Source organism: Sorex araneus, chromosome 2 (genome assembly GCF_027595985.1).
Source record: "Sorex araneus isolate mSorAra2 chromosome 2, mSorAra2.pri, whole genome shotgun sequence".
NCBI classification, from domain to species: Eukaryota; Metazoa; Chordata; class Mammalia; order Eulipotyphla; family Soricidae; genus Sorex; species Sorex araneus.
This window is the reverse complement of record NC_073303.1, coordinates 306,368,193-306,512,371: the sequence shown is the minus strand read 5'-3', so window position 1 is coordinate 306,512,371 and position 144,179 is coordinate 306,368,193. Positions and strand designations below refer to the sequence as shown.

The window sequence follows — 144,179 nt, the reverse complement described above, 5'->3', positions numbered from 1 at the left end:
CTTGCACACAGTTGACCCAGGTTCAATTCCCAGAATCCCATATGGTTCCCCAAGTACTGCCAGGAGTAATTCCTGAGTGCAGAGCCAGGAGTAACCCCTGAGCGTCGTTGGGTGTGACCCCCCCCAAAAAAAAGAGAGATTCAGCAGGGTGATACCATTTCACTGAAACTCTTCAGTGCCACCCTCGAGAATATCATGCAACAACTGGAATAGGAAGGAATGGGAGTGAAGATAGACAGTCAGCAACTACATGACCTCCGCTTTGCTGATGCCATCATTCTAATAACACCAAACAATAGCCAAGCGGCACAAATGCTGGCCAACTTCGACCGTGAGTGTGGAAAGGTCAGACTGCAGCTGAATCTCACAAAGACAATGTTTATGAGAAACAAACTAGTTCCTGACGTTCCATTTACCCTCAACAGAATGGACATCTCTGAATGCAGCAGCTGTGTGTACCTGGGTCGAGAACTCATCATGAGGAATGACTTGACACCAGAACTGCGTAGGAGGAAGAGAGCAGCGTGGAACACCTTCAAGAGCATCGAAGAAGTGGTTAAGAGGATGAAGAACCTCTGGTTCCGGACACATCTTTTCGACTCTACTATTCTTCCTGCACTAACATATGCCTCAGAGACCTGGGCCATATGAAAACAGGATGAGAATGCTATTCGGGTATACCAAAGAGGAATCAAAAGAGCTAAGCTTGGAGTATCACATTTCACTCAAATGAGAGAAGGAATCTGGAGTTCTGACCTCCATCGACTACCGAGGATCAGGAATGCTGCCTCATTTGCCAAGGCATTGAAAGTCAGATAGGCAGGCCACATAATGCAATTTGGAGACGACCACTGGACTAGAGCCGTTACCAACTGGATTCCACGAGATGTCTAAAGAACGCCTGGCCGCCCACCTACAAGATGGTCAGACTTCTTTGTCAAAACCCTGAATGAACAGTTTAAGGCTCTTCGTGTTCCTGGAGCCAGCATATACCATTGGGCTACACTAGCATGCAACAGGGACAAATGGAGACGTTACTGGTGTCTGCTCAAGCAAATCCAAGATCAACGGGATGACAAGTGATACAAGTGATATTCTCTCCATAACAAGCAATACCAAATGAATCATCTAGCATTGCCTTTTCGGCAGGTTTGAGTGGTGGTGAGACTGGTGTTGAAATATCAAATGTAACCAAAGTAGAGAGAGAGAGTATGGAGGAAATTGTCTGTCACACAAGCAGGGGGAAGGTTAGAATAAAGTGGGGGGGAATACCAGAGATTTTAGTGGAGGAAAGTGTGCACTGGTGAAGGAATGGGTGTTTGATGATTATATGACTGAAGCTCAAACATGAACCCTTTCTAGCTATACCTCACGGTGAATAAAAAAAAAGAGGGCCCAGTCGGGGCCCGTGCTCGGCTCCGGCCGGCCGGGTTTTCGGCCCCGGCGCCCATGCCCCTGCAGAGCCGGTGGATGTGGAACAAGCGGGAACCAGAGACAGCTTTAGGAATTGGGGTTCCAGCAAGTGCTTGCACCCATGTATGGAGACTGTGAACTAACTTTGGCTAGTGCTGTTCCAGGAAGACAAATGATTCATTTTCAAACTTAAGTCTTCGCGGACTTAATTACTACAATACAGAAATTGTAAACCGCGCGGCCGCTACTGCGGCCACGCGACATTTCATCTCTTCATTCTCATCAATGGAAAACTTATTATCAAATATTTCCCTATTAATAGAGCTGTATTCTTAGGGGATAAATTCCAACAAAAATAGTGAGTCTGTTTTGAAACTCTAACAATAGTGAGTTATGTGTTGAAATCTGAAATGTAATCAAGGTAAAGAGAAAAGGAAGTGAAATTATCACTCACCTACGGGGTGGGTTGGGGGGTGAGGGGTGGGATGTAATCTGTTTTTTCTTTTGTTTGTTTGTCTGTTTTGTTTTTGCTTTTGTTTTTGTTTTTGTTTTTATTGGTAGTGGAATATGGGCAGTGGTGAAGGGATGGGTGTTTGAACATTGTGTAACTGAGATATAAGCCTGAGGACTTTGTAACTTTCCACTTGGTGATTCAATAAAATAAATTAAAAAAAAATAAAAATGGAAAAAAAGAGGGAAAAATAATAATAAAATAATAAAATAAAGTTAACATTCAGAATGAAATAAAAAACAGTAATGTGGAGTTAATGCCCAATTCAATCAGCTTAATTAATGGCTGAATGAATAGCAATACTCCTACATTATTAAAAAAAAAGAAATGAAATGGCTTCTGTAAAATAAATTGTCAGATGTATTCTTGAAGATCTAAACATGAAGAGAGATTTGAAAATATGTAAGCAGGACTTACTAAGGTAAAAATTTTTTAGTTTGTCACTCCCTTGTCCCCAAATCTGGCAGTTCCTGGGCAGAGAAGAATCATACTTTTCTCAGGTAGAGGCACTTTCTCTAGAAATTTATATCTGTTTTGAAAAATCAGACAACCATGACTATAATCTCCTATTAAGGCAATTTTGTAAGTGCAGATGACATAGCAAAGTTTTAGAATGGCAATTATGGTTTGGGAAATAGTTTATCTTGACTTAAGTTTTTCTCTTTTTTTCAATTTTTTTATTTTATAAGGTGGTTCACAATATTTGATTACAGTTAATATTCAAACACCAATCCCACCACCATTACACCTTCCTGACACCAAATTTGGGATTTTCCATCCCAAGCCCCAAGCCCTGTCCCAAAATAATATATTATTGTATATATTATTACTATAATAATGTATTTTGTATTGTTGTTATGGAAAACCACTGAAAATGCTACAAAAAAGTATCCATAGAGGAGACAGTGTGAAGATTGTTCTATTTTGGCAGGGACTATTAAGACATTCGTTAGAATATCACTAACATGTTGTTTAAGGTTGAGTGATGTGAGTTTTCATATAAATATCTGAAACTGTGTATCACTTGTATCACTTGTAGTCCCGTTGATCTTCGATTTGCTAGAGCGGGCGCCAGTAACATCTCCATTTGTCCCTGTCGTGAGCTAGTGCAGCCCAGTGATATCTGCTTGCTCCAGGAACAGGGAGAACCTCAAATCGTTCATTCAGGGATTTGACAAAGAAATCTGACCATCTAGTTGGTGGGCGGCCACAAGGTCTTCTGACATTCCGTGGAATCCAGTTGGTAACAGCTCTTGTTCAGTGGTCATCTCTGAATCGCATTACATGACTGGCCCATCTGATTTTTGATGCCTTGGCAAACGAGACAGAATCCCTGATTTTTGACTGTCCATGGAGGTCAGAACTCCGGATTCCTTCTCTCACTTGAGTGAGACGTGATATTCCTAGCATAGCTCTTTCGATTCCTCTTTGGGATACCCTAATAGCATTCTCATCCTGCTTGCGTAGGGCCCAGGTCTCTGAGGCATATGTTAGTGCAGGAAGAACAGTGGAATCGAAAAGATGTGCCCGGAGTCAGAGGTTCTTCGTTCTCTTAACCACTTCTATTTTATTTTTCCTCTATGATTTGTTATCTACTATTTGAACCCCATAAAGTGTGGTGTGGTACTTATGGACAATGGGTAGGGAGTGTCTTATGATGTGTCCAGGAATACATTTACTTGAACATGAGGCTCGGCCTGAGCATGTGGGGAGTGGCCTTGAGTGTGGTGGCTGATATAAATTCTGGAGGTTTTCAGCTGCCGATGCTGGGTCCTTTGGGGCAGGGACGGCTCTCACCTGCCATCCTCTGGGGCACCCTGAGTGAAACAGCCTGGTGGGGAGTCTAGTGGCATGGCTATGGCGGGCGTCATGTTGCTTCCTTCTGGAAGAAAAAGCCCTTGACTTGCTTTTCACTTAAATAAAAGACAAACTTATAAGCAACTCCGTAACTGCTCTGTTGTGGGCAATATAAAACAGGAGTCAAGTTATGAGTATGCTGAGTTTGCACTCATTTTAAACTGTGGCTTCTGTATTTAATTTCTTAAATTACCTTTTCTAAAAGCAATTATTTTATTTTTATTTTTTTAAATTTTTAAATAATTTATTTATTTTTAATTAGTGAATCACCGTGAGGGTACAGTTACAGATTTATACATTATTGTGCTCATGTTTCCCCCATACAAAGTTCGAGATCCCATCCCTTCACCAGTGCCCATTCTCTACCACCAGTAAACCCAGCATCTCTCCCACCCTCCCTAGTCCCGTCTCTCCCACCACCCCACACTGCCACTATGGCAGGGTATTCCCTTTTGTTCTCTCTCTCTGATTAGGTGTTGTGGTTTGCAATAAAGGTGTTGAGTGGCCATTGTGTTCATTCTCTAGTCTACATTTGGCACGCATCACCCTTCCCCCACATGACCTCCGACCACATTTTACTTGTTGTTCACTTCTCTGAGTTGCCCAGAATGTGAGACCAGCCTCCAAGCCATGGAGTCAACCTCCTGGTACTTATTTCTACTATTCTTGGGTGTTAGTCTCCTAGTCTATTATTCTATATTCCACAGATGAGTGCAATCTTTCTATGTCTGTCTCTTTCTTTCTGACGCATTTCACTTAGCATGATACTTTCCATGCCGATCCACTTATATGCAAACTTCATGACCTCCTTTTTTCTAACAGCTGCATAGTATTCCACTGTATAGATGTACCAAAGTTTCTTCAACCAGTCATCTGTTCTAGGGCACTCAGGTTTTTTCCAGATTCTGGCTATTGTAAACAGTGCTGTGATGAACATATAAGTGCAGATGTCATTTCGACTATACTTTTTTGCTTCTCTGAGATATATTCCCAGCAGTGGTATTGCTGGGTCAAATGGGAGCTCAACCTCTAGTTTTTTGAGAATCGTCCATATTGTTTTCCAAAAGGGCTAAACTAGTTGGCATTCCCACCAGCAGTGTAAAAGGGTCCCTTTCTCCCCACATCCTCTCAACAGCGGGTTGCTTTTGTTCTTTTGGATGTGTGCTAGTCGCTGTGGTGTGAGGTGGTATCACATGGTTGTTTTGATCTGCATCTCCCAGGTGATTAGTGATGTAGAGCACTTTTTCATGTGCCTTTTGGCCATTTGTATCTCTTCCTTGGGAAAGTTTCTGTTCATTTCTTCGCCCCATTTTTTGATGTGGTTGGATGTTTTCTTCTTGTAGAGTTCAACCAGTGCTAAAAGCAATTATTTTAATGATTAACGATGAAAGGAAAACCATTAGGATCCCATAGGTTGGTTAGTTTTGCTAAAAAACTTCTATATTATTGATATTTATTCTCTTAGCGATAGCACAGCGGGTAGGGCGTTTGCCTTGCAGGAGGTAGACCCAGATTCAATTCCTCTGTCCCTCTCGGAGAGCCCGGCAAGCTACCGGGAGTATCCCACCTGCACAGCAGAGCCTGGCAAGCTACCCGTGGCATATTCAATATGCCAAAAACAGTAACAAGTTTCACAATGGAGATATTACTGGTGCCCACTCGAGCAAATTAATGAACAATGGGACAACAGTGCTGCAGTGCTCTTTTAGAAGCATTTTTTCTATCCTTGAATGTAATAATCATGTGGTGATAGAAAAAGTAGTGTCTTGCTGTGGTGGTTGTATGGGATTTCATAGAGGTTTTATAGACCAGCTATTCTACATGTGAGTTTACTTACCTGGCAGAAGGTTAGTATCACATACATCAAAATGATAGGTATAAGTATGTTTATGCATCTCTACTAATAATATCCTCAAACTGAAAACTATTTAATGTACTACAATGGAAGAATATTTTGAATTATACACATACAATTAAATATTAATCAGAAAAAATTTGAACAAACTACTGATATAGGTAGCAATGTGGTATACATCAAAAATATATATAAGGTCTGATTTATGTGAAGTTCTAACATATGAAACTATTAATCAGTGATACAGATGAGAACAACAGTTATTTAGGTGGAATGCAGTGTTGATGGAAAAGTGATACAAGTGAGATTTTGGGGGTGCTATAATTATATTTTATATAGGTTGTAGTTATATTGGTTCATTAAAAAAATTAGTCGAGAGGCCAGAGAGCATACAGGGCTTGTCATTTGCCTTGCATGTGGCTGACTTCAGCTGGAGCCCCTTCACTGCATGTAGTACCCTGACCATCTGATACCTGTGCACCGAGTCAAGCATAAATCAGGAGTGTCCCCCAAACCAAAAATAAATAAGTAAAGAAATAAAAGTTCACAGAACTTTACTCTTTTGTGCCATCTTATTATGTTGTTGCTTTGGTATTTGCTTGAGGCCACGCAGCTGGGAATGCCTAGAGGGTGGGAGTACCATTTGGTGTCAGGGGTTAAACCCAGGCCGCCTGTTGCTTTGAATTATCTCTCTGAAATACTTTACTCTTAATTTATGCACCTTGTGTAATTTATAAACATATATCCAGCAATGAGTTAAAATTCTATTACAGAAGATCATACACTTTCAAATGTAAACATTGTTGCAGGAGATGTGGCTCAGTGCTAAAGCACGTATTGGGTTCTGGATTGCGTCCCAGGAGACCCCCTCCCCAACCATCCCCCCTCACACAGGCCAAATGTAAACATTTTCAGTTTTTAACACAGTGTTGAGCAACAAAATCCCAGCTGAGTTCTTTTCAAATATCGAATTGACTTTATTAAGCAATTAATTAATCAGACTGAATTTTATCTAGCAAGTAGAAATACAAAAAATAACCCTTGAAAATAAAGCATTTTTTTATTATAAAAGTGGCAAAATAATTTAAAAATATTTTAGGTAAGGTAAATTACCTATGAGAAATGGATAAAAGTCTTGTGATGGATTATTTTATTTTCTATGAGCAAGCTACTGAGAACATCCCGCCTGTATGGCAGAACCTGGCACGCTACCCGTGGGGTATTCAATATGCCAAAAACAGTAACAACAAGCCTCACAATGGAGACATTACTGATGCCCGCTCGAGAAAATTGATGAACAGCGGGACAACAGTGCTACAGTGCTGAGCACAGGGCCAGGAGTAGCCCCTGACCACTAACTGGGGTTGCCCCGCTTCACACCAAAAAAAAAAAAAAGAGAGAAAGAATTGGAAATTATTTTTCTTTGGGACAATACTTTATGGATAATAGATGCTAGAAAACATATGTATATTTTTTGTTTTACCAAAACAAAAAGGTTGTCTTCCACACTTTATAATGCAGTCTCAGGGGCTGGAGAGATAGAACAGCAGATATGCAGCTTGCTGCTTGCATTCTACATAGAACACATCCTCAGCCCCCCATAGAGGGTCCTCCAAGCCCTGCCAGGAATGATCCCTGAGTGCAGAGCGAGGAGGAAGCCGTGAGCACAGCCACGTGTGGCTCCACAACAACAACAAATAATTGAATAAATAAGAAGAAATGTCTCTTGCTTTTGATATTACTTAAATTATATTAATGTTAAATATATATTAAATATTATAGTGATAATAAATTATTTATTTATAAATATCAAAACACTGGTAAGCTTTGGAGATTTGTATTCGTATATTATTGTTCAGAGCATTGAAAACACTACACATTTCTGTACAAGCCAGAATTATTATTTCTTTGTAACTTATTATTCAGCTTGGCAATTGCTTTTGATTTGGTGAATTGATAACATGATATAATATATTTAGCAGTTTGAAGCTATTCATTTATGCACACTATTTTTTCAAATCATATACTAGATGAAACATACAATAAAACTACCTGTGCTGAAATTTGGGGGAATTCTCGGTCCTTTAAAAAGAAATATTAATAATCATTGAACTACATCTATGATTGAAGTGCTTATTTTGGTTTACTTAGATAATGCTGCAGTTGGTAGAAATGATAAGCATTTAAAGTGTTAACACTCTGTGAATGCATTAGATTTAAGAGAATAAACATTTTATAAAAATCATTTGGTAAGAAAAAATATATATAAATATCAAAACACTGAGTTCTAATATTAAGGTTGAGGCCTGAGTTCTTAAGTTCATAGATGGCATCTGGACTATCTTCTAGTCCATGGTATAGGCAACTGATAATAGCATTCATATCATAAGACTTGTAAAAATATATAAGTAAATTTTACATTGCCATTGTAACATATATGATAAATTATTTTAACTCTTCATTTCTCTGGGACTAGTAATTTTGTTTAAAAAGAATTTTGGAGGATATTTTATGTTAAATATCAGTGTTCTTAATTCTCAAAAGTTGTATAGCATAACTTGAACAAATTAAACTACCACTTGGCATAGAACACCAATAGTTACCTATGTTATCTACTCTTCATAATCCATCTGAAATAGGAAATGTAGTACTTCTATTCTGCATATAAGAACACTGAGGCCAAAAGATGTAAAATGACCCACTGAAAGAAAAGAATGAGCCCAGAGCAGACCCAGAGATCTGGCCACGATATTGCAGGCAATTTACCTCTGTTTACATTTAACCTTTATTTCAAGAATAGTTGTCTGGCTTCTTCTTTGATCTAAGCTGGGTCCACTATTCCACTCTAATTTCCGTGTTCTTCCTCTTAACTAAACTGTGATGATCTTGAAACTTTTCCACTTACATACTTGTGTTTATAGTGGCCTTTTTTGCCTTTAGTCAGGATGTCTGTCATTCTTCAAACTAAATTCATATTCTTCACCCTGCATAAAGTATCTCCTAATTTAACTACATGCAATATTTTTGTTTCATTTTTGCTTGGATTCTGTAATTTTGTTCTCCTGACCCAGCTCTTATGATTCTCTGCTTTCCCTTTTTGTTATGTTATATACTTGTCTTCCCTATAAACTTCTATTATTTGACTTAAAACCTCTTTCAGCAGTGTGCGTAATGGCTTGTAAATGGAGGGTATCCTGGGACTGCGAGGTAATACAGGGGTTAAGGCAGTTGCTTTGAGTGTGACCAACCCTAGTTCAATCCCTAGCACCACATATGTTCTCCTGAACCCCACCTAGGAATGAGGTCTGAACACAGAGCAGAGAGCGAGCCCTAGGCACCACTGCATATGGACCCCCAAAATAAAATGGAGGATGCTTAATAGTTATGTGTTGAGTGGATAAATGGATTAATGAAGTAGCAGGAAAATAGACATACATTAAAAATATTTTTGTGAGATGCAACATTGTCCTTTGTCATATTTAAATATAGCAGGTTCAAATATCGATTCTTGCAGAATCTCTTTGTATTTCATTCATAAGGGAAAAACAGTTTAAAAAATTTGATTGTTTCTCAGTTGTCCTTGGGGTGATTTCATTATACTGGAGATAAATTTGCTCTCTTTTCCGGGCATATTAATCTCACAGGCACAGATACGAGAGAAAATACCCTGAATGTCAAATATAGCAAAGAGCTGGACTGCGGAGGCAGTAATCACAGAAATGGAGTTGACCTTCCCTCATGTGACTCAGGATGTTCCTACCTAGGCAACAGCGTTGTTGACTGCTCCGTTTGACAGACTCCTCAGTGGTTAAGGAAGTTTATGGGAAAACCCTGTTAGGCATAAGGTCATTGATTATATTACCCAATGCAAAACGTGATCCTAGAAATTGGAGGAAATATGTTTCAGTTTCTATGCAATCTATTTTTTTTAATGTTCCCCCTTCTCACCTATAAGTTTTATATAGGTTGAGATATATTTAAGGCAGTTTTAAGAAATATTGAACTGAATATACAAATAAAAATATATGAATAAATTTAAGGGCAGATGAATGTTTAAAGAGCTGGAGTACATGCTTTACAAGAGGTTCTGTTGGAAACCTTGGCACTGCACGGTCCCTATAGCCCCAAATTAAGAGTTGCCCCTGAGCACCACTAAGGTCTTAAAATTAAAATAAAATGAACAATAAAACTAAATTTGTGTTTTGAACCAAAGAACCTGTGCCTTTAGGTTCCCTTTACAAGTCCTGTCAAGTGTAATCCCAGAGCACAGAGCCAGGAGTAAGGCCTGAGCATAGCCAAGGGAAACAGCAAAAAGAAACAGTGCTTTTAAATAACTTTTTGTTTAAGAATTTTAATGAAAATTAAAATAAAGCTTTGGCAGGAGTCATAGTGCAGCAGGTAGGGTTGCCTGCCCTGCACACATTTGACCTGGATTCAATCCCTAGCATTCCATATGGTCCCCTGAGCACTGAGTAATTTCTGAGTGCAGAATCAGAAATAACCCCTGAGCATCACCAGGTGTAACCCGCAAAACAGAAAACAAAAGTGAAAAATAAAATAAAAATAAGAGTTCAAAACTTCATTGTGTTTGAATAATGAATTGCTTCCTAACTATAAAAATTTCCAGTAACTCCAAGGTGAAGGCTATGTGGATTTTGCCAAGAGAATTACATAGTGTAGTTTTCCACATTGTTACCAGAGATTATAGCTTAACAAAAATTATCTAGACAGGGAATATTGCCAGATTTTTCTTTTTCTCTATTCCTCCATCCTTCTTGGAGGGCAAGCTCCTTAAAATATCACACCCACATGGCAGAGCCTGGTAAGCTCCCCGTGGCGTATTCGAGATGCCAAAAACAGTAACAACAAGTCTCACAATGGGGACGTTACTGGTGCCCACTCGAGCAAATCGATGAGCAACAGGAGGACAGTGCTACAGTGCTATTACTGACAGACGATTGTTATTTTCTGAAGTATGAAGTCAGCATGTGCAAGATAATTAAAATGAAAAAGGTCTTGACATGATTTGGGTCACCAAGGGATTCAAATTCATCCAACTGCAGGCCATCTGGAGGATATACCTAAGTGAGAGATCCTGTAACAAGGAAAATCAGGCTCACTTATTATGTGTGGAATAACACTTTTATCAGCTTTACTCAAAGGAACTTTTCCCATTATCTATCCATTTGCTTTCTCTTCTAATCTCCCACAACCATCACAATACCTAGTTCCAAGATAAGACAAATTGAGCTGTACTTTCTGTTCTCTTGCTAGTCAGCCTTATAGTAAAATCTTTCATTTTCTCAATAGCTGGTGTCATTGCATTATTGAATTTTATGTGTATCCAGCAGTGAACACTTACTTGGTAATCAGATTGACATATTAGGGGCTTAGTGATGGAGTGAATGACATTTAAGTAATGCTGGCTGATTGTCTGACTTCAGAAAGATGTTTAATAGCCTGAGTTCTCTAGAGAAATAGAATCAATAGAAGATAGATAGATAGATAGATAGATAGATAGATAGATAGATAGATAGATAGATAAATAGATAGATAGGTAGATAGATAGGTAGGTAGGAAATAGTTCATTTAGTTATGGACACAAATCTGCATTTGCTAAGCCAGTATGATAGTACCCATTCAATTCCAATCCAATTCAAAGGCCTGAAAACTAGGACAGTTGACAGTGCAAGTACTAGTTCAAGTCCAGATTCATAAGCAGAAGAGGACAAATGCCTCAGCTCTCAGTCAAGCAGACATTCCCTCTTGTTCACAGGAGGTTCCTTCTTGTTTTAAGATCTTCCACTGGATGAGACCGAGCCACAAGTAGGTAAGGCAATCTGCTCTATTCAATCTGCTCATTACTCATTCAAATGCGAATCTCATTGAAACACCACTCTTACCAGGGGCTAGAGAAGTTGTAGGATAATAGAGCAGGTAAGGTTCAACCAACTTAGATTTGATCCCTGGACCCCATATTGTCTACCACCATCCCCCCAATCCCACCTGAAGTGATCCCTGAGCACAGAGCCATGAGTAAGGCCAGAGCACCAAATAAAAACAAAAACAATAAAAACACCCTCCTCAAATTGACACATAATTTAACCATACACTCAATCTCTTTTAATAGTTGTAGGTTTTTACCTAATATCCAGAACAGTCAATGCACTGTAATTCACAAGCACAACTTAAACTTGACATTTGCGATCAGAAAACTTACGTTCTTTTGAGAGTAATATAAAAAAACATGCACTTTAGAGTAGTGCTTCTCAGCTTTCTCTGAACTGTGGTCCCCTTCAGATCTTGTTCCCTTTCTATGGTCCCCAAGCCTACCCATTGTTCCCAGTCTCATGGTGCAGCCCCACACATACACAATTTTCACTTGTAGCCATGGAATATTCCATAGTGGGCCATAATAGTCCTTCATTGAGAAATGCTGCTTTAGAGTTAAACTGATTTAGATTTAAATTCCCTTATCAGTTTCTTTTTTCCATTATGTGATCTTGGACAAGCTAATTAACCTCCTGATTTTCTTAACCTCAAGGCATGATATATTCAAATTGTTTGGGAAAACTATCTGTGGTATGCTTTCCCTATACACAAACACCTAATATTTATATATTAACATTTTTACTTCCCTCTAAATACATATGTATCATTTATATGTATCGTATAGAGAGGGCCTTATAAAAAAAGAAAGAATTATTTTGCATAGTGTTACACATAAAAAGATAGATTTTAGACAGAAGTTGAATCAATGCAGCTTCAATATATTTTATAGACACTGCTCTTTAAAATTGATCAAGGATGGGCCAGAAAAATAACTCATTATGGAGTGTGTGTTTGCATTCAGGAGGCCTGAATTTGATCTCCAACATTGCATGGATCCTCTGAGTAATGCCAGGTACAATGCTAGAACACCAAGTCAGTAATAGCCAGAACAACACTAGGTGTGACCGGAAGACCACAATAATGAATAAAGTGAAATAATCAAGGTATATCTACAAGTTTAAAGTTTTGAAAATAAAATCATACCATGATATAAATATTTGATATACACTCAGACCCCTATTAGGTACTTTGATTTTGAGACATCCTGGATTTTCAGTGGGTCTCTGATAAGCTAAACTTGGCAAGGTAAGCCAAGGAGGAAATAGGTCACATCTTCATTGATAGACAACAAAGTGTTCCCTCTTGTTTACTGCACTCTTTCCTGATTAGGTCATGCCAATTTGGAGACTGAAAAAACAACATTGTGTAGGGACTACTTGCAGGGCATTTTAATTTGGCTACTTAGAACTTAATGTGCTGGTTGGGGCAAATTCATTATGGCCCCAGTAGAAAAGAACAAATGTTGACCACTAGGACAGCTAGAACATTATTTACCACATTATTTTGGTAGCCTACTCTCTCTTACAAAGCTGGAACAAATAATCCAGGCTTTAAAAAAACTGACCTAGTTATAGATTCAAAGCTTTTAGGGGTAATAGTCACAGAACCATGCCAACAACGGGTTTGATGTACGTAAACTTAGGAAGCAGTTATGCTGCCTCTTGGTGACCTTCATTTCTATTTTTAAACTATTTTTCTGCTTTCCTAACCCATTTTTATTACACACCTCATTCTTTTTCCTATAATAGAACATCTCTCAGGATGTTCTATTACTGTACACTTGAAATTGATTTATATTTTGGAATTGATAATTTGATATTTTATCCTTTTGGGGCACGTTTGTGTTTTAAACAAAAACTCAGCAAATCTAAAGCAATACCCTATGTAGGAGTTTGATTCTACAACTTGTGTTTCAATACTTCTCCCAGCAATTAGCCAGTATTCATCTCTCTGGATTCTTAGTTACTTACCTGTAAATTAAGCAGAATACAAATTACTTTGCAATGAAAGAGGATCAAATCACTGTCACTGTCACTGTCATCCCGTTGCTCATTGATTTGCTCAAGCGGGCACCAGTAACATCTCCATTGTGAGGCTTGTTGTTACTGTGTTTGGCATATCAAATACACCACGGATAGTCTGCCAGGCTCTGCCGTGTGGGTGAGATACTCTCAGTAGCCTGCCGGGCTCTCCAAGAGGGGCAGAGGAACCAAACCCAGGTCGGCTGCATGCAAGGCAAATGCCCTACCCGCTGTGCTATCACTCCACATCTATAATAGTAGCTATGGTAAAACTTGTATTATTTTAAACACCATTTTCATAGTAAACTAACATAATGAATTTCCTTCACAGAATTGTAAGCTGCTTGGGGGTCTGGAGAATATTTTATTCACCACTAGTCACCAGAGACTGGGATTATCCCAGGAATAATAGCAGGAGTTGGACCATATTTACTGAATGGCAGGTCACAAGAAGTGAAAATGTTTTGCTAAATGTATCATTCCTGGGTTCCTTCTCTACTTGACAAGTCTTCTAGGTTCAATCTCTGGCACTGCATGATCCCCTGGACACTTCTGGAAGTGACTCCTGAGCACAGAGACAGAAGCAGCCCCCAAGCACTGCCAAGTTTGGCCCAAAAAACTAAAAAAGGAGTGACAAGAGTGAATACATAGCAGGTCAGGAGCGTGCCTTGCATGCAGCAATCCCGGGTTTGACCCCAGCACTGTTATGGTTCCCTGAGCACCCCAAGTGATCGCTCATTACAGAGCCAGGAGTCAGCCCTGAGCACTGCTGGATGTGGTCCCACCAAACCCAAACAAAATAAAAGAAGCACAGTTCTCTCTTGGTTAATCAGTAAGTCGATAAATTCGGTCAATTTTTAGTCCTTTAAATTATTACATTATGAGGTCTACCTGTCACGAGTCAAAAATTTTGGCCAGAGAGATAGTACAGGGACTGAAGTGCATATCTTGTATGTGTGCAACCCTGCTTGACCCCTGACTCTGCACAGTCCCCGGAACATCACAGCTGTGGGCCTGAAGCCCTCCTGGCGAGGCTCCAGCCAGCAGCACGGCATCTCCAGACGCATTGATTCAACCACGACAGGCCTATCTGGTCCAGAATCTCCATGAGGGGCACTTGGCCCCATGAGCACAGCTTGGACAGCCCCCCACTGTCTTCTCCAGGGTAAATTTAGTGCCCAGAAGTAGGCAGAAAGAAAAAAAATTTCTTCATCACTTCATCCTAAAACTCATGCTTCATTCGTGATTTTTTGGTGGTTTTTGTTTTATCTTTTGGGTTTTTTTTATGGTATAAGATTGAACTCAGAAACTCGTATTACCATTATGCCACATGCCAGCCCTGAAACTAGCATTAAAAAGAAAAATCTGGTCTTATATTTTTTGGTGGCTCTCAGATTTGTGAACCTTGAGCCAGAATAGTCACAAAGCTGAGACATAATAGAGCAACTCCTATTATTTATTCTGTGCTATTTAAAATTAAACATCATTTATTTTTTCAGTGTAATTACTTCAAAAAGCAATGGGTTAGAATGTGTTTGAGTGAAAAAGACATGGAAAAGTCTACCTCCCCTTATTATGTAATCTACAAGCTGCAAAGGCTCTCGATGTGGGGTCCAGGCCATAGACCCTGTGTGCTGCGCTCTCCTGTTTCCAGGTCTCTTTACCCCGCTTGATCTAATTGTGGGCTCACAGACTCTCAATCATCTGCCGGCTATACTGGCTCAGTTATTCCAACTCAAAACACACAAGACATAGGAAGAAAACACAGGTTAAAATGAAAAGACAGTTAACTGAACGGGAGAAAATATTTGTGGTCAACACATCAGATAAAGAGTTGTTTTCTAGGATGTATAAAGTGCTCACAAAGATAAGCAACAAAAAATTTCAACAAAAAAGTGGGAAAAAGGAAATGAACAGGGACTTCTCTGAGGAAGACCAACAGATAGCTAACAGGCATGTGAAAAATGTTGATCATCACAACTTTGGGGAAATCCAGATCAAAACAACAGTGAGTTACCATCTCACACCAGTGAGAATGGCATATATCAAAAAAAAAAAAAAGGGAAACATCTGTGCAGGCAGGGATGTGGTGAAAAAGGAATAATCATCCACTGCTGATGCGATGGGCTGGAGCAATAGCACAGAGGTTGGGTGCTCGCCTTTCACGTGGCCGACCCAAGTTTGATTCCTCCGCCCCTCTCAGAGAGCCCAGCAAGCTACCGAGAGTATTGAGCCCACGCGGCAGAGCCTGGCAAGCTACCCGTGTGTATTGGATATGCCAAAAACAGTAACAATAAGTCTCTCAATGAGAGACATTACTGGTGCCCACTCAAACAAATCGATGAGCAACGGTATGACAATGACATCCACTGCTGATGGAGATACTGTCTGGCTCAACTCCTGAGAGAGAGAGAGAGAGAGAGAGAGAGAGAGAGAGAGAGAGAGAGAGAGAGAGAGAGAGAGACTGTCATCCCGTTGCTCATCGATTTATTTAAGCGGGCACCAGTAATGTCTCTCATTGAGAGACTTATTGTTACTGTTTTTGGCATATCCAATACGCACAGGTAGCTTGCCAGGCTCTGCCGCGCAGGCTCGATACTCTTGGTAGCTTGCCGGGCTCTCCGAGAGGGGCGGAGGAATAGAACTCAGGTTGGCCGCATGAAAGGCGAACGCCCAACCGCTGTGCTACCACTCCAGCCTGTTCAACTCCTAAGAAAATTATATAGAGAGTTCTCAGTAAACTTTAAATTGAGCTCCCTTTTGGCTCAGAAATTCCAATTTTGGTTTCTCTACCCAGGACATAAAAACATTCATTTAAAATAATGTATGCGCACCATTATTCATTGTAGCACTCAGTACAATAGCTAAGATTTGGAATCAATCTTAAATGCCCAACAACAGATTAGTGGGTCATGAAGGTGTGGTACATATACACAATGGAATCCTCTGCATCTGTAAGTAATGATAAATCAAGATATTTGAGGAAACGTGGATGAAACTAGAAGATATCATGTTAAATGAAGTAAGCCAGGAAAAAAGAAGGATAAACAGAGGATATCACTAATATGTGGTATTTAGAATAATTGGATGAGGAAAGGCAATGGTTTAAAGAGAGGATGCCTATATCACCCTTGGTCCCAAAGTGGGCAGGGTTGGGGGAAAAGAGACAGATGAAAAGCAACAAGTACAAGGGTCAAAGTGCATTGGTAGAGTTAAGGAACGATAGAGCGACAGATTCAACAACACAGATTCAACACACTGAAATCAAGAAACTCAAAGTACGATCACTGTCACTGTCATCTCATTGCTCACCAATTTGCTCGAGTGGGCACCAGTAACGTCTCCATTGTGAGACTTGTTACTGTTCTTGGCATATTGAATATGTCACGGATAACTTGCCAGGCTCTGCTGAGCAGGCGAGATACTCTCGGTAGCTTACCAGGCTGTCTGAGGGAGGATGGAGGAATCGAACCCTGGTCAGCCGCATGCAAGGCAAATGTTCTACCCGCTGTGCTATCACTCCAGCTCAGTGCCTCTTCGGTAGCTCAGCTGGTAGAGCAGAGGACTGTAGTTGTACAAAGTAGGATAACCAAACTCAAAAGGAGCCTGTTGAGGTGGCAGGCTGATGAGAGCTTAGGACAGGGAACCTGGAAACACCAGTGGAGGGAAGTTGACACTGATTGCAGGATCAGTGATGGAAAATTTTATGTCAAAAACCCAACGATGAATAAGGCTGTCAATCACAGTGCTTTAATAAAATAAAATTGGGGTGGGGGAGCAACATAGGAAGAAGAATAAAGGTAAGAAGGAAAAATTCCATTGGGGAATTTGCTACTCTGCTTCTTTCTTTATTAAAGGACACAGCTAATGGCAGTTTTTCCGACACACACATCTGCCCTCTCTTAGAACGAAAGATTCTTTCCTTCCTATGTTAGCAGTCTAGATAAGAGAACAGTTTCCTGCTGCTCTGAGGCCCAGAGTACCACATCAGCTCTTGTTGGCTTCTTTCAGCCCTGCCCACAGCTTGGCATTGAGACCCTTTGTTAAATGCTTCTCAAACAATCCCCATTCTAAGGCTGGAGAGATAGCACAGTGGGTAGGGTGTTTGCCTTGCATGCGGCCGACCTGGGTTCAAATCCCAGCATCCCGTATGGTCCCCTGAGCACAGCCAGGGGTAATTCCTGAGTGCAGAGCCAGGAGTAACCCCTGTGCATCGCCAGGTGTGAGAAAAAAAAAACAACAAAACAATCCCCATTCAGTATGGCCATCTCTTCCCCACAAGGACCTTAATTAAAACGTATGAGCAGGGCCAGGGTAATAGCTCAAGTGGTAAAACACATGCCTTGAGTTTGACTCCTGCTACTTCATGACACATTCTTGACCACCACCCCCCCCCCACACACAGACACACACAAACACAGCCAGACTTGCATCACCAGGCCTCGCACCAAATTACCAAGCCTGTCTGTTCCTTTGAATCCAATATTGCTGAAACTGACCTCTCATGCGATAAATAAAAAATAATAACTACCAAAAAACCATGTGCAGAAAGAATATAATGTAGGTACAAGGTAGTCTATCTTAGACACTGAAAAATTAATAAAGGGCAGAATGAAAACATCTTCTGTCCATTTCTCTCAGTAGTGTCTTAACAATGTGAAATTTTAATAATTCCAAATTATCTCAAATAGTTATGTTCTTTCCACCCTTCCCGCCTGCTTGTGATGGAGTAGGCAGCAGCAGCAGCAGGATCGGGGAATAGTATTTTTATCATCCACAGCAACAACTTCACCTGGGACCTTGTAAATATGCATTTAAATAAGCCCTCTGGGATTTCAATCACTGTATCACTGTCATCTCGTTACTCATCGATTTGCTCGAGCAGGCACCAGTAACGTCTCCATTGTGAGACTTGTTGTTACCGTTTTTGGCATATTGAATACATCACGGGTAGCTTGCCAGGCTCTGCCGTGCGGGCTGGATACTCTTGGTACCTTGCCGGGCTCTCCAAGAGGGACGGAAGAATCGAACCTAGGTTGGCTGTGTGCAAAGCAAATGCCCTACCCGCTGTGCTATTGCTCCAGCCCATATTCTACATATGGGCTGGAGCAATAGGATTCCAATACACATTGAAATTTGAAAAACACTGATGTAGTACATGGTTACATGTTCATTTAATTTTTATTTGTTGATGGGGGTAGGGGAGAAGTTTGGGTCACACCTAACAAGATTCAAGGGACAATGTGGAGCTGGGGATCAAACTACGGTCAGCTTCATACAAGGCAAATGCCTTGACCCCTATCCCTATACTACCTACATGTGTATTTTAAAGTCAGGAGGCCCATCCTCAACCCTCTGTTCCCCATCATTCCAAAGTTCAGTGATTCTCATACCAGAGTGAACTGATACATTAGAATTTTTTTTAAAGATTGTTCAAAATCCCAATGTTCAAGGGCCAGAGGAATAGCTTAATGAGTTGAGTGCATAGTTTCTATACGGGAGGCCTAGGCTCAATCCTCAACACTAGATGTCCCCTGAACAATGCCAATAGTAGCCCCTGAGCACAATAGGTGTGGCCCTAAACAAGCAAACCTAACATCCTAAGGTGTCTCATTGGAATAATTAAATCAGGATCTTAAGCTTGAAAACCACCGAGCATCTGTCAGCTCAAAATGGTAAGAAACCACACCTGAAATAGCAACAGACTTCAAAGAAAAACGTTCATAGCAAGGAAGTTGTGAGTTCTATGAAAACCAGTTACCAGTACTGACTTTAGGTTGTTGCAGACAGTAAATGGGAAGAGTTTTCTGATGTGTATAGTTGGCTCATGTTTAGGTGATGATGTGGACAAGTTAGAATGGAGATTGGATTTTGGTGAAATGGTCAAATAGAAGCTTACAAACAAAGTTCCTCACTAAGGTGCAAGAAATCCACTTTAAGTCACAGACTCATTTGCCCAAGATGTATATGCATCCACCTATTTGATGATGCATGATCATGGCACTCACCGAGAATTAGAGGAATGGGATCTATTGGGAAAAAGACCCCAGATTGGTATAGTGATTACCAACCACCATTACAACTGACAGAAGTGACCTAGCTAGAGGAGGGACACAGCTTTAGAAATAAGAGACTACTTTTAATCAGTGGTGACAGACTGTGCTATTGACCAAAATAAGTTTTAGGACAAAAGGTGGCAATTAATCTTGATGATTTAGGCTGTTATCAGCTGGACTAATAGAATTCATATATCTGGGGACTTACATCGCTTCTGGCTACCTCTCCCTCAGGGATGGAGACGTGTCCTGTGTGCAGAGCTGAGGGGCAGTGTGACACACTCTCTCCCTCTGCGCTACTTTCTGATCAAGCTCCCTCAAGAGCAACCCTATAATTAATCAATTGAGAGTTTCAATCTTACTGCCTTTTCCTTCCATCTCTCTGTCATAGCCATAGAAACAATGGAGCAGTCTAACACAAAAGCCACAGTGCCACCTGCAGACCAATAGAAGAAGCTAACACAGGAGCATATGAAGAAAATTTCTACCAGCAACCATTGCAAAAATTAAATGACCCCAAAACAAGTCTCCAGAAGGCAAATTTATAGATACATTATTGGAAGAGGTATAAAGAATGTAGAAAACTCATTACAACAAAATTCCAGAAAGTTAGGGAGTCTCAACTAAACTTGGAAAAGCAAGTCTAGCTTATGTTTCCCAAAAAGCATTGTAGCACTGTCATCCCGTTGTTCATAGATTTGCTCGAGCGGGCTCGAGTCCCCAAAAAGGAAAATAAAAACCCACAAGAATAAAAGGATATAGCAAAGGTTGTAGCACATACCTTGCATCTGAAAAGATTTGAATTCGATTCCTGAACTACATGATGGCACAAGTGTGACCATGGCGGATCCTGAAAACCACCAGGATAGACCTGGAGGCTCCTACCACTGCTGAGTGGAGCATTGAGTCTACAGTCCTATGCTTCAGGCCCACAATCACTAAGAATGGTCCTGGAAACAGTATTTTGGAGCTCCCTCACCAAAAGACATAGAAAAAAAAGATTTTACTGAAGAAATTAAAGAACTGAAAAAGTTCCAACAGAGAATGCTGGCTATGATGAGCACACTAGATAGAAATCATAGAAAGCAGATTCACTCTCACAGAGGAAAGGAATCAGGAATTAAAGATAAAAATCACAACAATGACTCAATTGAATGGAATAGAAGCAAGATTTTAGGATAAAAGGAAGATAAACAAGACTTTGGGATAAAAGGAAGGTAAACCTGAGACATATCAGGTTCTGCTAGACTCCCATAAATGAGGTAGAGTGCCAGAGAAAAGAGAGCTGACACTATTTTTAAAAATAATAATGAGAACTTCCCAAGCCTAAGGTAAAAACTAATCACAGAAGCTGGGCAGCTTCTGTGAATCTGAGACGCTGAGGAAACATTCAAAGTTTTTAATCCAAAATGATCTACACCAAGATAGTTGTAAATTATCAAAAGTTCAAAAATAAGCAAAAAATATGGAAACCTGCTAGGTTAGTGGTAGCAACATAAAAAGGCATCTGTGGGGTCAGAGAGTTGCATCCATGGGATGAGTGCATGCTTCAATATATTGGGAATAGAAGGATCATGTCTTAACACAATAAAGATACACAAGACAAACCAACAGCTAACATACGCAAATGCAAAAATTGAAAACTTTCAAGATTTGAAGCTAAACAAAGATATCCACTCTCATGTCTACTCTTCAATATAGTCTGTGAAATCCTAACTAGAGCAATTAGGTAGCACTGTTGTTCATCGATTTGCTCGAATGGGCACCAGTAACGTCTCCATTGTGAGATTTGTTGTTACTGTTTTTGGCATATTGAATACGCCACGGGGAGCTTGCCAGGCTCTGCTGTGTGGGCAGGATACTCTCAGTAGCTCGCCGGGCTCTCAGAGAGGGACAGAGGAATCGAACCCATGTTGGCTGCATGCAGGCAAATGCCCTACCCACTGTGCTATCACTCCAGTCCAGAGCAATTAGGTAAGGCTACAGAATTTCCCAGTTTACTGAGCCACTAGGAAAAACTCCAATGAATTTTTCCTATCTCAAGTAGCAGAAGTACCAGATGATACAAGGGACTCCAAGTCTATGGATTCGGGGCCACACTCAGCGGTGCTCAGGGCCATCTCTTTCCTCTGCTTAGGGCATCAGTCCTAGCACTGCTCAGAGGACCAAATGCAGTGCTGGGAATCATATTGGAATCAACTGTATACAAGACTTTGAAAAAAAAAGCCTGCTAAAGATAATAAAAGAGTTCAGTGAAGTGGCACAACTGATTTGGATCTTTCTTTTTATTTTTTATTTTTAAAAAATTTATTCTTTTATTGAATCGCCATGTGGAAAGTTACAAAGCTTTCAGGTTTAAGTCCCAGTTATACAATGCTCAAACACCCATCCCTTCACCAGTGAACATATTCCACCACCAAGAATCACAGTATACCTTCCCCCACCCCCCCACCTCCCCAGCCCCCAACCCCACCTGTGAAACTGATAAATTTCACTTTTCTTTCACTTTACTTTGATTACATTCAATATTTCAACAAAAAAACTCACTATTATAATTTGGAGTTTCTCCTCCCTAAAGTCGGACCTGCTGAAAAGGAAGTGCATGATAATTTGTTTTCCATTGCTGAGAATGAAGAGATATGAGGTCAAGCAGCCGCACTAGCAGCCACACAGTTTTGGATTTCTGTTTTTTAGTATTTTAGTAACTAAGTCGAGAGAAATATCTGCCAGAAATTGCATAATTACAAGCCTGTACCTCTCAGCTACTTTATATTCCACATATGAGTGCAATCTTTCTATGTCTGTCTCTTTCTTTCTGACTCATTTCACTCAACATGACACTCTCCATGTTGATCCACTTATATACAAATTTCATGATTTTATGTTTCCTGACAGCTACATATTATTCCATTGTGTAGATGTACCAGAGTATCTTTAACCAGTCATCTGTTTTTGGGCACTCTAGTTTTTACACACACCCCAAATATACGATCATCTAATCCTTGATAAGGGAGCAAGAAATGTAAAGTGGAGCAAGGAAAGCATGTTAACAAACTATGCTGGCAAAACTGGACAGCTACATGAAAAAAAAATGGGCTTAGACCTCCACCTATCACCATGTACAAAAGTCAGATCAAAACGGATTGAAGACCTCAACATCAGACCAGAATCCATAAGGTACATTGAAGACAAGGTTGGCAAAACCCTCCACAACACTGAAGCCAACGGTATCTTCAAAGCTGACACGCCACTGGCCAAGCAAGTGAAAACAGAGATAAATAAATGGGACTATCTCAAACTAAGAAGCTTCTACACCTCAAGAGAATCAGTGACCAAAATACAAAGACAATCTACAGAATGGGAAAGGATATTTACGCAGAACCCATCCGATAAAGGGTTGATATCTAGGATATACAAGGCACTGGTTGAACTCCACAAGAAGAAAACTGCCAACCCGATCAAAAAATGGGGTGATGAAATGAACAGAAACTTTCCCAAAGAAGAAATCCAAATGGCTGAGAGGCACATGAGAAAATGTTCAACATCACTAATCATCAGGGAGATGCAGATCAAAACAACAATGAGATATTATCTCACACGACAGAGACTGGCCCACATCCCAAAAAACAAGCAACTGGTGTTGGCGTGGATGTGGGGAGAAAGGGACTCTCCTTCATTGCTGGTGGGAATGCCAACTGGTTCAGCCCTTTTGGAAAACAATATGGACGATTCTCAAAAAATTAGAAATTGAGCTTCCATTTGATATATTCCTCTCCAGGAATGTATCCCGGAGAGGCAAAAAGGTATAGTAGAAATGACATCTGCATTTCTATGTTCATTGCAGCGCTGATTAGGATTTTTAAAATGAGAAGGCCCTCAATCCCCTGACTAGGCCTAATTGGTCAGTTTTTTACTTGTAAAATATTAATCCAGTTCCTTATTACCATACAAAAGAAAAGTTGCTATAATATTTCTACACCAGTTTATATATATATGCTTTTTGGGTCACACCCAGCCCTTGCACAGGGGTTACTCCTGGCTCATGCACTCAGGAATTACTCCTGGCGGTGCTCAGAGGACCATATGGGATGCTGGGAATCGAACCCAAGTTCAGCTGCATGCAAGGCAAACACCCTACCCACTGTGCTGTCGCTCCAGCCCCAGTTTTTCTATATTTGATTTATATGATTAAGCATTTTCATTGAATATTCCTCAACTCTGCATGTCATCACAATTTCTCATCATAAATATGCATAATTTTCCTATAAAACCACTAATTATGTATAATGTTATGTTATTCTAACTCTACTCATCATCCTCTTTCTGCTTCCAAAGTTTGTGCCAGCCATTCTAGCTTCCCACTTTGCGAGTTGTCTTTTAGACTGGCAAACAATAAAACATCAGTTTAAACATTTAAAATTAAACTTTTTAATAAGTGTAATAATAACTTGTATGCTTCCTGTATAAGTAGGCAACACCAAGTAAAAATAAGTGACTCACCTACATGGCTTCAGTCATCATCTTAAAAAACTTCAGCAAAAGACAAAATTGTTAAGGGTGGAGGATGTCACTGTCACTCTCATCCCATTGCTCACCAATTTGTTCAAATAGGCACCAGTAACCTCTCTCATTGTGATTATTGTTACTGTTTTTGGCATATCGAATACACCACGGGTAGCTTGCCAGGCTCTGCTGTACGAGCAGGATACTCTTGGTAGCTTGCCAGGCTCTCTGAGAGGGCCGGAGGAATCAAACACAGGTTGGCCTCATGCAAGGTGAACATCCTACTGCTGTGTTATATCTCCAGCCCTCCCTGAGCACAGCCAGGAATAATTCCTGAGTACAGAAACAGGAATAAACCCTGAGCATTGCTGGATGTGACACAAAAAGGAAATGAAAAAAAAAAAGAAAAAAAATCCTCTCCCCAACAGATAAAACAGGCTAAGAACCTTCTTTGCACATAGTAGGCCCAATGTTTGAACCCTGGCAATACATGGTCCTCAAACACTATTCAGAGAATCCCAAATGAGAGAAGTTCTTGAGCACGGTTAGATTTTTTTTTTCTTTTTGGGTCACATCTGGCAAGGCACAGGGGTTACTTCTGGCTCTGCACTCAGGAATTACCCCTGGCGCTGCTCAGAGGACCATTTGGAGCAATGCCAAACATGGTAAAAAGATTTATTTACCTAATAAAGTACAAAGTCGCTGAGTTCAGATGTTTTGGGGAAGGCAGGCCACACCTGGTTGTGGTGCTTAGGGGAACATAGGGTGCCGGGGAAGGAACTTGGGCTGGCCAGGTACATGGGAAGTGCCCAACCTGCTGTACTATCTCTGCAGCCCCTAAGATTTCACTTTGGTGGTAGTCTAATTCAATATTTCCTAAGTCTGACTTGTCACAGTACTAAATGGGAAATTTCTGCTAATGTGCCCTCTCCAAAATACTAGGTTTCAGAGCCAAAGGCTCAGTAGTAGAACTGGTAGCATAGGATGACCAGTACTTGGAATCCACTGTCTAGTACACACCAATTATATATTGGGAACCATCATTCATCTATTTCTCAACAAGGGTAGAGGATGAGGAAGAACAATTATAGGTGGTTACTGGGAAAAAGCAGTGAACAAAGTTAGGACAGCATGATATTGGAATAAAGACAGACCCAAAGGCCAATGGATTATAAGGTGATAGTATCAAAGATATATAAGAAACTAGTAGAACTTTACAAGAAGAAAATATCTAACCCCCATCAAGAAATAATGAGAAAAAAATGAAAAGAGATTTCCTCAAAGAAGAAATTTAAGTGGCCAAAAGGCACATGAAAAAAATGCCCTATATCACTAATAATCAGGGAGATGCAAATCAAAGCAATGAGATATTATCTCACATAACAGACTGACACACATCCAAAAGAAGACGCATACTAGTGCTGGCATGGACTCGGGGAGAAAGGGTCCATTCATTGCTGTTGGGAATGCAGACTAGTCCAGCCATTAAAAAAAAAAAAAACAATATGGACTTTCCTCAAAAAATTAGAAATTGTACTTTCATTTGACCAAGCAACATCACTTCTGGGAATATACCCTGGGAGCCCCAAAACTCACTGCATGAAAGCTATATGCACTTCGATGTGCATTGCAACACTACTCACAATAGCCAGAATCTGGAAACAACCCGACTGCCAGAGAACAGACGACTGGATAAAGAAACTGGTACATTTACACAATGGAATACTATGCAGCTGTTAGGAAAAATAAAGTCATGAATTTCACTTATAAATGGATCAGCATGGAGAGTATCATGCTAAGTGAAATGAGTCAGAAAAAGAGGGACAGATACAGAATGACTGCACTCATTTGGGGCATATACAAATTGTATGAGACTAATATCCAAAGTCAGGGAAAACAGGGGACAGGAGGACTGGTCCATGGTAGGAAGCTTGCCACCAAGAGAGCTGGGGTGGCAGCGCAATTAGGACAGAAGGGACCACTATGCCAATGACAGTTGGAAATAATTGCTCTTGATAGAAACTGAGGGCTGATCGGAAGTAGAGTTATATGCATGGTATCCTTTCAGTGACAGCATTGCAAACCACAGTGCCTAGAACAAAAATGAGAGAGAGAGAGAGAGAGAGAGAGAGAGAGAGAGGAAAAGGGTCTGCCATCGAGGCAGACTGTGGGGGAATGGGGGCAGGCGGGCAGGAGGAAACCCGAGGATATTGGTGGTGGAAATGTGCAATGGTGAAGGGATGGATGTTTGGACATTGCAGTACTGAAACTCAGTCATGAACAACTTTGAACTATATATTGCATGCTGAATCAATATAAATAAATAGATAAAAGTGTCTGCCATACAATAGCTCAAAGGTACTAAATTGCACTAAACTGAAGTTTTGCCTTAGGGGCTATTCAGTACCTGAGAAGAGCTGTTTTCATCAGTGAGAGCCAAGACTCAACAGGGGTTGTGTTTTTTTCCCTTTATTGTTGTTTTGGGGCCCTTCCTGGTAATGCTAGGAGGAACTGTTCCTGTGGGACCTAAGTGATAGTACAGCAGGAAGGACATTTGTTTACCATGCACAGGGCCTGCCTGCATTTGATCCCTGGCACTCCATATGATTCTCTGTGTCCACCACAAGTGATCCCTGAGCACAGAGCCAAAAGTAAGCCCTGAGCATGCCTATCTGTGGCCCAAACTATGGTTTGGAAGAAAGAGAAAAAATAAATGAATTCTGGCAGTGCTGGGGGACCAAACGGGATCAGGCACATATAAGGCAAACATCCTACTCGCTGTATTATCTCTCCAGCTCAATTCCATAGTTTCTTGGCATAGTTTTCTTACTACCATCTTAAGGATGTGATTAAATTTCTCTACTTTTATAAGTGTTTATTTATATCTGATTATTGATCAGGTTGCTTTCATTGCTGTGGTTGAGAAATTAGAATTTTTTTTTGAAATTTTTGGTCTTTTCATTGTGGGGTCAACCCACATGTAAGATACATATCCTAGCCTTGCATGCAGTCAACCTGGGTTCGATCCTGGCACATATGGTCCTCTGAACCCCATCAGGTGTGCCCCCATCCTACCCCCAAAAGTGAGTTACTGATTATGTGTTTCAGTTGCCTCAACTGTCAAGATATTCAGACCTAAAGCAGGAGATAACCACAGCAATTGATTTTTTCCTGTGGATAGATTTCTTATTATTTTCCTTGGCTGTGACTTCATTTTAATTAGCTGTTTCATAGTAATCTTTTGTGATGATTACATAAGCTGCTTCAAACATTTTTGTAGAATAAAGAAAAAAAATCTATGTAAATGTGTTCCCGTGAGGGGCTGGAGCGATAGCACAGTGGGTAGGGCGTTTGCCTTGCACGCAGCCAACCCGGGTTCGATCCCCGGCATCCCATATGGTCCCCCAGCACCGCCAGGAGTAATTCCTGAGTGCAAAGCCAGGAGTAACCCCTGAGCATCGCTGGGTGTGACCCAAAAAGCAAAAAAATTAAAAAATAAATAAATGTGTTCCCGTGAATGTGGACTTTTTCTGCTCAGGTGGGTTCTTGAGCATTGTATGAAAGATCTGCACAGAAAACTCAGAAGGTTAGAAGTCAGAGTTTACCGTGCAGTTCAAACAGGAGGGTCCCCATCACACCCCAACTTCCCAGACCTCTTCTTTGTTTATGTACAATGTCACTAGTCCTGTTCCTGTCCCGGCACTGCCCAGTCCCACGTCCTTCCTAAGTTTTGTCATAGCTTGGAGTCTAGTTGCCTCTAGAATAGGAGGACTGGTCTGGCCTCATGCAGCTCTCTATCCAGAGAACGCTTCTCTAGTTTGAATCTTGTCTCTGGGCCTCTCTGGGACTATATCTCAGCAGTTCCCTGACACCTCAGCTTTCCTTAGCCTCTGGCCATGTGCTAAGGTGCCCATGGGTGAAACTCCTGTGCTCTGTGCCTGTCACTGGGTGCTCAAACCCTGCCTGGATATGTTGCCTCTCAGGGCCTGTGACCCTGGCTGCATTAGGCCATCTGTCCGGGCCAGTGAGCCCACCTGTATTCTGCATCTTTCTGGGTCTATAAGAAGCCGTTTCTGTGTTCTGTTATCTGGGTGCCGCAAGCTCTATGTGACCCTGCAGTCCTGGAGGGTGTATGTGAGTGTGGAGAGAGAGAAACAGAGACAGAGAGACAGAATCAGAGACAGAGAGAGAGTGTCTAGAGGCATCCTTTTATCTGTTGTTATCTCCCACCCTCAGCCATCCCATCATCTATTTTAATTGGATAGGTTTTTGACGGGTAAGATTTCAACTGGCCTTCAAAATCCATCTGGAGTTCTGCTCTTCCTCTCCCTCTGTATAAAACATAACTTTTAAAAATTTGTTTTCTTGTTTTTTATTTTGAAGCCACCCATCTGGCTATGCTCAGGGTTACTTACTCCTGGCTCAGTGTTCGGAAATTATCCCTGGCAGTGATCCGGGGACTACATGGGATGCTCAGGATAGGGCATGCTGATTGGCCACATAAAAGGCAAGTACTTTACCCGTGGTTCTATCTGCCCCCAAGCATAACTTTTAAAATGTTATAATGAATCAGCACCAAAGACAATTCACTAAATTTGCTGAGATATTTGCTTGAAGTGTTGAAGCAGAAATTGTGATTTCTTGAATTTTATTTCATGCAGTTTCCTCTGTTACACGTAAGCTAGATGGCAAACTTCTCCCTGCTAAACATAGACTATATTGTCACTTTTTTTTAAGTACAGCAATCCTGCATATTCAATCCTGAATGTTGTTTGAATTGAAAGTATGTTTTAGCTTTTGGAGAATCATCTAGTCTTGCTGTTCTCAAAGGCAGTTTCTTTACATTCAAGAAGCCACCAATGTTGGGTACATGGGATTTAACAGTAAATATAACAAAAGAATAAAAGTTCTTTTTTCCTTCTGCACTAAATAGTCCTTTAAAAATTTTTGCAGTTTTCCCCAAAGTATCCATCTTGAATAAAAACATTTAAAAGAAAAGTAAAAGACTAAATGCCTTGTTGGAAGAGAATGAGTCACAGTTTTTAACAGGATGTATGAGTGTTATTTTATTTTGCTTTGTTTTGAGAGTTTTTTCCATCAGATATGACGATTTTAAAGTGTGTCTTTAGTTCAACCATTTTCTTCCAGAGATAAAGATTTTAAAGTCTAGGGATTGTAGCAATAAATAGTACAGAGGGTAGGGCGTTTGCATTGCATGCAGCTGACCCTGGTTCGATTCCCAGCATCCCATATGGTCCCCCAAGGACCGCCAGGAGTAATTCCTGAGTGTAGAGTCAGGTGTAACCCCTTTGCATTGCCAGGTGTGACCCCAAAAGAAAAAAATTTAAGTCTATTTTTTAAAAATACAATTCATTTATTTTGTGCTGAAATATAACCTGGTTTATTTACCTTTTGTTACTGTTGCTGTTCTTCATTTTAGAAACCAGACCTACAGGTCCACGAGGGCTACTCCCCCGAGCTGTTCTCAGGACATTCCTAGTGGTGTGTGGAGGGGGGGGGGGGGCTATGTGGTTCGGGGGATTGAACCCAGATGTATTGCATGCAAATATTTATTTAAATTTATATAAAAAGTAACAGAACATTCTTGGGATATATTTTCTTTTTAATTTTCAGGTAAAATACAACGAACAACCTCTAAGCTGGCTAATGCCATTCACCGCCGGCAGTGCCCTCTGCTGGCAAATGATTTAACTTAGAAACATTCGAGTGTAGGTTTCAGGATCTCATTTGTTGACCAAATCATATTTTAAATGCATTAACAGAAAGAAAATATATGCTGGGATGCAGGGTGTCCCAAAGATTTTATCTTTTGTCTTAAGAACCGTACATAGTTGCACCTGGCCTAATTTTGTAAGTCATAGAAAGAACATTATGCTTTATTTGTGGCACAGTATTATGTTTGAACATAATACCAAATGTCTAAAAGAACGTTAGAACATTTTCTCAGCCAGGGTTTATTGAATGCTTATTCTATGAGAGGGACTGAGTCAGGCATGTGTCACGGTGTCACAAAGGTGATGATGACCCGATCCAGTTCCAGAATCCCAGTCCACCAGCTAAATGCAAGGGTGATACCTGAGAATAGATGCTTAACTCACCCTGAAGAGAAAGGTGCTTCCTGGGAGAGCCTAGTAAAGGAAGACAAGAAAGGACAGAGGAAGAGCATTTGAGATAGAAGAAAAAGAATTAGGTAGGCAAAAAAGACAGGCATGCGCATAACACATGTACAACCATGGTAGGAAGTTCTGTATAGTTCAGCTCTAATTTAGCAAAGTGCTCAGGGCTGTCCAAGACATGATGCTTTATGATAGAAGTTCTCAAGTGTTTTAGTGTCAGAAACTTTCGTGTAAGTTATATTTTATTGTTCCCTGACACTTCCAAAGAGTTTCTGTTCCCTAACATCTGATTATTGAGGTTTACGACCTTAAAAATTAAAACTGAAAAATTGTAGGCATAGTTATTAGCTCATGTAATATGTCATCTCCTATCTTATATGTTTATGAAAAAAGGAGACACTTGAAAATTTCCAAATATAAATGTGGCACTGTTTCACAGTATTGTAAATCCACTCGTGGTCTGGCTTGAGAGGAATATTTTGACTTTATATTTTGACATATCGAACTCAAGAACAAATTAAAAGGAATATGATCATTTCTAGATAAAAAAGGAAGCAACTAATTCTCAGTTTTGTCCGTGGGTTTCATCTGGTATAACGTCACCTGTTTCGAGTTGCAGCCGGAAAACTCCACTACCCCTTCAGAGAAGGAAAACAGTGACAAAGAGAGACAATCCGCTACAACACCGGTCACTTTTGTTTTTTTGGATGTGGGCCAGTCTCTGTGCTGTAAGATGGTATCTCATTGTTGTTTTGATCTGCATCTCCCTGATGATTAGTGATGTCGAGCATTTTCTCATGTACCTCTCAGCCATTCAGATTTCTTCTTTGGGGAAGTTTCTGTTCATTTCATCACCCCATTTTTTGATTGGATAGGCAGTTTTCTTCTTGTGGAGTTCAACCAGTGTCTTGTATATCTTTTATATCAACCCCTTATCAGATGGGTATTGGGTAAATATTCTTTCCCATTCTGTATATTGTCTTTGTACTTTGGTCACTGTACCTTTTGAGGTACAGAAGCTTCTTAGTTTAAGGTAGTCCCATTTACTTATCTCTGTTTTCACTTGCTTGGCCAGTGGCATGTCAGCTTTGAAGATACCATTGGCTACAATGTCATGGAGGGTTTTGCTGACCTTGTCTTCAATGTACCTTATGGATTCTAGTCTGATGTTGAGGTCTTTAATCCGTTTTGATCTGACTTTTGTACATGGTGATAGGTGGAGATCTGAGTCCATTTTTTTGCATATAGCTGTCCAGTTTTGCCAGCATAGTTTGTTAAACATGCTTTCCTTGCTCCACTTCACATTTCTTGCTCCCTTATCAAAGATTAGATGATCATATATTTGGGGTGGTGTGTCAGAATATTCAACCCTGTTCCATTGGTCTGCAGCTCTGCCTTTGTTTCAGGACCATGCTGTTTTAATTACTACTGCTTTGTAGTAGAGTTTGAAGTTGGGGAGGTTGATTCTTCCCCTTTTCTTTTTCCCAAGAATTTTTTAGCTATTCGTGGGGGATTATTGTTCCATGTGAATTTCTGGAGCGTTTGCTCCATTTTTTTGAAGAATGTCAAGCGTATCTTTATAGGGATCGCATTGAATTTGTACAATGCTTTGGGGAGTATTGCCATTTTGATTATATTAATTCTTCCAATCCATGAGCAGGGAATATCTTTCCATTTCCTCATGTCCTCTTTCATTCCTGAAGTAGCGTTTTGTAGTTTTCATTAAACAAGTCTTTTACCTCCTTAGTTAAAATTGATCCTGAGGTATTTGATCATTTGAGGCACAATTGTGAACAGGATTGCTTTTATCATGTCGCTTTCTTCTCTCTCATTATTTGCATAGAGGAAAGCCATGGACTTATGGGTGTATTGCTTCTAAGAGTTTCTTGGTAGAGGTTTTAGGGTTCTCTAAGTATATTATCATATCGTCTGCAAATATTGAAAGTTTGATTTCTTCCTTTCTTACCTGAATGCCTTTAATATCTTCTTCTTGCCTAACCGATATTGCAAGTACTTCCAGTACTATATTGAACAGGAGAGGAGAGAGTGGGCATCCTTGTCTAGTCCCTGATCTCAGAGGGAAGGCTCTTAGTTTTTTCCCATTGAGGATGATACTTGCTGTAGGTTTGTAATAGATAGCTTAGACTATATTGAGGAAAGTCTCTTCTATAGCCATTTTGGCCAGAGTTTTCATCATAAATGAGTGCTGGATCTTATCAAATGCTTTCTCATCTATTGATATGATCATATGGTTCTTATCTTTTCATTTGTTGATATGATGGATTATGTTGATTGATTTCCGAATGTTAAACCATCCTTGCATCCCTGGGGTGAATCCAACTTGGTCGTGGTGTATGATCTTTGTGATGAGTTGTTGAATTCTGTTTGCTAATATTTTGTTGAGAATCTTTGCATCCATGTTCATCAGGGATATTGGCCTGTAGTTTTCTTTTTTTGTGGTGTCTTTGTTTGCTTTTGGTATTAGGGAGATATGAGCATCATAGAAACTGCTTGGGAGAGTTTCTGTTTTTTCAATTTCCTGGAAAAGCTTGAGAACTGGCAACAGGTCCTCTTTAAATGTTTGGAAGAATTTGCTAGTGAATCCATCTGGACCTGGGCTTTTGTTTTTGGGAAGACTTTTGATTACAGTTTCAATTTCCTTGATATCAATAGGACTGCTCAGGTATTTCTGGTCTTCTTGGTTCAGTCTTGGGAGATTGTAGGAATCCAGGAATTTATCCATTTCTTCTAGGTTCTCTTGTTTTGTGGCATACAGATTTTCAAAGTAGTCTCTGATAATCTTTTGAATTTCTTTGGTTTCTGTAGTGATGTCACCCTTTTCATTTTTGATTCTATTTAAAAGGGTTCTTTCTCTCTCTTTCTTTGTGAGTGTTGCTAATGGTTTGTCAATCTTGTTTACTTTCTCAAAGAACCAGCTCTTGGTTTCATTGATCTTTTGGATTGTCTTTTGGTTTTCCATGTCGTTGATTTTTGCCCTAAGTTTTATTATCTCTTTTCTTTTGCCTAGTTTGGGCTCCTTTTGTTGGTCCTTTTCTAAAATCTTAACCTGTGAAGTAAAGTTATTTATGTGGGCCCTTTCTTCCTTCCTGAGATATGCTTGCAGAGCTATAAATTTTCCCCTTGATACGGCTTTAGCTGAGTCCCACAGGTTCTGGTAACTTTTGTCTTCATTCTCATTTGTTTCCAGCTACCTTTTGATTTCTTCCTTGATTTCCTTCCTAACACACTCATTGTTCAAAATCTAGTTGTTTAATTTCCAGGTGTTTGATTTGGTTTTCTGCGTCTGTGTGTGATTAACTTCTATCTTCAGTGCATCATGGTCTGAAAAGATAGCTGATACAATGTCTATCTTCCTGATTCTGTTGAGGTATGTTGTGTGGCCCAGCACATGGTCTATTCTGGAAAATGTTCCATGTGCACTGGAAAAGAATGTGTATTCCTGTTTTTTTTGGGGGGGTGTATAAAGCCCTGTATAAATCTATTAGCCCTATCTCTTCTATTTCTTCCTTCAAAGACAGTATTTCCTTGGTGGGTTTTAATCTTCTTTATCTATCCAGGGGTGATAGGGCAGTGTTGAAGTTTCCAATTACTATTGTGTTACTTGAGATGTCCTTCTTAAGATTTGTTAGCAGTTGTTGTAGGAATTTGGCTGGTCCCTCATTGGGTACGTACATGTTTAGGAGTGTGATTTCTTTCTGCTGTACATATCCCTTGATTAATAAAAAATGGCCTTCCCTATCCTTTCTAACCTTTTTCTACCTGAAATCTATGTTGTCTGATACTAGTAAGGCCAGCCCAGCTTTCTTTGAGAGTTGTTTGCTTGCAGGATTGTTTTCCATCCTTTGACTTTTGAACCTGTGTTTGTTCTGGTTACTCAGATGCGTTTCTTGCAGGCAGCAAAATGTTGGGTTCAGTCTCTGAATCCATTTTGCCACTCTGTGTCACTTAATTGGTGAATTTAAACCATTAACATTAAGAGAGATTATTGTTATGGGATTTTGCGCCATCTTTGTGTAAGGGTTTGTTGTTCTTGTAGGGGTTCTTATCTTACAATAGTCCCTTTAGTGCTTCTTTCAGGTTTGGTTTTGAATTTATGAAATTCCTAAATTTTGTTTATCCCCAAAATAGTGTATCATTTCTACGAGTTTTAATGAGAGTTTAGCTGGATAAAGTATTCTTGGTGAAGCGTTCATTTCATTGAGTTTTTTCACTATATCCCACTATTGCCTTTGGGCTTGGAGGGTTTCCTCTGATAGATCTGCTGTGAATCTAAGGGGTGCTCCTTTATATCCAATTTCCTTCTTTGACCTTGATGCTTGCAGTATTGTGTCCCTAACCATGACATCCATCATTGTAACTATGATATGTCTTGGGGTTTTTCTGTTAGGGTCTCTTTTAGCTGGCACCCTTCGGGCGCCTTGAATCTGGATGGCTGCATTCTCCAGCTCTGGGAACTTTTCAGCAATGTGGCTTTTGTTTGACTGTGGCTTTTTCGTTGGGGTTGGTTCCCTATCCTTCTGGTACTCCAATGACTCTAATGTTGTTCCTCTTGAAATCATCCCCTAGGACTCTGAGTCACCCTAGAGCTATTTTGAGGTCCCTTCTCATTGTTTGTTGTTGCTTGTAGGCTTCTTGCAGCTCATCTTCAAGCACACTGATTCTGTCTTCCGCTGCAGTCATTCTATTGTTGAGGGCAGTCACAGAGTTTTTTATTTCATCTACCAATTCCTTTATTTCTTTTTGTAGGTTTTTTATTTCTGCTCTCATTTCTTCCTGCATTTTGTTGGCTGTCTGTTGTACTGTTTCTGTCAGGTCCTCCTTTAAGCTGTCAATATTTCCATTGAGTTCATTGAACATTTGAGGATTTCAACTCTGAATTCTTTATCAGAGAGCTCGTTTGCAAGAAATGCCTATTGAGGTTTCTAGACTCCATTCTTCATCCTCTGCTTGTGGTGGGGATTTGCGCTGTTTCTTCATGTTGCTTTGGTGGTATGGAAGAGGGACCTTGAAGATCAGTATCCCTGTTCCCTTTTGTTGCGAAAAAGGATTCTGGATGGGCTCGGTCAATGGTGGTTGCCCTTCTAGAACATGGCCTCCCACTCAGATGTTCCTTTAATCCTTATGTTAAGTCTTGTGTTTTATTGTCCTACTATTTACGGATAGCTAGGATGTTACTCTTGGGCATGACATATATGATGAAGGTTGAGATGAAACAACATATCGATGGGTTTGAGGAGAATATCTCTGGCTGCGTTAGTGGGCGCTGGCCTGAAAAGAGGCCACAGGCCACGCCCAACTTTGCCTAGGCCACTCCCACCTTTGCCTAGGCCATGCCCCGTAGATTAGGCCATGCTCCGTTCCCATGCCATGGCAGGCTGGGGTGCTGAGGGTCCTAGGAGCAGGCTGGGACACAGAGGGCGGGTCGAGGGGACGTCACACACCTGTGCCGGAAGACAGAATGGGTGCAGTGCTTGGGGGCGGCGTGCCGGCCACTCTGCTGGCAGTCTGGAGGTGGGGGAGGGCTGGGGTGCTGTGGGTCCCAGGAGCAAAAACAATAAACCTTTTAACTGTATATTTTTTTTAACTTTTTATTCGAGAATCTCTGTGATGTACATTTACAAACTTATGAGCTTTTGTGTTTGCATTTCACTCATACAGTGATCGTTTACCCATCCCTCCACCAGTGCCCATTCTCCTCCACCATTGATCCCAGTATTCATCTCACCACCCCCACCCCACCCTGCCTCTGTGGTAGGGCATTCCCTTTTGTTCTCTCTCCTTTTGGGTGTAGTAGTTTGCAATAGAGGTATTGAGTGGACTTCATGTTCGGTCTACAGTCTACTTTCAGTTCACATCTTTCAACCTGCATGGGTCCTCCCAACAGCCTCTACTTAGTTTTCTTTTCTCTATCTGAGCTGCCTTTCCCCCCAGCATGTGAGGCCAATTTCCAAGCTGTGGGGCAGACCTCCTGGTCCTTATCTCTACTAATCTTGGGTGTTTTATTATCACAAACTATTTACTCATTTTTCCTCCTGTTTTATTACTTGGAGTATAGTATAAGCTATTTTTACCTTTGTTTGGGTAAGAGATGAGCTCAGGTCACTCTAGACATTGTTCAGGAGCTACTCCTGGCTGTGTGCTCACCAGTGACTCCTGGTGGTGCTTGGGGATCATATATGGTGGCAGGGATTTGAACCAGGACTGGCTGCCTACATGACAACCACTTTTACCCCTGTACTATTTCTCTGACACTCCCCCTTTTAGTTTTCTTTAAAATATTTTTGGGATCAGTAAAAATAAAATTTAGTTGGGATGTGTTTAGCTTTTATTGCTATACATTTATGTGATGTGAAGTTGCTTGTTATTATTGACTCACCTTATAGAGGAATGATTCCCAGGGACATACCTATCCTATACTCTGCTGAAATGTGAAACTAGATGTACAGAAGTATGGATTTATTCAATTGCAGCCAGCACCAAATACTTGAGAGGCAATGGAGTAAAAATCAGTATATGAGGGTGCTGGAGACATAGCACGAGAGTCTAGGCCACTTTTCATGCATGAGGCTGACCCCTGTTCAATCTCGGTACTGCATAGAGTTCCTTGAACATCACAGGAATAGCCCCAAGGCACTGTTGGGTGTGCCCCAAACAATAACAATAAAATTTTAAAACTCATAAAACAAAAGAAATAAAAATGTACGGAACCCAGGATGGAGAGATAATTAGATAAGGGCTATCCCACCAACCACAGTTGTTTCCCTTGGTACCACTTATGGTCCCCCAAGCATCACCAGGGATTATTCCTAAGGATAAAGCCAGGAGTAGGCCCTGAGAAGCACCAGTTGTGATCTAAAATAAACAAAAATATAGGGGGCCAGAAATAATCTGTGGAAAATTATCCCAATCATCAGCTAGGTATCAATGTAAATAGAGAATTTTGTTCTCATATATGTCTGATTAAGGTAGACGTTCTCCAATGGCAGGAATTGTGGGGCATTAAGGATGAAGTCATTTCTATTATCCCTCCCTCTTGAATTTCAGTTAAACCTATGACTGCTTAAACTGATAACATATGGTACAATAATGTTTGGAGATACTATGAATCCCATTTTGCACATTTGGAAAACTCCATCTTGGATCCAGACAATGCTTTTAGAATTCTAGTTCAAAAAGAAAGCTCATGTGGAGGAGAACTAAGTCACTCACCCAATAGCTGATTTAAAATGCGTGCTCCATGGTGAGCCTTTGTGCCAGTTTCATCGTGGTGGGGTGCTGATTACTGTGACCCACCAGGGCTACACTTAGCTGATAATCCTTTGAGCTAAGTCATCATCATCATCTTTGTCATCACTGTCATCCCGTTGATCATCGCAAGCTACCGAAAGCTAAGTCAAAAGCACATAATCACATCACACAGGGCTATTTTCTATTTTGAGTTTCAGAATAATTGTTTTCTCAGCAATCAGTAACCCAAGCACCATTTCGATGTTTAGATCTGAAGGAACATAAAAATAGAATAATAAAATTTAAATGGAGTTTCCTGTGACAAGACACATTGAACCATATCTATAGACCTGAGAGGAATTAGTGAAAGAGTCCAAAGAAAAAGAGGGAGATAACTCAGCAGGTTGTTTAATGAAACTAATGAATTAGAATAAGAGATAGATGAAAGTACTTGCTTTTCAGAAATACTAAGGAGGTCATTCTGTGAGTGGCAGAAATGAAGTAAGTAGGGGTGATGCTGCTTAGAGTAGAATAATAATCCTAAAGTAGAACATCAAAGTCAGAAATCTGTGGCAAAGTCTGTAAACATTTATTTCTCTTAAAAATTATTTCACAAATTTTTTGGAATAAACAACATTGAATTTCATCCCCCATTAAAATAAAGAAAAACATAAATGGATGTTTATCCTAAAAGTGATGAAATTGCTTGATTCATCAAAATTTCTAACCCTGAAATTGGTTTCCACTGAACACCTGTGGACTATATTAGGTAAGTCATTCTTTTAGGACATGGTGTAGCCATTTACTTAACATAGCAAAAACCTCAATACTAGTTTAAAAAGAAAAAAGTAGGTGTGATTTGAATTATAGGAACAGAAAAATTTTTATCTGTTCACTCAAAATTGTTTTTTTTCCCTATAAAGTATGGGGGTTAAAAATAGGACTAGAGGGCTAGAGAGATAGTACAAAGATACAAGGCACTTGACTTGTATATGACTGAACCTAGTTCAATCCCCTGGCACCACATATAGTCCCTTGAGCATAGCCAGGAATGATCCCAGAATACAAAGCCAGGAGCAAGTCCTGAGCATTGCTGGCTGTGGCCCACCCCACACCTCCAAAGAGAAATAGAATTAGTTTGAATATTTAATTTTGATTAAAATATTTTTTTTTTTGCTTTTTTGGGTCACACCCGGCAATGCACAGGGGTTACTCCTGCCTCTGCACTCAGGAATTACCCTTGGCGGTACTCAGGGGACCATATGGGATGCTGGGATTCAAACCCGGGTTGGCCGCATGCAAGGCAAACTCCCTACCCGCTGTGCTATCGCTCCAGCCACCTCAGCTTTTTCTTAAAAGCAAGTTTATATTTGACATAATTTGATACACATAGAAAAAACACCTAAATTCCTATGAGCTCAATTTTTTATCAAAAAGAATTTGATTCAAAAACCATTTAGAAAATTCACTATATATTCTGTTCTAAATGCAAAGGAACAAGGAGTGGATGAGATAAAGTCCCTGCCATCATAAGGGTGGCACATAATCAAATAATGAGACATGAGACAGAAAATAAAGCAATCAGAAGGAGAGGGTCTGATGGAGAAGAGTGAATATAACTGAATAGAAAAATCTAGTTTAAACAAGGACGTGACTATGTAGGATCTAGACAAATGATTCACTTTGAAAAGGTTTTGTAAATTCTCACAATAACAATAAAACTATAAGAAACTCAAGTATGAAATGAAGCGAGTTGCTGTGATGATAGTGTCAACTGGAGGACCTCCCTTTTATAATGTTGATATTCTTTCATTAAATTGGTTCAAATATAAAATCATTTGAACTAAGATCACCCCTTCCAAATGTGTGCAGCTTACTGAAAGTGCCAAAATAGTCTCAGGGTCTGCATCACTTTTATGAACTGTCATCCCATTGCTCATCGATTTGTTCGAGCGGGCACCAGTAACATCTCTCATTGAGAGACTTATTATTACTGTTTTTGGCATATCCAATATGACGGGTAGCTTGCCAGGCTCTGCCATGCAGGCTTGATACTCTCGATAGCTTGCTGGGCTCTCCAAGAGGGGTGGAGGAATTGAACTTGGGTCGGCCGTGTGAAAGGCGAATGCCCACCCGCTATGCTATCACTCCAGCCCTTACTTTTATGAACATTTTTTTTAAAATACAACACACTCGCATTGCATCCAGATGTGAATGCAGAGCTCACATACTCTATCCAGATGTGAAATGAATGCATTGTGAGAATAAATCAGAGGAAAAAGATCGTTTATCGCTTAGATGACCAGAATATTATTTCTCTTGTATACAGACAGACATCTGGTCTTCAGCCACAGTTCCTGACTCTCCTAACTCAGCTTTTAGAGCACTGTAATTTCCGAAGTCTGGAGAATGATAAACTGTCTCTTGGTAGTAAGGCGACATCCTGGGAAGCACCTGAAAAAGCGGCTGATAGGAGAACTAAACATGTCATTAGAGGATCAAAACCTCCTTCTGAGCCCACCCCTGACTTGAGACAGAGGGGCTAGCGCTCGAGTGTAATTGCCTATAACCAACGAATTAACCAATCAAGCCTATATAATGACATCTCCATGAAAGTCCAAAAGATTGAACTTCAGAGAGCTTCTCGGAAATTTGAGAAGAATGGTATTCCTGGAGAGGAAAAGAAAGCTCCAAGCTGGGGATGGGTGAGCCTACCCCTGCCCGAGCAGAGCCCCGGCAGCTGAAACCCTCCAGGACTCAATTGCTGCCATGTTCATGCTGATCTCCACAGGCTTAGATGAGCATCATCCGTGAGTGAATCTATTGAAAAACTCAGACATGCGAAGGTCCTGACTGAAATCTCCAGGCTTCCATGGACTCGGTGATGGGCCATCTCCCCCCATTCCCCTGTTCTTCAAGAAGTCTGGCAGTCTTGCCCACAAACTGCCTCTGGTGCCATATAAGCTCATTAATGGCCATGATCCAGAGAATCACAGATAAATCTTGGAAGAGATCAATGAGTTGCAGAGATGCCTCCAGGCCCCAAAGTCACCATCCAGTTAAAAACTTAACTCCAGCTGTATCACCCTATTTAAAACTTTAGAATTCCTAGAACGACATCTCATACTTTACACCACTGATGTACCAGGAGTAGCACACTACATTGGGTGTGGTGTAAAGAAGGCCACTGATCTCAATCAAAAAAAAAAAAAAAGCACAGAAAGTAATAACAATCGCTTAGACAAGGGCTTAATGGCTCCAGGATAAGACACAACAATCTTCACACACTTTCTTCTAAGGCAAAATTTTTTTTATCATTTTTATAGGATTATTTATGGCAAGTAATAAAAAATAAATTATTTAAGGCCTGCTATTGGAGCAAGCTTTGGGTGGTGGTTGGAAAAATTCAAAAGAATGGTAGTGGGAAGGTAAATGGTGGTGAGATTGGTGTTGGACTATTGAACGTAATGAATTATTGTGAACAATTTTATAAAAATAAAATCAAAAATTAAAAAGAAAGCTTCAAGTAATTTTTGTTATAATTTCTCCTATGTGACTTCCCTATCTCTGTCTAATCTCTATAGAGAAATAGACAGAGAATTATATAACATTGCCCATGTACATATAGGCAATATTATAATATATGTGCATACTTAAGGAATGGTGCATGTAAAACCTTTGCTTAATTTACCTTTCAAAATAAGGTTCAAACATTGATTAAAGTAAATAGCATGAAATAAATCAGTGCTCTGGTAAGTAAAAATGTTTCTGACTTGTATGGGCTCTTTTAGCCAATAAACTAATTTTGAGGGTGAGTCTTGTGAACCTTAGATTTGTAAAAGGTTACTCAGGCTGGTAACAATCTGGGTTTGCAGAGGGTTCTTGAAGTCTGAGGAAGGCTTCAAGGAAACCGCCAATCTTCCATTAGAAGCAGAAAGAACTTCTGGGATTTGTGGCTGGGATCTGAAGTGGAGGGCATTTTTGGAAGATGGAGCTCCTTATTATGGAATCTCTCCAGGCAGAAAATGCCAGAAATTTGTTAAATTGAGTTGAATATTTGGACTCTGTGATTGCGTTGATATATGAAAGCCTCTACGTATATTCATTGGAACTGAGTCCAGGAAGACAACACAGCTCATCACGGAGGCCACTCATCCAACTAAAATGCAGCAGGAATACTCCAGTGGGCAGGTTAAGGAAGAACTGTGGCTAGTGGTCTGGGATACAGAGAAGTGAGCAATGAGGACCAGACAATGAGACAAAGGTCTAAGAGGCACATTTCCAGATGGAACCATTTTATTTTAAAACACGAGGCAAAATATACATACTTGCCTACATCCACACTGGATTTTTACCTTATAAAATATATTAACTACTAAGATTCATAAAATCTGCTTTCCCCTTTGCAGTGGGAAATGAGGAAATAGTTAAAGATAAGAAGATCATGCACAAAATATTATTATCCACCAAGATAATTATTATATAATGTTCTTAAATTTTTAACAAATATTTAACAGTAATAAAACATTAATCTACACTTCATTATATTTTGCAGCACTTCAAGAGTTTCTTCATATATTTGTTCATAGTTCACAAAGAGTGATTACAAAGACAATTGCTTTAAAAAATAAGGAAAATCAAACCAAATCAGTATGTCAACTAAAGAGACATCAACCTGCAGAGCATAAAAATTATTTTGTATCAAAGTTAAAGAAAATGAAGTTGTCCAAAACAAGATATCTTGAACATAAATTCTGTAGACTTCCCAAAGGAGCACTTAGCACTCAAGGTTTGTCTAAACTCTTTTTAACTTGGTTTTTGTTAGTCTAAACTCAGTCTTTTGTGTCCCATGATTTTTGATTGCTATGATTCCAGCAAGAATTTCATTCTAGGTGGAATATAGTGCAGGCTATTAGACAACTTATTCATATATATATGTATATATGTATATATATACATAAAAAAACTTCCATGAAACTCAAGTATTTCATCAGAAACAGTGGTTGATCCCTTTTTTTTTTAAACTCCCCATTTTACTGGAGAGAGCCCTTTAGAGATCTGGATTCAATTGTTTTCTGTAATTGCTATAGCATTTTTTGGCTCATAATTCTGGGGTTTGGAGGAGTAGGCAGGAAATACCACTTTAAGAAACTATGCATGGAAAATCTTATCTTTGCTTTCTTAGAAGTAGATAACCTCAAAATAGGTTCAAATATTGGTTCCTTCAATAGTGTCAAAAGAAATAGCATTAAACGAGTAGGGCAACTAACAGTAAAAACTAAAATCTCCATTTTTAAGGACAAATCTTTGATGATGCATGTTGTGCATATGGAATAAGGACTTTAAAAATACCATTGAATAGATCAATATAATTGGTCAGTGTGACAAAAGGTTTTAAATCAAGTAATTCAACTGATTTTAGAAGAAAGAAAAAAAGAAACAGAGATATGTGACTTGTCTAAATACACTAACAAGTTAATCTGCATGAATCTATAAGCATTTATGCAGACACATACATACACTGCTGCATTTACCTCTGGTTTGTATGTAAAATTTACTATATATTGACATATATAGTAAATAAAAAATAGGTATGCATGTCTGTTTATTTTTTGCCAACAGCATGAAATATTCTATGTTTTTAGAGCCCAGCAATCTACCGAGAGTATCCCATCCACATGGCAGAAACCTGGCAAGATACCCATGGCATATTCAATATGTCAAAAACAATAACAACAAGTCTCACAATGGAGACGTTATTGGTGCCTGCTCGAGCAAATCGATGAACAACTGGAGGACAGTGCTACAGTGCTATTATTATTATTTTAAAGTTTGTTTTGGGGCACACTCGGCAGTGCTCAGAGATTACTCCTGGCTCTGCACTAGGAATTACTCCTGGCAGTGCTAGGGGACTATATGGAATGCTGGGGATCAAACCCAGGTCAGTTGCATGAAAGGCAAGTGCTCTACCAGTTTTGCTATTACTCAGCCCTAAAATCTTTCCAATGAGAAAGAAGGGTTTTACTTTCTCTTCACTTGTATGTTATTGGGCCTTACCACTGCTCTCTGCAATCCCAGAAAGCAGAAGTCAGAGCTGCAGGGCAAAGGGCAGAGGCCATCAACTCAAATCAGACTCAAGGTTTGTGCTGTGTCAAAAAGATTTCCACTGGCAGTGAAGGCTTCCCATGAAGCTAAGTGTATATGGATGATGCAAACTTCTAAACGTGGCTAGAAAGAGGCAAAGAGGCGTGAGGGCCCCAAGGGACAATGCACGCTGGTCAGCCAGAAGAAGAGGTCAGCTAGTGTCCTCTGACCAGATAGAGCAGAAAGGAGCAGTGTATCCAAAGCTATCGGATTTAGAGGATTTTACAAAATGTTGCTATAGTTTCTAATATTTAATCTGCATATGCAGATAAACAAAAATATTTAGGCCTAGTATATAGTAGTATTAATAGCTATTTGATATTTTCATAAAACTATAATAAGGTATATAATTCTAGGATCATATTTTAAACCCTAAGATAGATTTTTTAAAAGATCATTATTTTTAATAATGTTCATTAGATATTATCCTGAAAAATCTTAAGTCTAGCGACATATATTAACATTAAATAACTTTAAAAAATAAACAACACATTGTATATACCAAAATAGTTCCATTTTAAATCCAAGTAGATTGAAAAAAATTGTGTTTCCAAGAACTAGGCTCTCTGAAAGTAACTTTTATAATTTTATACCAATAGTAAGTATACTTTCTTTTCTATGTCAAATATATTTATACTGCTCTTGATAATTTTATGTCAGAAATATTCATTAGGAAACTATTAGCATTTCATTTTCGTCTTCTGTACAGGAAGATTTACTTAGTCTAAATAAGCTTGCTCTTAAAAGTTCTCTCTCAAGGAGATAACATAACTAAAAAAAACTTAATAAGATACAGATATCCAGTGCATGCAACCTCACATTTTATAATAAGAGTCGTAGGAAGTAACTTTCAAGTATCATTATGATCCAGCCGGGCGGATAAGCCATTTCATAAACACTATAAAGGAAAGAAGTCCTTTGAGAAATATGTCCTTGCTAGAATACTACTGTCAAAATTCCCATAGGAAACAAAACCATCCATCCATAAAGAAAGAGGACATTTGGTACCCAAATCTGACCTTCAAGTGCACCGATTTAACACTGCTCTGAACTCCAAGTAAACTCTAGCAAGTTGAAGAAGAGCCCACATTTGTTTTTTAAACTTATTAGAGTCACTATTTCACCACCCACAGCTGGAAATTTTTTCTTCTGAAAAGAACTTCTTGTCGCAGGCACAGCCCCAAGGCTAGTCCTGGTTCCTTCTCTTGCTTTCTCTAGCTGTGGGTGTTAGTAGTAGTTTGGCTAAAACTAGAATAGAGTCTGACCCACCTAGAGAACCAGATTCAGTGGTTTCTGATTTTCAGTTAGTCCAATGCATTAAATTAAAAAAAAATCAGCATAAAGTCCAGAGGGAGTAGAGATCCCACAAATCCTAAGTAACCAGGGGGAAATTAGTTGACTAAGATGCATGTGTTTCCAAAGCAGGTACAGAAGGTCAAGAGGGGCTCAAGCATTCTAGAAATGTCACTTCTTTACAGGTTTTCATTCAGCCACCTGATGTAACTATTCCTAGTCCGGATTCCCACCGAGAAGTTGGTAGGCCATCGGGTGAAAATCATGCATCCATGGAAGCCATCCTCAAAGTGGTCGAGGGTCACCTCCACTCCGGCTCTCTCCAGACGCTTTGCATACATGATTCCATCGTCCCTTAGGACGTCATGCTCACACGTCAGAATGTACGTCTTCGGGAGGTGTTGCAGGACTTCCTGGTCTGCAATCAGTGGGGCAGAACGGGCGTCCAGTAGCTGAGGGATCTCCTTGATGATCCTGGCATTGCCGGTGGTCTGCATGACGGGTTGGTAGTTCTTTGTGATGGACGCAGGTAAGAGCGAGGTCCAGTTTAGACGGCCCCGGAGAGCAGCGGCCTCTTGCACATCAAGTGATGTGTGATTGTTAACCATCATTGCCTGGACAAAGTCATAGTTGCCCTTGAAGTAGTCCACCCAGTACTTGACCATGACGTAACGGGGCAGGATGGGGGTGTTCATATTTTGCTGGTAAGAGGGCGTGTTAAAATCTAAAGCTTGAAGAACCGGATAAATTAAAGCTTGCAGTTTGAGCTTGTTTTTGAGGTTAGCATCTTGATTAAACTGGAGAAGAGAAAGCAAAATGCATTATTTCATTTCGCATGATTCTCTTTACAGAAACCTCACTTAATAAACTTGTAGACCAGCTTGCTCTAAAGCAGTCCATTGAAGGGGGAGGGAGGGATTAAATTTCTACCAGGCATGGCAATTTTAAAAATAAATTAGCCAGCATCCCCCTATCAAGCTGCTGGGGAATTCTGGGAGAGATCTGACATATAAAGCTGGTAGTTTTGAGTATCCACTGGATTTACTCTCTGGGGTCACATGACCTATTAAGTCCTTAAACCTCCATGAGTATGTTGTTTGTTTTGTTTGGGGGCCATAGCTCACGATTCTCAGGGCTTATTCTGGGCTCTGCACCCAGGAACCATTCCTGTGGTGCTCGAGGGCCTATCTGGAGTGCTGGAAGCATGGCAAGTGCCATGCCCTCTGTATTCTCACTCTGACCCCTTTTATTTGTATCTATCCTTTGGCACACCCAGTTGGGCCATATGGATGGAAAAAAATGTGTAGATTTTTGCTTGATTTTGCATTAAATGCTGACCGGAAGGTTCCCCAGAGAAACATCTTCTAAGAGAGATATCTATTTTAACCATCTCATGGAGACTATCATGCTAAGTGAAATGAGTCAGAAAGAGAGGGACAGACATAGAGGGACTGCACTCATTTGTGGAGTGTAGGGTAGCATCACATGAGGCTGACACCCAAAGACAGTAGAGACAAGGGCCAGGAGGATTGCCCCATAGCTGGAAGCCTGCTTCATGAGCGGAGGGGAGAATGCAGATGGAATAGAGAAGGGATCACTATGAAAATGATGGCTGGAAGAACTAGTTGGGATGGGAGATGCGTGCCGAAAGTAGATAATGGACCAAACATGATGACCTCTCAGTGTCTGTGTTGCAAGCCATAATGCCCCAAAGTAGAGAGTATGGGGAGTATTGTCTGCCATGGAGGCAGGGAGAGGGTAGGAAAGGGGTATATACCCGGGATATTGGTGGTGGGGAATGTGCACTGGTGGAGGGATGGGTGTTTGATCATTGTGAGATTGTAACCCAAACATGAAAGCTTGTAACTATCTCACGGTGATTCAATAAAATTTTAAAAAAAATCCCAGAGGGCTCATCTAGGGGCCCTAACTGTGAGCATTAGGAAGACCTGAGTCTACCTCCTCCAGAGTGTCTGGGTCCTTACACTTGGTTAGGGAGAGGACTGGAATGTGCTGGCCTTGCTCCCTGCCGACCACTGAGGAGCATGGGAGCTGGTACAGTGGGGCTCCTGCCCAACGTGACTCAGTGGGAATAGGAAGGAACCCCACAGGTCCACGGCTCTCATTTATTTCAGGTCTCCCCTGCGACTATATTACTTCATTTGTAATTTTGTATCTAAAGTGACTTATTTTTCATGGAACACCTAAGAAGCAGGTAGCACTGTAGCACTGTCGTCCCATTGTTCATATATTTGCTCGAGTGGGCACCAGTAATGTCTCCATTGTGAGACTTGTTGTTACTGTTTTTGGCATATCGAATACACCACGGGGAGCTTGCCAGGCTCTGCCATGCAGGCGGGATACTCTCAGTAGCTTGCCGGGCTCTCTGAGAAGGGCGGAGGAATTGAACCTGGGTCAGCTACGTGCAAGGCCAATGCCCTACCCGCTGTGCTATCACTCCAGTCCAAGAAACAGGTAAGTATCCTTAAATAATTCCAGTATATTTAAGTCATTTAATCCATAAATATCTCAAAGATCTTGGTGGATATGTGGTCACACCCAAACTTTAGAGCCCCATTCTTGAGGGAAGATGTAACTGGTTTTATAAAAGCAAGAAGAAATGAGCAGTAAACCTCACTATTATTATGTACCAAATGTTGCTTGTATATCATAGCACTAAGCATCTCAGGCGACAACTAATCCTTATTTTCCTGAGGCTCAGAAAGGTGAGAGGACTTACTCAAAGTTCGGCAGCTGTCAGTGAGGTTAGGGGGCGAGGGGAGCATCCCCCCTCCGTTCTCATTTGGTTTGAAAGCCTATGATGCTTCCCCCTGCTCCAGGATTTTATTCTTGCCACACACATTTGTACATGTAAACAGCAAACTTTCCACTACCCAGTGAAGAAGCAAGTTCTTTAATTATTATAAATGAAAGGAACCCAAAATACAGCAGAAATACAGAGGCAGATGCTCTTTGAGAATATCAAAAGAAATTTGAAGGTGAAAAGACAGGGATGTTATCTTAAATTACTGAATCCATAAAAGGGCAAAAGTGTACTTATCTTTGAGTTTACTCAAAGTCAAAACTTTAGGTATTGATAGAGACAGTGTTTTCAAAAACTTAACCAGGTAACATTCAAACTGACTTATAATATTTAAAGTTCTTGAGCCATTTAATATTTTTATATTAAAAAGATAATATAATTTTTATTTATTAATTTTTAAATTATTATTGCTATTTTTTGCTTTTAAGGTCACATCCAGTGTTGCACAGGGGTTACTCCTGGCTCATGCATTCAGGAATTACTCCTGGCGGTGCTCGGGGGACCATATGGGATGCTGGGAATCACACCTGGGTCGGCCAGGTGCCAGGCAAACTCCCTACCCGCTGTGTTATTGCTCCAGCCCCTAATATAATTTTTAAATTAAAAAAATTGGCTCCAATTACAGAAATAAACATTCTAAACAATTGGTTTTATTTATCTTTTTTGGTTTTTGGAGGGGGTCACACCCACTGATGCTCAGGGCTTACTACTGGCTCAGCACTCAGGGATCACTCCTGCCAGGCTTGGGGACCATACAGGGTGCCAAGGATCGAACCTAGGTTGGTTCATGTGCAAGACAAGTGCCCTACTCACTGTACTATCACTCTGGTCTTCACCCATTGGATTTTAAGCTAAAGATTCCAATTTTTAATCCAACAGGTAAAAGGAGTGAGGGGTGCTGAATGTCTACACATGTCTCTAGCTACAGAGTGGTCTGCTGAATGTCAGTTCTCCTTTTACACTACCATCAGGGGTCTTTACAAAAAAAGATTCAGAGAGGACACTTAGTGCTCCTCTTACTTCAAACAGATTTCTGCAAGTTATCCATGTGAAGGCATCAGAGTATTTAGGCCACCAAGGGACCAGTGCTCTGGCTAAGCCTTTGCCCTTGGAATGGAGAATTGGTTAGTCTATTGTATCTGATTGCATACCCTACCACCAGACCCGCACAGGGCAGGGGGGTGGGGGTGGGGGTTGTTTTCTTACCTGTTGGCTCAAGGCTGCGGCCAGATTTCCCCCGGCACTGTCACCAGAAATGCCAACTCTGCTTGGGTCAACCGAATATTTCTGTAAGACTTCTGGTCGAAGGAAATATTTCGTGGCACGTACAACATCCTGGATTTGTGCAGGAAAATAAACCTTTGGAACTAGGCGGTATCTGTGAAGACACAAATTACATACACTTAAGGACTTTACCAACTCTTGATTTTTGAAGGCAGTGGGACACACTGGGCAATGCTTCGGGGTTTTCCTCACTTCTGTGCTCGGGCTTGCCCTGGGTGGTGCTGGAGGATTATACGGGGCTAAGGTTTGAGCCCGACTCTCCTGCATGAAAAGCACTCAGCCCTGTCAGCTGTCACTTCACCCCTCATGCAGGCTATATAAGCCTTTTATTTAAAGTTTAAGAAAAAATTAGTCTTTTTGATACCCTAAGTAGACAGGTAATTATAAATAAGAATAAACCATTCATATTCTAACAAATCAAAACTTAGAATTTCAATGGTTGTACTTTTGTATTAGCAATAACCCTCTCCCTTATTTTTCTTTTAACTTTCAATCATCAAAAAATGAAAACAAAAAATGCAAAAACACAACTTTAAAGTAAAAGGCAGACGCTGACTGCTAACATCTGGATAAAACCAGCATAGATTTTGAAAATTGTTTCCAGAAGTCAAAGCACAAACAAGAAGGTGACTTAGCAGTATTAACCGCTTCTTGGTTTCGTGTCTAATGAATCTGTATAGGAGTCTTTGTGATTTACTTGATAAAAACAGTAAAACTGTATTGAACTTATTGAACTAAAAAAGCCACATAAGTCTAATATAAAACACAAGGAACATGTCACTGGGGCTGACCAGAAAGGCCAGCAGTAAAACAGCGAAAAGAGTACTTCCACGTAGCCCATGCAGGCCTTCATACACAACTGGTGCTTTTTCTACTGCCACCCCACATTACGACCGGACTCCCTTGTGCTTTAACTCTATCTACTTTTAGGATTCATATTCTCTGAAGAGTCCCCCCAAAAACCTGTGGCTCATTCAAGAAAAATAGAACAATATTTAAGACTTCTTTCATTTCTATTTTTAAATTATTATATTTATTTTTATATACTGGACTGGCACGATAGCACAGGAGGTAGGGTGTTTGCTTTGCACGTGGCTGACCTGGGTTTGATTCCTTCATCCATCTTGGAGAACCCAGCAAGCTACTGAGAGTGTCTCGCCCGCATGGCAGAGCCTGGTAAGCTACGCACGGTGTATGCGATGTGCCAAAAACAGTAACAAGTCTCACAATGGAGATGTTACTGGTGCCCGCTCGAGCAAGCCGATGAGCAACGAGACAACAGTGCTAGAGTGCTACAATTCTTATATACTAATTTTTGTAAGCTATTTGGTATGAGGTCATTTATTTTCCCAACCTAAAATCCACCTAGGGGTCTGGAGCAATAGCACAGCGGGTAGGGCGTTTGCCTTGCACGAGGCCGACCCGAATTCGATTCCCAGCATCCCATATGGTCCCCTGAGCACCGCCAGGAGTAATTCCTGAATGCAGAGCCAGGAGTAACCCCTGTGCATCGCCGGATGTGGCCCCAAAAGCAAAATAAATAAGAAATAAAATCCACCTAATAAATCAAATATCTTTTTCTCCTTTTGGGTGAAGCACCCTATCCACTATATTAATGCTTCACCCCCATCAATTATTGTTTTTTGCATCGATAATACTGATTCTGAGATGGAAAGATAGTACAGTGAGTAAGGCATTTGTCTGGCACACAGGCAACCCAGGTTCAAGCCCCAGCATTCCATATAGTTTCTTCTCCGAGCCCAGGGAGAGTGATTCCTGAGTGCAGAGCTAAGAGTTACCCAAGAGCATCATCCAAAACCAAAACCAAAAAACAAAATTAATAGTACTCATTCTGAACTTCAAAGTTGCCAAGTAATTATAGCTGTTCTCACCACCCAAAGGGAATGATAATTCTTGGACATGACAGAAGTGCTGGCTAACATTACATTGATATAATCATACTGCAACTTATAATTATGTGAAATCAACAATTGTGTAAATTTTTAAAGCATAACTACACAAAAATTATATTAGTTTCCCATATAGAATATGACTATTTGACATATGAGTACAGTACAAAATGATCTCAATATCTGGAAAACATCCATCATCACATAGTTACAATTTTTTTTCATGTCATGGTAACTTTCTTTATCTATTCTAGCAACTTTCAAATATGTAACACAATATTTAAACTGTAGTCACAATGATGCACATCATATCCCGTAACTTATTTATTTATAACTGGATGTTTGTACCTATCGACTACTTTCTCCATTTAATTTACCCTCTTTCAAAACTCCCCTCAAGAAACACCCCTAGCAATCAACAGAATTTGAAATCACTCCTGAGTACTGAGTGAGTGAAAACACTATATTAACCAGATGATCCGAAACGTAAATATCTCAGCAGTTATCATGGACATAATCAAAGAAGCAAATATTTGTGAAATGCTTTGGTAAATATTAAGAATAGATATGGTTATTTGGGAACTGCTACTTTTAAAAACTCTAAATATGGATTTTAAAATACCATGATTACTGGTTATAACAAGATATATTTAAATTTCATTCTTTTTTCCATCTGTGGGAATCAATTAACCATCCAACATGGTGTTTTTCAGTTGATTTTCACTGTCTTCAAAAGGCTCCTGTCTCCTTTACTATTCTTTAGAATGGGAGAACAGAACCAGATTATACTATTTTGGCCACTAGGTGGCGGCATCACACAAGATTCTATTTACCCCAGTTTTGGGACCAGATCTCAATTTTTTTTTTTTTTTTACAACTTCAGCATTACTGAGTTGATTTTCTTTTAAAAAGAATTTTGGTCACTGTGATTTAAAATTTTATAAAACTGTTAATGACAGTGTTTTATGAATACAACATTCCAGCATTCCACCCCGCCACCAAAGTGTCCTTTTTTCATTCGTTTACTATATAATTCTAGAAATGTATCTGTCAGGCCCTGCCTCACTAGCTCCCCATTCCTTCCTCACATCTCACTGCCATGGCTAGCTTCACTCTGTAGACCAGTTCTTAGATTCAATTACTTTGGCATTCTGTTATTCATTTCCCATGCTGCTTTTTGTTGTGCATACAAGAGAGATCATTCTGTATCTATCTTTCTCCTTTTGGCTGACTTCACTCACCATGTTGAATCCATAAGTATTTCAATGAAATAAAACAAATCCAGTTAACGACTCAAGCTGTGAAAAGAACAGCTATTTTGTTCAGCAAGATTTTGCATCTGATAGTAAACAATTTTCCCAGTAGCCCAGGAAGCCAGAACATATTCTAACTATAATACATTTAAACTATATGTGAATTAAATTATACATGAATTAAGTTTTCAAATACTGTTTTACAAAATTCCTGGTGATTTTTAGAGCAAGAGAAATTGGTAATCCAGGAGAATACACACTTGCCTCAAATTTCAGTAAAACAGTGTTGGCTTGGTTAATGTAAACATGCCCCATGTTATATAATGTGAAAGTCTTCTGGGTTCCTTTAATGATGTCTCTTCTCACCCTTCCCTTGTCTTTTTTCAAGCAGAAAATGTTCTCTTGCTCTATCCAATAAGAGGCATACTTTTCACTTTTCACTAAAAAAATCATCCCAGATATTTTTGAGGTGACCTAGTATAAGATAAGCCATAAAACTGACCTGAGAAAGAGAAGTTCTGTAAATTCTTAATAGACACAGAAATTTCAGCCAGGAGGAAATGTTTATAAGTAGCATAGCCAAGGAAAGCACGCATCAATGGATTTATTGTCTGCTGCTATTCAAAGTTATGATTGTAAAAAGTATTGAAAGAGCATTCTGGACATTTTCAAAATGCAAATGTGAGTTTTATGGGAAAAAAATCCATGTGTTACCATCTCAAATACAGTCTCAATTTGCCTGGCTTAGGGCAGCAAGACACAAGGGCAACATCACCTAGAAACGTATGCATTACTGTGAAGCCTCTACCAGAACAAAATCTGGGGTAAAGTTGGAAATGAGGTTTAATTTAATATGTGTATACGCCATATAAAAATTATCATAAGGGCTGGAGAGAAAGTACAGCGTGTAGGGTGTTTACCTTGTACGCAGTTGACCTGGGTTCAAGCCCCCGCATCCCATATTGTTCCCTGAGCACTGCCAGGAGTAATTCCTGGGTGCAGAACCGGGAGTTACCCCAGAGCATCACCAGTGTGACCCCAAAAGCCAAAGGAGAGAAATAAGATTGTATTACTATTAGGGGTGGCACCTCGCCTGGAGCTTGACCTATCTGAACAAGACTGGGGTTTGATGAATGAGGACAAGCAACTCAGAAAGGAAGTCTACAAAAGCCTGGAAGTGACAGGTGTAATCTAATCTGATTTCAAAGTCTATGTGGCTTCCCAGCCCCAGCCAGAAGAATATATTCTCAGGACGAGAGCGATGGTACAGTGGGGAGGGCGGCTGCCTTGCTGTGGTGGCCAGGGTTTGATCCTTGACATTGCATGTGGTCCCAGAGTCCCATTGGGGGTGATCCCTGAGGACAGAGCAGGGAGTAAGCCCTGGGCACTGCTGGGTGTGACTCCCAAACAAAACAATTTTGTTTTGTATTCAGGGCCCCAGCTTATCTCTAAACAGAAGTTCTAATTCTCAGAGGGCTGGAGCGATAGCACAGTGGGTAGGGCGTTTGCCTTGCACACAGCTGACCGGGGTTCGAGTCCTCCACCCTCTCAGAGAGCCCGGCAAGCTCTGAGAGTATCCTGCCCAAACGGCAGAGCCTGGCAAGCTACCCATGGCATATTCCATATGCCAAATAAAGTAACAACAAGTCTCACAATGAAGACATTACTGGTGCCCACTCGAGTAAATTAATGAACAATGGGATGACAGTGCTACAGACAGTGCTGATTCCCAGGGAGTTCTCATGTACAGAATTTAGAACTATAACTGAGCTCAGCACATTCTTAGAACATTCCACTCCTGTTCCTAGTGCACTGATCTCTTCATCTGATTTGCCCTCATCCAATGTCCCCGCCTTCTAGGTTTCCTTGCAAATGCCACATCTTCCATGACACCTTAGAAGAGTCCAGTGAAAAAGAAAGCTTTCTACCTTTGAACTCTTATATTCTCTCTGACAACAGTAGATCTTTACATAGATATCCCAATCTCTTTTCAAGAAAACAATTACACACTAAAAGGTTTATATATACTACCTGGAATGAGAAATGTCATTTCTCTGGTCCATTATTTTATTATATAATTTATTTAGAGTGATCAAGAAGATAAGCAATGCTGGGGGCTGGAGAGATAGCACAGCGGGTAGGGAGTTTGCCTTGCACACAGTCGACCCGGGTTTGATTCCCAGCATCCCATATGGTTCCCCGAACACCGCCGGGAGTAATTCCTGAGTGCATGAGCCAGGAGTAACCCCTGTGCATAGCTGGGTGTGACCCAAAAAGCAAAACAAAACAAAAAAAAGAAGGTAAGCAATGCTTAGAAAGGCTGATATTGCTCCCAAAGTCAAAAGCAGATCACATACAGCCCAAAGTTGAAGCAAAAATTGAGTTGCTGATGTCTTGAATAACACCACTGTATTACGCGGATAACACTAATGTTAGAGTGACAGAATGCCCATTCATCTTCAAAATAACCTAATATGAGACCCAAGCATTCAGTCTTCCGCTGAATGAAGCACCAGTGGGATGACAGGCAATGTGGTATTCTGCAATGAAACTATATTGGTATTGGAATCCACAGGTGATAATGTCCATACCTTTTGTGGCCTATTTCCCCTCTCTTTGATACCTCCCAGGAAAAACTCCTTATCTTGAGAATGTCAAAAAGTTAAATGATCCCTTCAGTCAGAGAGTCTGTCTTCAGTAGGAATTATCTCAAACAAATCAGTAATTGCATCTAGATTGCCCTCTACTTGAGAGGTAAGAAGAAGCTACATATTTCTGTAGGAGGTAGGAACATGTAATAGGGCTGGAGATATAGTACAAGGGTTAAGGCACTTGACTTCTTTGTGGTCAAATCAGGGTCAATCCCCTTGCACCCACAAACTGTCCCCGGCGCCATGTAATCTCATCAACGGCCAAGACCCAGAGACTATAAACTAAAGCTCCCGGAAGAGAGTGCCACAGAATTTCATGGAGTACATGGCTGCATTTGCGGCCTCTTATACTCTACCTCACTAACTTATCAAAAGTATCACACATTTGTTTGGTTTCTAACATATTTGCTTGTATTCTCTTACATTAGGGCTTAAATGGCTCCAGAATGAAATACAACAACCCTCACACACTTCTCTTATTGTGGTGCTACGGTGCTCAGTGGTGGGATTGGTGTTTTAATATTATCTGTAATGAACTATTGTAAACTACTTTTATAAAAATAAAATAAATTTTAAAAATGCTCTACATCACTAATCATCAGGGAGATGCAAATCAAAACAACAATGAGGTATCATCTCACACCACAGAGACTAGCACACATCAAAAAGAACAAGAACAACCAGAGCTGGTGCGGATGTGGGAAGAGAGAGACTCTTTTCACTGTTGGTGGGAATGCCGACTGGTCCAGCCTTTCTGAAAAAACTAAAAATTGAGGAATATGACCCAGCAATACCCCTTTTGGGAATATATCCCAGGGGTGCAAAAAAGTACAGTAGAAATGACATCTGCACCTGTATGTTCATTGCAGCACTGTTCCCAATAGCCAGAGTCTGGAAACAAGCTGAGTGCCTGAGAACAGAGGACTAGTTAAACAATGGGTGCAGCTGTTAGAAAAGGTGAAGTAATGAAGTTTGCTTATAAGTGGATGAACATGGAGAGTATCCCGCTAAGTGAAATGAGTCAAAAAGAGAGGCACAGACAGAATGACTACACTCATTTGTGGAATATCAAATAACATAATATAAAACTAACACCCAAGGACAGTAGAGACGGGACCCTCTGCGCCTAAAGACTTTGATTCCAGAGATCTAACACATTCGGGCATCCAGCGCAGCATCTAATAGCAATGCACTGAGACTGCGAACTGGGCTACAACTCTGTGCTGCCAGGGGGTGGATTTTTTTTCCTCCCCACCCTGTCTTCCTGCATGGAAAACGGCTGGTTGGTAGCACCCACGTGGCAGGCACCATCTTCTGAGACTCCAAACCCAGAGGTATTCGGTTTTTTCTTTTGGGGCTCCCAGGAACTCATGGGAAGGGGGCATAACCGGCATGCCCTCGGCCCAGATAAATCCGGAACCGCTGAGCATGAAGCGGACCCTCTGTACCTAAAGACTTTGATTTCAGAGACTTCTTACAGCAATGCACTGGGACTGTGAGCTGGGCTATGCAATTTCTGGCAGAATTTTCCCTGGACTTAATACAGAAATCCAAAACCTTAACATTTATAATTGTCAGCAATGTGAAACGGTTCCTTTTGAACAGGTCTGACTTGGGGAGGAAACTCCAAATAATAACAGTAAGTTTTTGTTGAAATATTGAAGGTTATTAATGTAGCAGCTACCTCTCTGGACTGTGAACTAAGCAAAAGCCCCACGCTGCCGACGAGGCGTGGCGTACACCATACTATGAGGCGCGGGAAGGGGGATGAGGGGGGAAAAAAAAAGGAAAAGGGAAAAGGAAAAAAAAAGAGAGTTATGTACTTGTAGCAGTGGGGCTACATATCTCTTCATTTCCAGCAATGGAAAACTAATTATCAAATACTTCCTTGGTAGTAGGTCTGTCTCTCTTGGGTGGAAACTCCAACAACTCTAGTGAGCTTTGTGTTGAATTATGGAATGTAATCAAGGTAAAGAGAAAATGAAGTGAAATTCATTAGTTATACAGTAGGGAGTGGAGGTGGGGGCGGGGGGTATACTGGGGGTTTTGGTGGTGGAATATGGGCACTGGTGAAGGGATGGGTGTTTGAATATTGTATAACTGAGACATAAATAGAACTTTGTAACTTTCCACATGGTGATTTAATAAAAAGTTTAAAAAAAAAAGGACAGTAGAGACAAGAGCCAGTAAGATTGCTCCCTAGTTGTAAGCCTGCCTGGGGGAGAAGGCAGCAGGACTAGAGAAGGGATCACTAAGAAAATGATGGTTGGAGGAATTGCTTGGGATGGGAGATGTGTGCTGAAAGTAGATAAAGGACCAAATATGATGGCCTCTCAGTATCTGTATTGCAAACCATAATGCTCCAAACTAGAGAGAAAGAGTATGTGGGAAATTGTCTGCCATAGAGGCAGGGGAAGGAGTGAGATGGGGAGCAGGGGGAGGATATTGGTGGTGGAAAACATACACTGGTGGAGGGTTGGGTGTTCCACTATTTTATGACTGAAACTCAAACATGAAAGCCTTGTAACCATATCTCACAGTGATATGAAATGATTCTATGATGTATTGTTCAGTCTGAGGTCTCTGGAAGGTCTATATACACAGCAGAAAACTCCCTGCCTTTCTGTGTTGGTCTAAACAGCCTCCTCCCATCCCAGTGTCAACCTCGCCTTTCACTGCAACGGTACAGACAGTGAGCAACTTTCCCCAGGTGGCTACAAAAGCCCAGACAGGCTGTCTGCTTCCTAACTGGGGTCCTGCTGCGCACTCAAGGAACCTGTACTTTGCTAGTGGAGGGGTTGTTTTTGTTTTTGTTTTGGAGCTATACCTGGCAATGCTCAGGGGATACTCCTGACCCTGAACTCTGGGATCACTCACTCCTGGTGGGGCTTGGAAGGGACAATACGGGATGCCACGGATTGAATCTGGGCTGGCCGTGAGGAAAGCAAGAACTGGACCCTCTGTACTGTCCATCAGGAGCCTAGCAGAGAGGTTCTGAAGCTTCAGCTTTTGTAGCTTTTGGTAAAGCTCTAATTTCAGTGGCCACCCCCAACTCCTGAATTATAAAAGGCTTATACCCCACAAGTAAAACTTGTGGATTTTTGCTATGTTCGTAGAAAACAGAGCTAAGAAGCTATGAATGAAATCCATGAAAAGGGAGAGCTTTGTTTATTTATTTATTTGTATTTCTCTATTTTGGAATTTATTTTATCAAATGATAATAAATACTAAATCCAGTTTTCTTTTTTTTCTAATTAGTGATTCTTTATTTACATTTTAAAAAATTTTATTGAATCACTGTGAGATAATTACTTTATTCTTGATGACGGTGAAAAAAAAATAAAGTGACCTACATCTTTAAACCAAAAAAAAAGCCACAGTGTTATCATCTTGCAGTATTGGATTACTGGAGGCTGACTTTTACATTTGCAAAGTAAAAGAAAAGGAGTGAGTTAAAGGATGGTTTTGAGATAATCTTCACTTTCTTGAAGGGACCCCGAGGAATGCAGGGTGCCTGGGTGGGCGATGTGAAAAGTTTCTCAGTTCGGGAGCAGAGGGAGGCAGGAGAAGCCACAGCAGCTAAGTCACGGCCTGTCACCATGGGGCTGTGGTTTGCAGAGGCCCTCAAACAGATTTACTGAGATATGAGTTGTGCTGAGCTTCCGAAAGCACTGTCAGTTCGTCAGTTGCTTTCCTCTCACGTTAGGATTTAAAAAAAGACAGAGGCACATCCTATGGCTTAACATGTTGACATCAAACCAAGATTGCCCCGAGCTTTTGCTCAGCTTCATCAAGACCATTCGCACCATAAACCCAAGCTCTAACCCATTCCTAATCCTGTGGGTTTCAAGGCTAAGAAAGAGCTGTTTCCAACAACCTTTTGCTTTGGACCAGCTGAAATTCCAGAAATTCCAGCAGAACCAAGGGTACCGAATCTTCTTGAAGACTTATTTGGAATTATCTTTATTCCTTCTTTTCTAATCATCACTAGAAGACTAAATTCTTTCCTCTGTCTTTTCTCACATTCCCTTAATGTTCTCTGCCTGCTCCCCCTTTACACCCCCCCCATTAAACCATTTTGGCTTCCATTCCTAACCTACTTTGTTCAATTAAGTACTTAGAGGCTCTTTTCATCCTTTTTTGACCCTTAAAACTAGGCAAAATCTTACCTGTTCGATACCTCCATTGATTACTTTATTTCACATCACAGCATTACTTATTTACAGTGTATTTTCTCACCTATGTCATAAACTCCATGAGAGCAGAAATTATGTTAAGTGATGAGAATTTAACATAGCTACTGGAACGTAACAGGAATTTAATAGACATTATGAAATAAAAGAAAGAGGAAAGAGCTGCACAATGAAAAATGAGTTTCTAAATTATACTTCTGAACATACTTTCCAGGAGAAACATTATGATCATATGATATTGGCTCTGCTTCAACTAGAGCATAGGTTACCTGGTTCTGAGAGCTGGCATGGATCCTAACCGTCCTAGGTCTATATTTATGCCAAGAAAAGTACTGTGAGTTTCAAACACGTGTTGATAAATAACCTTTATCAGCTGCGCTCTACTGTTCTATGTTCAAGTTTAATATTTCATACTTAAGTATCTGAAGCCTTTTGATCTCAATTGACTGATTTTCAAGAAAACTCTGGGATGTCATTTACCCAACATAAAGTACAATATTAAAATCATGTTCTAAAACTAGTTGCTCAGGATCCAAAAGAAAGAAGACAGGATTTCTGTGCCCATTGTTCATTGTTCACAGCAGGAAGATACTGATGATCACATTTTCACATGAAGTTATAAACACTGTGCTTAAGATCACAGTCATTAGTAATGGTATCTGATCTCTGGCATAATGTTTCCTAGTTGTTAAGCTTCTGGATGCTATGTTGTTTGAATTTGGCTCATTGAAAGATGAAGATAAAAGCAATCTCCTTTGTTTTAGTGTTGTTTTTCTTTCTTTCTTTTTTTTTTTTTTTTTTTGCTTTTTGGGTCACACCCAGCGATACTCAGGGGTTACTCCTGGCTTTTCACTCAGGGATTACTCCTGGCAGTGCTTGGGGGACCATATGGGATGCCGAGGATCGAACCCGGGTCGGCCGCGTGCAAGGCAAACGCCCTACCCGCTGTGCTATCGCTCCAGCCCCAAGTGTTGTTTTTCTTTTTAAAAAATAAATCTTAAAAACATATGACATCCTTTTTCCATGTTAATCCCAGAGAATCCATATTTTCTTAATGATTTAAGATAATACATATTTGGGAGCTGGAGAGATAGTACAGAGGGTAGGGCACTTGCCTTACACACAGCCAACTCAGGTTCAATGTCCAATACCCCCATCTGGTCCCCCAAGCCCCACCATGAGTGATCCCTGGGCACAGAGCCAGGAGTAAGCTCTGAACACCACCAAGTGTGGCCTCCAAACCAAAAACATATAAAAAAATTTTAAAGGACACATTTTACTTGCCAGGTGAAGATGGGCATGCCAAAGAGTTTAAGCATATAGCTTACAATTACACTGAAATCGTGGTGGGTAAGGACTGTGTGTAGAACCATCTTAGTGCCAAGTAAAGCAAGTTTTATTTCCCTCAGGCCTTCTGAGGAGCAGGCACTACACAGGAAACCACAGAAGGGCCCTGAAGCAAGTTTCTTAGTACCACATGTAGGACCTTGCTCTGTAATAGGCAACAGTTTAAGTATTTTTTTTTCTTTTTGGGTCACACCCAATGCGATGCTCAGGGGTTACTCCTGGCTCTGCATTCAGGAATTACCCCTGGTGGTGCTCAGGGGACCATATGGGATGCTGGGAATCGAACCCGGGTTGGCCGCATGCAAGGCAAACGCCTTAGCCGCTGTGCTATTGCTCCAGCCCCAACATTTTATTTTATTTTATTTTATTTTTATTTTATTGAATCACCGTGTTACAAGTTACAAGCTTTCATGTTTGGGTTACAATCACGTAATGATCAAACACCCATCCCTCCACCAGTTTAAATAGTTCTTGCTTTCCTCTGACCATCTGCATAGACTGGTTAATACAATCACTTGACCGTTCCTAAAATAGCAAACTGAACTGAGAATCTTTGTATGGTCTGGGCCGTCTCGCTAAGTGAGCGAGGTGGCAGGTGCTGTCTACAGCCAACTCTGAGGACGTAGCTAAAGCAGGCCCCAGGGAGACTCTAAAGCACCTTCTCATAGAGCCCAGAGCTGCCTAAACTATGCCAGAGAACTCCCAAGGGACTGCCAAAAAAAAAAAAAAAAAGATTCTCTCAGGTCTGAGAACTCAGGCAGGACCTGAGTCAGGAATGGGACAGGTGCTGGCTAAGAGGAGGAGAAGGAAGGGGAAGGCCAGATAAGCTCAGGGTGTGGGAAGTGGCTGATATGCCACTATATTGCTATATACTTAGTTTCCTTTTTATCAGCCAAACAGTAGTACAAGGAGACTCAATGGTGTCTGAAGTAATTGGAACTGGGCTCACTTCCTCATTTCTCTATATGAATTGTATAGATTACTCACCTTCTGTGGACATCAGTTTCCTTATCCACGAGGAAATTATAAAAATATTGATCTGAGCTATTTTAATTTTTTTCTTTTCTCTTCTTTTTTGGCCATACCTGGTGGTTCCTAGAATTACTTCCAGCTCTGTGGTCAGAGATCACTCCCGGCAGTGCTCAGGGAACAATATGTGGTGCTGGGGACTGAATCTGGGTTGGGTAAGACCCAGGCAAGGACTTGGGTGGGAACAACCTCAGTCCTTAACTTGGCTATTTCACATGAGAATTGACACTCATTCATTCATTCCATGAATATTGATGGGATGTTTTCAGGCATTAGCCATTAATGATAGTTCAAGAGGTATAAGTTATATCAGAAAACTTTTGTGTGACCTTGGGAAAACTATTAAATCTCTTTGGACCTTCATGTTATACTTTATCACTTATGAAAGAAAGTAAATAAATGGTTATCTGGGATCTCTGCTTGAAAGCTCTCCCCCACCACCTCGTATTAACTACTCACTCAATGGAGACGATGACAGCATTCAACTCCTCAGCCATTGCTGCACACAGCTCATCGTAATAGCTGATTTCTAGAAGAGACAATGGAATAATCATTGTAAAATAGGTTACTTAATACGGCCGATTTGTAAACTCTGCAAACTGTAGATTGCTTTTAGATGAACTTAAGTTACTAATGATAAAAATATTTTTTTTAAAAAAAGCAAATGTGAGCATATGTGTCAATAATAGTTACATGGTCCTCCATGATATTGAAGCTAAAGGCATCTTCAAAGATGGAACACCACTGGCCAGGCAAATAAATGGGAATACATTAAACTCAGAAGCTTCTGTGCGCAAAAGAAACAGTGACCAAGATACAAACACAGCCCATGGAAAGGGAAAAATTATTTACCCAATACCCATCTAGCACTGGGAGAACTTTACAAGAAAAAAAATCCAATCCCATCAAAAAATGGGGAGAAGAAATGAACAGAAACTTCCTCAAAGAGGAAATACAGGGCCAGACTGATAGTATATCAGGTAGGGTGTTTGCTTTGCACACAAACCAAACCCTGGTTCAATCCTCGGCCTCACATACAGTCCCCCGAATACTACCAGATGTAATTCATGAGTGCAAAGCCAGGAGTAACCCCTGAGCATCGCCAGGTGTGACTGTCACCCCTCAAAAAAAAATACAAATGACTAAAAGGCACATGGAAAAAAGAAGGCACATCGCTAATTATCGGAGATGCAAATCAAAACAACAAGGAGATATCATCTCACACCATAGAGAGTGAACACATCAAAAAGAACAAGAACAACTAATACAACTAATGCTAGTACGTATTCAGGGAAAAGGGGACTCACATTCATTGATGGAAATGCCTACTGGTCTAGCCTTTTTGAAAACAGTATAGGCATTCCACAAAAAAATAGAAATTGAGCTCCCGTTTGGTCCAGCAATACCATTCTGGGAAGATATCTCGAGGGTCCAAAAAACACACAGCAGAAACACCATCTGCACTTCTATGTTCATTGCAGCACTGTTCACAATAGCCAGAATCTGGAAACAACTCGAGTGCTTGAGAACAGATATCTGGATCAAGATACTAGAGCACATCTACATGTGGAATGGAATACTATGCAGCTGTTAGGAAAAATGAAGTCATGAAATTTGCTTATAAATGGACCGACTGCTGAGTGAAATGAGCCAGATGGAGAGGGACAGATATAGAATGACTGTGCTCATTGGTGGGATTAAAAAAAAAGTATGAGACTAATGTCCAAGGCCAGGAAAAACAGGGGCCAGAAGAACTGGTTAATGTTTAAAAGCTTGCCACAAGTGTATGGGGGGCAAAGGGCAGTTAGAATAGAAAAGGGACAGGATGGACAATAATAGTAGAAATGATCACTTTGGACAAGAAATTAGTGTTGAAAGCATGTAAAAGGATATGCATGATAACCTTTCAGTATCTGTATTACAAACCATAATGCCCCCGCCCCCCCAAAAAAAGAAGGAGGGAGAAAGAGAGAAAGAGAGAGAGAGAAGAGAGAGGGAGGGAGGGAGTGAGGAAAGGAGGGAGGGAGGGAGGGAGGGAGAAGGAGAGTGAGAGGAGAGAGAGAAGGAAAGTGCCTGTCATAGAGGATTGGGGGGAGGGAAACTGGGGCATTGGTGGTAGGAAAGGTACAATAATGAAGGGACAGGAGGTGGAATATTATATGAGGAAAACCTGTCATGAACAGTTTTGTAACTGTGTATCTCACTGTGATTCAATAAGTGAATAAATAAGTAAATGGATGGACATGGAGAGTATCCTGCTAGTGAAATGAGTCAGAAAAAGAGGTACAGACACAGAATGATGGTACTCATTGCGGGATATGAGAATATATAATATGAGACTAATACCCAAGGATAGTAGAAACAAGGGCCGGGAGGACTGGTCCACAATTGGAAGATGGCCACAACTGGTGGCACAAGACAGCAGTTAGAATAGAGAAAGAACTACTGTGACAATGATAGTTGGAAATGATCGCTCTGAACAAGAGCTGAGTGTGGAAAGTAGGTAAAGGGACAAACATGATAATCTTTCGTACCTGTATTGTAAAGCCATAACGCCAAAAGGAAAGAGAGAGGAAGAGAAGAGATAGAGAGAGAGAGAGAGAGAGAGAGAGAGAGAGAGAGAGAGAGAGAGAATGAGAAAGAGTGGGGATGGGAAAAGTGACCATCATAGATGCAGGCTGGGGTGGGGGGAAGAGGGCAGGATGAAAACTGGGGACATTGGTGGTGGGAAATGTACACTGGTGAAGGGATAGGTGTTGGAACATTGTATAATTGCAACCCAATCACAAGCAAATTTGTAACTGTGTATCTCATGATGATTCAATAATTTTTTTCTTTTTTTTTCTGGGTCACACCCGGCGATTCACAGGGGTCACTCCTGGCTCATGCACTCAGAAATCACCCCTGGCGGTGCTCAGGAGACCATATGGGATGCTGGGATTCGAACCTGGGTCAGCCACGTGCAAGGCAAATGCCCTACCCGCTGTGCTATCACTCTAGCCCCCAATAATTTTTTTTAAATAATAGTTACATGGCCAAAAACCAGATCTGGTTTATGACAAAGTACAATTATTGTAAAGCAACAGGATATTAATACTAGATGGTCTTTAAATGTATTATAAAATAACCATCTGTTTTATAGAAGACTATGTGAAAAACAGTATGTTACTGTAGACTGTGTCTACCTTTCCAAAAATGAACAACAAATAATTTCTTCTTTAAAACCACATGTATTATATTTTTCTCTTTTGACATCGTTCATTTACTCTAATTTAGAAAGCCACCAATATGGTGAATATGGTAGCATGGTAGGACTGTTGTCCCATTGTTCATCGATTTGCTTGATCAGGCACAAGTAACGTCTCCATTGTGAGACTTGCTGTTACTGTTTTTGGCACATTGAATATACCACAGGTAGCTTGCCAGGCCCTGCCATGCGGGTGGGATACTCTCAGTAGCTTGCCAGGCTCTCTGAGAGGGATGGAGGAATTGAGAGGGACAGAGGAATTGAGAGGGACGGAGGAATTGAACCTGGGTCAGCTGCGTCGTACAAGGCAAACACCATACCTGCTGTGCTATTGCTCCAGTCCCTGATGAATATAGTATCCTAATTAAACCCCATTTACGTTCAACACAAAACAAATTAGATCTTTTGTAAGTCTTAGGATTTCTTTTCTTTGGAGCCTGAGAGACAGTATAAAGGTTGAGGTAGTCATCTAGCAAGTGGCTACAACTGCAGCAGGGTTCAAATCCCAGAGCCACACAGTCCAGAGCCATAGTACAGGGGTTAGCACGTGTGCCTTGCTCCTGGCAAGCAGGGTTCAATCCCTGACACCATAAAGGGTCCCAACCCCTGAGTAGTGATCCCTGCCTGAGTGCAGAGCCAGAAGGAAGCCCTGAGCACTTCCAGGTGTGGGCCATAAATAAAACAAAAACAAAACACACCCAAAACAAAACCCCCAAGTCCCGATACCAAACCAACCTAAATCCCAGCAACACCTAAGGCGCGCTAGCACTGCATGGCCCCTGGGCAAAGAGTAGCCCCCAAATAAACAAAACATATTTCTCTCTCTTTTTTAATTTTTCAGTTTTTGGAGGAGACAGGTCTTTGGGCCACACCCAATGGTGCTCAGGACTTATTCCTGGATGTGTGTGTGACCAGGAGTCACTCCTGAAGGTACTTGTGGGACCATAAGCAGTGCTGGAGATGAAACCATGAAAGGCAATGCCTGTATCCCCAGGAGATCCAAAGACTGGACCTAACAGAAGAAATGCATGTAAAAATGTAATCCCTTCATTACTTTAAAAAATAATTTAAAAGTTGGACTGTGTCAAGAGAAAGACAATAAGTATGACCACTCTCCAAGGCAATCTCAAAAGACTAATAACTCAGAAGACTAAGAACCAAACCCTCTATGTCATTTTCTAGCCGCAGGTCTTCCTTTGGCAGGAATGATGAACAGAAGTGATATCCAAAAGATAAGGCTGACTCTTATCCGTCATCCCATTCCTGGCACCTCCAATATAGCGCCACGACTGACGGTATCCAGTGTTCAGTCTCGTAGAAGGAGGGGATTGATTTTTTTTTTTTAAATCTCTATCACCTGGCACACTTTACGATGATCAAAGGTTCAAGTCTACATATATTAAGTGTTTCACTGAAATTTCTGTATTCCAAGGGACCTCTCAGTCCTGGAAAAACCTGCATACTCCATAAGCAACTGCTGAAAACATAATCAGCAAACAAAAATGATCAAGGAGCCAGAAGATAGCTTGCGGGTTAGGCCATGTGCCTGGTCCAGTTCCTGGAACCATGTTGTTCCCTGAGCATCATGAGGTATGTCCCTGGAGACCCCAGCATTGCCAGTGTGGCCTGGGTATTCCCAGAACTGCAGGGTCCAAGCAGCATCGCATCCTATGGCCTTTGCACTGACCTGCTGGCCCGACTGGCCAAGAATCACTTGTGGGACTCTCAGACCTTCTGAGTACTGCTAGGGAACCCATCACTTTTGTTAACATTTTAAAAGCTTAAAATTTTGTTCACTGTCACTGTATCACTGTCATCCCGTCGTTCTTTGAATTACTCGAGCGGGGGCCAGTAACATCTCCATTTGTCTCAGCCCTGAGATTTTAGCAGCCTCTCCTTACTTGTCTTTCCCAATGACTGAAGGCTCTTGAAGGGTCAGGGGAATGAGACCTGTTATTGTTACTGTTTTTGGCATATTGAGTATGCCACGGAGAGCTTGCCAGGCTCTGCTGTGCGGGCGGGATACTCTCGGTAGCTTGCCGAGAGGCATTGGGTAGTGGAGGTCAGCTGCCAGGGCTGGGTCCCTTGGGGCGGGGAGGGCTCTCACCCCTCCCGCTCGGGGGTGCCCCAAGTGGAAACAGCCTCTGGCACAGAGTCTGGTGGCATGGTTATGGGAGCCTCAATTTATGCTCCTTTCTGGGAGAAGCAGCCGTGAGTTCTTTTGAATCTCTAATTTTCAAAAACTAATATAACTGCATTTTCAATGACTTTGCTTTTAGAAGGAGGGGGTCTGCACCCAGTTTTTAGGGGGAAGGGGGGGCTGCACTCAGTGATGTTCAAAATTTTGTTAATATTTACATTTTTTAAATGTTGTTAATTTTTTGGCTTTTTAGTTAAAATGGAGTTAAATAAAATGAATTATTGGGAAAAATGATATATTTTCACCTGTAGTATACTTCTTCAAAAGAGGTAGGATGCAGAGACATAGCCCGGTGCGCTGATCACAGGTTTTGCATGTAGGAAGCCTTGCTTTCATCCCTTTCACTGCATGTCGCCCATGCACCGCTGGGGGGTAACCCCTGAGGCACAGAGCTGTGAGTAGCCCCCAGTACTTCTGAGCATGGCCAGAAAACAAAAAGGTATATCATGTAATAAAATAAGCAAAGTTGCTACTAAGTTTTATCATTATGGTTTGGGGGCCAGACTGCAGCCATGCTCCGGAACTACTTCTGGCTCTGTGTTCCCTGGACCACGTGGTGCTGGAACTTGAAGCCAGACCTCGGCATGCGATCTCTACTGACTTTAAACTGAGGTACGCTTGAGACTTTCGACTAAAGGCGCAGAAAGAGCTGTGTGAAAAGGAGGGCGGAGAAGGGGCTCTGATTTCCTCCTGGATAAGCCGCTCTACTTGGCTGCCTACCATTCTGAGTGTGTAAATAATACAGTTTTTAAAAAAAAATCCCCCAAAACAAAACTGAACTCTGGAAGATCATTTTATTTCCATAGCAGGATACATCTTTTCATCTTTGCCTCCATAAGCAGAAGTGACAGTGGTAAATTAACAGGTAAATTCAGGGGAAAACAACAACAACAAAACTTGTTCTATTCCAATAGAGAGATGTCTTCCAGAATGCCAGCTGGCCAAAGAACTATCGATAATTCCCTTCTAGTCTGGCCCAATAAAACACCAGCTTACTCGATGCAGAAAGTTACTGTCCCTGCTCCGCAATTAACCTATGATTTAAGCCACTGGAAATGTTTTGAATGCAGTGTGCTGAATTAATAAATGAATAGGCTGAATTTTGGAAGGGGAGTCAAGGGTCCCCCTAGCCTCACGCCCAGTGGTACTAAGTTGAGAAACTCAGGTGTGGTGGTAGGCGACGGGCAAGCAATTGGTGCTGCTTGGGTAGGCAGCGCTGGGGGCTGTAAGGGCGCCCCTCGACACGGCTTGGGGGTGGGATGAGTTACTGGGACTAGATCTCTGGAATTGTCACTTACTACCTTTCCAGCCTCGCTGAACATTTTTATGTGACATAAATAATTTTGTAGGGAAAAGAGGGTTCATTCAGACAGTCCAAAAGAACAACAACAAATGGTTTCCTCTCCTTTCCGACCCCGGAAGAACGCCACACCCATCACACGACTTCAGGGTCCACCGTAACCCCAAACCAAAGGAAGGACGTACTTGCGCTTGCCAAGGCCCAGCCACCTCCGTGGATATAAACCACACTGCGCTTCAGCGGCTCTTGAGGCTTTGGGGCGCCTTCGAACACTCTGACCTCCACGCCGTCAAAGTCGGTGTCCGTCACCTTCACCTGCGGGGTTGACCACGCGCTTTTCTTGCCAAATGATAGGATGATAAAATTCAGCGCCAGCAGATGATGGCTCAGTCCCAGGTAGTGGATCAGGTTGCTCTGCAATTGGAGGAGGGATAAAAGGGAGAGCAGGTCAACGTTGTCATCAGCTGAGCCGCATTTCCTAGCTTTCAGGGGCTGACACCCAGGGAGCGTATAAGGGGCTGTTGTAACGGTGTTCACTTCATCACGCACACCGAAACAATCTGTGCTGGGAGAACAAGAACTTTATTACAGTGGTTGATGCGACCGTGGGTCTAGTCTAAGTAAGTACCTAAAACCTTAGGCAAAGTTCAGGGGTCCAAGGGCCCATTAAAAAAAATATATTATTTTTATTAATGAATTACCATAAGGGTACAGTTGCAGATTTACATATTTTTGTGCTTGTGTTTCTGTTATACAGTGCTCGAGTACCCATCCCTCAACCAGTGCCCATTTTCCTCCACCGATGACCCCAGTATCCCTTCCATCCCCCCATCACATCCCCCCCACCCCACACCACTTCTGTGGCAGGGCATTCCCTTTTGTTATCTCTTTCCTTTTGGGTGTTGTGGTTTGCAATAGAGGTATTGAGTGGTCATCGTGTTCAATCGATAGTCTACTTTCAGCATGCATCTCCCATCCCGAGTGAGTCCTCCAACTACACTTTACTTGGCGTTCCCTTCTCTGTCTGAGCTGCCTTTTCCCCCAGCATGTGAGGCCAGTTTCCAAGCCATGGAGCAAATCACCTGGTACTTATTTCTACTATTCTTGGGTGTTAGTCTCCCATTCTGTTGTTTTATATTCCGCAGACGAGTGCAAAATTTCTATGTCTGTCTCTCTCTTTCTGACTCATTTCACTTAGCATGATACTTTCCATGTTGACCCACTTATATGCAAAGTTCATGACTCCATCTTTTCTAACAGCTGCATAGCATTCCATTGTGTAGATGTACCAAAGTTTCTTTAACCAGTCATCTGTTCTCGGGCACTCGGGTTTTTTCCAAATTCCAGCTATTGTAAACAGTGCTTCGATGAACATACAAGTGTAGATGTCATTTCGACTATACTTTTTTGCAAGGGCCCATTTTTATAGGGCATTACTGCAAACTTTGCCACATGCTCAAGCAATGTGGGGGCACACAGACACAGGACGGCATTTTGTCAGTGTGGTTATAGGGAGTTTTCTAAAATAAGCATTTTCTTAGCTTGAAATAAGGAAGTCCATGCCAAGTGCAGACATGGTGAGCATCTTTTATAACTTTCTAACCACAAGTTAAATCAGCTCTTTAACGTACACACTATCGATTATAAAATCAAAGATACACATTTTCATCATAAAGTAAATTTTCATCATAAGTAAATTTTCATCGTAACAGTTGTCAAGGATCAAACTGGTCAGCTTCTGGCAAAGTAAATATATCACCCCCTTCCCATCCCTTCAGCCCTTAGAATTTGAATTCTTACAACTGCCAGTGCATCTGAGCACTTACTGGACAATGTAATGCAATAAAGATTTGTATTTATTATCCGCTTTTACAAATTACAAAATATTTTCACACATGAGATCTTCTTGGCTCTGAGAGAGAAGCAGGACAGGTGTTACCAATTCCAGTTTTACTGAGAAGTGTTAGGCATTGCAGAACATTTCCATCTTCTGGAACTCAAGTTGCACAAGAAGAAGTTGTGGCGCCCAGGAGTTAAGTCCTTTCTGAATTTTTTCCTAAGGCAGGATGTCATCATTCCAATAACATGCCCAAGCCACTAAGGCCTAATCACCAGAACTTTTGTCAGCATTCTTTAATTGTTTTGAGTCGAGGGCCAGGGAATATGTAGCTTGGTACAGCTCATGCTTTGTATGTTTGGTTGATGCCCAAAATGGATCCCCAGCACCACAAAATAAAATGGTTGTAAAAGTATTCCTTTTTTTAGCTTATATATTTAAGTGTGCCTGGGTCAGAATCCATGGCGCTCTGGCATTCAGAAGTGGATCAGCTCCGACAGAACCAGAAACTTTTTAGAAATCCGCAAAGAACACACAGCCTCCCACCTCTTGCTCTTTGATCCTTGAGGGTATCAAACTCTCTCTTCACAGGAAGTTCTTGCATCGGAGAATGTGTACAGAGAGAAAAGACCCAGATCATCTACCCAGCAAAGTCTCTGTAGAGTTTATTCCCTCAATTCCACTCGTTATATAAGCTCTTCTCATCGAACACTCTTACAGAACCAACTGCCCTGCAAGACTTAATGGCCTTGTTTCAAAACCAGAGAATTCAAAGAACCTGAGTAATGAAGTTATAGAAGCCCCAAATGCCAAAGAGTGAGTGGAAGACTTTCCTGGTACAGGTCTACTCGAACTCAGATTTTATGTCTCCTGAGCAGTCAGACTCCTGAATCATTGTCTGAGGGAAGACATCACGACTGAATACATGTGCCCTAGCACAAGAAGAGCTAGAAAAAACTGCATTATAAAATCATTAGTCCATACTCATGCAAAAAGAACAGGAGGCAGTTCATCTGATCATGAACAGTTATTGCAGTAATTCCATTAATTTGTTTGCTGACAGTATAGCAGGGAAATGCTGCTTATAATTAACTCTTTTATTAACAAAAGAATTCAATGACTATATGTACCGATTGTCCAATTTACTAAAAAAGTCATAACTGTTAATGTTCTTAATAATAAAAAAAAATATGTTAGGACCAGAAAATTCTAGGTTTTTTTTTTCTTTTTGGGTCACAGCCAGTGATGCTCAGGAGTAACTCCTGGCTCATGCACTCAGGAATTACTCCTGGCAGTGCTCGAGGGACTATATGGGATGCTAGGAATTGAACCCCGGTCAGCTGAGTGCAAAGCAAATGCCCTCCCCACTGTGCTATCGCTCCAGCCCCAAGACCAGAAAATTCTAGACATCAATTTAAGATCTTTGGCAAATAGGGAAAAGGCAATCATCATTTAAGTTTTTTTTTTATATAAAATATCAGTGTAAAAGGAGAATACAATCTTCCAGGATGTAGCTAAGAATTATATATTCATTTCATATTTTAAAAATCACAATAAATCCTTGGCAATTGAAATCAATTAATAGAGAACATAATCTATTTTATTAGTGACAGGAACAGTGGTTTTATGGGTATGAAATAATGAACAAAGAACTGGAGGGCTATTTCATTTCGCACTATATATATATATTTTGTTAATTGTAGGCTTCCATGGATATAACAGAGGAAAGATGTTTGCTTCTCAACTACAAGAATTCTGTAAAACAAACAAACTGTCTTTGGAAGAGAGAAAAGTAAAATCCACCATGGTTTTCATCAACGATGGTATAGTTCTAGTATTCAGACTTGGCTCAGTTCCCTCACACCTTTCCAGAAACACTCACTGTGAGCATAGGATCATTTTCATTAATAGAATTTCTGAATAGCTCACAACATTGTTTACATGGAGCAGGGTCGGGTGTTGTACGGGGCAGTAATGCTGGCTGGAGAAGGAACAGTTTTGTTTATGCAGAAACAAAGAAGAGAATATAAAAGACTGAATGAGTGGGAAAAGACCCAAGAACAAGCTTTTGAATTGTATTGTTTTGAATTGTATTGAAAGATTGAAGATGACGAATAGTTATCCCACAGACCACAGAAACTTGCAAAATTTGAAAATGGAATCAAACATTTGGTAATTGGTAGCGGGTCATTAACCAGTTTCACCACTGCCTGAGTATTACAGTGCTAGAGCACATTACTGAATCCTGGCTACATAAATACAGCCAACCTTTCTGTGAGAAAAGAGGCCCGGATAGTCGAAGCAGCCAGTACCAAAGCGGATACCTGAAACTATAAAGACATACAGAATATTGTGCTAGAGAAGATGGCTTATGTCCAATTGGGCCCAGGAAGTTTCCCTGAGTTCTACTCAGTAAGGGAAGACTCCTCATGTCTATGTGATGTCAAAGGGCAAGATAAATTTGTGACTATTTTCTAATCATTTCGCTCCAATATCTTAGTTCCTTAGTTCTCCTCACTACTTCCCTTCCTTCCCTTACAGCAGCCAAGTCTGTCTGTGGTTGTTACTTTAGGGAAGGGATATGATCTACACACAGAAACAGGAGTAACTGTCTGATTTTTATTTTTAAAAAACTCTATACTCTGGGAATGAAAAAACTGATAGCAATTTCCATAATGGATAAGATGCTACTTCGGGAAAGAAATGTGTGAGCTTGGTAGTGAACTGTAGACATGTGCCCCGTGTCCAGACAGAACCTTGGAGACAGGCATGACCCTAGGAAGAGTTGCTGCAGGTATATCTGGGAAGGTTGTCCTTCAAGTGGTCTCAGAGAGCCCATCAGGCTTCAGCTGGTGCAGGGACAGTAGAAAGATTCCACATGCCAATTAAAGCATGAACATAATGAGCATATTAACATTTATAGCACCATAATATATAATAAGCATATATAATACATATTATATAAGCATATAATAATCCTTGTCCTGTTATATGCTCTCAAGGAACTTAACAGGAATTAAAGAGAGCCTGAATAAACCTGAAGGATTCTTATAGGTAGAAAAAAATGATATCCCAAATCAGTAAACAGGAATCCAATACCACATAATGTGAGCTGAGGATAAATATGCACATGATCTCACTTACTCATTCACCCCAACAAAATAATAAGCCCCTTTCAGGGCCAGACTGACAGTACAGCAGGCAGGGCACTTGCCTTGCATGCAGTTGACCCAGATTCGATCCCCAACATCCCATTAAGTCCCTTGAACCCGCCAGGAGTATTCCTTAGTGCAGGCCAGGAGTAACCCAGAGTACTGCCAAGGTGTGACCCAAACAAACAAAAGGTTCAAAACATAGATCAAGAAATATTTCTTATATTCTTGAGTTTGTTAAATGAGATTCAGGTCCACCAAAGAAACCATCTCAAATTAAGAGTTTCTTGAAGCCTCTTCAGATCACTGTATCACTGTCATCCCGTTGTTCGTCGATTTACTTGAATAGACACCAGTAATGTCACTATTCCCCCCAGCCCTGAGATTTTAGCAGCCTCTCCTTACTCGTCTTTCCCAAGTAAGGAGGCTCTTTCAGGGTCAGGGGAATGAGACCTATCATTACTGTTTTTGGCATATCGAATATGCCACAGGTAGCTCGCCAGGCTCTGCCCGTGTGGGCGGGATACTCTTGGTAGCTTGCTGGGCTCTCCGAGAGGTATATATGGATCCATATTCTTTTTAAAAAAGAATAGAGGCAGGCCAGAGAGAGCTCAATGGGATGAAAGCATGCTTTTGTATGCAGGAGGCCCAGGACCTTCAGATGCACTAAAGAACTCCAGTAGCCAAAGCAGCAGGTCAAGTGTTATCTTACCCGCTGAGAACTATCCCAGTCTTAACATGCCGAAGTACTGGAGGGCACGGTTTGAAGTCAAATTCTGCTTTAAGGAGAGAGAAGGGATAAAGGGTTCTCACTAGCCCTCAGTGGGACAAGACCACATCAGTGAGCTGCTGACTTTTCTCCAGGTCTGAATGTTACAGGTGAAAAGATAAGCAGAGATCAAAGAAAGCTAAACAGATACCGCAATCACAATTACTTATTAATATAGAGTAGTTGTGGGGCCACTCCAGATAGTACAGTGGGCTGGACATTTGCCTTGCACACTGTCAACCTGGGTTCGATCCTGGCATCCTATATGGTCCCCCAAGCACTGCCAGGAAAATTTCTGAGTGCAGAGCCAGGAGTAGCCCCTGAGCCTTGCAGGATGTGGCCCCCCAATAAAACAAAACAAAAATAGACTAGCTGCTAACCATGGAGAAGGGTGCTCTTTGCTAACTGATTGGGCATGTATATTCTAGGGGCAGAAAAAAAATTGAGGAGAAAAAGATAATCTTCGGAGTCTTGGAATATATTCTAGGGGCAGAAAAAAAAATTGAGGAGAAAAAGATAATCTTCGGAGTCTTGGAAAACAAAGCAAACCAAAGCTTTATACATGAGTCACTGATGTCAGTTAAGTGATATAACCTTAGTAATAATGGCTTCGAATAAAAATCATACAGAAGGAAGCAAATACTTTTGCCTGGGAGTGAAATCCACTGAGGCACTGAGCCCGAATGAAATTTGAATGCAAGATGAAGTTTGGGTCACAAGAAAAAGAGCCAAAAGGGAAGATAGAAAAGCATTGGACAAGCATTAATTCAAATGCCAATGGGAGGCTGCAGTTTAAAAGGGAAGTGGAGGCGAGGGGAGGGTGGGGATGACGGGCTCCCTCTAAGAGGCACAGATGGCCCCAGCCAATAGCAGACTCCCGCACTGGGGGCCCAGTTTCTCCACTTCCCAACCGTGTTACTAAACCTCTCTGATAATTATTAACCTGGATAATTATTCACCAGTGGAACAGATATAACAAATAAAAGTACTTCAAACAACTGCTGTGACACTTGGCAAAAAGAGAGAACAGCTAGCATAAATGCCTCTCCCTGGCATAACTAAGCCTTGTAGGGACTCTCTATTGTTATTATTACAGTCTATTAGAACAGCGTTGTTGGAGAAATGTGAGCCCAGAGAGAGACAGACCAGGATTTTTAGTCATTCTATCATTTCTCCCCCATGTTTACATTATTTATTAGGACAATACTAATTAAGAAGTTCTGTAGGGAACAGGTTAAAGAGATATGAAATAATTCTCTCTACAAAGTTCATTTCTATGATTATGTCAAAAGGGGCGAGGGAGGTTGGGACAAAGCTACTGCACACTGATACTTTGTCCGCATAAATAACTCAGCATGTGGTCAGATTTCAGCAGGCACCAACCACATTAAATACTTAGAGCAATCTATCGCAAGTCACCACCAGCTTCATTTCTCATGTTCAAAGGCTTTATTCTAGGTTAGTGTAAAAGTGTCCAGCTTCCCAGTAATGGTCATTTCAGCCTGCGAAATAATTTTTTTGTTTTGGTCTGCACTTGTTGGTACCCAGGAGCTAATCCCAGCTCAGTGCTCAGGAACCAGGCAGTGCCAAGGATGAAATCCAAATCACCTGCATGGAAAACATATACTCATCTTTTTGACCCACAAGTAACTTTATTTTTGGTGGGGAGAGGTTAGGGCCACACCCAGGGTTCCTGGGGGCTTACTCCCAGGGTTCCTGGGTGTTTACTCCCATCTCTGTGCTTAGGAATCTTCCCAGCAGTGCTTGAGAGACCATGTGATGCTGGGAATAGAAGTAAGGTCAATCACATGCAAGGCAAATACCTTAATCCCATTACTATCTCTTATTTTTTTTTACAGTCATAGGAATGTTTTATTTACATTCATTCTATTGTGATTTTTAATATAACATTTTAATATGCCAACAAATATTATAACATAGAATCAAATATTGTAATATATTCCACAAGTAAATTTCATGGTTATATTTTCTTCACTATTCCATTACTATCTCTTAGCCATTAAGTTACTTTTCAAATCTCTTTAGATCCTGCACTTTTCTCATCTATAATTGTTTTAAAAGTCACAGAATACGTACCTGCACAGAAATTTCTGGTGATTTTTTTTAGTATCATAAAATTTAAATGCAGGCTCATTTTCTTTTTTTATTGGGCACAAATGACATGACTTACACTTAAATGAAACATTGTAATTCACCTGAGACTCAATAAAGCAGAATTTCTGCTTTACAAAAGAAAAAAAAAACCTTCAATGATGTTGTATAAACTTTCCAAACTACAACTGGGTTCCTAAAGTATCATTTATGTACCTATTATATAAAAAGACTGCTACATATTACAAAGGACGGTAAAAGATGGATGGAAGACCAAAAATTTAAATCTTGTACAATTCCCCCACCGCTCTCCCCAAATTGCCATCTCTCCTTAAGCTTGCACAGTTCTCACGATACTTACTTTTTTTTTGGTTGTTTGCTTTTGGGGCCACACCCAGCACTGCTTGGGTGATCATGTGGCTCCAGGGATGGAACCAGGGCTGGCTTCCTGCAAAATATGCACCTTAACCCCTGTATTATCTTTCTAGCCCCTGAACACTTTTTTTCAAAATGAGACTATATCTTCGGAGGAACTCTATAGAGCAGCAGGCTGCGAGGAGGGATTAAAGACAATATTGAGCAACTGTGAACATTTGACAATTGTCCACTGTGAAGAAAATGAAGGTAAATCTTGAAAGAGTACAGTGGAGACATATGAAAAAGAGAAATCACTGAGGTTGACTTCCTGGGGTTTGACACCTGCTCACAGAATGGGGAGACTAGGATTAGGTGGGAAGGTTGAGGCCCTGAGAATAAGCATTCAAAATATTCAAGCTATATCTTCCCTCAAGGGAACAGTAACCATATAAAGACAGAGATGTCAGGAATAGTATGGCAACTTCCTTTTCAGAATTGCTCCAGTTAGAGCCTCTGGAACGTCGAGGTCTATAGACTTAAGGCTGAGTCAGAGTCAGAGATTTAAGGCTGTCAGTCCAGAGAAAGAGCTCAGAATTAAGTTTTAATTATTCAGGAGAGGTGAGTAGGAAAGGGAACACAGAGTCAAGGAAACAGCAGATGACTTATCCCCCAGGAGAAGACAGCTGGGATAGAGAAGGGATCACTAAGTCAATGATGGGTGGAGGGACTGTTCGGGATGGAGATGTGTGCTGAAAGCAGACAAAGGACCAAACATGATAGCCGCTCAGTATCTATATTGCAAGCCATAATGCCAAAAAGTAGAGAGAGTATGGGGAAAATTGTCTGCCATAGAGGTAGGGGGAGGACTGGGATGGGGCAGGGGGAACACTGGGGACATTGGTGGTGGAAAATGTACACTGGTGGAGGGATGGGTGTTCGACCATTGTATGACTGAAACTCAAACATGAAAGCTTGTAACTATATCTCATGATGATTCAAAAAACAAAACAAAAAAAAAAAACAAAAATCAGGAAACAGCAGAGAATAAAAGTCTTTGACAGGCTGGGAAAAAATAATCCAAAGAGGGAACTCTAGAGTGGCAAGAGGAAACAAATAATAGTATATCAGAGGATGGAAGTCAGACTGGATTCTTTAAAAAGCTAGCAACTTAAGGAAGTTGAGAACTGAAAAAAAATGGCTATTAGCAAAACCAGAAGGGCATTAGTAACAGTCAAGAGAAGTTTTAGGCATGCTATGGAACATAATAAGACCGTTATTTCAATACCTCCATCGTCTTTGTAAAAGATAACCCATCTCTGCACTCTGTTGTTCCTCGAAGGGATACAATGGCTACTGTGTCAAACTTTCATCAGAAAATGTCAACATTTTCCCATGCCTCCCACTCCAAATTGCAGAGAATCCCACAGTAAAAGTTGCCCTGGCTGAGCAGCAAAAGTGTCAGTCCACATGCAGTGACACTTGAGGATGGCACCCTCATATCCATCTTCCTCTGCCAATTACACAAATTAGTTAATTCTCAAGCTGTGTGCTCAGGCAAATACAAAAACTGGCTAAAGTGTATATGAGGAAGCCAGATTGGCTATGTTTCTTTCTGCTAGACAGCAGAATCTCATTTCTACTGCTTACTGACTGTGTCTTCATTTGTATGTATGTGCCTTAATTTTCTCATCTTCAAAATGGGAACAATGGTACCTAAGTTCACTGAGTTGTTACAAACATTATATCAGTGAAAACATGGAAAACACTTAGAATAGTGCCTGATACAGACCAAACACTATTGCTATTTATTATAATCATGACCCATTCATATCATCATAGAAAAATAAATGTTACTTCGGTTTATATCGAGCAGAACAAGCTTGATAATACTAGTAAGTTAATGAGAATAGAATAGGGATACTTGCTTAATTCATAAAGATTTAACTTATACACACTTTACTTGTGAGATCTAAGTATATACTTTTAGTAAATATGAGATACTCTAAATTTCTCAAACAACTCTTAGTGATTTTTCAGTCCTACTTTTAATAAATATAAATAGCATATAGAACTTGAAGAAGAAACAAATAGGCCCTGGAGATAGCTGTTTTGTTTGCACAGGACTCTGGTTTGTTTCCCTTGGTCCCCGCTGCATGGCAAGCCCTTTCCCCCCGCCCCACACACACACTCCTGGGTCTAGTTCAGGTGCCCTTCAAGCACCATGCAAGGGTCAGACCCTGCAAGTCCCTGCATGGCAGAGCCTGAGCAGCACTGCCCCCTTGGGCCCGAGCACTGAACTGTCCAGCCCAATTGGCCTAGTACTTCTGAGAATAGCCCCCAGATATGTCTAGGGATTCCCCCCAACCACCACCCAGAAAAACAATAAGGAAAAAAGGTTACAAATATCAAATAAATAGAAATAAAACCTTAAAGAAACTGCAGGTGTCTACTTGGGAAGGAAAATTTGAAAATTGGAGGGGTTGGGGTAAGCATTGGCAAACAAGGTACTAGATGGCCGTCCTCCAGAAAAATGAGGAGTGGAGGCAAGACTGATCACTCTGCCGCTGTTCCCAAAAAGAGAGTAAGAGAAAGAGAAAGAGAAAGGAGAGGAGAGGAGAAGAGAAGAGAAGGGAGAGAGAGAGAGACAGAGACAGAGAGACAGAGACAAAGAAACAGAGAGACAGAGAGAGAGAGAGCTCTCTTAGGTAGAATGATGTGTCACTACATTAAGAGCACAAGCAAGTCAACTAATTCAACCAGCAATTGTTTTCTACTGGATCCAGGGTGGCCCAAATATGGGGGGGAGGGTAAAAAGATGAACAAAACATATAGATCTAGCTTGAAATGATAGAGCCTTCCAGACACAATAGATGAATATGATATATAAACTTCAAAGATAGTCACATATACCTTAAACTACAAATGTTTGCTCCCCTAGCCTAGAGAGAAAAGACAGAAGTGGAAAGAGAGCATCTTGGAAACAGTATCAGCTGTGTTCAACTATGTTTTAATGCACGGCCAGAAGTTTTAAAGGAGAGGGCGGTGGGGGAGGCACATAGATGCTTGAAGTTGTGATTCAGGTTTTCCACACTCTAGTTTTCTGCCCACCACCACACAGAGTTTCATGAGTGCCCAGCACCAGCCCCTCCAATAAGGATGGAAAGACTTCATTTCCTATTCCCACCCAGATTGCAAGAAAGAAAGCATCTCTGAGATGAAACTGAGGCTTGGATCTCTAACTTAGCCCAAATCTGAGAAAAGGGCAGGGTGATCTGATCACTCTTTGGGGAAGACTTTGGGCATATGGTTAAGAGGTAAAAGTCAACCTCACTGGTATTAAAGTAGAGATGGGAATTTATTTGCACTAGTTTATTTATCTGCCTTTGGAAGAACAGCTGTTCCTCAGGCCACTCCTCCTGGACCCCAAAGTCTTCAAGTCTTCGATTGCATATGGCTGTCCTTTGGTCTCTCTCTCCCAGTGATTTTGAGTGAAGTTCTAAGGAGCACACCTCTACATTTTCCACCAAATACACATTTCCTCTATTTAAGGGCATATCCCCTCTTCTGGGGCCCAAACAAATCTGTTTGAAACCAGTATAGTGCTGTTACTCAAATATTTGTTGGTTGAAAAAAAAAAAAAGTCAACTTCAACGAGAAGAGGGATTTGAAAGATAGAAAGAAAAAGAAGAAAGAAGCCAATCTTGGAAAATGCCTTTATTTGAGGGTCAGTGAGTAGGAGAAGAAGAAACAGTCTGTAAGTCTTTCCACCTTCCACTCCCAATAGAGAACTTAATTATCAACCTGGAAGAGAAACAAGATGGGTGAGAGTTGGCAGAAAGATCCAGTTGTTCAATGCCTGCAGAAAGGCCAGAACAGTCTTGCTGGCAAAGGAGCAGTGGAGTCATAGGTGAATCCATGAAAGACAGTTATGTTGAAAATTTGTGGCTGGAAGCCAGTTTGTAATGGATTGCAGTGAGTAGGAGTGAAGAAATTGCTATAGGGATTGTAGACCAGCATTTTCACAATCTACAACCACAAGGATAGCAGCCTGACACAAAAATTTAAAAAAAAACTTGTGTGCATGTATGTGCGTGCACGCGTGTGTGTATGTGTGTGTGTGTGTGTGTATTAAGATGAAAGAGATAAGCATGCTTCTGTGGAAAAGAGTAAGGTTACAAAGGAGAAGAGAAATGAGGAGTGGACTGAATCTCTGGAAGGGGCAGAGAAGACAAGATCTGGGAAATAGATGAAATACAGGCGTTGAGAGGATTACCTCTAAGCAAAGCTTGGTTTTTGTTATGGTGACTCAGTTATGCCTGTAAGGTAAAGAAGACTGACTTTTCAGACTGACAATTTGAAGGCAACCCATGGCAATCTGACTTTCAGCCCCTAAATTCTGACAAAAATGTCATTGTGAGGTTCAGGGAGGACCCCATGATCTACTGTTAACAATGTCCTATTCGGCCTCTTTGACAACTCGCTCTTTCTTCAAATTCTCTTCTCCCTTAACCTCACTAGTCTCTCTTTTTCTCTTGCCAAGCTAATAATTAATCCCTCTCTACTTGGGGGTGGGACTGGAGTGTGTGTGCAGAGAGTCATTCATGGATTGTTACCTCTTCTGCTCACTGATCCTTTATTTTAAAAAAGTTATTAAGAAACCGTGATGTACAAAGTTGTTCATAGTAGAGTTGTCTCAGGCACACAATGTTCCAACACTACCAGTGTCCCACTACCAGTGTCCCCTTCTTACTGCTAATGACCCCAGGTTCCCTCCTGCCCCTCCAGGCCTGTGCATTTGGCAGGCATATAACAAGTTTACTTCATATTACTTGCTCCAATAAAACTGAAAGGAAAGGCAAATAGAACAATAAGAAAATAAATCAATCAAAGTTAATTTGGGATGATGGGTTGTTATGTTTTTAAACTTTTTTTTTATACTGTAGGAGCACTGTTATTTATTCAGCCATATATTAAGCTGATTGAATTGGGCATGAATTCCACGTTTTTAACCTTTCTTAGTCTAATAGAGGACACATCCATATGCACCAATAATGGGTGCCATACTCAATGCCAGATGTTAGGAAGGTCCTCCTGTAATTTACAGGAACTCTTTTTTCTTTTTTTGTGGGAGTGGAGGCGGGGATGACACCTGGCGATGCTCAGGGGTTACCTCTGGTTCTGCACTCAGGAATTATTCCTGGAAGTGTCTGAAGGACCATATGGGATGCCGGGGATCGAACCCGGGTCAGCAAATGCCCTACTGGGGGCTGGAGCAATAGCACAGCGGGTAGGACGTTTGCCTGGCACAAGCTGACCCAGGTCCGATTCCCAGCACCCCATATCGTCCCCTGAGCACTAAAAGGAGTAATTCCTGAGTGCATGAGCCAGGAGTAACCCCTGTGATTGCCAAGTGTGACCCAAAAAAGCGAAAAAAAAAACCACAACCCCCCGCCCCCCAAAAAAAGTCCTACCTGCTGTACTATTGCTCCAGTCCCTTAATGGAGCTATTTTAATGCTTCTTACAAAACTGGTTTCAAGGCTATGAATTTTTTTAAAAAGGCTGTGAATTCCCTATACTGTTGCCCATCCATGAACCTCTGTATAGTTCTTTCAAATCTGAATGATAATCTAGCTGGATATTATCCTTGGTGAGGTGTTCATTTTGTTGAGTTTTGTACTATATCCTTCCATATTCTTCTGCCTCACTGAGTCTTATTTGATAGATCTGCTGAACATCTTATGGGCTTTCCTTTGTGTGTAACTTCCTTTTCTTTATTTTTTTAATCTTGCTGCTTTCAATGTTCTGTCTCTAGCTTTAGATTTTTGTCATTTGATCATAATGTGTCTTGGGTTTTCCTAACTGGGTTTATTTTCACTGGGGCCCTTCAAGCTTCTTGGGTTCTGATGCCTGTAATCCTCAGTTCTGGTAAATTCTGTCAATTACTTTTTTAAACTATTGTTTGTTCATCACAACTATTTCCTATTCTTCAGAACTCCAATGATTCTTACATTGTTCCTCTTGAACTCATCCTGTAGTTCTCTGGTATGCTGTTCATTTCTTTTCTGACTATTTCCACTTTCTGCTGTTTCCTAAAAATTTTCTCCTCATTTTGGAGCTCCTTAATCTCTTGCTAAGTTGCTATCATGCTGCTATTTAGAGCTTTGATTTTATATGTATAATATTCGATATGGCAAAAACAGTAACAAGTCTCACAATGGAGACGTTACTGGTGCCCGCTCAAGCAAATCGAACAAAGGGAAGATAATACTACAGTGCACACACACACACACACACACACACACACTACCCTGGCACAAGCTAGTGTAGTCCAATGGTGATGGCATATTGGGGGCTCTTTCAGGATCAGAGGAATGAGAACTGTCATTGGTACTGTTTTTGGCATATAGAGTACACCACGGTTAGCTTGCCAAGCTCTGCCATGTGAACAGAATACTCTTGATAGCTTGCCAGTCTCTTCGAAAGGGACGGAGGCTTTTGGAGCTGCCTCTAATCACCTTTACAGTTGTTCCCAGTCTACTGAATGTAAGCTTTTGGTCAACTGGCATGTTGTAACGATTTGCACACTGACAAACACACACGTGCCTGCGTCTCTGGCCAGCACCTGGGACATCTGCGGCTTCAGGTTGGTCTCCTTGAGGTTGATGGAATGTACCCGGAAGTTGATGAGCAGCTGGCAGAGCAGGACCTTATTGCAGAGGGTCTGGCCAGGTCAAACACCTGAGCTGAGTTCCAGGTCACCCGGTGGGTTGGCTGACAGCACCCCACAGTGGATGAGACACTGCACGCACTGTCGCCAAGGCCTCATGTCTGATGCAACTCGGCCTGCCTGGGGCAGCTGTCGAAGCTGTGGTGGTTTCTCCATGGCCCGCCAACGTCATTCTTTCCGAATCTTGCAAAACAGCCGGCGATGTCCATCAGGAATCACGCATAGAGTTCCAGCAGGGATCACGCATAGAGTTCCGTGCCTGGTGTGCTGAGCCATGTTGTCTGAGGGGAGATGGTGGGCCGGGTTCGGGAGAATGCAAAGGGTTCAGGTAGCATTGGTGCCATCTTGCCTCCAATCAAATACAGTGTGGTTACTATGGAAAATAAGTAGGGAGTGTCTTATGATGTTTAGGAATATGTTCACCCATGCGTGAGGCTCGACCCAAGCATGTGGAAAGCAGCGTGGAGCATGACGGCGGTTGGGTTGTGGAGGTCGGATGCCAGGGCTGGGTCCATTGGGGCGGAGAGGGCTCTCATCCGCCCCCCTCTGGGGCACCCTGGAGTCTGGTGGCATGGTTATGGGGGCCTCATTTTATACTCCCTTCTGGGATAAGCAGCCGTGAGTTCTGGACAGTGGCCGATGAGATTATCTGGCACCGGCAGGAGGCGGCTTATGGACCTGACCCCTGGGCTAATGGAGACGTTACTGGCACCCGCTCGAACAAATCGATGAACAATGGAGTGACAGTGATATAAACTACCATGTACTACATTTTTGTCATTTATGGCTGTAGTAGTTTTTTTTTTTTTCACTCTTATGCTCAGCGGGTAGGGCGTTTGTCTTGCATGTGGCCGACCCGGGTTTGATTCCTTTGGCCCTCTCAGAGAACCCGGCAAGCTACTGAGAGTATCCCACATGGCAGAGCTGGCAAGCTACCTGTGGCGTATTCAATATGCCAAAAACAGCAAGTCTCACAATGGAGACATTACTGGTGCCCATTTGAGCAAATCCATGAACAATGGGAGGACAGTGCAGTGCTACAGTGCTATACATAATGAGCATGACCCCCCTATACTTTTTTTCAATGCCCTTTGTTGTGCTAAAATGAGCTCTTGTCTGGTCATGAAAACCAACTGCTAACATTTATAAGTTGGATTTCGGTTAGTAGTTTGAAATAGGCTGTATGGGAATATCTGCACCAAGGAAATCAGCAATCACACAAATCAGGGATTCTTCACACCCCAGCCCTCAGAGAACATATATCTGCCTGTATGCCATCTTCCTTACCCCCTGTTCTTTAGAGCGTTGGATGATAAAGGACATCAGTTCAATATTGTTTCTGATGCTTAAGTAGCTGGGCGGATGCAGACTACTCATCATACCTCTTTCTCCCTCATTGCAGGATAATTATGTTATCATTATATTGCTTTGGTAAGAAGGTGTAGCATATAGATACTCATAATGTTACCTGTTTTATGTCAGGTCTTCAAGCCATTTCAATCCCAGTCCATCATATAATGAACTACTGGCATCTCAAACAAATTAGTCTCACATTAGTTTGATGCTGGGCTGAATCACAGGCCATGTGTTCCCAAACTGAGAGATACAAGGATTTCAAGGATATATCTATATCTATATATTTTATATATCTATCTATAAATCCTTAAAGACAACATATGTGTGAATGTGTGTATATATACATATATATGTATATACACACATATGCACACACACACACACACATATATATATATATATATATATATACACACACACACACACACTTAAGCCTTTCTCAGAAGAACGATTCCAAAAAAACACTTTTCATTATCATGTCATGAGTAGTTATGAACAAGAATAGAGTTAGGAAATTTGATGTAGAGGAAAGAGCACCGATCATGGTCAAATTATGCCTCTATCATTTAATATCTGTGTGACTTGGACAAGTTTCATGAGTTCTCTGTGCCTCAATTATCCAGATAAAGCAGGGAGGAAAGATTAGTGTGTTTGAGGTATGGACCACATGACCTATTGCCACCTCTCACCAAAGGCCCTGAGCTGGCAGGAGTCTTGCTCAGGCCTAGAGCAGATCTCTACCTGGTTAGGGGCATGTAATATTCCTGTTCTTTCCTTCCTTATGCTTTTGATTCTTCATTTCTTTTATTCTGCATTCTGTTTATAAAATAAACCTTTTTTATGAAAGTGGGCATAGAGCAGAGAAGTTGCGTGTGAGGCTGAGTTGCATTTTCTCCATCTAGCAAAGCACTGGAGGGAGTGATTAAGCCAACCTAAGCAGCACAAACATAATGAAGAACCCATCTTTGATAGCTTTTGCCTGTCTACTATCATACAGTACACATTTCCAGTCATTCCTAAGGGCCAGTTCAGCTCCCCAAACCTTCTCTCTTCTATCAGATTGTGTCATGCAGGACGGTAGCTCACACAGAATGACACCTGCCCTCTGTCGGTACCTGTTCCCAGTGTTGGGAGTCTCAGACCAGCATGGCCCACCAGCCACCCAAATCACACAGGCAGGAGGGATGGTGCCTAAACATTCTAGCTGCAGAGCCCTCCATCATCTGCCTCCACTGCCACTCCTAAGGCAAGCGATTCTCAAGCTGACTTCAGAAAACGAGAAAGATTTTTGTATACGAAACAGACATTGAGCTTCCCCTAGTTAACACAATGGCTGGAGCGATAGCACAGCGGGTAGGACATTTGCCTTGCATGCAGCCGACCTGGGTTCGATTCCTCCATCCCTCTCGGAGAGTCTGGCAAGCTACAGAGAGTATCTCACCTGCACAGCAGAGCCTGGCAAGCTACCCATAGCTTATATCCAATATGTCCATATATATCCAATATGTCTTTGTCTCACAATGGAGATATTACTGGTGCCCGCTTGAGCAAATGGATGAGCAATGAGATGACAGTGACAGTGACAGTAGTTAACACAAAAGGGAATCTGAGACTCAGACAGGACAGGACGCGGGAATGTGGCCAGGGACAGTAACCCTGGAGCCTGAAGAGGCGCCCTGGTCATCCTGTTCCTTTCAGCTCCCTCTCACCAGCATATTCCTCACTCAAGTCTTCTCCAGTTTTGTCTCATTTTGGCCCTCTTCCTATCCCATTCTCTTTTGTCTTTATACACTTGTCTTTATACATCTGAAAAGAGACTTAGGGAAAAAAAAAAAACGGATTTTTTTGTTACTCAAGTCTCTGTTGCTTACAATACCAATCAGTAGCTCATTAGCTCCTTGGAGCGAAGTCTGAGTCTTGAGGATCAAATTGTTTTTTCCCGAGTTCCATGTACAACTGATCATAAACGAATGTCCATGAGGCTACCCAAACCGCTAAAAGCCTCCCTTGATCGCCAGACAAACAGCATTTGCTTTCATCTGAGTGTTCTAAATAACAGCTGGTGGGGGGGAGGGGAGCAGCACAAGGAATAAACTTCTAAACAAAACTTCCCAAACTCCTTCTGCTTTATGGTAAATGCAAGCTGGCTAGTCATGCCCTTAGCCTGAGTTTGCAAGCATTTTACTAAGGAGTCTCCACAACTTGGGTGAATCTTTTTCTTTTTTTTTTTAACTTTAAAATTAATTTTAAACACTATGGTTTTATAAAGTGGTTCATAACACCGTTTTTTCAGGCATTCAATGTTCTAACATCAATACTACCACCAATTTGGTTTTCCTTCCACCCACCCCGCAAAGACCACCCCTTTAGCAGGCACAAAATAATTTACTTTATATTGCTTGTTACAATAAAATGGAAATGGAATTATAAAAAAATATTTCAGTGAAATAAAATTCATCAAAATTGTTATGTCTCACAAGGGTGTTATTAAAGTCATTTTCTGAGGATTTACTAAGCTGTTTGATGCTAGTTGAGGTTAATCTTCTTTATGTCAAGTGTAGGAAGCAGCAAATTAGATATGACCTTTGAAAATGGTTTCTGAAATGGCATTTAAATCCAAAAGATAGAGGCAAATGATTTTTACAGGTATCTAGAGAGGTCTGAAAAGCCCAAATCAGATGATATAGTAAATTAAGACCTACATGCATTCAGATGGTTATAATAAATGAATTATAGTACATGAAACATATAAGTTATAACAACTATAAGAATTACTTTTGTACAATACTTTACAGTTTATGAGTATGTGAACTTTCACTTGCTTGAACCTCATAAGTACCTATGAAATAAGAAGAGCAGGCATTGACATTCTTCTGAGGCATAAAGAATTTCAATTCCTTGCCTAAGATCATAAAGCTCCAAGTAACAAAGTGAGCCAAAAGCCCAACCCACTGTCCTCTTAGCCAGGTCTTATTACTCAGACCTCAGAACAAATAAGTATCTAATCATTAGTTAACAGTGAAGTCTCTACCATCATACAGGCTTTGAGCACATTAAAAGTTTTAAAATCAGGGTGGGTAGATAAATGGGTCATGAAATTTATCCTAAATTTGACCCAACCAGCAGCACATTCTCTCTGCCAGTAGGTCTGTGATGCTGCTTTCTACGGTAAGTAATACCTATGAAAACTGGCATCGGTACAAAGTCAACGCTTCATAGCAGTTGGAATTTTTACAGGCAGAAATTTTCAGTTGATGAAGCTCAGTGTTTCCTTGACCTGAGGCATTAAGATAAGATTTTCCACCACCACTCCTGGCTACAATAATACCTGAAGTCCTTAACAATGAACATTATGGGGTGGAGAGATAGTACAGCAGATAGGGAATTTGCTTTGCACATGGCTGGCCTAGGTTCAATCCCCAGCACCCCAAACAGTCCCCAAAGCACTGCCAAGAAGATAAATGATCACAGAGTCCAAGGTAAGGTCTAAGCACAACCCTGTAGCACTGTCATCCCATAGTTCACCGATTTGCTAGAGTGGACACCAGTAAGGTCTCATTGTGAGACTTGTTGTTACTCTTTTTTTTTTTAATTTTATTGATTCACTGGGCTGGAGTGATAGCACAGCGGTTGGGCGTTCGCCTTTCACGTGGCTGGCCAACCCATGTTCGATTCCTTTGCCCCTCTCGGAGAGCCTGGGAAGCTACCGAGAGTATCCTGCCTGCACAGCAGAGCCTGGCAAGCTACCCATGGCATATTTGTATGCCAAAAACAGTAACAACAAATCTCACAATGGAGACATTACACAATGGAGCAAATTGATGAACAACAGAATGACAGTGACAGTGACAGTGCTATATATATATAGCATTGTAAGATGTTATAATTACCAAAAAGGAGATATTGGTATCCAACATGGTGTAACTCATGCTAAGTGCCACACCAGCCATCCAAAACTTAATATCTAACCCGACTGTACTTTCAACATCTCTAAGAAATATAACCTTTAAGCTGGGAAGCCTAAATTAATGAGTTGATCTACCAGACTGTCCTTTTTCCCCCTACAAAGCAAGGTGACCCTGCATCAACAACAACCTCTTTGTGGCTATCAAAGCATTTCATTTGGGTTAATTCACAGGAGCTCCTTTCTAGAGGGATGCTTCCTGACTCACAGATTGTTTAATGGAGCCAATACTCCATTAAATTTCCTCAGACAAACTCTTTATTTATGGAGCATAGTTGTGGAAGCTACAGTGGGATCCCAAGGAAAACTCTTAGTAATGCTACCAAAAAAGCCCTTTAGTTTTCTTTAAGTTTGTCTTACTCTTTGTTTCTAAAAGTCATGGATAAGTTTCTCTCAAGAACTAGTTCCACTCTATCTGTTGAATGCTCAGTCTAATTACCTTTCCAATATAGCTTACATCATATTCACCTCACAGGCTGTTCAAAATTAATCCTCTAATCTATATTATTTGCCATGGTTCTGTCCACCAGAAAACTGTCACAATGTTCAGCTTTTCTTTTTTGTGGAGTCCACATCTGAGGTCCGCTTTTGCTGAGATGTATTTGTTTAACCCTTCCCTCAATTTCAGGGTCTATGATGGGAATGGTATGTTTGCCAGTAGGAGCTATACTGGATCCAATTAAAAATCCAGACTACTTCCAGGGTAAGCTGGTCAGTTCTAAACTGGGACACATCCAGTGTGAGAACTTGGGTAAACAGATCAAGGTTATAGCTAAATGGAACCCTCTGAAGCCAGCCCTAAATTGGTGGATATGGGTTGGGTATTGAAAAACTATTACTAGGCACAAGTTACAGTTGGTCATAAAACAAGTTAGATTGGCACTAAGTTAACAATATTGATAAAATTTCCACACATTGAGATACACTGAAACACATCATACAATCCCCAACCCAATAGCTATACCTCTTAGGTCTAGTTCAGTTAGAGTAACACAAGACTTAACTAATAAAGTGGGATCCAAAATCCTGGGAGTGGAGATAAATTAGCGGGAGAATGCTTGATGTTTGGATAGAAGGCCACACGTTTGATCCTGAGCACCACCCCAGATTCTGAGTGTGATCCTACAGTACTGCCATTAGTGACCAGACCAATGAGCTCTGGTCATTCAAACAACAAAAGGAGGGAAGGATGTTAGCACTGGGATTCTTTGGGCAGGGACCATGGCCCAAATGGTAGCACATACCATATAGGAGTAAAGTTCTATGTTTAATCCTTGGTACTGCAGCCCTGATCCCTGAATCCACCGCTAAGATCAAAAGAAATGGGACCCTTAAATTCCAGATAGTCAAGAGTGCCATCACCTATCAATCACACATGGTTATTTTAGTTCTAAGAACTATGATCCTAGAAGCTATAAATTTCTATCTACAAAATTTTTCTATTATAAAAATGCTTACTATATGTCCTGAGAACCTGGGCTGGCAAGTACCAAATTATGCCAAAATGTGGGGTGAAGTCCATTTGTGACTAGGATCCTACTGATTACTGCCCATTCTCTAGGGAATTGTGCAACCTGGAATTACATTGGCCACTTATGAAGAACATTTCACTTAAGAAGCATTCACCAAGTTCACTTGAAAGCAGGTGTTTCCAAATTCAGCAGAGTAACGGATCTAGTTGAATTGGTATAAGAATTCCTTCCAAAAGACTTCAAGATTCCAAAGTAGGGTTAAAACGTTTGTAACAATCTAAAGAAAAATTAAGGATATAAATCATTCCCAATAACAACTACAATATTTCTTTGCATGTTTATGCCTGTCCCTGTTTATATTTTATATACAGATAATTTTCTACTCTTAAACGGACACTGTCAAAATTATAAAGGGGTGCTATTAATTTGCTTAGCAAAATTAAGCACTTAAAATAGTGTTTGCAAAGCCTCATAAGTACAGAAACTAACCCAAATGCTCTTTAAGTTAATATGATCTATGACTAATCTTTAGTAAATAAAAGCTAGTTTGGACTTATTAGTTTAATTAAGGTAGGAATGACTAGACTTATCAGCATGAATACTATGAAAACAACTTTTATTTTCCTAGTTTTCCTGCCAAATAAGCTCATGTTCTCTTTTATAAGGTGTGTCAGCAAGAAAAATAGCTTGGAATAACAGTTAAGCATAATTATTTAGAACAGGTAAATTAAAAAAATATATAAAGTTTTACAAATGCACTTTTGCACAATGTGCTTTATGGTAAGTGTACAAAAAATAGTTTCCATGAGGGTGCAGTGGTGCCAACAGGTCAACTTGGACCCACGGGGGGAGTGCATCAGTAGTCTGATGGTGCTTTCAGGCTTCCTGATGCTCCAAAATTGCCGGTGTGCCTCTGGCCTGACCCCAACAACTTGGGACCAAGTTTCCAGAAAAATTAAACTACCACAACTTAGGTATGTGGGAGCCATGCCCACAAACTGGCTGTGGCTCATTCATTGATCAGCCTTTCTTCAGAGACCCATAAATAAATCTCGAAAGACATCAACAACTGCAGTTAATATTGACCTGGGCCAGGCTGAATAAACCAAGATAAATCAAAGAGGGGCAGGCAAGCCTGGTGGCCACCCAAGCAGAGCCCCTGGAAGTCACTTGCTCCCACAATCCAAAATCACTGCCATGCCCCTGGCCAGACTCCACTGTCTCAGGACAGACCTCACTGAGATAATAATCTGTTGAAAATTCAGATATGCAGGTTTTGTGACTGAAATCTCCAGGCTTTCTCAGAGCTGGAATGGGCGACCTCCCCTCACTTCTCTATATGCCTGGAAGCACTGACAGTCATCCCCATGAACCAACTCCATAGCCACATGTAAATTCTTCTACCAGCCTTGCTTCAGAGACCCATAAATAGATCTCAAAAGAGATCAAAAACCACAGTTAATCTCAAGCCCACAAGGCTAAACAGACCAGGGTAAATCAGAATGGGGTGGGTCAGACTGGTGCTCATCCAAGCAGAGCTCCCAGCAGCCATTTGCTCCCACAATCCAAGAGTGCTGGTATGGCCCCAGCTGGACCCCACCGTCTCAGGATGGACCTCGCCAAGATATAATCTGCTGAAAATTCGAGTATGTGGGTTTTGTGACTGAAATCTCCAGGCTTTCTCGGGGTCAGGATAGACTACCTGCCCACCACCACCCTTTACTGCCAGAAACCTCAGGTCTCACATTCACACTCCAAAGCTCCCACTCAGTTAAAAAGCTACTCCCGCCGTATCTTCCCGATAAAAATACTGAAACCCCTGAACAAATATGGTGACCTCTTAGTACCTGTATTGCAAACCATAATGCATAAAAGGAAAGGAGAGAGAAGAAGAAGAAGAAGAAGAAGAAGAAGAAGAAGAAGAAGAAGAACAAGAACAAGAACAAGAACAAGAACAAGAACAAGAACAAGAACAAGAACAAGAACAAGAAGAACAAGAAAGAAGAAGAAAGAAGAAGGAAGAAGAAGAAGAAGAAGAAGAAGAAGAAGAAGAAGAAGAAGAAGAAGAAGAAGAAGAAGAAGAAGAAGAAGAAAGAAGAAGGAAGAAGAAGAAGAAGAAGAAAGAAGAAGAAGAAGAAGAAGAAGAAGAAGAAGAAGAAGAAGAAGAAGAAGAAGAAGAAGAAGAAGAAGAAGAAGAAGAAGAAGAAGAAGAAGAAGAGGAGGAGGAGGAGGAAGAGGAGGAGGAGGAAGAGTGCTTGCTAGAGAGGCAGGATGGGGGGTGTAGGTGGGAGGTGGGGTGATGGTGGGAGGGAAATGGGGGACATTGGTGGTGGGAAATGTACACTGGTGGAGGGATGGGTACTAGATCATTATATGACTGAAACCCAGTCATGAACAGCTTTGTAATGGTCTATTACATATATTCAATTAAAAAAAAAGTAATGTGGAGTTAGTTCATCCCCACTTCAGTCAGCTTAATCAGTGGCTGAATTAATGGCAGTACATTTAAATAAATAACAAATAAATACAAATAAATCATTTCTAGGGCCTGAGTGATAGCTCAGTGGTAAAAGTCTTATATGGGTGAGGTTTGATTACTGGTACTGTTCCACATATGACGATTGCTGTTCCAATGACCTTGCAGTTTGAGATCCCTGGAACCACTAAAAAATGTTTGCTCTCTGGCCCACCAAGCTAAGTGTGCATGTGAGTACTACAACTAAAGTGTGCAACACCCAGAAATCATGTATATGAGTACCATAACGACCCTGGCTGAGCACTAAAGTTAACCAGAGTAATTGAGCACCCAAACTATGGGTGTGACCCATAGTTAAAAGCACTGAAACTAAAAGAATTAGTATGAGTGAGTGCTAAAACCAAGCCCATGTATGATCCCTGATCTTTGTAAAAATAGTGAGAGGAAATCAAGGGTGAGAAATCATTCTCCAAATTTCTTTTTGTTACTTAGAACCTTGAAGTTCCTCTAAATTAAGTTAGGTGATGAGTTAAGTCAAATTCATTGACTGTCCAGAACATTTCATTTTCCAAGCCAAAATAAAATACTGATATATATTTACTGACCATAGATTTATCTACATTTATTACAGCAAAAACCAAAGATATTGGGAAATTAGTAAACGGTAAGCATTCTTTATGTCACATTGGAAAATTTACTATGAGAAAAAAAATGTACTTCTAGAAACTCTAATGTGTACTTATAAGTCTGCCAATCTACCAAATGCTGATGTCATCAAATCATAATTGCTTGCTTTCTTAATTTTTCTCTTGAAATTGAGGTTTTTATAAGGTTAAAATTTTTAATATATAAAGTTGCTAGAAATAATAAGGTACACATCTGTATGCATAAAAAGTAAGACATATACTGCAATTTGTTGAAAGAAGAGTGAATTATCCATATGTGAGGACCGTTGTTTCAGAATGGTAAGAAAAAAACAAACACAAGAAATGTATGGGGCCAGAGAAATGGTACAAATGAGTAGGGCACTTGCCTTGTATTCGGGTTCAATCCCCAGCATCTCATATGGTCTCCCGAGCCAATCATTCCTGAGTGCAGAGCTAGGAGTAACCTGGTAGAAGTCCTGAGCACTCCCAAATGTGGCCCCAAAACAAAAAAGCAAACCAAAAATGAACAAACAAGAAACCTTAAAATATCTCTATAAAAAAAAAGTTGTAGGTTTGTGGAGGAGAAATAGTGAGAATGAATTTTTATGTATGATCAAGCTAGATATAAATAAATAAATAGAGTTAAAAAATAAGCTTTAGTGGGGCCAGAGACATAGTGCAGAGGGTAGGCTGTTATCTTGTTATCTTGAATGAGATCGACCCTGGTTCAATTCCCAGCATCCTATATGGTATCCCAAGGACCTCTAGAGAAATTTCTGAATACAGAGCCAGGAGTAACCCTTCAATATCATTGGGTGTGCCCTGTAGTTCCCCCCCCCAAAAAAAAATCTTTGGGGCTGGAGAGATACTTTAGGGATTAAGATGCTTGCCTTGAACATGGTGAACCCACACTGGGCACTGTGTAAGTTCCCCTTAAGTATCAGCAGGAGTGATCCTGAGCACAGAGCCTGGTAGAAGTCCTGAGCAATGCCATGTGTGGTCCAAACTAAAAGCTAAAGAAAAGCTAATGCCTGGGAGTGGGTCTCAGGGATACAACACATGCCTCAAATATGCAAAGTCCTGAGTTCAGTCCTCAGCACCAACCCCCAAAACATCTACAATATCAACAGTGAACATATCATTTTCTGTCATCTGCTAATTTTCTTTCCTCTGCTAAAAAAACAATGTTTTCTTGAACTTTGATCTGCTTTGGACAACAGATTGTGAAAAAACAAACAAACAAATTACTAAATTACCACCCAAATAATCAGCTTAAGAAACACTGTATTTTATTAAAAACAAAACAAAACAAAAACCAACAACAACAAGCAACACCTTCCTGTATTTCTTGTTGTATTCATTGTCTTCCATGACGTAGGAAAACTGAGTCTTTTCTTCTAAAAGAACTAAGGTTTTTACAACTGTGGAACTTTCTGCATTTGCTGAAAGTTTTAAATTTCATCTTGTAATTTTAATTTCACTTTATAATTTCACTGTAAGTCTTTAATGTGTTTTAGATATTTCACAGTAACATAAGATCATATCAAGTATCTTAAAATATTTTTGATATTTTTATTACAAGCTCCCCTAAATAGCCCTAAGTGTTGCATCTTTGAAAAAAGGAGACATTCTGAACCTCAAAAGCACAGTGAACAAAATCAGAGAGAGAGAGCCCAGAGAGAGCCCACAGAATGGGAAAGAATATTTATCCAATACCCACCTGATAAGGGGCTAATATCTAAGATATATAAGACGCTAGTAGAATTATTACAAGTAAAAAACCTCCAACTTCATCAGAAAATGGGGAGAAGAAATTAACAGAAACATCCTCAGAAAAAGAAATACAAATGCAAAAAGGCACATTAAAAAATGCTCTATGTCACTAATCATCAGGGAGATGCAAATCAAAACAACAATTAGGTATCATCTCAGAGCAAAGAGACTGACACGCATCAAAAAGAACAAGAATAACCAGTGCTGATGAGGGTGGGGGAGAAAGGGACTCTTTCATTGTTGGTGGGAATGCCAACTGGTTCAGCCTCTATAGAAAACAGTATGGGCATTCCTTCAAAATCTAGAAATTGAACTTCCATATGACCCAGCAATACTACTTCTGGGAATACATCCGGGGGTCAAAAAAAGCAAAGTATAAATGACATCTGCACTTGTATGTTCATTGCAGCATGTTCACAATAGCCAGAATCTGGAAACAATCTGAGTGCCTGAGAACAGATGACTGGTTAAAGAAACTTTGGTACATCTACATAATGGAATACTATGCTGCTTGTTAGGGGAGATGAAGTCATGAAATTTGCTTACAAGTGGATGGTCATGGAGAGTATCATGCTAAGTGAAATGAGTCAGAAAGAGAGGGACAGACATAGAATGACTGCACTCATTGATAGAATATAAAATAACATAATATGACTGACACCCAAGTACAGCAGACACAATGGCCAGGAATATTGCTCCATAGTTGGAAGCCTGCCTCATGATCTGGGGGAAAAGGCATCTGGAAAAGAGAAAGAACCACTAAGTCAGTGATGGTTGGAGGATGGGAGGTGTGTGCTGAAAGTAGATAAAGGACCAAACGTGATAGCCTCTCAGTATCTATAAAGCCAACCATGATGCCCAAAAATAGGAGGGAGTATGGGGGAAATTGCCATAGAGGCAGGGGAAGGGCTGTGTGGGAGGTGAGGGAGACTGGGGACGTTGGTGGTGGAGAATGTGCACTGGTGGAGGGATGGTGTTTGATCACTCATGACTGAAACTCAAACATGAAAGCTTTGTAACTGTATCTCACGGTGATTCAATTAAAAGAAAAAGAAGAAAAGGGGAGACATTAAGCAAATTAGTCCTACTTGTTATAGGGGAGCACCATCAAATAACATGTTATACTAGGAACCAAGGTTCTGGTTCAATTGCAGAGCACTTGGCTTGCATGTCTGAGAACCTCGTTTAATTTCTGGCAGTATCAAAACAGAAAATGATGAAGAGAAAGTAATTCTGGCGCAGGAGAAATAGTACAGCAGGTAAGGTGCTTGCCTTGCACACACCCGACCCAGGTTCAATCCACGGCATCCCATATGGCCTCCTGAGCACCACCAGGAATGATTCCTGAGTGCAAAACCAGGAGTAACCCCTGCACGTTGTCAGGTGTAAATCAAAAACTAAAAAATTTTAAAAAGCAATTCTCAGTCTTCACTATGTTTGCACAGCTGCATGTTATAGATGTTCTGGAAAGAATATATAAAATACATATAAATCCACTGTATCACTGTCATTCCATTGCTTGTCAATTTACTCATGTGGGCACCAGTAACATCTCTATTCCTCCCAGCCCTGAGATTTTAGAAGCCTTTCCTTACTTATCTTTCCCAACAATTGGAGGCTCTTTCAGGGTCAGGGGAATGAGACCTATCGTTACTGTTTTGGGCATATCAAATACACCACGGGTGGCTTGCCAGGCTCTGCTGGTGCAGACGGGATACTCTTGGTAGCTTGTCGGGCTCTCGGAGAGCTATGTATATATATATATACATATATATACATATATATACATATATAGCTATGATTTGTTGCCTACTGCCTGAAAAAACTAGAACATTACTCTCATTCTAACATGAAAAATCATATAAATCCAATAATTTATATTAGATTTCTAATAAACAAATCTAATAAATCATCAGTCATGATTTCAGTTAAGTGGTGGATCCAAGAAGTGCACAAAATTCTTTGTAAACTGCACTGCAATGAATTCTGTCAGATCTTTAACTCTGGACATTTTAAAGCTTTTTGTCATTGTACATAGAGTTACTGTTTCACGCTGGTGCTTTTATAAAAAAATTGTTTCTTCAGAGAGATTTATGGAAAAGAATCAAACAAATACTTTAAAATTTAGATTTCTAATAATTTTAAGATCATGAGATTAACCTAGGTATTCACTTCCATAATTAATGGGAAAATTGAATTGAAATAGAACAAATATTAATCACATCAGATGGAATGCACTGAAAAAGATGATTCTAAATCCCATGTATTCTTGTTTGAAATTGTGCTGGTTCCTTAAAATTTATTTCCCAGGCTTGGGAAATTTTTCATCTTAAGATAAATATGATTTACAATAATTTAGATAATTGCTGGTGTAGATGTGGGAAGAAAGGGACTTTCATTCACTGCTGGTGGGAATTCAGACTGTCCAGCTGGAAAACAATATGGACATTCCTCAACAAACTAGAAACTGAGCTCCTATACAACCCAGCAATACTGCCTCTGGGAATATACCCTAGGGTATATCACAATTCAGAAAAGCAATCTGCACTACTGTGCTCACTGCAGCACTATTCACAATTGCCAGAATCTGGAAACAACCCAAGTGCCTGAGAACAGATGACTGAATCAAGAACTATGATACTTGATTCACATTAGTATACACATAAGTATACTATGCAGCCATTAAGAAAGATGAACTCATGAAATTTGCTTATACATGGATGGATATGAAGATATGCTGAGTGAAATGAATCAGAGGGAGAGGAACAGTCATAGAATTATTGCGCTCATTTGCAGAACATAAAACAAACAAACAAACAAAAAACATAGTATGAGAATAATGCCCAAAGAAAGTAGAAACTAGAGCCTGGAAAACTGATCCATGGGAGAGAGCTTGACACAATTTGTGGGGAGAGGGAAAGAGTAGGGGCCACTATGAGAACAGTTTTTGGAAATGATCACTCTGGACAAGAACTGAGTGTTGAAGGAGGTAAAGTAGTATACACAAAAACCTTTTAATAACAGTACTGCAAACCACAGTGCCTAAAAAGAAGAGAGACAGAGACAGACAGACAGACACACACACACACACAAGAGAGAGAGAGAGAGAGAGAGAGAGAGAGAGAGAGAATAAAAGTGTCTGCCACATAGAGATAGGCTGGTGTGGGAACAGGAGGAAAACCGGGGACATTGGTGGCAGAAACATGTTGGTGAAGGGAAAGGTGTTGGAACACTGGATGACTTAAACCCAATTATGAACAACTTTGTAAGTGAGTATCTCAAGGTCATTCAACTAAAAAAAAAGTTCCAGACCATCTTCCCACCTTCAACAGAGAAGAGGCCAGGCAGTCTGGTGAGCAACGCGGCCGGAGAAATGCTCCGGACCCGAATCTGGGCCAACAACACCAGGGATCCAGACGGAGGAGGTACAGCTGGCACGCCTTCTCCAAATGGAGCCCTGGCGACACTGAGCAGCAACTAACACGGCTCCGGGTTGCGGGACTGGAACACATCCGAGTCGCGCGGCCGTTTCTAAAATCTGAAAACATACAATCTTTTAATGACAAACCAATTATCAAATGCTTCCTTAGTAGGGCTGTCTTCCTTGGGGGGAAACTCCAACAACAATAGTGAGTTCTGTTTTGCAATATGGAATGTAATCAAGGTAGAGAGAAAATGAAGTGAAATTCATCAGTTATACAGTTGGGGGGTGCTGTGGCGGGGGGTATACTGGGGATTTTGGTGGTGGAATAGGGCCACTGGTAAAGGGATGGTGTTTGAATATTGTATAACTGAGACATAAACCTGAAACTTTGTAACTTTCCACATGGTGATATAATAAAAATTTTAAAAATTAAAAAAAAAAAGTTCCAGAGAAAACAAATGGTACCAAAATTGGAGGAAAAAAAAAAAAGAAAAGAATCTTCTCCTGAGGCCAGAGAAATAATAGAGCAATACAGCAGGCTTGCCATTCCCGTGGCTGTCCCGGGTTTGACCCCAGGCAGCAAACACTGTTCCCCAAGCACTGCCCTGTGTGATACCTGAGCAAAGAACCAAGAGTAAGTCCAAAAACAAAGAATATTTTCTCCTTGTAGTTGAAAACCAGAGTGGCCATATTAACAAGTTTTGACTAGAATATTATATGGGAAACAGAGATTCTCTCAAACTTTAGGTACTGCCAGAAAACAATCTGATGTAGGTTCTTGGCTTGGCTCCCGGTTCTCAAGAGGTTACTCGAAGTTCAATCTTAGTTTCTTAATAAAAAACTGCCAGCAAAGCATTCTTTAGGACAACTTCAATCCCACGAGTATGATCAATTCTTATGCAAACACCTTTGGTAAAAAATAAGTGAAAAATATTTCACAGCGAGAAAAACTATGCACTTCTGTCTAGATTCGGTTCTAGTCCTGGTAATTATCTCTGCAACTTTGTTATACACCTGTAAATTGATTAAGATCCTGAATTTTTACTAGTTCTTAAGTCATCTCATTTCATTTCTCTAAGAGGTAGATTTCCAGGTGAATGCTGTTTGTAAATTTCTTCCCCCAAAGTGGGTGGTAAGCCAAATATGTTTGGGAAACTCAGCTTTAAATTAACATGGCTAATTTACTCCCTTTTTTTTCCCAATCTGGAATCACTGAGGTCAAAGACTGCCCCTGAATGTCCCATAAGGGATTCACCAGGTCCTCCTCTCTAACTAACCAGCAGCCAATTTTCAGAGGCCCAGACTCTGGATATAAATCTCACAGACATAGATAGCTACACCTGACAACTGGCCCTGCAGCCATGTAGGAGGCCTGTGAGTCAAACTGGTGAAAAGTTGACGCTGATGTAGACTGCTCCCGCCCACCACAGTACAGCAAGACTTTGTACCACAGCTCTTGACTTTTCTTCACTCTGGCATTGACCTGGAATGGTAACCTTATCATTCCTATCTTCTAGGGTGGGGGAAAGCCCTAACTCTGGAATTCATTTCCCCGTCTCTGGTTAACAATCCCAAACCTATGGTTTGGCTTGCATCCAGGCAATAGTCCAATCCCTGAGCACCACCAAGAGTGATCACTAAGCACAGAACAAGAGTAAGCCCTGAGCATTGCCAAATGTGGTCCAGACCCACCCAACCCACAACCCCCCCCCAAAAAAAAAAACACAAAGAAAAAATAAAAATCTGCAGCTAAAATAACAATTACCCAAGACATATACTTAGAATCTCTGGACAAATTTATTCTTAATAATAAATCAGCTCTTGATTATATTTTAGCTATCAAAGGAGGTACTTGTGTTATAGCCAATAGCACTTGTCACATCTGGATTAACACTTCTGGGAAAGTTGAAATTCAGTTACACAAGATGACTGGGTTTAAGGAAGTAACTTCTTAAAAGGGCCCTTTCTTTGACTTCTTTGATTAGTTGGGCCTTGGTGACCAGGACTTCAAAGAAGAGTCATGCATTTGGAATGATCCTGTTAATAATGAACTATAGTTGCTTCCCTGGCACACTGTGCTCACTCAGAAGTTTTAAAATTGTATTTGCATCTGCTACTCACCAAGCAAATGATCATTTTAAGTCTGGAATATAAAAAAGAAAATAAGTGAAGAGAATAAACCCTGAAACATGTAAAGCCAAGGCCTAGGAGATACCTCAAAGGACTGGAGTGGGGGCCCTATGCCTAATCCCTGGAACTCATAATCCCCAAGAACCACTGGGAGTAGCCCCTAGCACTGCTAGGTATGCATACTCCGTACCCAAATGTGAGCCTGGAGTCACAACCTATGAATGTCATAAATTCTCCATGAACATCATAAAGAATCTGCAAAAGTGCTGCACGATTTGTAAATTGACATTGAGATCCGTAAGAAGTACAGACCAGTGACAGAGTGGTGTGAATGCCTCAAATTTTGGTCACATTTCTGGTAAGATGAATGTGTACTAAAGGAGACAGCAGACCCAAAATAGAGTGTGTACTAAAGGAGACAGCAGACCCAAAATGGAGTCACTTGTGCTAACCAAATCCACATCAGCAAACCAAGACTTAATACATTTTCATGCATTTTCAATATCTCCCAGAAATGTATCCTTTAACTGGAAAAGTAGAATTTCCTAGTCAGCACCAAGACAGTATGAGGTAGCTTGGTGGGGGGTGGGGGGCACGCCTAGAGATGTTTAGGGGCTACTCCTGGCTCTGTGCTCTAGGACCGTAGACGGTGCCAGGGACCCAGCCGGGCTGGGCTGCATGCAAAACAAGTTCCTTAATCCCTGTACTATCTCAACAGCCTTGGCACTATATTTTTATGTACAGGAATATTTTTAATTTGGTGATTTCGAATTTAGTCTTTATGATACTTTTTTGACCTTTTGTGGGGAGGAGAATGCCAGTGCTCACGGGGGTGCTACACCCAGCATAGCTCCTGGCACTTGAGTTCAGAGACATTACGACCCAATCCTGGGCTCCCACAGATCCAACCCTTGGCGCCATCTCCACAGCCCCGTAATATTTTCTAAAACCCTATATTATCTTTCCCTTCTCCTCGTTTCTTTTTTCTACAATCCCTGCACAGGGCTCTGGGAAGCTAAAGTTCCCTGTAACACATCCCAAATGAAGAGAAAAGAGGAGTCTGCCTTACGGAGCAATTATTTTTCAAGCTACCCTGCTTTTAAGAGGCTAGTGGAAAGGATTCTTTTCTCTCATCTCTCCCCACGTCACTGCAACTTGTGCAGACAGACTACGCAGCGACTCAAAGGGTCTCGGGCACAAGAGCAGCAGCGGCTCCATGTTCTAACCCTGCCTTCGGGTGGGCCCAGGAAACTCTTTCCAGTGGCTCTTATGCACATCACAGTTGAGAAGCACTAATCTAGTGTATTTAAAATCCACCACTATCTCTTAACTTTCCCAGTTCCTGCTGTTCCTTGAAACAGATCTGGGGCAAGGCTGCCACGGGCAGAACCTGCAACCACAAGTCACAGGTGGGCGTTCAAAGGACCACTGCTGGCCTTGAGGGGAGAACGTTCCTGTCCCTGAATTCCTTATTTATTCTTCGAGAAAACCCACCTGTGCGCCAAACTCGCCGAAATGTGTCTGGAATGTGGAACCATTTATGTATCTCTCCTTTCTCACCCAGATATTTGACTCCCCCAGGAACAGAAACACACCTTGGAGATTCCCACAGTCCAGGCCCTTCCCCTACCCTCGCCCCACCAAGGCCTAAGTTCCTACCAGCGACAAAACTTCACTTTTGAAAACAGAACTGCCAGAAGACGGAAGACAAAGCGCTGTGCAGATGGCGACAGAGCACAGATGTCTGTAAGGCTGAACCCCAGGCACGGAAGACCAACCCCTAGGCCCCTAGCATTGGAGCATTGGATGAGATGCCCGGTTCCTACCCGCAGAATGTCATTGAGTGCTCAGGGGTGAGAATAGAGCTGCCAAAGGCCTGGATGTCATAAAAAGTTGCAGAAAGGCATAATCAGATAGAAGGTAACTTTGCTAAGAAATTTCAGAGTTTGGGGGGGAAATTGCAATGGGAGTAAGATCTTACTTGCCCAGACCCACAAACTTTCAGGCTTAAAATGGGCAGATGCACATAGGCCTTTAGAATTAAGGAGGAAGAATCATGTACATAAGAGTCAGGGCCTGAGGGTACCATGGATAGGGATTCTTGCCTTGCACATAGCAGATCCCTGTTTGATCCCAGGCACTGCACAAAGCCAGGAGTAAACTTGAGCACCACTGGCTATGTGGCCAAAACAAAACCAAAACAAAACAAAAAAGGGAAGGAACAGGAAAAGCACACCAAAGTATTTTAAAATATTGGTAGATTTAAGAAAGTATCAGGTTTGGGGTTAGAAATACAACAGGAACCCATTTCAAAATTCCAACAATATTTTAAATGGAAGCAATCAGATTCTGGTCTATAGTTTCAATCCCTATAGTCTCAAATTTGATTTTCATTTTGAACACAATAAACACAAGCAGTGGTTTTGAGGAGGAGGAATTAAAGTTGAGAATTTTTTTTTTGATGATCCCTCTGTAAGCACTGGAAATTGAAGTTGATATAGGTTATCCTTAAGGCGGGGTTGAAGAATTTCAGACTCATTAATCCAAAACATTATACATGGAACACTCAAGCCAAAAGTCAGCCTGTTGCCAGTGCTTTACTCTTCAACTCCTTTAGCCCTCACATTTTCTAGACCAGGCAAACAGAACCCAAGAAAAATGTTCTTTTGTAATCTAGAGTTCATGGGCATTACAACTCACAAAAGAATGATGAATTCTCAGGAAGCTGTGCTTGAGATCAGGACACTTAATGAAACAAAGAAAACAATCAGTGGAAGTGTGATTTTACTTATATACTTATTATAATCTTATATTAGTAATATGTCTACCCAACTCAGAAGTAGAAAGGATTTTAATTTGCTGGCATAAAACTGTGCCTTTATAATTTGCTTTGTAAATATAAAATGCACCATAATTAAATTTTCGTGTTGGAGGACAGACATGTACAACAGTAAAGGAGTTCCAGAAAGGATACTTTACTTCTTTGTGGGTTTTGAAGAATGTGAGCCAGTCATTTATAATGAAACACACATATAAGGTTATTCATCACTGTGGTATTAATAACCAGTAATATTATCAAACATTTGCCTCCTCTCACATATTGGGTTAATAAGGCAAGTAAGTATATCTTCTTTCTGTTAGAGATTTGCTGAAATTTTCCCCATTATCAAGGTTTTAGAACTTGAAATTAATAGAATCAGACTAAAACCAAGTGAGGACATGAATGTTTCCATAAACAACAGATCTGTGTTTGAAAGGAGGTGCCCTTCCACACTGGTCATTAGGATAATAACCATGCATTTCTTCACTACTTCATCCATAATCTTAGCACACTGCCTGGGATACAGGATGCATGCCACCAACTCTTGTGAAATGAATGAGTGCCCAGAATCAGCATATATTTAATGCTGAGAACCACATTGGTGCTTTCTGTAGACTGAAGATCTGTTTACCAAGACAAGCTGTGTCTCAGATTATGTGTCACTGTCACTGTCATCCCGTTGCTCATCGATTTGTTCGAGCAGGCACCAGTAGCGTCTCTCATTGAGAGACTTATTGTTACTGTTTTTGGCATATCCAATATGCACGGGTAGCTTGCCAGGCTCTGCCGTGCAGGCTCCATACTCTCAGTAGCTTGCCGGGCTCTCCGAGAGGGGGGAGGAATCAAACACGGGTCGGCTGCATAAAAGGCGAACGCCCAACCGCTGTGCTATTGCTCCAGATTATGTGGGATTACTAAAAGTAATTTAACCTTAGTAAATATCCAAAAATAGCAAATCTAGAAAATGTCACGCTTGTAGTCTTCTACAAATCAAAAATGAAAATAGCTCACTGAAGTGCAGTTAACTATCCAGGGACTGTGCACGTGAGGAGGGAGATGCCTTCCACTCCTCTGACCCACACAAACACACACACACAAATACACAACACACACACACACCCCATAAAGAGTTCCTTAGGAGAATCCCAGGACTGGAAACTTAGTTTACAAAAGTAACTCTAAAGATCTCTTAGAGCTTAAAAAAGGGTGACCCACCAAATTCTCTAAGTAATATGTTTATATTGCATGTGATATATCATACGCAATATGTATGTATGATATGTATAGTAATATATGTGACACAGCATATATAAAACTAGTTAATATATTCATGTAAAATAAATATATTAATATATATTTCCTTATATGTGAGGAAATCCCTTATTTCTTCAGATGTATTTTCTCACCAAATTCCTTTCCAAAGGGTGCAATACTTCCTAACTTACACTGGACACCAATATAGCATACAATTTCAAAACCTAAAGAATCCACAGACACAGACTATCTTCTCTGGAAATTGAGAAACTGAGATGCCTAGAGAGACAAGCTCTAAGTCATCTAGTTACTGAAAATTTAACAAGAACTCAAGATTCCTAGTTTCAGGTGCTTTCCCTAAGTCTCTTTTTTAAAAAAAAGATTTCAATTTATAACAATTCAATTGTTATAATCCTAACAATTGCCTTCCCCTTCATATAAAAAATGCGTAAATCCATTTATATTTTTGTTGCTTTAGTTACACTTTTCCACAAACTGATTCTTTCTGTTTAGCATTTCCAGTACATTTGTAAAGTTAATGGACGGTGATGGTACAGATTAAGGAATTAAAGAACCCTGTCAGGTAGTTTCATGATGAATGACTGCTCTAAACAGTTCCTTTAGCCAACCACATAGGCCTACTCCCAATTCTCAAGCATGCTTATTCCTACCAGCGTGCTTTATTCATATTTCATATGATTTCCTTCTCCCCTGCCACACCTCACTGCCCCTCCCCGAGCCTCTCTGCCAGGATACTCTGATTCAGTCTTCCAAGTAAGTTCTAACCTCAACATCCCAATGTCACTGCAGCTCTTTGATCATTACCCAAGTTCAACATGTCCTCAAAAACACCGTTCTGCTTCATGTTGTTTCATTCGCATGTTGATTAAGAAATATAATCAATGCCTGGCTCCCGGGAACATGGCAGATTCTTCCCATTTCTACATGGGTTTTCTCTGAATACTCTGGTTTTCTCTCACGTCCCAAGACTTTGTACATTGGGATTATTGGTATGTTTCAACTGTCCCTAGGTGAGTGAGCATGGGTGTGCGTGTGTGTAAGCCCTGTAATGGAACAGTACCTGTCTGACATTAGTTCCCACCTTGTGCCAGAGCTGCCTGTAACCTGAACTGAAATAAGGATCTGAGAAAGGAATGAGCACAACTTTCTGTTTAGCAGTAGGTCTTTTGGGTCTCAGATGCTTAGTAATGTTTTCATGTAGCACTGTAGCACTGTCCTCCCGTTGTTCATCAATTTGCTCGAGCGAGCACCAGTAACGTCTCCATTGTGAGACTTGTTACTGTTTTTGGCATATTGAATACACCAAGGGTAGCTTGCCAGGGATTACTCAAGTATCCGTGAGGGCGGGATACTTGGTAGCTTGCTGGGCTCTCTGAGAGGGATGGAGGAATCGAACTCGGGTCAGCCGTGTGCTATTGCTCCAGAAATCATAAATATGCAGTAGGAACTTCAGTCTTATATTTAATAAGGTCACTCCCAATGGTGCTCAGGGGCCAACGGGGCTAGGGCTGCTTTCTGTGGTAGTGGGGTGGGGGAGAATATGATGTCTGTGCTTAAACTCAGGGCCTCACACAAACGAGGCAGGTTTTCAAGCACTCAGGCTATCTCTTTGAATCAGTTTGATCCCTTAGAACCACCAAAGTGTTCTTGTATATGAAGTCAGTTGTGCCCCCCACCCCTAAATATGTTTCTACTCTGAGGAAAATTCATAAAGACAAAGATATTATGATCACAAAAATATTCACTGTAGCTTATTTACAATACCAAGCAAATAAACAGTCTCAGCTTTTGGTAATAGAGGTTAAAGATCACACAGATAGTTTTTGATGTGTCCATTACAAAGAGAAGGAATACTGCAAAATTACCATGTGGCAAATTCTTATACAACAAAAATTAAAATAAGCTTTGTAGAAGTATAATATGATGCCATTTAATAAAACAGAACAAATATGCAAAAATACAGACTGCAAGGAGACAGAGCTAAAGAGCAAATGGGTGAGTATGTATGTGTGTGTGATAAAACTGGATACATTTTTTAATTTTCTAAAAAGTTCGACGGCGTAATTAAATATTTATCATGTGTAAAAATAAAAATAATTCAGTTCTCTAATTTAATAAAGTAATTAGGTCTCTATGGAAAAATTTGAGAATCATGACATCTATGGATTATAAGATTCAAAGACATTCTCCACCCTCTAAAATCCATACACTATCCAAACACACCCTTTACCTACTCATAGTCCTTCATCCCACTTCCCTGTACACACCTTTGCAGCACAACTTGTCTGTCTTGCCCTTGCAGGGGCTAGGCGAACTGCCTCAGAGAAAAATGTGGAACTGTAGGCTTCTGTCTCATACGGGAAATTCTATTCACTCCAGTTCATCCTCCAGTACAAACCTCAAATACTTCCTCTTCCTCTGCGGCACCCTATCGAACTCACTTCTTGAAAGCCAAGCCTGCTGTGATGTTCTCTGGTCCTAGGGAAAAGCTTCTACTTTGGCTGCCACTCTCCGTTTCTAGATACACCTTTTCGTCTTTGTTGCCCTAGGTCTAGTAGACTGCCTGGTCCATAATCAGTGCTCAATATGCTCAATATTGAATAAATGAATATATATTGCTTATTATATTTCCTGTAATTATTGCTCTCAGTTCAAGCTTTCTTTTTTTTAAAAAAAAAAAGTTGGCCATTCATGCCTTATCATTTCCCTACTTGGAGTCTTCAAGGATCGGGACTAGGAATACAGGGGAAAAGCAAACAATGTCTTGCACGTCGGGTCTACTGATAATGAATGCCTTGTTTGAGAGAAAGGGTAGATGGGGGAAAGTTTCCTTCAGGGTGTTACCTCTACCCTCTTTTTTTCTGCAGAAGCTATCCAGGGACTCTGGGTCACTCCCATATATTTACTCTGCAAAAATGATTTTACTCTGCCAGGTACAGATAGGGAACCCCATCATTCTCCCTGCCACCAAACAGTTTACAGCTGGCATGGCAGTTAAAATTCCTTGGGGAACAATAATTACAGACTTATCAAGAGGAGTCTGTCCTATAGATGGAAAGTAAAGAGCAGAGCGAGAAGAAAACAGTGGTGAGACAGCCTTGCACATGGCCAACCCGGGTTTGACCCCCAGTACTCCAAATGGATCCCCTGAACCCCGCCAGGGGTGATCTCTGAGCACAAAGCTATGGGTAAGCCCTGAGCACAGATGGGTATAGCTCAAAATAAGAAAAGGAAAGAAAATCATATTCTCTAACCATAGTCAGAACTCTTTTAAAGAATATACAAGAAGCTTTTGTCCCAATTACGTTACAATAGCTGCCAAGAACTTCAATGTTTATTTCAAACTTGAAAACAAAGACTTTCTTGAGGAGAGCGTTGGGACCGAACAAGTAAACTGACTTAAAGAAGTGTTTGTTTAAAACAAAATGATAAGGCCAGAGTGATAGCACAGTGGGAATTATACTGCCAAGAGTAATTTTTAGGTGCAGAGCCAGGAGTCACCCCTGAACATCGCCAGGTGTGGCCCAAAACAAACAAACTAAATTATAGTGGAAAGCAAACTGTTTTGAAGTGACATACTTGGCCATCAAAATGTAAATGTTTTTGAGAATCGTCCATATTGTTTTCCAGAAGGGCTGAACCAAGTACCAGAAGGTTGACTCCATGGCTTGGAGGCTGGCCTCACATTCTGGGGAAAGGGCAACTCAGAGAAGGGATCACCAACTATAATGTAGTCGAAGGCCATGTGGGGGAAGGGAGTTGTGGGCTGAATGAGGGCTAGAGACTGAGCACAGTGGCCACTCAACACCTTTATTGCAAACCACAACAACTAATTAGAGAGAGAGAACAGAAGGGAATGCCCTGCCACAGTGGCAGGGTGGGGTGGGGGGAGATGGGATTGGGGAGGGTGGGAGGGATGCTGGGTTTACTGGTGGTGGAGAATGGGCACTGGTGAAGGGATGGGTTCCCGAACTTTGTATGAGGGAAGCATAAGCACAAAAGTGTATAAATCTGTAACTGTACCCTCACGGTGATTCACTAATTAAAAATAAATTAATTAAAAATAAATAAATAAATGAATGAATTTAAAAAAATGTAAATGTTACTCTCTAGGTTTCATTGAGACTGAAACCAAAACAGTTCCACTGTTCAGTTATCAACAGAGTATATTTATGTGGGTTTTAAAGTTTATTTGGCCAAACAGTATTTACCTCTAAAAAAATCACATATGGGTCGTATGTCTTTCATATTCCTGCTGTTAACTTACCTAAAGTTGCCAGAACTAAGACAACTGAGTACATGTTTGACTCAAGCTTGGCCAGAGTTGTTGACACTGAGAGCAGTTCCACCTATCATTCAGTCACATTAAGCTTGAAAAGCTCCTTCTACGAGGCAGCTCTCCCATCTCAGAATTTTGCACTTGCTGCTTTCTCTTTCTAGAAAACCCTTCCTTCCCAACTGCCTAGTGAGCTGCTTCCTATCCTTCACACTCAGATCAATCAGTCATTCCTGGGCTCTCTTAGGAGTACAAGAAAGCCGAGTCCTCAACTCAGTCCCCACAGTGCACCCGGCAAACCCAATTATCGTCATCATCATCATCATCATCATCATCATCATCACGTTGATCGTCGATTTTCTCGAGCGGTCTCAGTAATGTCTCCATTCATCCTAGCCCCGAGATTTTAGAAGCCTCTCTTTACTCGTCCTTCCCAACAAGCTCCCTGTGGCGTATTCATATGCCAAAACCAGTAACAATGATGGCTCTCATTCCCCTGACCCTGAAAGAGCTTACACTGCAGCACCACCATTGGAAAGGACAAACCCAATTATAACATTAAAAATGTCACAAATGCAACAATGCAACTCTCATTCTGCATGTTTTGTTGCAATTATCAACTTGGTTTTTCCAAACTGGAATGTGTAGACTTCAAGGCTCCTGCTGTAGCTGGCATATTCTAGATCAGAGGTTCCCAAACTTTGGCCTTCTGCCTCCTTTTCAAAAGAAAAAAAGTTGCTAAACTCCCCCTTGGAAATCTGTCTTCTTAAGCACACAAGAAGGAAGTGACATTCACCCCACCACCACCCACACCAGGCCACACACACACAGCTACAACAGAAGCTACCATACACCCCACCACCCAGATTATTATAGTGCCTGGGGTAGCACCAACCACTTTGGGAATCACTGTTCAGGATGATCAGTAGAAAAAAAGTTTAAAGGGGCTAGAGAGAGAGTACAGTGGGTAGGCCACTGGCCATTTGGAGGCAACCTGGGTTCGCTCCTTGGAACTCTATATGGTCTCCGGAGCTTGCTAGGAGTGAGCCCTGAGTGCAGAGCAAAGAGTAAGCCCTAAGCACTGCCGGGTGTGCCCAACAAACAAAAATGCTGAAAACACAGTGCACTTGATTTTGGTTATGCCCCTTTCTTTCCCTGTGTTGTTGCGATTACTGGGGATGGCACACACGGGGCAGCAATCCTGGCATCTTGATGTGGAGCCCTGGGGATCCTAAACAGCAGTGCTGCTGGGGTCATGCTTCACTCGCTTAGGGAAGCGCAGGGGTGGGGGGAGGCGGGTGGTCAAACTCAGGGACTCATGCTCTCAAGGCAAGCTCTTGGCCTCAGCTTTGCCACGGAGCTACTTGGGCATCTTGACACTTGGTACTTTAAAGAACAAGGAGTGAGTCCTTCGCAAACAGAGAAAGGAACAGTTGGAGCAGCTCATTTAACACTAAACATTCCCATTTTATTGCCAGGTCTACTAAAATAGCCTCACTTGCCATTTCTAAAACCTAAAAGTACTAAGGAGATGGGGAGTGAGTAAGTGGCGTACAGACTTTCAGCTACTAACAACACCTAAATGAAAGTCCAACATTCTAAGTCTTTATAGTTCTGATCTGCCAACCAGAGTTTAAAAAGCTGAGCACAGGCTTTACATGCAGGAGGCATGGACCACACCCCAGCACCACATGGTCCCCAACCCGCTCCCACCAGCACAGATCCTGATATAGTAGTCCCTGAAACCCACTGGGTGTGGCCCAAAGTCTCTGCCCCATCCCTAAAAGGCCAAGCCACTAAAATTCTGATTTTCCCAAAATAAGACTATGCTGTTAGGAAATTATGCTACCTGTTTGTAGAGTAATTTTTTTTATTTGGGTCACACCTGGCAATGCATAGGGGTTACTCCTGGCTCTGCACTCAGGAATTACCCCTGGCGGTGCTCAGGGGACCATATGGGATGCTGGGAATCGAACCCAGGTCTGCCGTTTGCAAGGCAAATGCCCTACCCACTGTTCTACAGCTCCAGCCCCCTGTAGAGTAATTTAAAGTCACTTTAAAACAGTTTCCTTCAAAATGAACAGAAACTTTACCAAGGAAGAGATACGAATGGCCAAAAGGCACATGAAAAAATGCTCTACATCACTAATCGTCAGAGAGATGCAGATCAAAACAACCATGAGATACCACCTCACACCACAGAGACTAGCACACATCCAAAAGAACAAAAGCAACTGCTGTTGGAGAGGATGTGGGGAGAAAGGGACCCTTCTACACTGCTGGTGGGAATGCCGGCTAGTTCAGCCCTTTTGGAAAACAGTATGGACGATTCTCAAAAAACTAGAGGTTGAGCTCCCATTTGACCCAGCAATACCACTGCTGGGAATATATCCCAGAAAAGCCAAAAAGTATAGTCGAAGTGACATATGCACTTATATGTTCACTGCAGCACTGTTTACAATAGCCAGAATCTGGAAAAAACCGAGTGCCCTAGAACAGATGACTGGTTGAAGAAACTCTGGTACATCTATACAATGGAATACTATGCAGCTGTTAGAAAAAATGAGGTCATGATGTTTGCATATAAGTGGATCAACATGGAAAGTATCATGCTAAGTGAAATGAGTCAGAAAGAGAGAGACAGACATAGAAAGATTGCACTCATCTGTGGAATATAGAATAATAGACTATAAGACTAATGCCCAAGAATAGTAGAAATAAGTACCAGGAGGTTGTCTCCATGGCTTGGAGGCTGGTCTCTCATTCTGGGTAACTCAGGGAAGGGAACACCAAGTAAAATGTGGTTGGAGGTCATGTGGGGGAAGGGTGATGTGGGCCGAATACAGACTAGAGACTGAACACAATGGCCACTCAACACCTTTATTGCAAACCACAACACCTAATCAGAGAGAGAGAACAAAAGGGAATACCCTGCCATAGTGGCAGGGTGGGGTGGGGGGAGATGGGACTGGGGAGGGGGGGAGGGATGTTGGGTTTACTGGTGGTGAAGAATGGGCACTGGTGAAGGGATGGGTTATCGAACTTTGTATGGGGGAAACATGAGCACAAAGATGTATGGATCTGTAACTGTACACTCAGGATGACTCTCTAAAAATAAACTAATAAAAAAAGTTTCCTTCAAGTACGTAGACAATTATAATTATTTTTGTTTCATTCAAGATATATACATATACATTGTATTATATTATGTGTATCATGAGAGAAAAGAAAATAATTATAATTGGTCATGTGTGCACGTGTGTGTGTCTGTGTGTGTATGTGTGTGTGTGTGTGTGTGTGTGTGTGTGTGTGTGTGTGTATGATGGGGTAGGCCACACACAGTAGTGCTCAGGGCTTACTTCTGTGCTCAGGAATCACTCCTAGCATGGCTCAGGGGACCATATGGGGTGCCAAAGATTGAACCTGGGTCGACTGAATACAAGAAAAGCACTCTTACCACTGTACTATCTGCCCAGCAACTCAAGACATATGTTTATTTTTTTATATATATATAGAGGCCGTATCTCATGATGCTGGAGTGACAGAGATCAAACTTAGGACTCACATATGTTGAGCATGAGCTTTACACACAGGTAGGGCATTTGCCTTGCACAAGGCCAACCTGGGTTCAATTCCCAGCATCCCATATGGTCCCCCGAGCACCACCAGGAGTAATTCCTGAGTGCAGAGCCAGGAGCAACCCCTGAGCATTGCCGCGTGTGACCCAAAAAGCTTAAAAAAAAAACCAGCAAGAGCTTTAACATGAGCTAATCTCCCCTACCCCAAATTCATACTTAAACGTGCTTCCACATAATTTAGGAAACTTTTTGCTGCCAAGGGCCATTGAATATTTATAGCATCATTCACGTGCCCTACAGTAAAGGCAGATGGGCCATGACAGCTGGTGAGAAGCATATATGTTTGTCCCGTCATGTACCAGGGATTTCCAAGGTCTTAGATAGTCCATAGCCAGATGTTGTCCACTCTTTATATAGATAAACAACCAACATAAACTTAAAGTCAATTTCTTGACCTTTCCCCTTTGCTTTGAATTTTTTAATATACTAAATAATCATATCCCAAAGACTACTTTATATATTTACATAAAACTGGTCCATAAGTAATAAAACTGTTTGGTCCATCAGTAGCCCCCATTTCAGATTTAAAGCATAGCTATAAAGCATATTTTGGATATTTCCTGCCACAAAGAATGGCTCAATATTGGCACTGACCAAGTCAAAACATTACTTTGGCAGACATCCTTGAAACTGTACCAACAAAGAGGCGACAGGTTGAGAATCTAAAGTGTAAAAGTCACAGTTGCCATGGAGTACATCTTGTGGCCGAGATACTGATAAATCAGGCAGTTCCTTAGGCTCTTAGGAAACCACAACACAGCTGACCACGCCCTTCGGGTGGTCTCCTCTTTGGTCTCTGCTATTCTATTTCTTCATATTTCCTGTCCGCTGACTCCTCGGTCTCCAATGCTGGCCAAACAACTCTTCTTAGGCAACAGTTTCCTATTGGGATTTCAAACCTTTAGGGGATTTCAACAAACATTGCCCTGCCAACAGTGTTTTTTCTACTTCCTTCATTTTTTCGTAAGCAAGTATGTGTCATATATTTTGGTATAGGGTTGTAGCCCCGGGAAAGCCAGTGACTGTGTGTTATGTGAGTCCCAGGGCCCAGTCCCTGACTGCTCAATTAATAAATGATAGATACAAAAGTTTTTTTCATTCTTGAACTGAATATAACTGTTTTCCAAACTGTAGAAGTCAACGTTCCATTTTCCACAGTCATAGGCCAGATCTCTGGACCCAAATGATGGAACCCAAAGCCTTGAGCTAATCCAAAGTCCTTTGTTGGGGAAACACTAATTCAATTTTCAAGCACTTCTTCAGTTACTTTCATGTTGTGGCGAAACAGTCCTTTGAGATAAAATTCAAGTAAAGAACTTTAATAGACATAAAACCAAAAGACATACACAGAATATGCCTTATCTACTCTTCGGGTGACATAGTTTTCTAAAACAACTGATACCTTTTCAAAACCTGGTGATATTTGTTATAGACAAAGTAATAACCTAAGGGATGTGCAATTTTAGCACAGAGCAACTAGCTCCAGAGCCAGACTACTACATTAGAATCATAGCTCTGTACATATAATTTGAACAAATTACTTAACTTCTCTATTCCTCAGTGTCTTCATTCATGATGCAGGAATTATAGCAGAACTTACCATACAGAGCTGTTAAACAAATTGAGTTAATATGCATGTAAACTATTTATAACTATAAATTATGATGATGATGGTTCAAATACTGAGTGAGAGAATCATTAAAATAGGTTAGGAACTCCAAAACTTTTTTCTTTTTTGCTTTTTGGATCACACCTGGTGATGCTCTGGGGTTACTCCTGGCTCTGCGCTCAAAAATTATTACTGGCGGTGCTCAGGGGACCATATGGGATATCAGGGATCAAACCCGGGCTGGCCACATGGAAGGCAAATTCCTGTCCTGCTGTACTATTGCGCCAGCCCCCTCCAAAACATTGTAGACTAGATTTTAAACTATGGTTTTACTTCCTGTTAGATATCAAGCATTGTGCTAATTATATATATTGTTTGTATAAATATTTGTATCCAATCCATATAACAAGCCTTGAGGAAGGCATTGTATGACCTCACTTTCATAGATAGAAAAATGAAGACTAGAAAAGCAAAGCAACCCAAAGTATTGTTTAACTTAGTGTTAAAGATAGGCCTGGAACCCAACAGCTTAAGCCTATAGGAAGCCAAAAATTCAGAAACACATCTGTATAGAAATCCACAAATCTGAGAAAAGTAGCAGAGTGACAAGAGTAATAGTGAAATGAAAAACATAAAAGACAGTTCATCACTATTGAAATACTATTATATAAAATATAAAAATAAGGGCAGAGCCTGGCAAGCTCTCCATGGTGTATTCCATGTGCCAAATACAGTAACAATGATGGGTCTCATTCCCCTTACCCTGAAAGAGCCTCCAATGCAGCACTGCTTGGAAGAATGAGTAAAGAGAGGCCTCTAAAATCTCAGGGCTAGGACAAATGGAGGAGTTACTTGCGCCTGCTCAAGCAAATCGATGATGAACGGGATGACAGTGATACAATGATAAAAACAAGGGCTGAGAATACGGATGAGCTCTAAGGGATTGTAGTAAGTGAAACATGTCGGAAGAAGAAGGAAAATATCTAACGATCTCATTCCTATGTGGTATGTATAAAAATAAAAGCAAAAATATGAACAATATCTAATGACGATACTCTCTTGAAATTCAAATGCAGAATTCAGGTTACTGAGGCAGGCAGAGATGGAGGGAAGAAGAGACAGACTGAAGTGACACTAGGACAGCAGTGAAGGGTATTGGGCACTATAGTGGAAGGACAGTAATTTTGTACACCATAAACATGCATTAAACACAACTATAGCCATGTTCCCTCAACTATAATAAAAATCGATAACTGAAAGCTGCATTAAATGTTTTCTTAGGTGTTTGGTTCCTTTTCAAGTGCTTTTACATATTACTTAATGACACCAACTCACTTAATAGAAAGAGAGAAAATCAAAACTCAGGTTAAATATACAGATGATGGTTACATAGTTTGTATAGCCTGGGGTCTAGACACGGGTCTCTCTGATTTCAAAATCCATAATCTTCAGTACTGCGAAAATGTTCCCCTAAATAGCGGTATCATGAAGTCTTCTTTGTAAGATGAGAACCTTGTGAATCACTTCAATTTCAGTCTCACAGTAGGTTTTTCTTTTAGATTCAAAATTTACATCAATAGAGTAGGAATCCTGAAACATTTTACAGTCAAAAAAAAAGAGTCACAAATGGAGATGAAGAGTATTATATTTGAGAAGTAAGTCAGAAAAATAAATACCGGATGATTTCATTCATCCGTGGTAAATAGAGAAATAAGTCAGGGAATGGACAATATAAAATGTTGACAAGCCCTCCGCCTTGGATTACAAAACAGAGATTACCAAGCAGTGGGGGGAAGGGTGAGGGGAAGAAAGAGGATGACTCGAGATGACAGAGGGTCAGCGGTGGAAGGTGTTGGTACTTTGAAGGTGCTGAGGTACAGTCACTGCATACATCAAAACCATGAACTTAAACTTTATTGTAACTGCTGTATTAGAGTTGTTGCTTAAATAATAATAATAATTCTTTTTAAAAGGGGGAATTTCAGGGCCTGAGAGATAGTATACAAGATAAAGCACTTCCTTGTGTGTTAGCTGTTTTTGGATCCTTTGTACCACATAGGATCTGCTGAGCGCTCCAGGGCTCACTTCTGAGCACAGAGCCAGAAATAGCCCCTAAGCATCGCCAGGTTTAGCCACCACGCCCCAACAAATAAAAAGATAGATTAAGTAAAAAGGAAGTTAAATAACACTAAAATAGAGAATTTTAAAATCGAGAATTTCTAGGGCTGGGAATGTGGCTCAGCAATAGCCCACAGCCTCCAGCATGTATAAGGCCTGTTAGGGCCCCAGCATGACAGAAAATAAAATAAAATCCTGTTTAACCCTGTTGAACTCAGCATCTCCCATTCTTTTAATCATGGAAAACTTTTTTTTATTTTATTGAATCACCGTGAGATAGTTACAAGCTTTCATGTTTGAGTTACAATCACACAATGATCCGTCCACCATCCGTCCACCAGTGTACATTCCCCACCACCGATATCCCGGTTTTACCCCCCTTTCCCACCCTCCCCCTGCATCCATGGCAGACAATATTCCCCATACCCTCTCTCTATTTGGGGGCATTATGGTTCCCTAAATTATAACTATTTAACACGCTCCTTCCTTCTGCATGTGATGCTTTGTTCATGCTACTAATGCAGAGTATTTCCAAGTGGCAGGGACAGAGTGGGAACAGAGCGGGGGGAAACTTACAAGTCAAACAGAAAGCTGTGGGACAAGAGGAAAAGGGCCATGGAGTCCACAAAACCTGACTTCCAGCCAGCATTGCCAGGCAATCATGTGGCTGAGAAAGTTAAGTAAAGTTAAGCAAATTTAACTTTGCTGAGTTTTCATTTCCTTTCCTACAAAAAGAGGAACTGAGCTCTTTCAAAAGCTGGAGGTGGATTATTATTCAGCAAGTGAAATCGTTATTGTGTAGAAACTCTTCTATCAATATGTTCAAATTAAAAGCAGATAATATTTGGGTTGGGGATGTGGCTCACTGGAATACTGGCCTTGCCTCGCACTGCGTAACCCAAGCACCCAGCTAGGAACAGCACAGCCAGGCATCATCCCCAAAACCAAAGACAATGAATAGTGGTGGGTAAATACTACAGGGGTTGAGATGCATTCCTTGCATGTTGCCAACTCTGGTTGAGTCGCTGTATCACATGGTCCTTTATTTACTATCAGGTGTGGCCCCAGAGCACTACCGGGTTTGCCCCAGCACACCTCTCAACAAAAGATCACTTTTTCTCCTTTTTATGGTGGGTTGTGTTCATCAAGAGGGATGGGGGAGCTGAGGATCTCTCCTGGGGATCCTCAGCCAACCTGGCTAGTGGTTCAATGAGGATGAAGTTGCTGATCAAACCTGGTTAACTGCATAGACGACAAGCATTTAACTCCCTCTCCAGTCCCCAAGAGAAACTTTTAAAAGAAGAATTAACATGTTTTACTAAGAAAGCAAGCAAGTGCTCAAATTTGTTTCTCACTAACAAGGAAGAATTAAGTCATGAAAATGAAAATGGCTGAAACCTTGAGACAGAGTGACCTTTTCTTAGAGTTGATGCATAACCTAAGAATTATTGATAGAAATATCACACGTGTTAGAAAAAGTAGACTTCAGCATGATCAAAGGGGAAAAATCACTTGCATCCCAGGATAAGGACAATATTATAGGATACGAAGCGCAGAAAAGGGTTTCTCAAATTAATTTCTCATGGAGCATTCATCAATTATCCATTAGAAAGGAAGAGGTAGACTCTTGTAAAGATTTTCAGAAGCCTACTTGCAAAAAGATGTGTAGAGAAAGAAATGTAAATCACTACACATTAAAACACAAGAATAATCTGCAATAATCTGATGAGGAAACTGGAAGCCCAGAAACCATGGAGGATTGCACCCCCTCTCCCAAAATTGCAAAGGTTAACAAAAAGCCATTTTATGTAAGTTTAGTCTCCAATGCAGATGATAGCAGGGATGCTCCTTGGACAAATGAGCCAACATGGGCTGGAGCGATAGTACAGCAGGTAGGGCGTTTACCTTGCACACAGCCGACCTGGGTTCAATCCCCAGCATCCCATATGGTACCCCAAACACCACCAGGTGTAATTCCTGAGTGCAGAGCCAGAAATAACCTCTGAGCATCACTGGGTGTGACCCCCCCCCCAAAAAATGAGCCAACACAGCAGATTGAAAGCTAAATCATGAGTCATGAGCTTTCCCACATGCCTGGTGCAGTTGCAAGGGGCTAGTCAGATGGAACACCAGAGACAAAATGGGGCAGATGCCACTGTGAGAGCTCGCATTCAGAGTAGAATGGCCTAGGAGTGAGTGCACAAAATTAGGAGTCCAAGAATTTCTATTCCAGTCATTATTTTCCCAGTTGAACTAATCAAGTATAATCTTGGGGAATGTCACTGAGCTTTCCTGAACCTCAGTTTCCTCTCTTGACACATGTCAAGGACTACTACAAATTAACTGTTTCTATGCAACCAAACTCCTAGGTACAACCTGGAATGCTGCGTCCTGTGCAAGTAAAATCCTATGTAAAACCTGGAGGGTAAGGAAGATATACTTACAAGTCCGGTTCTTCAGGATCTTATTTCTCTCCAAACCAACCTTCTTTGCTGTTCACTACTGTCTCCTTCATGTCTTCTTGGTAGGATTCCCCTCATTCCTAACACATCCATTCTCTCTCCTCACCTCTCCCCTCCACTGCCATCCTCTTCCTTGCCCCCACTCCTCTTCTTCTTTCTCTCTCCCCAGCTCCCAATCCCTCTTTCCCCTTCCACACTCTCACCTCCTACCTGGATTACTGTTTCCTACATGGACTTTTGCTTTCCTATACTCTCTGAAACTTTAGTTCCCACAAGGAAATCCTACAACACAGACTTGACTGTCATGTCCCCTGCTAAAAATCTTTCAGGGATATTTCTTGATCTTTATTTTTTCTCCTAGCTTCCTTTCGCCCTCAACTCTCTGACTTCGGAGCTTTATGCTCCAATCAGACTAAACCATTTGAGTTCTTTAGGCATAACTTTCTCTCTCACTGGAATGTTCCTCTGGCAGGAACAGACCCCGTTCACCTTCCTTTCTCCCCCCATCTTCTCTTCACCTTTCACTCAGCTACCACCTAGCACAAAGGCTGTACACTCTTGAGCTTGGGGTAAGATAGGCTGGAGTTAAATCATGACTCCACCTTTTATAAGCAGTGCGACATTTTTAAAATGCAGAAGTAAACATAGGTTTATGATATATAGCTTTCCAGTGTGCAGTGGTAGAATTTGAAATCTATACGTCCTACATTAGTCTATGGTGGAGGATGGAAGCTGTGTTGTCTTGAAGAAGTTGTTCTTTTTGCATTATTATGCTGCCTTTGTAATAACAGAAGGAAACTAAGAACACACACCTTATAGAATTGTAACAGATTAAACAAATTTTATGCATAATACAAAGCAAAGTATGTAGCACAGAAAAACGCTCACTTGAGCAAGTCCTCATGAGCATCATTTCATTACAAACTTCATGAGATAAAAGCAATTTCAACTGGCACAAAATAGTGTTATTTAAGGACTTGTTTTCTTCTGCTTTATTTCACATAACAACTTGCAGTTTTTAAGAACCAATTGAAGATGATGTTAAGGAGTTTCTGTACACACTTCATTATCTTACTATAAGCATTCAATCTTGATAACTCACTATGAAAGGAAAACGGGCCCTGCATTCGGCTCAGGCCTGGGCCAAATGTCCTTCCGAAGTTCCTACAACAGTTCACAAATGGTTCTATCATAACTCTTCCTCTGTCATTCAGGTGCATACTCAAACTATCAGTAGTTACCAAGTAGTTCGTTTATCTCCCTTCACTCAACTGCAAACTCCTCAAAATTAGGTGTCTTTCATTTTTGCTTCACCAGTCCTAGCACTGGCACTCAGTTTTTATTCAGAGAATGATGCCTTCCAAGGGGTAAGATTTTAATTTCCTTCTGGAAACACTGAAAAACAGATTGTCAAAGTTTCGTGAGATGACACATTTTAGATTAGGTACAGAATCTAGTAGGTTTATTACATGGAGTTCAATTACCTTTTCTAATTATTGATAAATAAGAAGTGGTAGTTCCCATATGGTTGCAATTAGCAGTAAAAGTAAACATATGCTCACTATTTAAGAAGTAGTAATTGTGCATTAATTAATAGAACACTTAAAAATTAATTCACTCTTGGGCAGTCTCGGGCCGGGGCTGGAGCTCGGGCTCCGGCCGAGATTCGACCCGGGTGGCCATGCCTTTGCACAGCCGCGTGGCTGAGGAACGAGCAGGATCCAGAGCAGCTATATGACTTGGGGTTCCAGCGAGTGCTTGCAACCATGTATCCAGACTGTGAACTAAGCTTTTGCTCCATGCTGCTCCAGGAAGGGAAATGATTCAATTTCCAACTTAAATCTCCCTGGACTTAATTACTAAAATACAGAAATTGTCCACGCGACTTTTTATCTCTTCATTCTCATCAGTGGAAAACTAATTATCAAATATTTCCTTGTCAATAGAGCTGTATTCTTGGGGGATAAATTCCAACAAAAATAGTGAGTCTGTGTTGAAACTCCAACAACCATAGTGAGTTTTGTGTTGAAATATGGAATGTAATCAAGTTAAAGAGAAAAGGAAGTGAAATTTATCAGTTACACAGGGGGGTTTGGGGGTGAGGGGGGATGCATACTGGGTTTTTTGTTTTGTTTTTGTTTTTGTTTTTATTGATGGTGGAATATGGGCACTGGTGAAGGAACGGGTGTTTGAGCATTGTATAACTGAGACATAAGCCTGAGAACTTTGTAACTTTCCACATGGTGATTCAATAAAATAAATTTAAAAAAAATTAATTCACTCTTACAATCTCACAGAAATGTCTTTAGATCAAGTTCAGGTAGGTCACATGTTTAAAATAGAATACCATACCAAAAAGAAACTAATGATATTAACATTTCTGTGCATAGGGCTATATATGTAGAGTCCTTGGGGGAAAAAAACTAGAAACTATAAATAGGTATTATTTTATATACTTGGAAGCTGAATCTCCACTGTCAGGAATATTTAATGTTCACTGGATCCATGAGTGCTATCTATAGAGACCAACTCAAATAAACTCAACTGTCAAAATTAATACAGATTAAACTCTGTCCCTGAAGCCATTTTTTAAAAAATTTTACTGAATCACTGTAAGATGGTTACAAGCTTTCATGTTTGGGTTACAATCACACAATGATCAAACACCCATCCCTCCACCAGTGCACATTCTCCACCATCAATATCCCCGGTATACCTCCCCCTTCCCACCCTCCCCCTGCCTCCATGGCAGACAATATTCCCCATACTCTCTGCTTTGGGGCATATGGCTTGCAATACAGACACTGAGAGGTCATCATGTTTGGTTCAGTATCTAGTTTCAGCACACATTTCCCATCCCAACTGATTCCTCCAGCCATCATTTTCTTAGTGATCCCTTCTCTATTTCATCTGCCTTCTCTCCTCCGTTCATGACGCAGGCCTGAAGCCATTCTTAAGGTCACTAGTTCTGCTGCCAGGTAGTCAAAGATAAGTTAAAATAAAATAAGCTAAAATTTATTGGAGATTAATACAGTGGGTAAGTTGCTTGCTTTACACATGGTCTACCTGGGGTTTGATCTGCCGCACTGCCTATGTCACCAGAGCCCCACCAGGAGTGATCTCTGAGGACAGGCCAGAAGTAAGCCCTCAGCACAGCCAGGTGTGGCCAAAAAAAAAAAAGAAAGAAAGAAAGAAAATAAAGGGTAGGGAGTGAGGGGGCATGGGGTGTAGGGGGTAAAGTGCTTACCTTGCATGCTGCCACCAAGCCCCATCAGAATTGATTTCTGAGTGCAGACGCAAAATAAAGCCCTAATCACCACTGGGTGTGACAAAACTGTAGCACTGTAGCACTGTCGTCTCGTTGTTAATCAATTTGTTCGAGCGGGCACCAGTAATGTCTCCATTGTGAGACTTGTTATTACTATTTTTGGCATATCGAATATGCCACGGGTAGCTTGCCAGGCTCTGCCATGCAGGCAGGATACTCTCACTAGCTTGCCGGGCTCTCCGAGAGGGAAGGAGGAATCGAACCTAGGTTGACCGCGTGCAAGGCAAATGCCCTATCCGCTGTGCTATCGCTCCAGTCCAAAAAGGAAAGAAAAATATGTAATGGGGACTGAGGACGTGGCTCTTCAAAAAAGTATTTGTCTTGTATATGTGAAGTCCTGGGTTTGATTCCTAACCACCAGAAAGAAGGGTAGGATGGAAGGTGGGGTACTGGAGAGATAGCACAGAGGTAGGGTGCTTGGGTTGTACCAGGGCAAACTAGGTTGGATCTCTAATACCACATATAGTTCCCGGAACACAGCCAAGAGGCCAGGAGTGATTCCTGAGTGCAGATCCAAAAGTAAGCCCTGAGCACCTCCAGGTGTGGCCCCCAAATTACATATGTATACACACACATATCATTGGTGAAATCTGTAATTTACATCTAGAAACACGTACCACAGCAAGTCTGGAAGGAAGTAGACACAATTTAATGCTTTCAAGTGAACTGACTTGGTTCTGAAAATAAGGGTTAGCAGGTGGAATCTCTGTGCGATGTTCAGCTGAGCTATCGCTAAACCACACCCCACAGCCCTAAGGCACTTCATGCTCAGAGAATCCAGGCGAGGTCATTTTAGACGACAACAAGTATGGGGCATTTTAGCAGAAAAATGTTGTTTGACTAGTCCAAAAGCACAACATTCAACAGATATACCAAATTGAACTTATTTTTCAAAAACTGCTATCAAAGGGAGAGAGAATTAGTAAGTGGGGGATGAGAAAGACATGGGAAGTTCTTGCTCTGACCTCCTTGAGCTACCATTATTATTAGCTTTAGTCACCATCTTTATCACCCCTCTAAACTGCACATTACCTCTTCCTCTTGTGAGCTTCTGTAATTATACCTCGTCTGCGATACCCATTAGCTCCCACCTTTTTAATAGCTATGTTTTAACATGGTGTCTTCTTCCTTCTTATATGTTGCATTTTCTTTAGAGCGTTCCTCCTCAATTTCACATAGTAGGCTTTCAATCCACATTACATCTGAGTGCCTGAGCATACCATTGTGGTAACTATGTTAAGAGATAAAACATGCTTTTTCTATTTTGTTTTTTATTTATTTCTCCATTAGCCTATACCTTTGATATGTTTGTGAAGCCTATTTTTGTTTCCAATTTTTTAAAAACATGTCTTTTGGGGACCCGTACATGGCAGTCGCTCAGGAGTCACTCCTAATGGTGTCCAGGGAACCATATGTGGCGAGTGAATTAGGGCTGACCACACGCAAAGCATATTCCTTACTCATGAACTATCTCTGCGAACCCTAAATATGCTTTTGAAAAACAGAATCTGCTTTTCTTCCTAGAATAATTAGACCCTAATAATAAATTAAATATTAATCACACTGATACATAGCACTGTAGCACTGTTGTCCCATTGTTCATCGATTTGCTCGAGTAACATTTCCATTGTAAGATTTATTAACTGTGTTTGGCATATTGAATATGCCACAGGTAGCTTGCCAGGCTCTGCCGTGAGGGTGGGATACTCTAGGTAGCTTGCCTGATATATGTAGATATATATATACAAATACATACACATATATGCTCACATCAGTTCTATCAGAAAAAAATCTATAGGAGAGGCAGGAAGATCGTTCCACATGCTGCTGTGTGTATGCTTTGCATGCAGAAGGTGTAGGTTAGAGCCCTGGTAGCCCTGAGCACATTATCAGGTATGTCCCATCCCCAAAAACATTTACAAAAGGAGACTTGAATATCCAAAGGAAAGGGTGATTTTAGGACTTGGGCTTGATCTCAGGCATTTCACAAACAAAAAATATACATACCAAAATTTTAATAATGTATTACAAATTCACTGTCAGATAATTGAAGATACAATCTTATAAGCCAGAAAAAGTTCCTATATTATAATTCCTATTGTACAATTATGCATATAGATGTATAGGAATTTGTTATGACATATAGATATCAAAAAGAATGCAGCTTTGTAGAATAATATGCAGCTTTGTAGAATTATCTCAACATGCAGAATTACTCTATTGTATGTCTTTAAACATTATTTTACAAACTAATGTTCATCACTACCCAAATTCTAAAATATGAGTATACCTTATTGTTCTTTTGTTTTTATCTTTTTAATAGTGCTAAAAAGGAAAAAAGAGAAAGAAAGGAAACGTCTGTCAATTGTTCCTCTTAGTCTCACAAATAGCAATGTCTTTGAACCAGCTAGACAGCAATTCTGATGATATATAAAGATGTTATAATTATTCTTCTATTCATGATTACTTAACTTCAGCTAGAAAGGTAATGGGTCAAAGAATAAGTATGTGTCTGTGACTTCTGATGGGCATTGATATGGTTGGAACAACGAGATAGCACAAAAGATATTGCACTGTCCCCTAATCAAGGCTTGGTGTGTGCCCAGCACTGCCTGCCAGCACCACACCCCCCTACCAAACACACACACACACAACAGAAACAAACAATGGTTATAATTTGCATGTTCTTCTATAATTCACACATTTCTCAGTTTCTTTCCCTGAACTGGAAATTTGTTGTTTTGTTTGGGACCCACACCATGTGGTGCTCAGGGGCTGTTCCTGGCTCTGTGCTCATGAGTGACCCCTTGCTGAGCTCAGGGACCATCTGTGGTATGTCGGGGATTCAAATCTGAGCTCTGGTCCCTCAACTGCATCAGAAGAAAACGCCATACCTCCTGTACTAGCTCTCTAGCTCCTAAAAATGCCATTATTTTTTTTTCCGCTCACATGGTATTTTGAAACCAGTCTTCAGAATTTCCCTAAATTCCCCTCTTTGTCTCTTTAGTTTCCTGCTACCCTTCTCTTAAATCTAAACCTGTCACTCCACTTGTTGGCCCTTCCCAGACCAACTTTTGTTTGTGCTTCTCCACTGCTCAAATATTGCGATAGCTTTGCTATGACGGTGAAAATTGCCTAGCTAGTATTTTATCCCCTTAGTCTCTTAGAGACAAAGTATCAACCAACTAATCCGATAATTAATCCATGACAATGTAAGAGGGCTCATCTGACAAACATGCAAACAAAATAATTTGCTCAGCATAAGAAATATAGAAAATCTATTCCCAATAATGCATTTTGTTCAACTTAGCAGCACAAAGGTTCTCAGATTCTTCTCTGCACATTAATTCACCTGGGGCTGCTTTAAAATCATGAATGCACATCAGGGCCAGGAAGACTGCTCCATTGGAAGCCTGCCTCATGAGCTGGGGGAGAAGGACGCTGGGATAGAGATAGGGATCACTAAGTCAATGATGGGTGGAGGGATTGTTTGGGATGGGAGATGTGTGCTGAAAGTAGATAAAGGATCAAACGTGATGGCCTCTCAAAACGTAGGTATATTGAAAACCATAATGCCCAAAAGGAGAGAGAGAATATGGGGTAAATTGTCTGCCATGGAGGCAGGGAGAGGGTTGGGATGAGGGGGGATACTGAGGACATTCATCATCATCATCATCATCATCATCATCATCATCATCATCATTGGTGGTGCAAAATGTGCACTGGTGGAAGGATGGGTGTTCAATCATCATATGACTGAAACTCAAATATAAAAGCTTTGTAACTGTATCTCACAGTGATTTAATAAAAGTATTTTAAAAATCATAAATGCCTTTGGGCAGTGGTTCTCAATGTTGATTGTATACAGGCATATTCTGAACAGAATGAGAAATACTGAAGCCTTGATCCCACCCACAGAGATGATTCTGATATAATATTAGAAAGGTATTAAGAATTTTAAAAGCTCCCCAGATGATTTAGGTAAGAAGGAAAGTTTAAGAACTTCTGCCTCAAAGGGCTAGGCCTAATAGTAGAGCAAATGTTCCTAATTTCTTTCCACTCATGACCCCTTTCCTTTGAAAAATAAATGTATTGGGCCGAAGCAATAGCACAGTGGGTAGGGCGTTTGCCTTGCACGCGGCTGACCCAGGTTCGATCCCCGGCATCCCATATGGTCCCCCAAGCACTGCCAGGAGCAATTCCTGAGTGCAAAGCCAGGAGTAACCCCTGAGCATCGCTGGGTGTGACCCAAAAAGAAAAAAAAAGGAAAAATAAATGTATTTATGTATGTTAAGTCACTGTGATTTACAAAGTTGCTCATAACAAGAGTTGCTTCAGGCATACAATGTTCCAACACTAATCCGGCAACCAGTGTGACCTTTCCTTCACCAATGTCTCTACATTCCCTCTCAACTTGGCAGGCAGGCACATACAAATTCATTTCATAATACCTGCTCCAACAAAACTTACAGGGATGGAAGTTGAAATACCAGACCATAAATCAATAAAAGTTATGACCTTTTTTCACCCGAGAAATTTTTGTACCACTGCAGGTATGTAGGTATATAAATATAGGTGTTAAAAATAAAACACTCACTAATAATAGGTCATGAATACATTTATTTTAAAAAGCCACACACACAATCAATAGGACCCCATCAGAGGTCATAACATACAATTTTGAAAACTGGGTGAAGGAGCACCTAGCTGCTCTGCGGGCATAAGGACCCAAGTTTGATACCCAGCACATGCATAAAGCCACTGCCAACCCAATGCACAGTGGAGTGTTGGTCCAGTCTCTAGCTAGCACTGCAACAAAGTATGAGCATCAGAAATCACAGCAACTACAAGGGCTGGAAAGCGGGCGAAAAATACAAATGCCTGGCGAAGAGAAAGTACTGCAAGCGAGGCACTTGCCTTGCTTCAATCCCCAGCACTCCACATGCTCCCCTGAGCTCATCAGGAGTGATCCCTGAGTGCAGAACCAGGAGTAATCCCTGAGTACTGCAGGGTGTGGCCCCCAAACAAAACAAACCAAGAAGTCCTTGAGCCTAAAGGGATATCTCAATGGGCTGAGCACATACAGGAGGTCTGTGCTTGGTTCCTGGCAGCACATGGTCCCCTGAACACTGCTGGCCCCTACCTCCAAGCACCAGATGTCTTCAAACACTTCCTCTGAACGTATCTTAAGAGACTTGGACCAACTCAGTATGTAGTGTAACTTGGGCGTTACGATCTTACAGAGTTCCCTAAGTGATTTGAATATTGCACCTGTGGCTCAGATGCGCCTGACTCTAAGCTGCTGCCACAGTTACAGCGGCTGGACCCCACTGCCTCATGACTAAGCTCCACAGAGAGGCCAAACTGCTGAAATACCAGGTTTTCCTGGCTGATGCTTTTCTGGGCCTTCTCAGAGTCAGGGCGGGCAACCGCCCACCAACTCCCACAATTCCCCAAGTCCTGGAAGCCACACCCACATTCCCCTACCACCACCATGTATACTCACTGCCCAGTTAAATATTCTGGAGTGGGCGACATCCCCAAACTCTACAATACTAACATTCCAGTGGGCGCACAGCAGACTGGATGGGAATGTAACGTAGAAGCCAACTAAGCTCAATGAACAAAAACATTAACAGGAGGCTCAACTAGCTACAATAACTTAGTAAACCCTCAGACAAGGACTCAACGTTTCCATGATTAGATACAACAATTTTCACAAATTTTCTTTAACTGAAGTATTTTTTGATTGTTCTACTAGCCATTTCATTGTAAAGAACAATATAAAATTAATTCTTTGTTCCTGTTATAGGGACAGGCAAGTGGGGTGGTTGGAAAATGAGGACGATGGTGCAGGGAAAGTGACAGTGACGGTGATGCTGGGATTGGTTGTTGGGATACTCAATGCCTGTAACAAAGGCATCATGAACAACTTTGTAAACCATGGTACTTAAATAAAGTGGTGGTGGGGGGAGAAAGATTCTAAGCAATTTTTCTCTAAAGAGCCCCAACATGAAAAGTGCAATGAATGTTATCTGAACACTCTGACTCATTTGCACAAAATCAGAGATTAAAAAAAAAATCTGGAGGGATAACGCTTTCAATGGCAAAAATATGAAAGTATCGTAGTCCTTGATGACAGATGCTTCATTAAGCAGCCCATGTACAAAAGTTGCTACAATTGCTCATGTAATGAAGTTACAAAACTATTTAGTTACTTAAACTAAATGAGTTGGACATCTTTATGCCATGCCATTTAGTGGCTGCTCCCTAGGCTTCAAGGAGAAAAATAACCTCTAATTCATACTTTCAACAAAGTTAGCAACCTCACAGATAGTTCCTACAACTCAGAATGGACCTTCGAGATGACTCTCAGAAGAATAAGGGCAAGTTCCAGCCATTTAAATACATTCCTAAACCTCATAACAAACAGACAAGGGAGTTGTTAATCCAGTTCTTTATGGAAAACAGCATCAGAAAAAGTCAAGAAATGGCCTAATCTTGCAGCTAGAAAGTTGCCTGGCAGGGATGGGACTAAGGGACACATAAGTTAAACAGCCAAACTCTTTTCTACTTACAACGACCCAAGCCACAATACCCTTTCACCAAAACAAACTAGTTATACTGGTGAATTGTTACTGGGCTGATAATTCTCCCGTGCAGTGTGAGTGATCTGTTATTTCAAAATTCTATTCTCAGCCATGAGAATAGAATTTCTGTACAAAACCACTCCCTGGACACGTGGTTGTCTCACCTGCGCAGGTGACTTCACTTGATACCTATTATCATCTTCAAAACCCAAGGAGGTCACATTGTCGAGGACCCTGGCATCCAAGGCCTTGCCACAGAGAGAGTAGCAGCCTGACTGGAGAAGAAAGACTCCACAAATAATAAGGGTAGACTTCATTAGCCATCTGAAAACTAATTAGAATCTCTGTGGCCAACAAATCTGCTTCATTCTCTTTTTTTCCCCAGTTTCTTTGTTTTATTTTTATGTATGTGTCTTGGCTGTGCTTGTTTGTCTGAGGGCCATATTCAGTAGTGCTCAGGGATCACTCCTGGCAGCGCTCAGGGAACAATATGTATTGCCAGGGATCCAAACCAGGGTTGACCTTGTGCAAAACAAGCGCCTTACCCCCTGTTCTATGCTCAAGCCCACTTTCTTTTTTTCTTATTAGTCATCACTGTAGAAGGCCACTAAAGCCACCTAGATAAGTGCCAGTATCCCCCAGAGTCCTTCACTGTCTTTCTTGGAAGCAGTGCTAGAGAAGGGGTTGGTCATTCTATTCTTCTACCATCTCAACATGCTAATGGGGATGGGAGAGAGAATCCATAGCTTCAATAGACCTTTCCTGAGAGAGAACAGAGGATGTGACGGTGGAGCATGTATAGCTGGGTTCAAGAAAAGAAAATCTCTGCTAGAAACAGACTCTAACACCCTAAAGAGTTTTGTTTTTTTTTTTAAATGGGATAAAGCCTCAATGACTATGCAATCCTCTAGATAATTGAAACGGATAAGGAAGCACAAACACAACATCAACCTTCTCGAAAAATCATGGTTCATTTTCGTCTTATCTTTCTCTAACCATTCCTGAGAAGGGGGATGTGGGGTGAATGAAAATTACAGATTAGAGACCAAGGTTGGGGGAAGAAAGAGAAATTGTTGCGGAGTACGGTTAGTTTAGATAGATGGTAGGTGGCTCAGAAATACTATTTAGGCATAAGGTCATAACACACGTGGCTGCGGGTGGCTCTGGAATTTTTTGATTCCACTAGCAATAATATCTCTCTCCATAGAACAAGCCAGAGAGTTCCATCTTCCTATGGATGCAGGAAGAGAAGTGCTCGGGCAAGATACAGTAGTGGGAAATGTTATCCAGCGAGGTAAAGAGGATCTTGGTTTAGGAAGTGTAGCCAAGGACATAAAATTAGGGCTGCAGGGCAGAGAGAAAATAAACACATTATGCAAACGCTGGCCACCGCCGCCTCCAGAGCTTCTGCTATAGGCCTTCTTCGCCAGAGCTGTGAGTGCCCAAGCTTGCCCGGAATGGGAGGTCTGCGAGGCTTCTCCGGGGGCCCTGCCCGCTGCCCCCCAGCCGAGAGCTCGGGTCACAGGACTTTGGAAGCCCGCCCGCCCGTGCCCGCTCGCGCTACGCTTTTAAGGTGGCTGCAAAGCCCAAACCGAAAGTCTGTATTTTTTCCCCCCCAAACACCTTCCTAAAACATTTAACTCCCTCTCTGCCGGCCTCTCCAGGAGAGCGAGGTTAACAAAATGCACAAGATCTATTTTTTTTTTTTCCTTTTCGTTTGGTTGACGTTACCGCAGAGAAAGCAGGCTGAGATGAGCGGGTGACGGGGGGGACGCGGGGGAAGGGGTTACAGGTTAGACGAACTGTTAAAACTGTTGTCAAATTGCAGGCACGTCACCAACGCACACCCCGAGGCACAGCTGTGCCTCCTCCGTCACCGGCGCACACCCCGAGCCGCAGATCTAGCCCGATGCTCTCACAGAGGAGGGGACTGCGACACCCTGACAACGCCAGGCTGATCCACCTTAAAAAGCGACCGCCGCGCTGCCCGCGTCCCCGTGGGTCGCGGTGCGGAAATTCTGTCGCCCCCCCCCCCCACCCCTTTCCAGGACCGCTGAACAGGGACCCCGAGAATGGGCGCCGGGCGGCGGCTCACCACTTGCTGTGCGCTCCGGAAAGTGGCGTCCAGCAGCATCAGCTTCCAGGGGTCCGACACGGAGCCGGGCAGGGGGATGTAGACGTAATAGGCGGCGAGCGCCACCAGGGCGGTGAGGAGCACGCAGGAGGACCGCATCCCGGCCCGGCCCGGCCCGCCCGCGGACTGGCGACAGGGAAGGGGCGATGCCACCCGAAGACCGCCGGCAAGTTTCTGCCACAGCCGCTCATTCACCGGTTTCTTATGAGCCCCGCAGCCAATCAGCGGCGGCGTCGGGAGGAAGTCGGAGCGCTGACGTGCCCCCTCTGCTGTGTCCTTGCGAAGTGCTTGCAGACGCTCCAGGTTGGAGAAGGCGCGGGGCACTGCACAGCGGACTCTGGAGGACGCAGGTCTGTACTGCACGCCTGGGACCCAGGATTCTCATGCAGGAATGTCTCCCAGGGAAGCCTGCGGAATCTCACTGTGATCATTCTATCCAAAGCACGTGGGCCCTTCCGAGTGAAAATGAAGATGATGAGAAAGACAAAAATCGTATCTTCTAAGGCTAGATTTACAGTGAAATCCCAACTGATGGATGGTACAATCAGATAACAGACTCTGATAACTTAAGCAATAACAAGTCGGTAGGACATCTATGACTCAAGACTTGGCTTCCATATCTATTGTCTAATAAGAGGAACCATTTTTCTATGCCACAGACTTTTGGTGAGGGAAAGGCTGGTTCCAGAGTTAGGATCAGTGAAGCACAAGATGAATCTGTTGTGCTAAGATTAAAAAAAAAAAAATGTTGGCTGGTCTGAAGGACAGTAGCATCACTTGGAGAGTCTCCCATTGGCTAAAGACAGATAATGTTAGCAACAAAATAAATCATATTAGGATCAGAGACTGCTTTGACAGGCTGAATCAAGGCTTTGTTGCTGGAGGCTCAGATTAGATATCTCCTGGGAACCTGGTGCGAGTGACCGCAACATAGCGACAGCATAGCTCCCAAGCCTAATATTAATGGATATAACTAGGTGAATAAGACAAAAGTCTGTATTACTATAAATGAATAAATTAATAGGTAAATGGTATCTTAGAATATATTCAGTGAATCAATGGTTATATAAAAACATTTGAATTACGTTTCTAGCTAAAACAATGGGAAAATCTATCTTTTTTCAGTCCCAAATTTTTTGGATTACTATAGTTTTATAATATAATTTAAGGGTGTGAAGAGAAAAGCTTCCCACCTTCCTTTTTTCTAGGATTGCTTTGGCTCTTCATGGGGTTTATTGCTTTATAAATAGTTTGGCAGTGTAGAACCAAAGTGATAGTACTACAGGTAGGGTGCTTACTTTGCATGCAATCAACCCATGTTTGATCCCTGGCACCCTATACACACATACAAATACACACATACACCAGGATCCACCAGGAATGATCCCTGAGCACATAACTGGGAGTAATCCTGAATACTACCAACGATGGTCAAAAAAACAACAACAACAAAATTTCAACAGTTGTTTTGTCTTTAAAAAATGTTTTCTTGGGGCTGGAGCGATAACACAGCGGGTAGGGCGTTTGCCTTGCACGCCGCCAACCCGGGTTCAAATCCCAGCATCCCATATGGTCCCCTGAGCACAGCCAGAGGTAATTCCTGAGTGCAGAGCCAGGAGTAACCCCTGTGCATCGCCGGGTGTGACCCAAAAAGCAAAAAAAAAAAAATGTTTTCTTTATGGGAACTGCATTAAATCTGTATAGTGTTTTGGATAGAATTGTCATTTTGACCCTGTTAATCCTTCTAATACATAAGCATAGGATATGTTTTCATTTCCTTATGTCTTCTTTTATTTGTTTTAGTAATGACACATAATTTTCCTTAAAAAGATTTTCACCTCTCTTAAGATGATTCCCAGGTGTTTGATTTTTTAAATGCAATTGTGAATGAGATAGTATAAAAATTTTTTTCTCTTTCATTACATTTTTTATATATAGGAATGTCATGGATTTCTGTTTGCTGATTTTGTAGGCTGCTACTTTCCTGTATGTGTTTATTGTTTTCAGATTTTTTGTCGAGTCTTTAAGGTTTTCTAATTATAATATTGGGTCATCTGTGAATAGTGATGATTTGGATTTTTTTTTTTGGTTGTTGTGCTATATCCAGCAATGCTCAGAGCTTATTCCTGAATCTGTGCTCAGGTATCACTCCCGCTAGAACTCGGGGTATATTATATAGGGTGCAAGCCATCATAAGTTGGCTAAAAGCAAAACAAGCTTCCTACCTGCTAGACTTTCTCCAGACCCTCATTTTACTTATTTTTCAATCTGGATCTCTTTACTATTCTTTCCTTGCCTGACAATGACATCCAATGTGGCAAGGACATCCAGTACTATATTGAATAATAATGATGAGAGTTCACAACCGTGTCTTGTGCCTGATCTTAGTGGGAAGAATTTCAGTTTTTCACTAATCACTGTGATGTTACATGTGAGTTCAAGGTAAAAACTGCCACAAACTATATTTAGGAAGGCTTTATCTCCTCTATCTCCATTCTAGCTAGAGTTTTTATCATGGGTATTTATCCTGTCAAATACTTTCTATGCATCTAGTAATAAGATAAGACTTTCCCCCTATTTATATGGTATATTACATCAACTGACTTGCAGCTCTAGTCATGGTGTATGATTCTTTTGACATATTGTTAAATTAAGCTTGTTAGTATTTTGTTGAGGATCTTTGAATCTATATTCATCAGGGAATTAGGTCTTATCATTTTCTTTGATTTTTAGTGATGTCTCTGGTTTTGGCACTGCACTGGAAATCACACATGGTGTCAAGAATCCCAGACAGCAGGGTCCTGGGATCACTCGTGGACATGTGGGGCACTGTTGGAGAATTGGACTCACTGGCCTCTCTCACCTCAGCCTGCAGCCTGCAAGCCAGGAACTTTTGCCACTGAGCCTTCCCTGCCCCCCCCACCCCTCTCTCTCATATATATATAAATATATATATCACATATATACACACATATATATATTTGCTTCTAACATAACACTAAACAGAAATATATATAATAAAGTTAGAAGATAATCTTTATACTTAGGTCGAAATAATTCTATATAGAGAGAATACATATTATATATCACTACTAGATTGCTTAAATACAACTTGCTTTTAGGTCATCTTAAAATTATTATTTTATCTTATACATGAGCTGGAGCCATAGCCCAGTGGTTAGGGCGTTTGCCTTGCATGCAGCCAGCCAGAGTTCGATTCCTCCGCCCCTCTCGGAGAACCTGGCAAACTACTGAGAGTATCCCATCTGTATGGCAGAGCCTGGCAAGCTATCCATGGCATATTTAATATGGCAAAAACAGTAACAACAAGTCTCAAAAAGGAGATGATACTGGTTCCCAATCGAGCAAATCAATGAGCAATGGGATGACAGTGATACAGTGATAGCTTATAGATGCTGATATTTTATTTTAAATTTTGTATTGTACTTAGAAAAATCATAGATTTTAAAGGTAATGACAAGTGATGACAAATGGTGATATTTGACCCATTTTTCAATCCTGTCAGTAGGAACAATCTCAGTTTTACACATTAACCTCTTGAATCTCAGCCTGTTCATCGTCTATCTAGTTCACCAATTCCTTCACCACTGTACACTTCCTTCCACCAATGCCTCACCCCCACCCCCATTAACTCCCACCCAGCTGTTTTGCATTTTGTTTTACACTACTGCTCCTGATATAACATTTTACTACCTTTCAGTACCACTTCCTCCCAGTTAAATGGTTCCGTCTACCATAGGAGTTGCCCCCACCTGCTAATCACGAAAGACATGTTTCCTTCTGAATACCACTTCTCAGAGTCTCCTGACGCCCACACCTGGCTGTCTTCACTGGGGCCCCTTGGAGGGGGATGGGTTGAGTTTCCTTCCCTGCCCTGAGTAGAGCCCCAGCAGCCGAAGACCTCCTGAACCCAGCCACAGCCATGCTCAAGGCCACTTTCCACATGCTCAGATAAGTCTCACTCATGAAGGAACCAGCAGAGGAACCCAGGTATGTGGGACCCGGGGCTCTGAGATCTCCAAGCCTGCACGGATCAGGACTGGGCCTCCTCTACCCAGATCCCCATCTTCCAGTAGCTTGGCAGTCACACCCACACCATGTAATCCCATCAGCGGCCAAGATCCAGAGACTATAAAACAAAGCTTCCGGAAGCAATCTCTTACTGTCTAGTTCTCTCTCTCAGAGAACTCAGCAAGCTACCAAGAGTTTCTTGCCCATACGGTAGAGCCTGGCAAGCTCCTCGTGGAGTATTCTATATGCCAAAAACAGTAACAATGATGGGTCTCATTCCCCTGACCCTGAAAGAGCCTCCAATGCAGCACTGTTGGGAAGGATGAGTAAAGAGATGCTGCTAAAATCTCAGGGCTAGGATGAATGGAGATAGTACTGGCACCTGCTCGTGCAAATCAATGAACAATGGGGTGACAGTAGTACAGTGATACCACTTCTCATGTTCTGTTTCCATTGTCTTTGGGTACTCATTGTTCTACAATTATGGTTTCTTATATTCCATATATGAGAGAGATAATTCTGTGTCAGTCTCTCTTCCTTTGGCTAACTTCATTCAGCATGATACTCTCCAGGTCCCTCCATGTAGCAGCAAATTGCATAACTTTATCTTTTCTTATGCGGAATAGTATTTCACTGTATATATGTACCATGGTTTCTTTATTCATTCATCTATTCTTGAACACTTAGGTTGTTTCCAGATTTTGGCTGTTATGAATAATGATGCAAGTAACATAGGGATGCAAATGTATTTTCTGCATTTTGTTTCTGGGCCATTAGAGTAAATTCCAAGAAGTGGAGTTGCTAGGTCAAATGGAAACTCAATTCCTAGATATCTTTAGGAATGCTCATACTCTTTTCCAGAAATACTGTACCAATTGACACAACCACCAACACTGAAATGGCTTTCGTTTCTACATCATGGATGCTTCTGCCTATGTTTACCTTGTATATCTTATAGATTTGGGTCTGAAATCAAGGTTGGTCTCTCACCTCTGAAATCAAGGTCTTTAATTCATTTGTATTTTACTTTTGTGCATAGTATTAGAAAGAGGTCTGAGTTCATTATTTGCATGTAGCTGACCAGTTTTCCCAACACCAATTGTCAAAGAGGTTCTTCTTGCTCTTTATCAAAAACTAAATAATCATATACTTGAGGGTTTGTGCCAGGATGCTCAACTTTATCCCATTGATCTTGGATCTGCCTGTATTCTAACACCATCCTGTTTCAATTGATACTGCTTTATAGTGCAGTTTGCAGTTGGGGAAAGTAATAACTCCCACCTTCTTTTAGCTATGGGGTGGGGGCATTGTTCACATGAATTTCAGGACTCTTTGATCTTTATCTTTGAACAATGACATTGGTATCCTTATTGGAACTGCATTGAATCTGTTAATGTTTTGGAGAGTATACTACCATCTTGATAATGTTAACCCTTGTAATTCATGAGAAGAGGCTATGTCTTCATTTCTTTTTTTCTTTTTTTATTTTTTATTGAATCACCATGTGGAAAGTTACAAAGTTCTCAGGTTTATGTCTCAGTTATACAATACTCAAACACCCATCCCTTCACCCGTGCCCATATTCCACCACCAAAGACCTCAGTATACCTCCCACCCCGCCCCCGCCCCCATTCCTGCCTGTTAGTTGATAAATTTCACTTCATTTTCACTTTACCTTTGTTACATTCCATATTTCAACACAACATTCAGTATTGTTGGAGTTTTCCCCCAAGAAAGACAGCCCTACTGCCAATGAAGCATTTGATAATTAGTTTTCCATTGCTGAGACTGGAGAAATATGAAGTCCCGTTGTTTCAAGTACATAGAATTTTTCCCCCCTCCTTCCCGCGCCACCAAGTTCATGCCTGCTTAATGAATAGTCCTCATCTTATGGCTGACACAACGCCGCCCTACGAGAAAAAAGGATATTTCCAGTCCTCGGCCGGCATGGGGTTATGGCTTAGTTCAGTCTAGAGACATGGTTGCAAGTAGTTTCTGGAACCGGAAGTAGTCTAGTTAGGCTCCAGATTCTGGTTGATCAGCAGCATAGCAGCCACACAAAAGTGTGGCCACCCAGGTCGAGTCTCGGCGGAGCATGCACTGGTATCGGCCCGAGACTTCCCAAGCGTCCCGCTGTTCCAAGTATATAGTTTTTTTTTCCCCCTCCCATCCCCGAGCCTCTAAGTTCGTGCCTGCTTAATAGACTTCATAATATGGTGGACACCACACCGCCTTTCTCCAAGAAAAGGGAAAAGAACTGAGAAAGAAGGATATTTCCTCACCTTGGCCGGCATGGGGCTTTGACTTGGTTCACAGTCTAAAGAAATAGCTGCTACTTTGATTACCTTCAATATTTCAACAAAAAACTCAGTACTATTGTTTGGAGTTTCCCCCCACAGTAAGACCTGCTAAAAAGGAACCTTTTCACATTGCTGACAATCAAAAGATATTAGGTTGGATTTCTATATGAAGTCCAGGGAAAATTCTTTTGGTAATTGCATCACTGCAATCCTTTACTTCCCTTTTGTGGTGCTCACATGATGGAGGAGCCTGGAGAGAAGAACCGTGCCCCGCTGGCGGCGCATGGGCCAGTAGCTCCGATTACACAGTTTGGAGGCATTTTGGGGGCGCTGCTCGTGTCCAAAGTAGTTCAGTTGCCTCCGGGGTCGAGCTCGTGTGGCGGCAGAAAGTATGTCTTCATTTCTTTATGTCCTCTTTTATTTCTTGAAGTAGTGTTTTGTAGCTTTCTTTGTATTGGTGTTTCACCTCTTAGGTAAGCTGATTCTGAGGCACTTGATTTTCTGAGGCACAATTATAAATGGATTTTTTTTTTAAAAAATCTCTCTTCTATTTCATTATTTGCACATAGGAAAACTATGGAATTTTATGTATTAATTTTGCAGAGCCTGCCACTTTACTATAGAAGTCGTTAGTTTCTTGGAGATTTTTCATAGAGCCTGTAGGAATATTTAAGTATAGTATGTCATCTGCAGGTAGTGAGACACTGACTTCTTCCTTTCTTATCTGGATGTCCTAAATACCTTTTTCTTACCTAATTGCTATAGCAAGTGCTTCCAGTACTATTTTGAATAGAAGCGACCAGAATGAGTGATCTATCTTAGACGGAAGGCTTTTAGTTAATCCCTATAGAATATAATGTTTGTTGTTGGCTTGCAGTAAAGGGCTTTGATTATATTGAGGAAAGATCCTTTAATTCCCATTTTATAGAGAGCTTTTAACATGATTGGTTGTTGGATCCTGTCAAATAATTTTGATTCATCTATTTATATGATCATATATTTTAAATTTTTCCTTTTATTGATATGCTGTACTGCACTGATTGACCTATATATGTTAAACCATTCACTCAGTGTACTCCCCACTGCCAGGAAATTCTCTGGAATAGCTCTATTGAGATGGTGGGGGGGTTATCTTGGACACTATCAGACCAGGCTGCTGCCTTTTGACCTTTAGGTCGAACCAGTTTCCCTGATGTGGCTGCTTGGTGTTTTCAAGAAATGAACTCTTATGTATGGTGTGATTGCACGTGCACTGGAGGTAACTCCTATAGAGGTAATATTCCACCGGAAAATTTTTTGAAGCTCACAAATTTTTGCCTTTGAATCAATAACTGAAGAACTAATTTATGCTGCTGGGAAAAGAGGTGCAGTGAGGATGGGAGATCTATATGAATTTTCCCATAACTTGTAATTGACTATGACCCCTTAAAAATAATTCTTCTCCTGGAACTCAAAATAATGGCTGTACCATTTGGATTTCAGCCTGAAGAAGTGTATGTGTGGTAGATCATGACCTGTATTGGTAGCGCTTTGCTTTTGCAAATCTGATACTGCCTGAATCTCTACATTTTATGTAGAAAGATTTTGAAAATCTAAATAAATTTTTTCTATTGATTTATTATTGACGTTCATCACTGTCACTGTCATCCCATTGCTCATTGATTTGCTTAAGCGGGCACCAGTAATGTCTCCATTGTGAGACTTGTTGTTACTGTTTTTGGCATATCAAATACGCCACAGATATCTTGCCAGGCTCTGCCATATGGGCGAGATACTTTTGGTAGCTTGCCAGGCTCTCCAAGAGGGACGGAGGAATCAAACCTGTGTCGGCAGCGTGCAAGGCAAATGCCCTACCCACTGTGCTATCGCTCCAGCCCATTGGCTTTCATATTATAAAATTTTATCCTGTTGGGCTTTATGGCCTCTGTATGCATTTGTTTATTACCAATTTATTCCACAAAGTTCCAAAGTCACCTGGAGCACATCTCTCTCTGCACAGTCACCCCTTTCCCCCTGACTACTGGTTTCTACCATAGTTTTCTCTTTTTTCTTCATTTTTCTTCTACTTTTTTGGCCACAACCAGCTGTGTTCAAAGCTTGCTCTTGGCTCTGTGCTCAGGGATCACTTCTGGCAGGCTTGGAGGGCCATATAGCGTGCTGGCAATCAAACCCACGTTGTCTGTGTGAAGTGTAAGCATCCTTCTCACTGTACTATGGCTCCAACCCCTCCACCATAATTTTCAACAAGTCCAGTAGTTAATGTTTCTCTTACCAGTTCATTAACTTTAATTACTCATATTACCAGAAGAGTGAAATTATTCCATAATTAGCTATTACTTTCTTACATCTCGCTTGGCACAATTACCTCAAGAAACATTAATTTTTCACAAAAAGCACAATTTGATCTTTTCTAATGGCAGAGTAGTATACAATTTAGCTTCTTTATTTGGTTACCTGTCAGTGGGCATTTAAGTTGATTCCATGATTTTGCAATTGTAAATAATTCTGGATGACACAGGGGTGCAAATATCCTTTCAAATTAGTGTTTTCATAGTCTCATATAAATACTTATGGAAAAATTAATTAATGCATTTGATGTTTCTGAATCACATGAATTCCCATTTTTATTTTTCATTCTAGTTGACCATTCTTATAATTTAAGTATATGCTTAACTGTCATTTCTTTGGGGTAACAATATTTTATTGCTAAGAATTTGCATCTTGAATCTTCTAATAGAAGCGCCTTCTATAATTACTAAGTGACTATCAGAATTTTATCTTTCTCACAGATCCAAGTCTAATCATTACCTCTTGCTTAAAATGATGATGACATAGATAAAAAAGAAAGCTATAGATCAGTATTTATATCTTAGAGGAAACACTCTTGAAGTGATTTTAATGTTTCTGAAAATGCTAACATAATCTTTTCGCTTTTGTTTGTGTTTTTTGGGGGGTCATACTCAGTGATGCTCAGGAGTTATTGCTTGCTGTCTCTGCACTCAGCAATTACTCCTGGCAGACTCAGGGGACCATATGGGATGCCAAGGACTGAACCCAGGTTAGCTGCCTGCAAGTCAAGTGCCCTACCTGCTGCACTATTGTTCCGGACCCATAAAAATACTACCATGATTTATTATTTCAAAATATTATTTCTTTATTGTATTACTGTCATCCTGTTGATCATTGATTTACTAGAGTGGGCACCAGTAACATCTCTATTCGTCCCAGCCCTGAGATTTTAGCAGCCTCTCCTTACTCATTTTTCTCAATGATTGGAGGCTCTTTTCAGGGTCAGAGGAATGAGACTGTTATTGTTACTGTATTTGGCATATCGAATATGACACAGGGAACTTTCCAGGCTCTTCTGTGTGGGTGGGATACTCTCAGAAGCTTGCCAGGCTCTCAGAGAAGTGTATATGTGATGATGATGTGTGGCATGGCCACTTCAAGGCTGCGAGGTCCAGGAATATGTTCGCTCATGCGTGAGGCTTGGCCGAGCATGTGGAAAGTGGCTTAGAGCATGGCAGCGGTTAGGTAGTGGAGGTCGGCTGCTGGGGCTGGGTCCGTTGGGGCGAGGAGGGCTCTCACCTGCCCCCCTCTAGGGCACCCCTGGCGCGGAGTCCGGTGGCATGGTTATGGGGCCTCATTTTATGCTTTCTTCTGGGAAAAGCAGCCAGGGTGGCCGATGAGGAGATTATCTGTCATAATGGGTATGACCCCTGGGTCACCAGAGATTGGGGGAATCAGGCAGAGGGTCTCTGCTCCCGGGTCCCATTGATCCCAGAGTCCAAGATCACAAATGATTATTTATGATTACTTTATGATTATTTCATAAAGATTATTAAACGATTATGATTATGATTTTATGATTATTTTATAAAGATTACTAAACGTTTTTGCTTAGAATAGTTAGACTTTTTAGTCAAGTTCTGGTTGAATATAGTTTCTTTGTTTCTAGCTTTTTTTCAAAATTTCAGATTAATACAAATAAACCTGGCAGCATATTTAAGTCTGATATCTTTAATCTCAGAAAATCATTTCATCATTTTTTTCAGTACCAAATGACCAGAAAGTTTTATTTGACTAAATTCCATTTCATGCATAAACATGATATCTCCTCTGTTAATTAGATTTTGACAATAAAAAAAAGTAAGAAGCCTTGTACAGAATAGAAAAAGTACCTACTGTGAGGGTATCTACAGTTTTTCTGTAGGTGTGTGTATACACACACACTCACACACACACACATTTTGAAAAGGCTTCTCTTTGGCCACATCAACTCTCAGTTCAGATCATTAAATATTTGTCTGTATTCAAAATCACTTCTTCACTTCTTTGAGATCTTCAATGCTATCCATCGATTTCTGGCCATTTTTCCTGAATGACATCAATTGAATCATCTGTAAAGTCTCCCTGAATTATGATTTCATCGTCCCCTGTTACTGAGGCACTACAGGAAATTTTTGAGCAAAATGTCTCTGTGCTTCTTTAAAATCAACTTGGAAGGTTGCAAGGACACACACTCTTGTTATATATTTCTTTCCTGGGGACTTTGGTTATTGTAAACTTTTGTGGTGCAGTCTTCTTCTTTGTTGTTGTTGTTGTTTAATTTGAACTCTTCTTCCTCTCTTTAGTCTTTTCTTCTCTTCCTCTTCCCTTACTGTTCCCTACCCCTCACTAATCCCAGCTTCTTGTTTGGGCAAATTTCCTATGGTAAGTTCTGCAAAGTCATTTGGAAAATTCTTCTCTAACCACTGTCTGCATATAGCAATATCAGGCATATGTACTCTGATGGTAATGGACCAACTCCACGGTCAAGGACAGGAAATGGGTAACCAGCATCAGACTTTATATTGCTCCTCAGGTCCCCTTTGCCATCCTGCCCACCGGGTTTTGAAATGTCAGCAGCCATCACTCACACCCAGACAGTGACACAGCCCCTGCTGCCTCTGCTCTCGCCATTACCACCAGCTGAAGTGACACACGCAGGTCTTCTAACTATTTCACCATTCTGAATATAGCAGGACACCTTACAAACCGGATACCTTTACACGATCTGAGTATGAAACTATCAAGAAAGAAAAAAATTCAAACATACACCATATCACAATGAGTTGTGGTTAACTTTTTTATTTCAGTTGTTGGTTTTGGTCTACATCTGGTGGTACTCAGAGCTTATTCCAGGTTTTGTGCTCAGGGATCACTCCTAGCTGTGCTGGGGAACCATGTGAGGTGGTGGGTAGAGAACCTGGACCAGCCACATGTGAAGCAAGTACTTTAACTCCTATATAATTTCCCTGGTCCTTGCTATTACCTTAACATCTGTGGATATAATAGCAAATTATTTTCTAAAATGTGAAGATATTTGTTGATGACCCATTAAGTGCTGAAGAGACACTGTAACATGTTTGGGAATTAATATTCTCACCTGAAAGGTGTTCTCAATTTCATAGGGAAAAAAAGTAAATAGTACATAAATAAAAACTTGGTGAGTGCTACAGTAGGGGTTAAGAAATAATAAATACTCTTACAAGAAAGACATTAGACATATGAGAGAAGAAAGGCATAGGCAAGAATCTTGCATAATGCTAGACAATTTTGAAAATTGAATTCCAAATTTAAGTGACTAACCACAGTGATGCTTGCTGAAACCTTAGAGCTAGGTCCCAGTGCATTTATAGGCACACAGCCAATGCTCAATACAAAAAGCTGGTAACTTCAATATTTGATCTGAAATACTTACCTTGGCGTACCATTACCTCGCCACTACAGCTAAATACAATCAGTCTAGAATTGTATGTGACATAATTACTAGAGTACAGTAACTAATTTCAAATCTTGTGTTGAGTATGTAATTAAGTGGAAATTGATCAAAAGATTTTGAATATTCACCTCTTAGAAACTTCTTGAAATTTTTCAAATGCTTTTCTTCCCCTCTCTCTCTCTGTTTTTTAATTGAATCACTGTGAGAAGTTACAAAGCTTTCCAGTCTAAGTCTTGGTCATACAATGATCAAACACCTATCCTCTCACCAGTGCACACCCTCCACCACCAAGAACCCCAGAATACCCGCATCCCAGCTCTCCCCTGCCTATGTGGCAGATGATTTCCACCTTACTCTCTCTCCACTTTGATCACGTTCTATATTTCAAAAAAAGATGCACCATTATTATTTGGAATTTCCCTCAACATTTAGACCTGCCGAAAAGGCATCATTAGATAATTTGTTTTCTATTGATGATATGAAGAGTGTTTTGCATTTCTCATATTTTAGTAATAAGTCTGGAGGAATTTCTGCCAAAACCCACTGGGTTCCCAGATTGTTTTGTGTGCCTCTGGGATCATGGCTATTCAGGAGCCAGGAGCCGTTTGTGGGCGGCAACTCGGGGCCTCGTTGGGGCGGGGAGAGGGGCCAGTCCCATCCCCCCATCCTGTGAAGCCCCGTGTATCACATCACTGCAGTCTCATGCCTGGCTGTCCAATAGACTCTGAAAAGGTGGCAGCCACCGTGCCACCAGGGAGAAAAGGCTGAAGGGACAAACACCTTCCCCACCCGGGGTGGCACAGTGCTGTAGTTTAATGCTCAGTCCAGATGCATTTCTGCCAGAAGCAGCTGGGTTCCAAGATTGGTTTGTCAGGAGTCATTTGTGGACAGCAACTCAGGGCCTCATCGGGGTGGGCAGAGGTCAAATGCTTTTTTTTGTTAAGGGTAAAATTAACTACTCCTATGTTAGGTTCTTTTGTTTGTCTGGGATTTTTGTTTTGTTTTGTTTTGTTTTGTCATTGGGTCACACCTGGTGGTGCTCTGGGATTATTCCTGGCTCTTCATACAAAGATGACTCCTGACTAGACTCGAGAATTTAAGATGTGTGGAAGATTGAACCCAGGCTGACAAGGAAACATCTTAGCCACTGTACTATCTCTCCAGAGCTGTGAGTTTTTATTGGAATAACTGTATTTATTTAGAGGTGCATTTTTATGATTTTTCAAAGTAGAACTTACTGACCCTGACAGTCTGCTTATAATTAGATTATTGAACCCACTAAAGTGGATCAAGGATGGGAGTGGAGGGTGGACAATGAAAAGGAGTAGGGGAATACAGACACACTTGTGGTGGGCTTGGTGTCGGGAAGTTATTATATGTCCTAAACTATGGATAATCTTATTTTTTCTTTTTATTATTTTGATTATTATCACTTAATAATCAGAGAGTCTCGTTCGGACAGGCCTC

The 144,179-nt window shown here is 41.1% G+C and overlaps 1 protein-coding gene and 1 pseudogene across 1 annotated transcript; both read right to left on the bottom strand.

Moving 5' to 3' along the window:
• Nucleotides 1–41,767: 41,767 nt before the first annotated feature.
• NCEH1 (neutral cholesterol ester hydrolase 1) lies at nt 41,768–130,849 on the bottom strand. The gene is made up of 5 exons (XM_004603104.2): nt 130,578–130,849; nt 68,354–68,582; nt 61,881–61,950; nt 48,961–49,132; nt 41,768–45,727 (listed from the first exon to the last, which is right to left on the bottom strand). The coding sequence occupies exons 1-5, from the start codon at nt 130,713–130,715 to the stop codon at nt 45,110–45,112; spliced, it is 1,227 nt and encodes a 408-aa protein (XP_004603161.2). The 5' UTR covers nt 130,716–130,849; the 3' UTR covers nt 41,768–45,109.
• A 10,418-nt stretch (nt 130,850–141,267) lies between these two features.
• On the bottom strand, nt 141,268–141,860 carry LOC101537895 (density-regulated protein-like; annotated as a pseudogene).
• Nucleotides 141,861–144,179: the final 2,319 nt, after the last annotated feature.

What these genes read in the sequence shown, in the direction of transcription:
- NCEH1 (XM_004603104.2), bottom strand. Translation starts at nt 130,715, where the DNA reads ATGCGGTCCTCCTGCGTGCTCCTCACCGCCCTGGTGGCGCTCGCCGCC. An exon ending in GCTGTCATCGTCTCCATTGA is followed by an intron (nt 49,133 to 61,880) that starts GTGAGTAGTTAA and finishes GTGTCTTCACAG; the next exon opens with ATACCGCCTAGTTCCAAAGG. An exon ending in CCGCAGCCTTGAGCCAACAG is followed by an intron (nt 45,728 to 48,960) that starts GTAAGAAAACAA and finishes TCTCTTCTCCAG; the next exon opens with TTTAATCAAGATGCTAACCT.